General features: G+C 39.3%; 3 protein-coding genes across 7 annotated transcripts in view; 2 read left to right on the plus strand and 1 right to left on the minus strand.

The window, feature by feature from the left end:
• The first annotated feature begins 8,385 nt into the window (after positions 1-8,385).
• On the plus strand, positions 8,386-66,928 carry si:ch211-195b13.1 (STKc_SGK domain-containing protein). 2 transcript variants are annotated; one of them, XM_061882718.1, is made up of 13 exons: positions 8,386-8,498; positions 46,426-46,501; positions 48,252-48,327; positions 49,990-50,030; positions 50,112-50,169; positions 50,239-50,322; positions 50,401-50,532; positions 52,459-52,571; positions 52,688-52,811; positions 52,889-52,984; positions 53,059-53,214; positions 53,301-53,390; positions 62,583-66,928. In XM_061882718.1, exons 1-13 carry the CDS (start codon positions 8,471-8,473, stop codon positions 62,745-62,747), a joined length of 1,239 nt encoding a protein of 412 aa, XP_061738702.1. In that variant the 5' UTR covers positions 8,386-8,470; the 3' UTR covers positions 62,748-66,928. The 2 variants fall into 2 exon arrangements, with proteins under 2 accessions (XP_061738702.1, XP_061738701.1); XM_061882717.1 differs by lacking the exon at positions 8,386-8,498 and adding an exon at positions 33,141-33,323.
• A 1,788-nt stretch (positions 66,929-68,716) lies between these two features.
• On the plus strand, positions 68,717-107,693 carry LOC133540169 (eyes absent homolog 3-like). 4 transcript variants are annotated; one of them, XM_061882719.1, is made up of 19 exons: positions 68,717-68,874; positions 74,389-74,491; positions 77,818-77,867; positions 77,954-78,048; positions 80,897-80,977; positions 82,714-82,768; positions 82,845-82,954; positions 83,164-83,301; positions 83,444-83,529; positions 87,158-87,335; positions 87,413-87,582; positions 87,661-87,744; positions 87,814-87,903; positions 93,688-93,746; positions 93,848-94,008; positions 96,781-96,895; positions 99,391-99,512; positions 101,357-101,457; positions 103,453-107,693. In XM_061882719.1, exons 2-19 carry the CDS (start codon positions 74,444-74,446, stop codon positions 103,531-103,533), a joined length of 1,824 nt encoding a protein of 607 aa, XP_061738703.1. In that variant the 5' UTR covers positions 68,717-68,874; positions 74,389-74,443; the 3' UTR covers positions 103,534-107,693. The 4 variants fall into 4 exon arrangements, with proteins under 4 accessions (XP_061738703.1, XP_061738707.1, XP_061738704.1 ...); XM_061882720.1 differs by having other exon boundaries at positions 68,726-68,874; positions 74,392-74,491; XM_061882721.1 differs by having other exon boundaries at positions 68,736-68,874; positions 74,345-74,491.
• Positions 107,694-113,989: 6,296 nt separating this feature from the next.
• LOC133540170 (XK-related protein 8-like) overlaps positions 113,990-117,500 on the minus strand; it is a 14,251-nt gene continuing 10,740 nt past the window's right edge. The window contains exon 3 of the mRNA XM_061882724.1: positions 113,990-117,381. Coding sequence (XP_061738708.1) covers positions 116,633-117,381 — 749 coding nt within the window. The 3' untranslated portion in view covers positions 113,990-116,632. The remainder of the gene's footprint in view (positions 117,382-117,500) is intronic.

Below are 117,500 nucleotides of genomic sequence, written 5' to 3' on the forward strand. Positions count from 1 at the left end.
ACTTAACGCAGGGAACAAAACTAATACTTGAATATAAAATATGACCATGAAACAAACAACACTTACTGTGACGTGAGCAAAGCAGCATGAAGAATGAACACCAATGTCGCCAGGCAGACTGACTGAAAATGATGGGCTTAAGGCCTACTGAAAGCCACTACTAGCGACCACACAGTCTGATAGTTTATATATCAATGATGAAATATTAACATTGCAACACATGCCAATACGGCCGCTTTAGTTTACTAAATTGCAATTTTAAATTTTGCGCCGAAGTATCATGCTAAAACGTCGCGGTATGATGACACGGGCGCGTGACGTCACGCATTGTAGAGGACATTTTGTTCCAGCATCGTTCACAACTATAAGTTGTCTCTTTTCATCGCATAATTCCACAGTATTCTGGACATCTGTGTTGCTGAATCTTTTGCAATTTGTTCAATGAATAATGGAGACATAAAAGAAGAAAGCTGTAGGCGGGAAGCGGTGTATTGCGGCCGCCTTTAGCAACACAAACACAGCCGCTGTTTCATTGTTTACATTCCCGAAAGATGACGGTGAAGCTTTACTATGGAACAGAGCGGTCAAGCGAACATGGTTCCCTACCACATGTCAACCGGCAGGTTTCGGTGAGAAAAAGGTGGTAATAAGTCGTCTCTTACCGTAGACATGAGCGGAGAGTTGCGTCGTTCCTCCTGCACCTGTCAAAGAGGCTGCTCCGGACTCTCCAAGCCTCCTTCCGACCGGCCGTCCCCGACCATCAGTTGCTGCCACCGTGGAGGAAGCATCGGCTGCCTTCGCCTCGTCGAGAAACGTGGCTTCCCTCGGAGACACTGGCGGTCACCACACCCCTCCGACCTTCATGTTGTACAGGTATAATCTCACTAAAACACTAGTAACACAATAAGCAGATAAGGGATTTTCCAGAATGATCCTAGTAAATTTGTCTAATAACATCTGAATCACTCTGCCGTCTAGTTTTTTTTCTTTTTTCTAGTCCTTCACTCTCACTTTCCTCATCCATGAATCTTTCATCTTCGCTCAAATTCATGTGGAAATCGTCACTTTCTCAGTCCGAATCGCTCTCGCTGCTGGTGGCCATGATTGTAAACAATGTTCAGATGTGAGGAGCTCCACAACCCGTGACGTCACGCGCACATCGTCTGCTACTTCCAGTACAGGCAAGGCTTTTTTATCAGCGACCAAAAGTTGCAAACTTTATCGTGGATGTTCTCTACTAAATCCTTTAAGCAAAAATATGGCAATATGGCGAACTGATCAAGTATGACACATAGAATGGACCTGCTATCCCCGTTTAAATAAGAACATCTCATTTCAGTAGGCCTTTAAATGGTCTCTCCTGATTAAAACAGGTGCGTGAGTCCAAACAAATGAGGCAGGTGAAACTAATTAGTTGCCATGGTGACCAAACAAGGGTGCACAAAAACAGGAAGCAATGGAGTCTTAAACAAAACAGAACGTAACTAAACAAAACATGACAGTATATATGTATATATATATATATATATATATATATATATATTTTTTTTTTTTTTAATTTATTTATTTATTTATTTATATATATATTTTTTTAAATTTAAAGCTTTGTGTTGCTATTATTGGCAGATGTCATTTTGCTTTTTTTTCCTCAGTGTTCCGAACATAGCTAAACATAATCTTAACCTTAAATATTGAAGGGTAATAAAATAAATAAATACATTTAAAAAAATAAAAATAAAATAAAAAATAAAAATATATGTATATATATATTTTTATTTATTTATTTTATTTATTTATTTATTTTTAAAAAAAATGTTTAATTTAAAGCTTTGTGTTGGCAGATGTCATTTTGCTTTTTTTCCCTTAGTGTGCTGAACATAGCTAAACATAACCTTAACCTTAAATATTGAAGGGTAATAAAATAAATAAATACATTTAAAAAAATAAAAATAAAATAAAAAATAAAAATATATATATATATATATATATATTTTTTTTTATTTATTTATTTTATTTATTTATTTATTTTTAATTTTTTTTTTTAATTTAAAGCTTTGTGTTGGCAGATGTCATTTTGCTTTTTTTCCCTCAGTGTGCCGAACATAGCTAAACATAACCTTAACCTTAAATATTGAAGGGTAATAAAATAAATAAATACATTTAAAAAAATAAAAATAAAATAAAAAATAAAAATATATATATATATTTTTATTTATTTATTTATTTTATTTATTTATTTATTTTTAAAAAAAATTTTTAATTTAAAGCTTTGTGTTGGCAGATGTCATTTTGCTTTTTTTCCCTCAGTGTGCTGAACATAGCTAAACATAACCTTAACCTTAAATATTGAAGGGTAATAAAATAAATAAATACATTTAAAAAAATAAAAAAAAAATAAAAAAAAAAATATATATATTTTTTTATTTATTTATTTATTTATTTATTTATTTTATTTATTTATTTATTTTTATCTATTTTTTTTAATTTAAAGCTTTGTGTTGGCAGATGTCATTTTGCTTTTTTTCCCTCAGTGTGCTGAACATAGCTAAACATAACCTTAACCTTAAATATTGAAGGGTAATGAAATCCCTTTTTAAAAAATGGTCGCATGAGACTAATTTACCAGTTGATCAAGTCATGGAAAATGACGCCACAGCTGACGGTTCTTTAGGCAGAAACCCACCGTCGCTCAATTGAAGTTCTACTATCTTTCATTTCACCTCCAGGTGAAAGCATGAAAGACTGCAAAAAAACAAAACAAAAATAAACTGTCTGAAATAGCTGCAGCTCTGTTTCATTCAAATGTTTGCTGTTTTAGCGATGGATTAAAGACACCAGAAAAGCACAATCGCTGGTCATTGATGGGAAGAAAGAGGTTACTCTGAGTTTATCAGCAGGACAGGAAATTGTGCGTCATAGAACTTTTGATTCAGCTGCGGTACTTACTCAATGAGTGTGTAAATAACACAACTTTAGCGCTTACAAAACAACAAAAGTATTATGCGGGAGGATCACCGACCACAGAAGTGGAAGTGTGGCACAAAATACACCCAAAGGACAAAAATAACCTAAGAAATACTTTAGTCCCTATGGTAGAAACTATACAAACCCTGTTTCCATATGAGTTGGGAAATTGTGTTAGATGTAAATATAAACAGAATACAATGATTTGCAAATCCTTTTCAAGCCATATTCAGTTGAATATGCTACAAAGACAACATATTTGATGTTCAAACTGATCATTATTAACTTTGGAATTTGATGCAAGTAACACGTGACAAAGAAGTTGGGAAAGGTGGCAATAAATACTGATAATGCTCATCAAACACTTATTTGGAACATCCCACAGGTGTGCAGGCTAATTGGGAACAGGTGGGTGCCATGATTGGCTATAAAAACAGCTTCCCAAAAAAATGCTCAGTCTTTCACAAGAAAGGATGGGGCGAGGTACACCCCTTTGTCCACAACTGTGTGAGCAAATAGTCAAACAGTTTAAGAACAACCTTTCTCAAAGTGACATTGCAAGAAATTTAGAGATTTCAACATCTACGCTCCATAATATCATCAAAAGAAATCACTCCACGTAAGCGGCATGGCCGGAAACCAACATTGAATGACCGTGACCTTCCATCCCTCAGACGGCACTGTATCAAAAACCGACATCAATTTCTAAAGGATATCACCACCTGGGCTCAGGAACACTTCAGAAAACTACTGTCACTAAATACAGTTTGTTGCTACATCTGTAAGTGCAAGTTAAAGCTCTACAATGCAAAGCGAAAGCCATTTATCAACAACATCCAGAAACGCCGCCGGCTTCTCTGGGCCCGAGATCATCTAAGATGGACTGATGCAAAGTGGAAAAGTGTTCTGTGGTCTGACGAGTCCACATTTCAAATTGTTTTTGGAAATATTCGACATTGTGCCAAAGGGGAAGCAAACCATCCAGACTGTTATCTATGCAAAGTGTAAAAGCCAGCATGTGTGATGGTATGGGGGTGCATTAGTGCCCAAGGCATGGGTAACTTACACATCTGTGAAGGCACCATTAATGCTGAAAGGTACATACAGGTTTTGGAACAACATATGCTGCCATATAAGCACCGTCTTTTTCATGGACGCCCCTGCTTATTTCAGCAAGACAATGCCAAGCCACATTCAGCACGTGTTACAACAGCGTGGCTTCGTAAAAAAAAGAGTGCGGGCACTTTCCTGGCCCGCCTGCAGTCCAGACCTGTCTCCCGTGGAAAATGTGTGGCGCATTATGAAGCGTAAAATACGACAGCGGAGACCCCGGACTGTTGAAGGACTGAAGCTCTACATAAAACAAGAATATGTCATGATCCACGTCTTGGATCATGGCATATTGTGGTTTTGGTTCTGTTTATCACATTCTGTCTAGTATTTATTTTCCTCAGTTCTTTGTGGCACTTCCTGGTTTTGTTTCCGTTGTCATAGTTACCCATTTAGTGTCACCTGTCTCTGCTTTGATCACGCGCACCTGCCCTTGATTATTTATCTCCCTAAATATGCCCGCCTCTGTTTGACATTCAGTCTTGGACTCTTGCTTGCTTGCTACACGCAACAGCTGACCCTGCTCTTGTGGTAAATCTATTTTTGTATACTTGTTAGCTTATATGCTATTTTGTTTGTTTTTGTCCCTAGCTTCCACGCTAGCGCCCTTTGTTCTTTCTAGCTCCCAAGCTGGTTTTTGGTTAGTGCCTTTGTGCAAGTGTTTTGGTTCTTAGTTTGTTTTATTATATAAATAAATTCTTATCCCTACCCTCACGCTGTGTTCCATCTTCCGCTGCACCCACGAGAGAACATCCCGTCACCACGATGCCACCGAGACGTCACAAATGGGAAAGAATTCCACTTTCAAAGCTTCAACAATTAGTTTCCTCAGTTCCCAAACGTTTATTGAGTGTTGTTCAAAGAAAAGGTGATGTAACACAGTGGTGAACATGCCCTTTCCCAACTACTTTGGCACCTGTTGCGGCCATGAAATTCTAAGTTAATTATTTGCAAAAAAAAAATTAAGTTAATGAGTTTGAACATCAAATATGTTGTCTTTGTAGCATATTCAACTGAATATGGCTTGAAAAGGATTTGCAAATCATTGTATTCTGTTTATATTTACATCTAACACCATTTCCCAACTCATATGGAAACAGGGCTTATATGTCTAGATATCGATGTCATATCCCACATTCGCAACTGAAGGCATCTTTTGTAGCAATGAACACATTGTAGCGTGCAAGGCATGCTAAACATTTTAATAAGTTTCCTCAGTTCCCAAACGTTTATTGAGTGTTGTTCAAAGAAAAGGTGATGTAACACAGTGGCGAACATGCCCTTTCCCAACTACTTTGGCACCTGTTGCGGCCATGAAATTCTAAGTTAATTATTTGCAAAAAAAAAATTAAGTTAATGAGTTTGAACATCAAATATGTTGTCTTTGTAGCATATTCAACTGAATATGGCTTGAAAAGGATTTGCAAATCATTGTATTCTGTTTATATTTACATCTAATTTCCCAACTCATATGGAAACAGGGCTTATATGTCTAGATATCGATGTCATATCCCACATTCGCAACTGAAGGCATCTTTTGCAGCAATGAACACATTGTAGCGTGCAAGGCATGCTAAACATTTTAATAAGCTCCCACACCTCCCAAAGGAGGTCAACTGCAACTCTCCCAGATCTACTCTGGCTCCGACTCTGCCTCCTTTGGACGTGACCTGGTCTCTAAACCCCGCTGCCAGATCTTGTTGTTCGCAATAACGTTCTAAAGTCGGGATTTAAAACTAATATATGGCCTCAGGCGCTGTCTGGAATGTTAATAAAAAGATATATCTTCTACGGACAGAATGCAACAGGAATGAAGACTTTATCCCACGTTTACATCTCATTTTGCCACATGGGAATGTTTTGGTGGTACGAGTGGAGCTGACTTTATATGCTTGATTGTGTTTCATTGCATCCATTAAACCAATGTTTTTCAACCTTTTTTGAAGCTGAGGCACATTTTTGGTGTTGAAAAAATACCAACTACTGTATTTCCTTGAATTGCTGCCGGGGCGCTAATTAATTTAAAACCTCTTCTCACTCCGGCGTTTACCAAAGGCATGCGGTAAATTTAGGCCTGCGCTTATAAATTTGAGTGTGATGTAAGGATACCATCATAAATAGCACATTTAATAAAAAAAAACATTATTATGGTCTTACCTTTACTTATAAATGAAGTTCATGCGCAGCTCCTTCCGATAACTTGTTTATAGAAGTCTTCCTTATCTTTCTTCAGTTTTAAAAGTCTCTGTCTCGATGGAGATCTCCCTTTATTACCTCCTGCTTCAATTGAAAGTCCAGTTTAGAAAACGGTTTTATTTTAGATATGTAATCCTCCATGTTAAAAGTGCAAGCGAGAGGAAAAATATTGTTGTCACTTCTTCTGCAGCCGAGTAGTCGCAAGAAGGATCACTAGCGCCCTCTACCACCAGGAGGCGGGAGTCATTTAATGACTCATATTTGACACACGCAGCTACGGTATATCAATAAAACATAGCTGCTTACTGTTCTTTTTAGCATATTCAATAGCTTGGACCTTAAATCCTACTGAATAGCTCTTAATCTTCTTCCCTTTATGCGATTTCAAATGATTGAAATCAGCCTCCTCCATTTTGAAAATGATGACAGGTGAAGTGTCACTCGTGACGTGACAAGTTTGACCCGGTGGAAATTCTAGGCATATGCTAATAAAAATGATATTTTGCGAAAAAGGTTGACCCGGCGTTAATCCTGAGTAATGCTAAGCATGCGCTAATTATTTTGCGAAACGAGTTTGACCCGGCAGTAATTCTAGCCAGGCGCATACTATATATATACCTGGCGGCAATTCAAGGAAATACGGTATGTCTAAAACGAAATATTTAAAGATATGTAGCGAGGAATCCTTTTGTTTTTTTTAAACACAGGGTGGGCTTATATTGCTAGGAAGAATCCCTTTTCCACGCATGATGCCACAAAAGTGGCCTAGTGGTTAGAGCAGGGGTCGGGAACCTTTTTGGCTGAGAGAGCCAAGAAGCCAAATATTTGAAAATGTATTTCCATAAGAGCCGTATAATATTTCTTTTAACACTGAACACAACTAAACGCGTGCATTTTTAAGTACGACCAACATTTCATGTATCTTATTCTTTCTAAAAACATTGTTATTCTGAAGCTAGATGTGGAGGGGGCGTGGCCTTCGGGCCTGCAGCGAAGCAGGGTGTTGCCAGGACCGGCCTCGAAATCAGCGACAGATGCGTAGATGGCCCAGCTGGGCCTGGTTATCTAATCACCTGTCGCTCTGTTTAGAAGCAGCAGCCAGGAGGAGGGACGGGGTCGGGGCTGGAGGCAGAGTGCGAGCGAGAACGAAAGAGAAAAAGACAAATGCTGGAAAGCAACTGAAAAATAAAACAATATTGTAACCCTGAAACAGGCTCTCATGTCGGTGCTTGGTGGTCTGAAGAACCCCCAGGAGGGCAAACCCCACACCAACCAATAATGAATACTTCTTACCATTAACGCAACTTCTTGAACATAAAAATGCTTTATATTTTGAACGTTATTTTTCATTACAAGTGGAATTTTTCATTACTTATCGTGTTAAGCAGCGTCAGCTCAGATTTATCCGAGAGCCGGATGCAGTCATCAAAAGAGCCACATCTGGGTCTAGAGCCATAGGTTCCCTACCCCTGGGTTAGAGTGTCCGCCCTGAGATGGGTAAGTCCTGAGTTCAAACCCCGGCCGAGTCATACCAAAGACTATAAAAAATGGGAGCCATTACCTCCCTGCTTGGCACTCAGTATTAAGGGTTAGAATTGGGGGTTAAATCACCAAAAATGATTCCCGAGCGTGGCCACCGCTGCTGCTCACTGCTCCCCTCACCCCCCAATGCGGTGGAACAAATGCAGAGGACACATTTCACCACACTTAGTGTGTGTGTGACAATCATTGCTACTTTAACTTTAATTTGAACATTTTTGTGGTTTGCTGATGGCATCATTTTGTCCTTTAAAGTCCTCCGTGGCAATGGAGGTACTAAAATAGCCAATTAAAAGCGAGTAAAAGCTGAGAGTTCTCCCTGTGCCTCCTGTGGTTTCTTCATCATGGAGACCAGGGGTCCCCACGGGACTCCCGTGCCGACGGGGTAACCAAACACCCGCCTTTTTGTTTTTGTCAAACGAGGCGAGGCGGGTGTGTCGCAGATCTTCGGTTTCAGCGACATTGTGGAATCGGCACGAAGGTGGGGGGGGGGGGGGCAGGAGGGACCACGGCGAGGCAAAGTTGTTTGCCTTTAAATGGAAAAGGAAGAGAGAGAGGTGTGTGCACAGGCTGCGGTGGCAGATATCTGGATGCGGGGCTGCAGACAAATAAGTCTCCCGTCGCAGATTGGAAATATATCACAGGCCGCTTCGGAGGAGAGATGAAGACGGGCAAGAAATCCATCATAGGTAAGTGCACCTCTGAGTCGTGGTCCGTGTGATCAGGTTGAGTGGCTGGTGGAACACATGCATGCACCTTGAGACCCGCCCGGGCATGTTTACCCTGCCTTGGAGTCGGTTACATAAGGGACTGCATCCCGAGGCCTTCCTCTCACATTGTGCACTTTGTTCAGCCTCAATGCAAGTCCTCTTGTCGTACATTCAATCAATCAATCAATCAATCAATCAATCAATCAATGTTTATTTATATAGCCCCAAATCACAAATGTCTCAAAGGACTGCAACATCCTCGGAAGAACCCACAAAAGGGCAAGGAAAACTCACACCCAGTGGGCAGGGAGAATTCACATCCAGTGGGACGCCAGTGACAATGCTGACTATGAGAAACCTTGGAGAGGACCTCAGATGTGGGCAACCCCCCCCCTCTAGGGGACCGAAAGCAATGGATGTCGAGCGGGTCTAACATGATACTGTGAAAGTTCAATCCATAGTGGATCCAACACAGCCGCGAGAGTTCAGTTCAAAGCGGATCCAAGACAGCAGCGAGAGTCCCGTCCACAGGAAACCATCCCAAGCGGAGGCGGATCAGCAGCGTAGAGATGTCCCCAACCAGTCCATCCTGGGTCTCGACTCTGGACAGCCAGTACTTCATCCATGGTCATCGGACCAGACCCCCTCCACAAGGGAGGGGGGGGACATAGGAGAAAAAAGAAAAGAAGCGGCAGATCAACTGGTCTAAAAAGGAGGTCTATTTAAAGGCTAGAGTATACAGATGAGTTTTAAGGTGAGACTTAAATGCTTCTACTGAGGTAGCATCTCCAACTGTTACCGGGAGGGCATTCCAAAGTACTGGAGCCCGAACGGAAAACGCTCTATAGCCCGCAGACTTTTTTTGGGCTCTAGGAATCACTAATAAGCCGGAGTCTTTTGAAGGCAGATTTCTTGCCGGGACATATGGTACAATACAATCGTGGAGCTAGACCGTGTAGTATTTTATACATAAGTAGTAAAACCTTAAAGTCACATCTTAAGTGCACAGGAAGCCAGTGCAGGTGAGCCAGTACAGGTATATATGTATGTATATATGTATATACAGTATAGGTATATATGTATGTATATATGTATATACAGTATAGGTATATATGTATGTATATATGTATATACAGTATAGGTATATATGTATGTATATATGTATATAAAGGTATATACAGTATAGGTATATATGTATGTATATATGTATATACAGTATAGGTATATATATATATGTATATATGTATATAAAGGTATATACAGTATGGGTATATATGTATGTATATATGTATATACAGTATAGGTATATATATATATGTATATAAAGGTATATACAGTATAGGTATATATGTATATAAAGGTATATACAGTATAGGTATATATGTATGTATATAAAGGTATATACAGTATAGGTATATATGTATGTATATATGTATATAAAGGTATATACAGTATAGGTATATATGTATGTATATATGTATATAAAGGTATATACAGTATAGGTATATATGTATGTATATAAAGGTATATACAGTATAGGTATATATGTATGTATATATGTATATAAAGGTATATACAGTATAGGTATATATGTATATAAAGGTATATACAGTATAGGTATATATGTATGTATATAAAGGTATATACAGTATAGGTATATATGTATGTATATAAAGGTATATACAGTATAGGTATATATGTATGTATTTATGTATATAAAGGTATATACAGTATAGGTATATATGTATGTATATATGTATATAAAGGTATATACAGTATAGGTATATATGTATGTATATATGTATATAAAGGTATATACAGTATAGGTATATATGTATGTATATATGTATATAAAGGTATATACAGTATATGTATGTATATATGTATATAAAGGTATATACAGTACAGGCGTAATGTGATCAAACTTTCTTGTTCTTGTCAAAAGTCTAGCAGCCGCATTTCTCACCTGAGACTTAGGCAAAGGACGCGGGGTTTTTGCCGTGGCAAACTAGAAAGTCAATAAATAAAGTGAGACAATACTTATCAAACTTGGTACAAGGCTGGAAAAACGTAGCAAGACGATAAGTATTGTCTCACTTTATTTATTGATTTCTTTGTTTCCTCTGAGAGAGTGATTTTCTGTTGCTAAAGTTTTTCATGCTCGTAATTTGTATCTAGTTCATAGTGCCGTGTTTTCCTTTTCCCTCCTTCTGGAGCGTCTTTAGTTTACTGCCGTCTCGACTCCTTTGCATGATGGATTTTCCTTTTGTAGATAATTGTACACTGTTGCTTTTCGCTATTAGATTCGTATAGAAATTTTGCTATTGCCTTTTTCCTCCTTATGGAGGGATTTTTCTGTTTTTGGCCTTATGCCCTTTGCTACCTTCCTTTGTTCCTCAAATATATCTCAGATAGATTTTGTAGCCACTTTGTTTTGATCACTCTGTTCTAGAGATAGCATAGAAATGGAATTAAATAAAGTCTGAGTTCAATTGTCACGCTTCTGCACCTGAGTCCTCATTTTCGCCCAGCCCTAAGAGTATTTCGTTTCTTCTACGCAAAGGATGATTCGAACGGGCAAGACGTGAATGTAAGTACATGGTCTTTATTTATACACTATAATACAAAAAGGCAAAACAAAAAGCACGCTCGATGGCGGATAATAATCTATGCTAAAACTTAGAACAAAAAGAGCACAATGGCAATACTGTATACAAAACAAACAGAAGATACTATAAAAGGCACATGGCAAACCAAAAACTAGCACTGAGGTATATAAAGAAAGAAGTCTTACGTGACGTGGTCAAACAAACAGCGTGGCAAAGGAAAGGTAGGTGCGTGGTCATGAATATTCAACACAGTCCAGTCGGTAAAGAAGCCAGGCCGAGGAAAGGAAAACAAATGACTTAAATACTGCTGTGGTAATTAGAACCAGGTGTGAGAGGCTGAGGATCGGGGCCTGACTAAGGGGACCTGACTCAGGGCATTTACAGAAAAATCTACATTTGTTGATTTGCGGTAAAAATAAATACATAAATAAATAAATAAAAAATTGGCGGCTCAGGAGCCAACATTTTACTGTAAAATTGCAGGTTTTTAATCTACAGTAAAAAAAAAAAAAAAAAGTACATTTTACAGTAAAATTCTGGCACCTGAGCTGCCTTTTTTTTACCATAAAAACAGCAGTACTGTTTTTCCATTTCCAGTAAAATACACTATATTTTGCGGTGAAATCATTGCAACTTACCACATTTTTTGTTACATTTTTGTTTAAAAAAAACTATGAATAAAATGTATTTAAAAAATGGTGTAATAATAGTATTCACTGTTAGAAGAGGCCCTCTGGGGCCAAACAAACCTGCGATGTGGCCCTCAGTGAAAACCACTTTGACACCTCTGATCCAGACTATTTTGTTTCACCTTTTGCTCTTTTGCTTTATACCCTGACAAAGGGTTTTGTTTTTATTGCCCGTGCACTCCCGTGCTGCACTAGATTTGTTTTGCATAACCTGTGTATTTTTAATTGAACAAACTTCTTGCCTGCACTTTGCCTTCCTTGAGTCCAAAGCAACAACGGCAACACAACACAACACACACGCCATGTCTGATGTGGACGCAAACAAATAAGATTAAATGGATTGTAAAAAGAGCCAGGAAGGCAATGAAAAAGGCCTTTTTGTTTTCAAAGTAAAGTGTTGGAGTCTGACATAACTGATTTTGTAAATACATAAATAAATAAATAAAAAATTGGCGGCTCAGGTGCCAACATTTTACTGTAAAATTTCAGGTTTTTAATCTACAGTAAAAAAAAAAAAAAAGTACATTTTACAGTAAAATTCTGTCACCTGAGCTGCCTTTTTTCTTTACCTTAAAAACAGCAGTACTGTTTTTCCATTTCCAGTAAAATACACTATATTTTGCGGTGAAATTATTGCAATTTACCACATTTTTTGTTACATTTTGTTTAAAAAAAATCTACGAATAAAATGTATTTAAAAAAATGGTGTAATAATAGTATTCACTGTTAGAAGAGGCCCTCTGGGGCCAAACATAACTGCGATGTGGCCCTCAGTGAAAACCACTTTGACACCTCTGATCCAGCCTATTTTGTTTCACCTTTTGCTCTTTTGCTTTGGATCTTTCTGTGTGGAGTTTGCATGTTCTCCCCGTGAATGCGTGGGTTCCCTCCGGGTACTCCGGCTTCCTCCCACTTCCAAAGACATGCACCTGGGGATAGGCCCCTCCCACTTCCAAAGACATGCACCTGGGGATAGGTTGATTGGCAACACTAAATTGGCCCTAGTGTGTGAATGTGAGTGTGAATGTTGTCTGTTTATCTGTGTTGGCCCTGCGATGAGGTGGCGACTTGTCCAGGGTGTACCCCGCCTTCCGCCCGATTGTAGCTGAGATAGGCGCCAGCGCCCCCCGCTACCCCAAAAGGGAATAAGTGGTAGAAAATGGATGGATGGATGGGCTTTATACCCTGACAAGGGGTTTTGTTTTTATTGTCCGTGCACTCCCGTGCTGCACTAGATTTGTTTTGCACAACCGGTGTATTTTTAATTGAACGAACTTCTTGCCTGCACTTTGCCTTCCTTGAGTCCAAACCAACAGCGGCAACACAACACAACACGCACGCCATGTCTGATGTGGTCCGATATTTTTTTTTTTTTTTGCTTTTTGGTCCGGGACCAGGCTAAGACCGATTTTTAATTTTAATTTTATTTTATTTTAATCTTCTATTCTTTTCTCCGAACCCTCAGCTGACCGCAGACTGGATTTAACGGTGCTGATATGCTATGTTGCCTTAGTTTTATAGCCGATGAACCACATGGCCTGTCAGATGTTTCTCTTTTGGACTGAAGTCACACGTCTGATGAAAAGTGTGTCTGAGACGTCACGGAAGGAATAAAACATCCCGAGCCTTCATTATCTCATGAAATAAATATTTACGTAAATGCGGGAAATGAAGATAAGTCATCTTGGAAGACGTTTTGCCGCCCATCCGAGTAAGCTTCATCAGTTTGTGCTCATAGACTTAGATCGGTCAGAAGACTTATCTTCATTTGGTCAGAAGACCAATCTTAAATTCTAAAAAAAATTCAGTCATCCCAGGGTATTTAATCGATCACAGCTGAACTGCTTGGTTTGCCTTGGAAGACCTAGATTGGTCAGGTCTTGTCCTAGACTAGACTAGACCGAGTAGTGTTCCACAGTTTGTGCTTAAAGACTTCAATTGGTTAGAAGACTTATCTTCATGTCTATGAAGGTTCTCATTCATCCATGTGGTTGTCATCTCAGGGCGTTCAATCGATCGCAAGTGGATTTCTTGGTTTGGCTAGGAAGACTTACATTGGTCAGATCTTGTCCTAGACTAGACCAGACCGAGTAGTCTTCCACAGTTTGTGCTTAAAGACTTCGATTGGTCAGAAGACTTATCTTCATTTCTATGAAGGTTCTCATTCTTCCAGGTCATTGTCATCTCAGGGCGTTCAATCGATCGCAAGTGGACTTCTTGGTTTGTCTTGGAAAACTTAGATTGGTCAGATCTTGTCCTAGACTAGACTAGACCAAGGAGGCTTCATCAGTTCGTGCTTATAGACTTAGATTAGTCGGAAAACTTATCTTCATGTCTATGAAGGTTCTCATTCATCCAGGACATTGTCATCTCAGGGTGTTCAATCGATCGCAAGTGGACTTCTTGGTTTGTCTTGGAAGACTTAGATTGGTCAGATCTTGTCTTACACTAGACTAGACCAAGGAGGCTTCAGCAGTTCGGAATTATAGACTTAGTTTGGTCAGAAGACTTATTTTCATGTCTATGAAGGTTCTCATTCATCCATGTCGTTGTTATCTCAGGACATTCAATTGGTCACAACTGGACTGGTCGGTTTGTCTTGGAAGACTTAGATTGGTCAGATCTTGTCCTAGACTAGACTAGACCAAGGAGGCTTCATCAGTTCGTGCTTATAGACTTAGATTAGTCGGAAAACTTATCTTCATTTCTATGAAGGTTCTCATTCATCCATGTCATTGTCATCTCAGGGTGTTCAATCAATCGCAAGTGGACTGCTTGGTTTGTCTTGGAAGACATAGATTGGTCAGATCTAGTCAGAGATTAGATGAGACCGAGTAGGCTTCAACAGTTTGTGCTTATAGACTTAGATTAGTCGGAAGACTTATCTTCATGTCTATGAAAGTTCTCATTCATCCAGGTCATTGTCATCTCAGGGTGTTCAATCCATCGCAAGTGGACTTCTTGGTTTGTCTTGGAAGACTTAGATTGGTCAGATCTTGTCTTAGACTAGACCAAGGAGGCTTCAGCAGTTCGGAATTATAGACTTAGTTTGGTCAGAAGACTTATTTTCATGTCTATGAAGGTTCTCATTCATCCATGTCGTTGTTATCTCAGGACATTCAATTGATCACAACTGGACTGCTTGGTTTGTCTTGGAAGACTTAGATTGGTCAGAGCCTGTCCTAGACTACACTAGACCAAGGAGGCTTCATCAGTTCGTGCTTATAGACTTAGATTAGTCGGAAAACTTATCTTCATGTCTATGAAAGTTCTCATTCATCCAGGTCATTGTCATCTCAGGGTGTTCAATCGATCGCAAGTGGACTTCTTGGTTTGTCTTGGAAGACTTAGATTGGTCAGAACTTGTCCTAGACTAGACTAGACCAAGGAGGCTTTTCAGCAGTTCGGAATTATAGACTTAGTTTGGTCAGAAGACTTATTTTCATGTCTATGAAGGTTCTCATTCATCCATGTCGTTGTTATCTCAGGACATTCAATTGGTCACAACTGGACTGCTCGGTTTGTCTTGGAAGACTTAGATTGGTCAGATCTTGTCCTAGACTACACTAGACCAAGGAGGCTTCATCAGTTCGTGCTTATAGACTTAGATTAGTCGGAAAACTTATCTTCATGTCTATGAAAGTTCTCATTCATCCAGGTCATTGTCATCTCAGGGCGTTCAATCGATCGCAAGTGGACTTCTTGGTTTGTCTTGGAAGACTTAGATTGGTCAGATCTAGTCAGAGATTAGATGAGACCGAGTAGGCTTCATCGGTTCGTGTTTATAGACTTCGATTGGTCAGAAGACTTATCTTCATTTCTATGAAGGTTCTCATTCATCCATGTCATTGTCATCTCAGGGTGTTCAATTGATCACAAACGGACTGCTTGGTTTGTCTTGGAAAACGTAGATTGGTCAGATCTTGTCCTAGACTAGACTAGACCGAGTAGTCTTCCACAGTTTGTGCTTAAAGACTTCGATTGGTTAGAAGACTTATCTTCATTTCTATGAAGGTTCTCATTAATCCAGGACATTGTCATCTCAGGGTGTTCAATCGACCGCAAGTGGACTACTTGGTTTGTCTTGGAAGACTTAGATTGGTCAGATCTTGTCCTAGGCTAGACTAGACCAAGTAGGCTTCATCAGTTTGTGCCCATAGACTTAGTTTGGTCCGAAGACTTATCTTCGAAGGTTCTCATTCATCCATGTCATTGTCATCTCAGGGTGTTCAAACGATCGCAAGTGGACTTCTTATCTTGGAAGAATTATATTGTTCAGCTCTAGTGCTAAACTAGACTAGAGTGAGTAGGCTTCATCAGTTTGTGCTTATAGACTTAGTTTGGTCCGAAGACTTATCTTCATGTCTATGAAGGTTCTCATTCATCCATGTCATTGTCATCTCAGGGTGTTCAATCGATCGCAAGTGGACTTCTTGGTTTGTCTTGAATGACGTAGATTGGTCAGATCTTGTCCTAGACTAGACTAGACCAAGGAGGCTTCAGCAGTTTGTGCTTATAGACTTAGATTGGTCAGAAGACTTATCTTCATGTCTATGAAAGTTCTCATTCATCCAGGTCATTGTCATCTCAGGGCGTTCAATCAATCGCAACTGGACTTCTTGGTTTGTCTTGGAAGACTTAGATTGGTCAGATCTAGTCAGAGATTAGATGAGACCGAGTAGGCTTCATCGGTTCGTGTTTATAGACTTCGATTGGTCAGAAGACTTATCTTCATTTCTATGAAGGTTCTCATTCATCCAGGTCATTGACATCTCAGGGTGTTCAATTGATCACAAACGGACTGCTTGGTTTGTCTTGGAAGACTTAGATTGGTCAGATCTTGTCCTAGACTAGACTAGACCAAGGAGGCTTCATCAGTTCGTGCTTATAGACTTAGATTGGTCAGAAGACGTATCTTCATTTCTATGAAGGTTCTCATTCATCCAGGACATTGTCATCTCAGGGCGTTCAATCGATCGCAAGTGGACTACTTGGTTTGTCTTGGAAAACTTAGATTGGTCAGATCTTGTCCTAGACTAGACTAGACCAAGGAGGCTTCATCAGTTTGTGCTTATAGACTTAGATTAGTCGGAAGACTTATCTTCATGTCTATGAAAGTTCTCATTCATCCAGGTCATTGTCATCTCAGGGTGTTCAATCGATCGCAAGTGGACTTCTTGGTTTGTCTTGGAAGACATAGATTGGTCAGATCTTGTCTTAGACTAGACTAGACCAAGGAGGCTTCAGCAGTTCGGAATTATAGACTTAGTTTGGTCAGAAGACTTATTTTCATGTCTATGAAGGTTCTCATTCATCCATGTCGTTGTTATCTCAGGACATACAATCGATCGCAAGTGGACTTCTTGGTTTGTCTTGGAAGACTTAGATTGGTCAGATCTTGTCCTAGACTAGGCTAGACCAAGGAGGCTTCATCAGTTCGTGCTCATTGACTTAGATTGGTCAGAAGACGTATCTTCAGGTCTATGAAGGTTCTAGTTTCTGACCAATCTAAGTCTATAAGCACGAACTGATGAAGCCTACTCGGTCGGGTCTAATCTCCGACTAGATCTGACCAATCTAAGTCTTCCAAGACAAACCAAGCAGTCCAGTTGCGATCTGACCAATCGATGTCTACTAGCACGAACTGATGAAGCCTACTCGGATGAGCGGTGAAACGTCTTGTAAGACAAACCAAGCAGTCCAGTTTCGATCAATTGACCGCCCTGAGATGACAAAGACCTGGATGAATGAGAACCTTCATAGACATGAAGATAAGTATTCTGACTAATATAAATCTATAATCACGAAATGATGAAGCCTACTCGGTCTATTCTAGTCTAGTCTAGGACTAGATCTGACCAATCTAAGTCTTCCAAGCAGTCCATTTGCGATCGATGAAACGCCCTGAGATGACAACGACCTGGATGAATGAGAACCTTGTCTTGCTTTATCCACAATCCTACAAAGCGAAACGATCTGAGAGGACATCAATCAACCCAAAGCACAGGATAGTTCCATTCAAGACGTAAACAAACATGCGTGAAAACATAAGAAACTGATTTATTCGGCAAATCCGTGCAGTGTTATTTCTCGTCACGGCCAAATGTGATCAGACTGTGTCTGTAGTCCGGCGTGTGTAAGAGGGATGTGCAGAGCAAACAGAGGAAAAAGAAGGAAAATAAAGATGATTTTTGCAGGCGAGTACAGCGCAGCGCTGTCGTGACTGCGTGGGTGTGAAGCGGAAGGCTCACGATCTCCCCGGCACCATCCAAAACAGACTATTAAATTACCAACGTGGTCATTAGCCGGCAGCCCTTCTGCTCAGCATGCAGTCCAGTCCGCCTGAGTGACTCAGTCCTCTACCTTCTGCCGCCTCATACCCACAACACTGGACCGACCATACGTGGAATTCTAGTCTCCTTGCAGGAGGTGAATCCCATTTTGGTGTCTCCTACGTGCCAACTGGCTGTAGGAACAAAATTAGCAGACCTATAAGTCGATACATAGGTTGTCGGTGCTATTCTGTGGACAAAGACAGAACCCAAAACCATTTGTAAATGGTAAATAAAAACAAAATACAAGGATATGCTAATTATTTTCCACTTATATTCAATTGAATAGACTGCAAAGACAAGATATTTAGTGTTCCAACTGAGAAATGCAAATAATCATTAACATAGGATTTAATGGCAGCAACATTGCAAAAAAGTTGTCACAGGGGCATTTTTACCATTGTGTTACATGGCCTTTCCTTTTAACAACACTCAATAAACGTTTGGGAACTGAGGAGACAAAGATTTGAAGCTCTTCAGATGGAATTTTTTCCCATTCTTGCTTGATGTTTAGCTTAAGTTGTTCAACAGTCCGGGGTCTCCATTGTGGTATTTTAGGCTTCATAATGGGCCACACATTTTTAATGGGAGACAGGCAGGCCATTCTAGTACCCGCACTATTTTACTATAAAGCCACGCTGTTGTAACACATGGCTTGGCATTGTCTTGCTGAAATAAGCAGGGGCGTCCATGATAACGTTGCTTGGATGACAACATATGTTGCTCCAAAACCTGTATGTACCTTTCAGTATTAATGGTGCCTTCACAGATGTGTAAGTTACCCATGTCTTGGGCACTAATGCACCCCCATACCATCACACATGCTGGCTTTTACACTTTGGGCCTAGAACAATCCAGATGGTTCTTTTTCCTCTTTGGTCCGGAGGACATGACGTCCACAGTTTCCAAAAACAATTTGAAATGTGGACTCGTCAGACCACAGAACGCTTTTCCACTTTGCATCAGTCCATCTTAGATGAGCTCGGGCCCAGTGAAGCCGGCGGCATTTCTGGGTGTTGTTGATAAATGGCGTTGGCTTTGCATAGTAGAGTTTGAACTTGCACTTACAGATGTAGCGACTGGGTGTGAGTTTTCCTTGCCCTTTTGTGGGTTCTTCCGAGGATGTTGTAGTCGTAATGATTTGTGCAGTCCTTTGAGACATTTGTGATTTGGGGCTATATAAATAAACATTGATTGATTGATTGAGTGTAGTAACTGACAGTGGTTTTCTGAAGTGTTCCTGAGCCCATGTGGTGATATCCTTTACACACTGATGTCGCTTTTTGATGCAGTACCGCCTGTGGGATCGAAGGTTACAGGCATTGAATGTTGCTTTTCTGCCTTTTTCCCAGATTCTCTGAACCTTTTGATGATATTACAGACCATAGATGCTGAAATCCCTAAATTCCTTGCAATAGCTGGTTGAGAAATGTTGTTCTTAAACAATTTGCTCACACATTTGTTGACAAAGTGGTGACCTTCGCCCCCGTCCTTGTTTGTGAATGACTGAGCATTTCATGGAAGCTGCTTTTTATACCCAATCATGGCACCCACCTGTTCCCAATTAGCCTGTCCACCTGTGGGATGTTCCAAATAAGCGTTGGATGAGCATTCCTCAACTTTCTCAGTCTTTTTTGCCACGTGTGCCAGCTTTTTTGAAAAATGTTGCAGGCATTATAAATAAATAAATAAATGGGTTGTACTTGTATAGCGCTTTTTCTACCTTCAAGGTACTCAAAGCGCTTTGACACTACTTCCACATTTACCCATTCACACACACATTCACACACTGATGGAGGGAGCTGCCATGCAAGGCGCTAACCGGCACCCATCAGGAGCAAGGGTGAGGTGTCTTGCTCAGGACACAACGGACGTGACGAGGTTGGTACTAGGTGGGGATTGAACCAGAGATCCTCGGGTTGCGCACGGCCACTCTGCCACGCCGTCCCTTGAATTTCAGTGTTCATTTATTTACACATATACACACACATAACACTCATCTACTCATTGTTGAGTTAAGGGTTGAATTGTCCATCCTTGTTCTATTCTCTGTCACTATTTTTCGAACTACCACTACTTCTTCCTGCAGGCTATCCAGGTCCAATCGCAGCTGCGGCTTGGAACTTACAAGCGTATTTCTTCATCTTACTCGTTGTCGGCGTCGCCACCGGCTGTATCTTCCTGCTTCATCTCCTTGTTGTGGGCGCAGTTGTGCACTGTATTCTTTAAAAGCCGTAGATTTTATTGTCAAATATGCATGTAGGGCAGTATTTTCCTGTTTAAGAGTGTCACAACATTGCCGTTTGAGGCAGACAAACTGCTTTACGGTAGACGAAAACTTGACTGCTGTTGTTGTGTGTTGTTACCGCGCAGGGAAGACGTTAATGAAACTGCCTAACAAACCCACATAAGAAACCAAGAACTCGCCCTCTATCATTCTACTGTTATAACGTCATTGGGCAGACACGCTGTTTATATAGTGGGAAAGCGGACGTGAAAATAGGCTGTCCTCATGGATTTCAAATAAGCAAATATTTGCAAAAAATAATGTTTATTAGTTTCAACGTTAAATATCTCGTCTTTGCAGTCTATTCAATTGAATATAAGTCGAAAAGGATTTGCAAATCATTGTATTCTGTTTTTATTTACCATTTACACAACGTGACAACTTCACTGGTTTGGGCTTTTTTTTTTATCACAGTGGCTACTAGTGTTGAGTCCGTACTCGTGCAAGAGAAATCCCTTTTTTTAGATTCAAGGGTAAAACTGGCAGAAACGAGGCGAAGCGAGCAAGAAGGCGCCAGCTGCTCTCTGATAATTAACGGCCCCGGTGTGACAGTTCAAGAGCGTTTCGCTGGATCGCTTGGCAGAGGATTCTTGTTATCATGAACTGCTTGTCAGAAAGTGAGAGTCGGGGCCCGACTTTCACGCATCGGTCGCAAGACAGCAGAGGGCGGCAGGAAACTGAAGCCAGTAAAATGTCCCTCCACCTGACTGCGAAGACAACATTTTTAACGTTCAAACTGGTAAACTTTGTTATTTTTTGCAAATATTAGATCATTTGGAATTGGATGCCTGCAACGTGTTTCCAAAAAAAGCTGGCACAAGTGGCAAAAAAGACCGAGAACGTTGAGGAATGCTCATCAAACGCTTATTTGGAACGCCCCACAGGTGAGCAGGCTGATTGGTAACAGGTAGGTGCCATGATTGCTGTTGACTGTTGATAATATTGTCATTAGGGCCCGCATGGCCAAAGGACCTATTGTTTTTCGTGCGTTTTATTATTCTTTATTTATTATTATTCCGACGCCTCTTTGAACTGTAATTTGACCCCCTGAACATGCTTCAAAACTCACCAAATTTCACACACTCATCAGAACTGGCGAAAATTGCCATCTAATAAAAAAACCAAACCCCAAAAATCAAAAATGCGCTCTAGCGCCCCCCAGGAAAAAAAAAACAGACTGCTTGTAACTTCCGTTAGGAATGTCGTAGAGACATGAAACAAAAACCTCTATGTAGGTCTGACTTGGACCTACATTTCCCAATTTAAACTTCTATAGCAAAAATCAACAGGAAGTTGGCAAAAACCACTTCAAAGCAAAATTTTCGCAAAAAATGCTATTTTTGCCTCTTTGAGTTGTAATTTGACCCCTTTAAAATGCTTCAAAACTCACCAAACTTGGCACAAACATCAGGACTGGCAAAATTTGCGATATAATGAAAAAAACAAACCCCAAAACTCAAAATTGCGCTCTAGCGCAATTTTTGAATAAAACACAGAAAAAACTGCTCCTAGGAAGAAAACACAGACAAAACTGCTTGTAACTTCCCGTAGGAATGTCGGAAAGACATGAAACAAAAACTTCCATGTAGGTCTCACTTAGACCTACATTTTAATGATGAACATCCTTCAGCAAAAATCAACAGGAAGTTAAAAATTACCCCTTCAAAATAAAAGTTTTGTAAACACCCGTCACCTTTTTCAAACGTTATCTCCTCTGAGCGTGTTTGTCGTTTCAGCTTCAAACTCGCACAGAAGAGAGTTTGAACCCTTCTAATTAAAAGTTATCGAAAGAGTTTTGATTACTGCTCCGGTTTGGATTTTACGCGCCATCAAAAAAACCTGCGCAAATTTTCCTAAAAAATGTAATTTTTGCCTCTTTGAGCTGTAATTTGACCCCCTTAAAATGCTTCAAGGTGCAAGTTAAAGCACTACTATGCAAAGCGAAAGCCATTTATCAACAACATCCAGAAAAAATGATCTGTAATTTCACCCCCTTAAGATGCTTCAAAACTCACCAAATTTTACACACACATTAGGACTGGCGAAAATTGCTATCTAATAAAAAACCAAACCCCAAAAATCAAAAGTGCGCTCTAGCGCCCCCTAAGAAAAAACACAGACAAAACTGCTTGTAACTTCCGTTAGGAATGTCGTAGAGACATGAATAAAAAACTTCTATGTAGGTCTGACTAAGACCAGGGCTTGAGTCTCGGCGGCAGCAGCCAAAGGCGGGCCCGACCAACGCTGCTTGCAGCTTTAATTTTCTTTACTTCTGCAACAAAGACAACACTATCTAAACTGGTTTATCCGAGTCCAAAACCTCCAGTTCAGGTGTTTCCAGCGCAGGGTGTAGTCTGTAGGCGGGATGACCTCATCGCAGCACAAATGCGTGTAACCGATGAATTTTAACGAGCATGAACGCACCACAAGGCGTGCTACACGCTGATATCGTTTCAACATTGCTAATTCCGCTCCCTGTCGCAATACATTGTATTTTTAAACCTGCAACCCTGACTCAGGCCATGACCTCACGGAAAAAGAAACCACATAAAAGCACAAAACCTAAAACCGGTGAAGTTGTCACGTCGGGTAAATGGTAAATAAAAACAGAATACAATGATTTGCAAATCCTTTTCAACTTATATTCAATTGAATAGACTGCAAAGACAAGATATTTGATGTTAAAACTAATAAACGTTATTTTTTTTACAAATATTAGCTCATTTGGAATTTGCCTGCAACATGTTTTGAAAAAAGCTGGCACAAGTGGCAAAAAAGACTGAGAATGTTGAGGAATGCTCATCAAGCACTTATTTGGAACATCCCACAGGTGGACAGGCTTATTGGGAACAGGTGGGTGCCATGATTGGCTATAAAAGCAGCTTTTTGTGAAATGCTCAGTCTTTCACAAACAAGGACGGGGCGAGGGTCACCACTTTGTCGACGAATACGTGAGAAAATTGTTTGGGAACAACATTTCTCAACCAGCTATTGCAAGGAATTTAGGGATTTCACCATCTACAGTACACTCCGTGATATCATCAAAAGGTTTAGAGAATCTGGAGAAATCACTGTACGTAAGCGATGATATCACGGACCTACGATCCCTAAAGTGGTACTGCATCAAAAAGCGACATGAGTGTGTAAAGGATATCACCACATGGGCTCAAGAACACTTCAGAAAACCACTGTCAGTAACTGTAGTTCGTCGCTACATCTGTAAGTACAAGTTAAAACTCTACAATGCAAAGCAAAAGCTATATATCAACAACACCCAGAGACGCCGCCGGCTTCGCTGGGCCCGAGCTCATCTAAGATGGACTGATGCAAAGTGGAAAAGTGTTCTGTGGTCTGACGAGTCCACATTTTAAATTGTTTTTTGGAAACTGTGGATGTTGCATCCTCCGGACCAAAGAGGAAAAAAACGCAAAGTGTAAAAGCCAGCATGTGTGATGGTATGGGGGTGCATTAGTGCCCAAGGCATGGGTAACTTACACATCTGTGAAGGCACCATTAATGCTGAAAGGTACATACAGGTTTTGGAACAACATATGCTGCCATCTAAGCGCCGTCTTTTTCATGGACGCCCCTGCTTATTTCAGCAAAACAACGCCAAGCCACATTCAGCACGTGCTTCGTAAAAAAAAGAGAGCGGGTACTTTCCTGGCCCACCTGTGGTCCAGACCGGTCTCCCATGAAAAATGTGTGGTGCATTATGAAGCGTGAAATAGGACAGCGGAGACCCCGGACTGTTGAAGGACTGAAGCTCTAGAACAGGGGTAGGGAACCTATGGTTCTAGAGCCAGATGTGGCTCTTTTGATGACTGCATCTGGCTCTCAGATAAATCTTAGCTGACGTTCCTTAACGCGATAATTATGAATAATTTCGCTGGTAATCACAGTGCTAAAAATAACGTGCAAAATATAAAACATTCTCATGCGTTTAAATCCATCCATACGTTTTCTTTTAGGTAAAAACATGATTTAATTTAAACTAAAAAAAAGATACAAACAAAAATGTCTCACAGCGGAAGCACAACTTGGGCTAAGGAACAAAGCTAACGCATAAACAGACTATGAACATAAATCAAACAAAACTTACTTGGCATGGCATGAAGCACGGAACTATGGCAAGGCATGAAACAAGTCAGCACAGGGCGACTGACTGGCAAAGACGAGCTTAAATACTGCCTCTGATTAGTGCTCGGGAAGCAGGTGAGCGGGCATTTAGTCCACCAGAGACCGGTCGACAAGATGAGTAACCAAGGAAACCAGACAAGGGAGTGGAAAAAAACAGGAACTTAAAGATTCCAAAGGACAAACAGCACATGACCAAACAAAAACATGATCAACAGGCATGACATTTGTTTTATTATTGGTTAGATTCAGAATAACAATGTTATTAAAAAGAATAAGACACTTATTATAATCTAAAAATGTTGTTCTTACTTAAAAATGCACGCACTTAGTTGTATTCAGTGTTAAAAAATATGATATGGCTCTCACGGAAATATATTTTGAAATATTTGGCTTTCATGTCTCTCTCAGCCAAAAAGGTTCTGCTCTACATAAAACAAGAATGGGAAAGAATTCCACTTTCAAAGCTTCAACAATTAGTTTCCTCAGTTCCCAAACGTTTATTGAGTGTTGTTAAAAGAAAAGGTGATGTAACACAGTGGTGAACATGCCCTTTCCCAACTACTTTGGCATGTGTTGCAGCAATTAATTTCTAAGTTAATGATTATTTGCACAAAAAAAAATAATGTTTATGAGTTTGAACATCAAATATGTTGTCTTTGTAGCATATTCAACTGAATATGGCTTGAAAAGGATTTGCAAATCATTGTATTCTGTTTATATTTACATCTAACACAATTTCCCAACTCTTATGTAATGAGTCGTGTGTTTTGGCCTCTGCTGGTGTTTTGTGCGTCTGCTCCTCGCTTGCCTGTCACGTTTTGACACCAACAGGAAACGTACTTTTCACGGTGATCGCAATCCTTAGTCGGGGAACGCCGCCGGAACAAACAATGCGAATGGAAAAGAAGCAAAGAGGCATGTCTTAGCGTGTGACAATAATAAAGACCACATTGCACACATGAATAATTCCCAGAGAGGAGGCTGGGTGTCATGTTTCAGTGTGAAGCCTTTCAGCTCGGCTGCACCTGCGAGTATCGGAGCGTTTGGCCCACGGTGTGTTCCGCTTCCTCCTTCCACAAGTTTCACTTCCTGTCCCGTGTGCTACGTCACGAGCAGGACTAAAGAAGCCCCATGCGAACACAAAAAAGAGGGTTTTCAACTTGCAGAACGTTTAAAAAAGCCATCGTTCCCTGGCTTGTTGTTGCTGTATGCAAATATGTGGCTCCACTCGGGGAAATAGTGATCTGCATCCCGGCACACTTATGTAACTCTCAAGGTTAGTGGACCGCATCCACGGCAGCTGGACCGCCTCGGCTTAGAGGAGAGCAGCATCATCCCTGGTTTCTATGAATTTATATAAGCCACCTTGACCTCATGATGGAGGATCTGGTCCTCCACGTCATTTTACAAACCCCGTTTCCATATGAGTTGGGAAATTAGATGTAAATATAAACAGAATACAATGATTTGCAAATCCTTTTCAAGCCATATTCAGTTGAATATGCTACAAAGACAACATATTTCATGTTCAAACTCATAAACTTTTTGTTTTTTTGGTAATAATCATTAACTTTAAAATTTGATGCCAGCAACACGTGACAAAGAAGTTGGGAAAGGTGGCGATAAATACTGATAATGCTCATCAAACACTTATTTGGAACATCCCACAGGTGTGCAGGCTAATTGGGAACAGGTGGGTGCCATGATTGGCTATAAAAGCAGCTTCCTCAGTCTTTCACAAGAAAGGATGGGGCGAGGTACACCCCTTTGTCCACAACTGCGTGAGCAAATAGTCAAACAGTTTAAGAACAACCTTTCTCAAAGTGACATTGCAAGAAATTGAGGGATTTCAACATCTACGCTCCATAATATCATCAAAAGGTTCAGAGAATCTGGAGAAATCACTCCACGTAAGCGGCATGGCCGGAAACCAACATTGAATGACCGTGACCTTCCATCCCTTTAGACAGCACTGTATCAAAAACCGACATCAATCTCTAAAGGATATCACCACATGGGCTCAGGAACACTTCAGAAAACCACTGTCACTAAATACAGTTGGTCGCTACATCTGTAAGTGCAAGTTAAAGCTCTATAATGCAAAGCGAAAGCAGTTTATCAACAACATCCAGAAATGCCGACGGCTTCTCTGGGCCCGAGATCATCTAAGATGGACTGATGCAAAGTGGAAAAGTGTTCTGTGGTCTGACGAGTCCACATTTCAAATTGATTTTGGAAATATTTGACATCGTGTCATCCGAACCAAAGGGGAAGCGAACCATCCAGACTGTTATCGACGCAAAGTGTAAAAGCCAGCATGTGTGATGGTATGGGGGTGCATTAGTGCCCAAGGCATGGGTAACTTACACATCTGTGAAGGCACCATTAATGCTGAAAGGTACATACAGGTTTTGGAACAACATATGCTGCCATCTAAGCGCTGTCTTTTTCATGGGCGCCCCTGCTTATTTCAGCAAGACAATGCCAAGCCACATTCAGCACGTGTTACAACAGCGTGGGGTCGTAAAAAAAGGGTGCGGGTACTTTCCTGGCCTGCCTGCAGTCCAGACCTGTGCCCCATGGAAAATGTGTGGCGCATTATGAAGTGTAAAATACGACATCAGAGACCCCGGACTGTTGAAGGACTGAAGCTCTACATAAAACAAGAATGGGAAAGAATTCCACTTTCAAAGCTTCAACAATTAGTTTCCTCAGTTCCCAAACGTTTATTGAGTGTTGTTAAAAGAAAAGGTGATGTAACACAGTGGTGAACATGCCCTTTCCCAACTACTTTGGCATGTGTTGCAGCCATGAAATTCTAAGTTAATTATTATTTGCACAAATAAAATGAATGTTTATGAGTTTGAACATGAAATATGTTGTCTTTGTAGCATATTCAACTGAATATGGGTTGAAAAGGATTTGCAAATCATTGTATTCTGTTTATATTTACATCTAACACTATTTCCCAACTCTTATGGAAACAGGGTTTGTATATGGCCCGTGAAATCCTTTGTCAACAAAATCATTTTCATATTTTATATATACAGGGTTGGTAGAGTGGTAGATCAACCTGAGGGTTCCAGGTTCGATCCCCGAGTCACTGCCGTTGTGTCCTTGGGCAAGACACTTTACCCACCTGCTCCCAGTGCCACCTACACTGGTTTAAATGCAACTCAGGTATTGGGTTTCACTATGTAAAGCGCTTTGAGTCACTGGAGAAAAGCGCTATATAAATATAATTCACTTCACATATTTCCACGTACGGCGTGAGCTTCTAAATTTTGAAAATGTTTTAATTTTGCAATTAATATTCAACTATGATACAAAACCCAAAACCAGTGAAGTTGGCACATTGTCCATCCATCCTACCATTTTTTACCGCTTGTCCCTTTTGGGGTCGCGGGGGTGGGGGGTTGCGGTGTACACCCTGGACAAGTCGCCACCTCAGGTTGTTTTTTTTTCCCCCATTGCGTTCATATTTTGTTGGTTGTTGCATTGTTGTTGTTTCGCTTAATAGTGAAATATATCAATCGAGGGGGGGTGTGGCGTTCAAATGTGGTCAATATTCAGTGTTTTATCGTTCATACATTTTTTATTTTCATGTACATTCTGGGTGTTTTTTAAGGCAGTCTGTCATAACGTTTTTATTTTTCCATCAGACATTGTTGGGAGGTATTGTTCCTAAAAATAGATAAACCGGCCCCCAGACACATTTTTTCCCTAGAATTGGCCCCCCGGCGTCAAAATAATTGCCCAGGCCTGTAATATAGTATAATATAGAATATTATATATTTTCTACCACTTGTCCTTTATAATGTTAATAAAATAATAGGTGTATAAATGACACAATGTGTCAGCAGACTAATCAGGAGCCTTTTTTTGTTTACTTACTACTAAAAGACAAGTTGTCTTGTATGTTCACTATTTTATTTAAGGACTAAATTGCAATAATAAACATATGTTTAATGTACCTTAAGATTTTTTTGTTAAAATAAATTAATAATGCAATTCTTTTTGTGGTCCCATTTATTTAAAAAAGTACCGAAAAGTACTGAAATAATTTTACACTAATTTAACACTATCATTGTCATCCCGCTGGGTTGAGTTTTTCCTTGCCCTGATGTGGGATCTGAACCAAGGATGTTGTTGGGGCTTGTGCAGCCCTTTGAGACACTAGTGATTTAGGGCTATATAAATAAACATTGATTGATTGATTGATTGACTACTAAAAGACAAGTTGTCTTGTATGTTCACTATTTTATTTAAAAACTAAATTGCAATAATAAACATATGTTAAATGTACCCTAAGATATTTTGTTAAAATAAAGTAATAATGCAATTCTTTTCGTGGTCCCATTTATTTAGAAAAGTACTGAAATAATTTTACACAAATTTTACACTAATTTAACACTATCATTGTTATCTCGCTGGGTTGAGTTTTTCCTTGCCCTGAGGTGGAATATGAACCTGGCATGTCGTTGTGGCTTGTGCAGCCCTTTGAGACATTTGTGATTTAGGGCTATATAAATAAACATTGATTGATTGTTTGACTACTAAAAGACAAGATGTCTTGTATGTTCACTATTTTATTTAAGGACTAAATTGCAATAATAAACATATGTTTCATGTACCCTAAGATTTTTTTGTTAAACTAAACGATTAACGCATTTTTTTTTTGTGGTCACCTTTATTTAGAAAAGCACCAAAAAGTACTGAAATAATTTTACACTAATTTAACACTATCATTGTCATCTCGCTGGGTTGAGTTTTTCCTTGCCCTGATGTGGGATCTGAACCCAGCATGTCGTAGAGGCTTGTGCAGCCCTTTGAGACACTAGTGATTTAGGGCTATATAAATAAACATTGATTGATTGATTGACTACTAAAAGACAAGTTGTCTTGTATGTTGACTATTTTATTTTAAGGACTAAATTGCAATAATAAACATATGTTTCATGTACCTTAAGATTTTTTTGTTAAAATAAATTAATAATGCAATTCTTTTCGTGGTCCCCTTTATTTAGAAAAGTACTGAAATAATTTTACACTAATTTAACACTATCATTGTCATCCCGCTGGGTTGAGTTTTTCCTTGCCCTGATGTGGGATCTGAACCGAAGATGTCGTTGTGTCTTGTGCAGCCCTTTGAGACACTAGTGATTTAGGGCTATATAAATAAACATTGATTGATTGATTGATTGATTGATTGACTACTAAAAGACAAGTTGTCTTGTATGTTCACTATTTTATTTAAAAACTAAATTGCAATAATAAACATATGTTTAATGTACCCTAAGATATTTTGTTAAAATAAATTAATAATGCAATTCTTTTCGTGGTCCCATTTATTTAGAAAAGTACTGAAATAATTTTACACTAATTTTACACTAATTTAACACTGTCATTGTTATCTCACTGGGTTGAGTTTTTCCTTGCCCTGAGGTGGAATATGAACCTAGCATGTCGTTGTGGCTTGTGCAGCCCTTTGAGACACTAATGATTTAGGGCTATATAAATAAACATTGATTGATTGATTGACTACTAAAAGACAAGTTGTCTTGTATGTTCACTATTTTATTTAAGGACTAAATTGCAATAATAAACATATGTTTCATGTACCCTAAGATTTTTTTGTTAAACTAAACGATTAACGCATTTTTTTTTTGTGGTCACCTTTATTTAGAAAAGCACCAAAAAGTACTGAAATAATTTTACACTAATTTAACACTATCATTGTCATCTCGCTGGGTTGAGTTTTTCCTTGCCCTGAGGTGGAATATGAACCTAGGATGTTGTTGTGGCTTGTGCAGCCCTTTGAGACACTTGTGATTTAGGGCTATATAAATAAACATTGATTGATTGATTGACTAATAAAAGACAAGTTGTCTTGTATGTTCACTATTTTATTTAAGGACTAAATTGCAATAATAAACATATGTGTGATGTACCCTAAAAAAATGTTGTTCAAATAAATTAATAACGCATTTTTTTTTGTGGTCCCCTTTATTTAGAAAAGTACCGAAAAGTACTGAAATAATTTTACACAAATTTAACACTATCATTGTCATCTCGCTGGGTTGAGTTTTTCCTTGCCCTGATGTGGAATATGAACCCAGCATGTTGTTGTGGCTTGTGCAGCCCTTTGAGACACTCGTGATTTAGGGCTATATAAATAAACATTGATTGATTGTTTGATTGATTGACTACTAAAAGACAAATTGTCTTGTATGTTCACTATTTTATTTTAAGGACTAAATTGCAATAATAAACATATGTTAAATGTACCCTAAGATTTGTTTGTTAAAATAAATTAATAATGCTATTCTTTTTGTGGTCCCATTTATTTAGAAAAAAGTACCGAAAAGTACTGAAATAATTTTACACTAATTTAACACTATCATTGTCATCTCGCTGGGTTGAGTTTTTCCTTGCCCTGATGTGGGATCTGAACCCAGCATGTTGTTGTGTCTTGTGCAGCCCTTTGAGACACTAGTGATTTAGGGCTATATAAATAAACATTGATTGATTGATTGATTGATTGATTGACTACTAAAAGACAAGTTGTCTTGTATGTTCACTATTTTATTTAAAGACTAAATTGCAATAATAAACATATGTTAAATGTACCCTAAGATATTTTGTTAAAATAAATTAATAATGCAATTCTTTTCGTGGTCCCATTTATTTAGAAAAGTACTGAAATAATTTTACACTAATTTTACACTAATTTAACACTATCATTGTCATCTCGCTGGGTTGAGTTTTTCCTTGCCCTGATGTGGGATCTGAACCCAGGATGTCGTTGTGGCTTGTGCAGCCCTTTGAGACACTAGTGATTTAGGGCTATATAAATAAACATTGATTGATTGATTGACTACTAAAAGACAAGTTGTCTTGTATGTTCACTATTTTATTTAAAGACTAAATTGCAATAATAAACATATGTTTAATGTACCCTAAAAAAAATTTGTTAAAATAAATAACGCATTTTTTTGTGGTCCCATTTATTAAGAAAAGTACCGAAAAGTACTGAAATAATTTTACACTAATTTAACACTATCATTGTCATCCCGTTGGGTTGAGTTTTTCCTTGCCTTGATGTGGGGATTTGAACCTAGGACGTCGTCGTGTCTTGTGCAGCCCTTTGAGACACTTGTGATTTAGGGCTATATAAATAAACATTGACTGAAATATCCATCCATCCATCCATCCACTTATTCCCTTTGGGGTCGCTGGTGCCTATCTCAGCTACAATCGGGCGGAAGGCGGGGTACACCCGGGACAAGTTGCCACCTCATCCCAGAGTACTGAAATAATTTTACACAAATTTAACACTATCATTGTCATCTCGCTGGGTTGAGTTTTTCCTTACCCTGATGTGGGATCTGAACCCAGCATGTTGTTGTGGTTTGTGCAGCCCTTTGAGACACTCATCCATCCATCCATCAACTTATTCCCTTCGGGGCCGCGGGGCGTCGCTGGTGCCTGTCTCGGCTACAATCGGGCGGAAGGCAGGGTACACCCGGGACAAGTCGCTACCTCATCCCAGAGTACTGAAATAATTTTACACAAATTTTACACAAATTTAAGACTATCATTGTCATCCCGCTGGGTTAAGTTTTTCCTTACCCTGATGTGGGATTTGAACCCAGCATGTCCACTGGGGAAGACCCAGGACACTTTGGGAAGACTATGTCTCCCGGCTGGCCTGGGAATGCCTGGAGATCCCCCGGGAAGACCTGGACCAAGTGGCTGGGGAGAAGAGAGGCTGGGCTTCCCTGCTTAGGCTGCTGCCCCCGCGACCCGACCTCGGAAAAGCGAAGAAGATGGATGAAAGGATGGCATTGTCATCCCTCTGGGTTGAGTTTTTCCTTGCCCTGATGTGGGATCTGAACCGAGGACCTCGTTGTGGCTTGTGCAGCCCTTTGAGACCCTCGTAATTTAGGGCTATATAAATTAGTGAAGTGAAGTGAATTATATTTACATAGCGCTTTTTCTCTAGTGACTCAAAGCGCTTTACATTGTGAAACCCAATATCTAAGTTACATTTAAAGCAGTGTGGGTGGCACTGGGAGCAGGTGGGCAAAGTGCCTTGCCCAAGGACACAACGGCAGTGACTAGGATGGCAGAAGCGGGAATCGAACCTGCAACCCTCAAGTGGCTGGCACGGCCGCTCTACCAACCGAGCTATACCGAAATGCAAGTAATCAGAATCAGGTGGTACACCAACTTATATTCTTGTCTTCTTGAGAGAAATGAATGTTAAACATGCTGGTTTTATCATTAAATGTCATTAAGTTGTGAATAAAAAGGTCTCTTTCATAAATAGATAAATATAAATGTCTGAATGAGGTGGTCAGTGAGTTGGAGGCTCCCACCTCCTCCTCCTCTGCAGATACGTCGTCTTTTTCGCAGGGAAAGCTCTGGGTGCAGAGGAATCCCGTGACGTCACCTCCGTTCGGTTGCCAAGGGCGACACCCGTGACGTCAATGGGCGGCACCGGCCGTGACCACGTGTTCTGTATAAAACCAGCAGCGGGCTGGAGGCGGCGAGTCAGACAGGAGAGCGGCGTGCGTCATCGGAACATAAATCAACCGTCGGAGTTGGAGGAAATATATATTTATAAATTTAATATATATATTTACATATTTTTTTTACCGTTTTTTTGTTCAACATGGCTGTGACTGAAGCTGGATGCGACCTCACTTACTGCAAGATGAGGGGCATTGTTACTGTTCTCACCGGTGAGCGAGACAATTATTACAATTTATTATACACAAATATATATATATATATTATTATTATTTCAACTACTTACTTGTCTGATACTAACACATGAAGTGGGTGATTGCCTGTCAGTGTCGGAGTTCATGACTTTTGAATGGAAAATGCTTCATGGTGTCTGAATGGATGACCCGAGTGGTTGCGTAACCTGTAAGCCCGCAGCATTAAGAGGTGCATGCGACGGTGCAAATCTGCCCTATAAAGAGGGTATTTGGACCTCGCACGCATTATGACGCACCATTTTTACATGCTAAGTAGGTTTTGACTTCATTTGATTAAACATTGTGTTAGACCCTGTGGGTGTTGTTGATGCATCACGGTGGAACTGGTGTTTTAGTGCGTGTGCCTCGTACTAAGAACGTTGTTCCTTCGTCTTTCTGTACGGGGCATGCACGCCAACATGCAAACTCCGCACATGTCGATGGAGAGGGGGGTGTGATGTTCATATGTTGTTAATATTCAGTGTTTTATCATTTATATATTGTACACATTCTTTATTTTCGTGTACACGGTGGAAATCTGCCCTATAAAGAGGGTATTTGGACCTCGCACACATTATGCCGCACCATTTTTACATGCTGAATAGGTTTTGACTTCATTTGATTAAACATTGTGTTAGACCCTGTGGGTGTTGTTGATGCATTACGGTGGCACAGGGGTTTTAGTGCGTGTGCCTCGTACTGAGAAGGTTGTTCCTTTGTCTTTCTGTGCGGGGCATGCACGCCAACATGCAAACTCCACACATGTCGATGGAGAGGGGTGTGATGTTCATATGTTGTTAATATTCAGTGTTTTATTGTTCATAGTTAATATTGTACACATTCTTTGTTTTCATGTACATGGCAAAACCTGCCCTCTAAAGAGGGTATTTGGACCTCGCACGCATTATGACGCACCATTTTTTACATGCTGAACAGATTTTGACTTCATTTGATTATCATTGTGTTAGACCCTGTGGGTGTTGTTGATGCATTACGGTGGCACAGGGGTTTTAGTGCGTGTGCCTCATACTGAGAACGTTGTTCCTTCGTCTTTCTGTGCGGGGCATGCACGCCGACATGCAAACTTCACACATATCAATGGAGAGGGTGGAATGATGGTCATATGTTGTCAATATTCAGTGTTTTATCATTTATATATTGTACACATTCTTTATTTTCGTGTACACGGTGCAAATCTGCCCTATAAAGAGGGTATTTGGACCTCACACGCATTATGACGCACCATTTTTTACATGCTGAATAGGTTTTGACTTCATTTGATTAAACATTGTGTTAGACCCAGTGGGTGTTGTTGATGCATCACGGTGGAACTGGTGTTTTAGTGCGTGTGCCTCGCACTAAGAACGTTGTCCCTTCGTCTTTCTGTGCGGGGCATGCACGCCAACAAGCAAACTCCGCACATGTCGATGGCGACGGGGGGTGTGATGTTCATATGTTGTCAATATTCAGTGTTTTATCATTTATATATTGTACACATTCTTTATTTTCGTGTACACGGTGCAAATCTGCCCTATAAAGAGGGTATTTGGACCTCGCACGCATTATGACGCACCATTTTTTACATGCTAAGTAGGTTTTGACTTCATTTGATTAACATTGTGTTAGACCCTGTGGGTGTTGTTGATGCATCACGGTGGAACAGGGGTTTTAATGCGTGTGCCTCGTACTAAGAAGGTTGTTCCTTCGTCTTTCTGTGCGGGGCATGCACGCCAACATGCAAACTCCACACATATCAATGGAGAGGGTGGAATGATGGTCATATGTTGTCAATATTCAGTGTTTTATCATTTATATATTGTACACATTCTTTATTTTCATGTACACGGCGCAAATCTGCCCTATAAAGAGGGTATTTGGACCTCGCACGCATTATGCACACCATTTTTTACATGCTGAATAGGTTTTGACTTCATTTGATTAACATTGTGTTAGACCCAGTGGGTGTTGTTGATGCATTACGGTGGAACTGGTGTTTTAGTGCGTGTGCCTCGTACTAAGAAGGTTGTTCCTTCGTCTTTCTGTGCAGGGCATGCACGCCAACATGCAAACTTCACAAATGTCGATGGAGAGGGGGGTGTGATGTTCATATGTTGTTAATAGTCAGTGTTTTATCATTTATATATTGTACACATTCTTTATTTCAATGTTCACGGCGCAAATCTGCCCTATAAAGAGGGTATTTGGACCTTGCACGCATTATGCACACCATTTTTTACCTGCTGAATAGGTTTTGACTTCATTTGATTAAACATTGTGTTAGACCCTGTGGGTGTTGTTGATGCATTACGGTGGCACAGGGGTTTTAATGCGTGTGCCTCGTACTAAGAAGGTTTGTTTCCTTCGTCTTTCTGTGCGGGGCATGCACGCCAACATGCAAACTTCACACATATCAATGGAGAGGGTGGAATGATGGTCATATGTTGTCAATATTCAGTGTTTTATCATTTATATATTGTACACATTCTTTATTTTCGTGTACACGGTGCAAATCTGCCCTATAAAGAGGGTATATGGACCTCACACGCATTATGACGCACCATTTTTTACATGCTGAATAGGTTTTGACTTCATTTGATTAAACATTGTGTTAGACCCTGTGGGTGTTGTTGATGCATTACGGTGGCACAGGGGTTTTAATGCGTGTGCCTCGTACTAAGAAGGTTTGTTTCCTTCGTCTTTCTGTGCGGGGCATGCACGCCAACATGCAAACTTCACACATATCAATGGAGAGGGTGGAATGATGGTCATATGTTGTCAATATTCAGTGTTTTATCATTTATATATTGTACACATTCTTTATTTTCGTGTACACGGTGCAAATCTGCCCTATAAAGAGGGTATATGGACCTCACACGCATTATGACGCACCATTTTTTACATGCTGAATAGGTTTTGACTTCATTTGATTAAACATTGTGTTAGACCCTGTGGGTGTTGTTGATGCATTACGGTGGAACTGGTGTTTTTGTGCGTGTGCCTCGTACTAAGAAGGTTGTTCCTTCGTCTTTCTGTGCGGGGCATGCAGGCCAACATGCAAACTTCACACATATCAATGGAGAGGGTGGAATGATGTTCATATGTTGTCAATATTCAGTGTTTTATCATTTATATATTGTACACATTCTTTATTTTCGTGTACACGGTGCAAATCTGCCCTATAAAGAGGGTATTTGGACCTCGCACGCATTATGACGCACCATTTTTTACATGCTGAATAGGTTTTGACTTCATTTGATTAAACATTGTGTTAGACCCTGTGGGTGTTGTTGATGCATTACGGTGGAACAGGGGTTTTAGTGCGTGTGCCTCGTACTAAGAAGGTTTGTTTCCTTCGTCTTTCTGTGCGGGGCATGCACGCCAACATGCAAACTCCACACATATCAATGGAGAGGGTGGAATGATGGTCATATGTTGTCAATATTCAGTGTTTTATCATTTATATATTGTACACATTCTTTATTTTCGTGTACACGGTGCAAATCTGCCCTATAAAGAGGGTATTTGGACCTCACACGCATTATGACGCACCATTTTTTACATGCTGAATAGGTTTTGACTTCATTTGATTAAACATTGTGTTAGACCCTGTGGGTGTTGTTGATGCATTACGGTGGTACAGGTGTTTTAGTGCGTGTGCCTCGTACTAAGAAGGTTGTTCCTTCGTCTTTCTGTGCAGGGCATGCACGCCAACAAGCAAACTCCGCACATGTCGATGGCGACGAGGGGTGTGATGTTCATATGTTGTCAATATTCAGTGTTTTATCATTTATATATTGTACACATTCTTTATTTTCGTGTACACGGTGCAAATCTGCCCTATAAAGAGGGTATTTGGACCTCGCACGCATTATGACGCACCATTTTTTACATGCTAAGTAGGTTTTGACTTCATTTGATTAACATTGTGTTAGACCCAGTGGGTGTTGTTGATGCATTACGGTGGCACAGGGGTTTTAGTGCGTGTGCCTCGTACTAAGAAGGTTGTTCCTTCGTCTTTCTGTGCGGGGCATGCACGCCAACATGCAAACTCCACACATGTTGATGGAGAGGGGGGTGTGATGTTCATATGTTGTTAATATTCAGTGTTTTATTGTTTATAGTTCATATGGATCTTTATTTCCATGTACATGGCGCAAATCTGCCCTATAAAGAGGGTATTTGGACCTCGCACGCATTATAACACACCATTTTTTACATGCTGAATAGGTTTTGACTTCATTTGATTATCTTTGTGTTGGACCCTGTGGGTGTTGTTGATGCATTACGGTGGTACAAGGGTTTTAGTGCATGTGCCTTGTACTAAGGTTTGTTCCTTCGTCTTTCTGTGCGGGGCATGCACGCCAACATGCAAACTCCACACATGTCGATGGATAGGGGGTGTTATGTTCATATGTTGTTAATATTGAGTGTTTTATCGTTAATATATTGTTCACATTCTTTATTTTAATGTTCACGGCGCAAATCTACCCTACAAAGAGGGTATTTGGACCTCGCACGCATTATGCACACCATTTTTTACATGTTGAATAGGTTTTGACTTCATTCGATTAAACATTGTGTTAGACCCAGTGGGTGTTGTTGATGCATTACGGTGGCACAGGGGTTTTAGTGCATGTGCCTCGTACTAAGAAGGTTCGTTCCTTCGTCTTTCTGTGCGAGGCATGCACGCCAACATGCAAACTTCACACATGTCGATGGCGACGGGGGGTGTGATGTTCATATGTTGTCAATATTCAGTGTTTTATCATTTATATATTGTACACATTCTTTATTTTCATGTACATGGCAAAAATCTGCCCTATAAAGAGGGTATTTGGACCTTGCACGCATTATGACGCACCATTTTTTACATGCTAAGTAGGTTTTGACTTCATTTGATTAACATTGTGTTAGACCCTGTGGGTGTTGTTGATGCATTACGGTGGTACAGGTGTTTTAGTGCGTGTGCCTCGTACTAAGAAGGTTGTTCCTTCGTCTTTCTGTGCAGGGCATGCACGCCAACAAGCAAACTCCGCACATGTCGATGGCGACGAGGGGTGTGATGTTCATATGTTGTCAATATTCAGTGTTTTATCATTTATATATTGTACACATTCTTTATTTTCGTGTACACGGTGCAAATCTGCCCTATAAAGAGGGTATTTGGACCTCACACGCATTATGACGCACCATTTTTTACTTGCTGAATAGGTTTTGACTTCATTTGATTAAACATTGTGTTAGACCCAGTGGGTGTTGTTGATGCATTACGGTGGAACGGGGGTTTTAGTGCGTGTGCCTCGTACTAAGAAGGTTTGTTTCCTTCGTCTTTCTGTGCGGGGCATGCACGCCAACATGCAAACTCCACACATGTCGATGGAGGGGGGGTGTGATGTTCATATGTTGTCAATACTCAGTGTTTTATCATTTATAGTTAATATGGATCTTTATTTTCATGTACATGGCGCAAATCTGCCCTGTAAAGAGGGTATTTGGACCTCGCACGGATTATAACACACCATTTTTTACATGCTGAATAGGTTTTGATTTCATTTGATTAAACATTGTGTTAGACCCAGTGGGTGTTGTTGATGCATCACGGTGGAACTGGTGTTTTAGTGCGTGTGCCTCGTACTAAGAAGGTTGTTCCTTCGTCTTTCTGTGCAGGGCATGCACGTCAACATGCAAACTTCACACATGTCGATGGAGAGGGGGGAATGATGTTTATATGTTGTCAATACTCAGTGTTGTATCGTTCATATATTGTACACATTCTTTGTTTTCATGTACATGGTGCAAATCTGCCCTATAAAGAGGGTATTTGGACCTCGCACGCATTATGCACACCATTTTTTACATGTTGAATAGGTTTTGACTTCACCTGATTAAACATTGTGTTAGACCCACTGGGTGTTGTTGATGCATTACGGTGGGACAGGGGTTTTAGTGCGTGTGCCTCGTACTAAGAAGGTTGTTCCTTCGTCTTTCTGTGCGGGGCATGCATGCCAACATGCAAACTCCACACATGTCGATGGAGAGGGGGTGTGATGTTTATATGTTGTTAATAGTCAGAGTTTTATCATTTATATATTGTACACATTTTTTATTTTCATGTACACGGTGCAAATCTGCCCTATAAAGAGGGTATTTGGACCTCGCACGCATTATAACACACCATTTTTACATGCTGAATAGGTTTTTGACTTCATTTGATTAACATTGTGTTAGACCCTGTGGGTGTTGTTGATGCATTACGGTGGAACAGGGGTTTTAGTGCGTGTGCCTCGTACTAAGAAGGTTCGTTCCTTCATCTTATCTGTGCGGGGCATGCACGCCAAAATGCAAATTTCACACATGTCGACGGACAGAGGGTGTGATGTTCATATGTTGTTAATATTCAGTGTTTTATCGTTCATAGTTAATATTGTACACATTCTTTGTTTTCATGTACATGGCAAAAACCTGCCCTATAAAGAGGGTATTTGGACCTCGCACGCATTATGACGCACCATTTTTTACCTGCTGAATAGGTTTTGACTTCATTTGATTATCATTGACCCAGTGGGTGTTGTTGATGCATCACAGTGGAACAGGGGTTTTAGTGCGTGTGCCTCATACTAAGAAGGTTCGTTCCTTCGTCTTTCTGTGCGGGGCATGCACACCAACATGTAAACTTCAGACATGTCGATGGAGAAGGGCGTGGGATGTTCATATGTTGTCAATATTCAGTGTTTTATCATTTATATATTGTACACATTCTTTATTTTCATGTACACGGTGCAAATCTGCCCTATAAAGAGGGTATTTGGACCTCGCACGCATTATGCACACCATTTTTTACATGTTGAATAGGTTTTGACTTCACTTGATTAAACATTGTGTTAGACCCACTGGGTGTTGTTGATGCATTACGGTGGTACAGGTGTTTTAGTGCATGTGCCTCATACTAAGAAGGGTCGTTCCTTCGTCTTTCTGTGTGGGGCATGCACGGCAACATGCAGTCTCCACAGATGTCGATGGAGGGGGGGTGTGATGTTCATATGTTGTCAATACTCAAGTGTTTTATCATTTATAGTTAATATGGATCTTTATTTTCATGTACATGGCGCAAATCTGCCCTATAAAGAGGGTATTTGGACCTCGCACGGATTATAACACACCATTTTTTACATGCTGAATAGGTTTTGATTTCATTTGATTAAACATTGTGTTAGACCCAGTGGGTGTTGTTGATGCATCACGGTGGAACTGGTGTTTTAGTGCGTGTGCCTCGTACTAAGAAGGTTGTTCCTTCGTCTTTCTGTGCGGGGCATGCACGCCAACATGCAAACTCCACACATGTCGATGGAGAGGGGGGAATGATGTTTATATGTTGTGAATACTCAGTGTTGTATCGTTCATATATTGTACACATTCTTTGTTTTCATGTACATGGCGCAAATCTGCCCTATAAAGAGGGTATTTGGACCTCGCACGCATTATGCACACCATTTTTTACATGTTGAATAGGTTTTGACTTCACCTGATTAAACATTGTGTTAGACCCACTGGGTGTTGTTGATGCATTACGGTGGGACAAGGGTTTTAGTGCATGTGCCTCGTACTAAGAAGGTTGTTCCTTCGTCTTTCTGTGCGGGGCATGCACGCCAACATGCAAACTCCACACATGTCGATGGAGAGGGGGGTGTGATGTTCAAATGTTGTCAATATTCAGTGTTGTATCGTTCATATATTGTACACATTCTTTGTTTTCATGTACATGGCGCAAATCTGCCCTATAAAGAGGGTATTTGGACCTCGCACGCATTATGACACACCATTTTTTACATGTTGAATAGGTTTTGACTTCATTTCATTAACATTGTGTTAGACCCAGTGGGTGTTGTTGATGCATTACGGTGGAACAGGGGTTTTAATGTGTGTCTTATTCCGTGAAAAAAAATTAAATTCCATTCTGTTTTTCAAGGCAGTCTGCCAAAATGTTTTTAGCATTCATCCATCCATTTTCTACCGCTTGTCCCTTTTGGGGTCGCGGGGGTTGCTGGAGCCTATCTCAGCAATCAGATATTATTGGGAGGTTCTGTATTACTGTTCCTAAAAATAAATCTGGCCCACCACATCAATTTCTGTGTGGAAATAATATCCATCCATTTATTTTCTACAGCTTGTCCTTTTAAGGGCAGCGGGGGGTGCTGGAGCCTATGTGTAAATAATGTACATTTTCTTAATAAAAGTATTATAAAAACAAACGTACCGCATACAATTATGTGTATATTTACACTGTAATCATCTCGAATAATAAAACTAAATATCAGCACGGTGAAACAGGGGTTAGTAGGTGTGCCTCGCAATAGGAAGGTCGTGGGTTCGTTCTTTTGTCTTTCTGTGTGGAGTTTGCATGTTCTTCCACAGGAAGAAAACATGTAAAGTCCACACATGTCGATGGAGAGGGGGTGTGATGTTCGTATGTTGTCAATATTCAGTGTTTTATCCTTCATAGTTAATATTGTAAATCCCATATTCTTTCTTTTCATGTACATTCTGGGTGTCTCATTCAGTAAAAAAATGTAAAATTTCATTCTGTTTTTTCAGGCAGTCTGTCATAACGTTTTTAGCATTCAATCAGACATTATAAATATAAATATAAATATAATACAAAAATAAATGTACCGTGTACAATTATATTTACACGTTAATCATCTGTAATACTAAAACTAAATATTATATTGTCGTACGTTTAAAAAAAAAATTTATTGTTCAAATAAAAACAAATACTTAAATATCTGCTTGACTTATTTCAAAGCAAATAATCCAGCAAAGTGTTCATGTAAAAATTTTACAGTAAAAAATATTTTTTTACTGAAAAATCCACTTTGAATATAAAATTATAGTACACTATAAAACACAACATCCGTAGATTTTACAGTATAAAAAACTTGCATGGATTTTTACGTAAAAAAAAAGTGGTACCGTTTTTCCATTCCATGTAATTTAATTCCATGTATTTTTTTATTTAATATGCTTAAAAAAAAGAAAGAAAACCTGCAAATATTACAGTAAAATCGTTGCGACTGAGCTGCCAGTTTTGTACAGTAAACATTTTTTTACACATGTTTTATATACTTGTGATTTCAAAACAAGTAATCCAAAAAACTGTTCATGTAAAAATTTTACAGTAAAAATTTTTTTTTAGTAAAATCCACTTTCAATATAAAGTTATAATAGACTATAAAAAACTACAAGCGTAGATTTTACAGTATAAAAAACTTGCATGAATTTGTACGTTAAAAAAAAGTGGTACAGTGTTTCCATTCCATGTAATTTAATTCTATGCATTTTTTTTTATTTTATATGCTTTTAAAAAAACAAAAACCTGCAAATATTACAATAAAATTGTGGCGACTGAGCTGCCAGTTTTGTACAGTACAACCTAAAGATTTGGTTTTGTACAGCAAACATAAAAAAAAAATTATACACACCTTTTATATACTTATGATTTCAAAGCAAGTAATCCAACAAACTGTTCATGTAAAAATTTCACAGCAAAAACATATTTTACAGTAAAATCCACTCTTAATATAAAGTTATGGTACACTATAAACACAACAACCGTAGATTTTACAGTATAAAAAAAACTTGCATGAAATTTTACGTTAAAAAAAACAGTGGTACTATTTTTCCATTCAATTTATTTTAAATCCATGTATTTTTTTCATTTTATTTGCTGTAAAAAAAAACAACAAAAAAATAGGCAAATATTGCGGTAAAATTGTGGTGACTGAGCTGCCAGTTTTGTACAGTACAATCTAAAGATGTGGTTTTGTACAGAATACATGAAAAAAATTATACACGTTTTATATACTAATGATTTCAAAGCAAGTAATCCAACAAACTGTTCATGTAAAAATTTTACAGTACAAAACTTTTTTTTACAGTAAAATCCGCTTTCAATAAAGAGTAATAATACACTATAAAACACAACAACCGTAGATTTTACAGTATAAAAAACTTGAATTGATTTTTTTACGTTAAAAAAACAGCGGTACTGTTTTTCCATTCCATTTAATTTAATTCTATGTATTTTTTATTTTATTTGTTGTAAAAAATAAACTGCACATTTTACAGTAAAATTATGGCAACTGAGCTGCCAGTTTTGTTCAGTACAATCTAAAAAAAAGTGGTTTTGTACAACATACATAAAAAATAATATACACGTTTTATATACTTATGATTTCAAAGCAAGTAATCCAACAAACTGTTCATGTAAAAATTTTACAGTACAAAACTTTTTTTACAGTAAAATCCACTTTCAATAAAGAGTAATAATACACTATAAAACACAACAACCGTAGATTTTGCAGTATAAAAAACTTGAATTGATTTTTTACATAAAAAAAACAGCAGTACCGTTTTTCAATTTAATTTATTTCCATGTGTTTTTGTATTGAATATGCTGTAAAAAAAACAAAAACTAAAAAATCTCCAAATGTTACGGTCAAATCGTGGCAACTGAGCTGCCAGTTTTATACAGTACATTCTAAAGATTAAAAAAAAAAAAAAGACTATCCACACGTTTTATATATACACATTTATATTTATACTGTATATTATTTACTGTTAAAATTGGCTCTCTGAGAGCATGTATCTTGCCTTCCGCCGAAGGGCAGCTGGGATAGACTCCCGCAGCCCACAGAGGGACAAGTGGTATAAAACTGATGAAAGGACGTACAAACCCCGTTTCCATATGAGTTGGGAAATTGTGTTAGATGTAAATATAAACAGAATACAATGATTTGCAAATCCTTTTCAAGCCATATTCAGTTGAATATGCTACAAAGACAACATATTTCATGTTCAAACTGATCATTAACTTTGGAATTTGATGCCAGCAACACGTGACAAAGAAGTTGGGAAAGGTGGCAATAAATACTGATAAAGTTGAGGAATGCTCATCAAACGCTTATTTGGATCATCCCACAGGTGTGCAGGCTAATTGGGAACAGGTGGGTGCCATGATTGGCTATAAAAACAGCTTCCCAAAAAATGCTCAGTCTTTCACAAGAAAGGATGGGGCGAGGTACACCCCTTTGTCCACAACTGCGTGAGCAAATAGTCAAACACTTTAAGAACAACCTTTCTCAAAGTGACATTGCAAGAAATTGAGGGATTTCAACATCTACGCTCCATAATATCATCAAAAGGTTCAGAGAATCTGGAGAAATCACTCCACGTAAGCGGCATGGCCGGAAACCAACATTGAATGACCGTGACCTTCCATCCCTCAGACGGCACTGTATCAAAAACCGACATCAATCTCTAAAGGATATCACCACATGGACTCAGGAACACTTTAAAAAAAACGCTGTCACTAAATACAGTTTGTCGCTACATCTGTAAGTGCAAGTTAAAGCTCTACTATGCAAAGCAAAGGCCATTTATCAACAACATCCAGAAACGCCGCCGGCTTCTCTGGGCCCGAGATCATCTAAGATGGACTGATGCAAAGTGGAAAAGTGTTCTGTGGTCTGACGAGTCCACATTTCAAATTGTTTTTGGAAATATTCGACATTGTGTCATCCGGACCAAAGGGGAAGCGAACCATCCAGACTGTTATCGACGCAAAGTGTAAAAGCCAGCATGTGTGATGTTATGGGGGTGCATTAGTGCCCAAGGCATGGGTAACTTACACATCTGTGAAGGCACCATTAATGCTGAAAGGTACATCCAATCCAATCCAATCCACTTTATTTATATAGCACATTTAAACAACAATAACGTTTCCAAAGTGCTGCACAGCCATGTTAAAAACAATTGTAAAAAAAAAAATATATATATATATATATATATATATATATATATTATGCTCCACCAATGACTGAATAAAAACAAAAAATAAATAAATATAAAACCAATAAAAACAATATAAAACAAATATGATTAAAAACTATTTTAAAGGGTAAAATCAATTAAAACAGTAAAATAGAAATCAAAGTGTATAAAAAACACAGACAACAGACAACAGAGGACAGAGGACCACACAACTCACGTAGTGTTAAAAGCCAAAGAATAAAAGTGGGTCTTAATACGAGACTTAAAAGAGTCCACTGTGGAAGCAGTTTGAACATGGAGGGGCAGAGTGTTCCAGATCTTAGGGCCGACCACAGAGAAGGCCCTGTCTCCCCTGGTCTTAAGTCTGGTCTTGGGCACCACGAGCTGGAGCTGGCTCTCGGACCTCAGAGTGCACGCAGGAATGTAAATTTGGATGAGGTCCGAGATATATTGAGGTGCCAGTCCATGTAAAGATTTAAAAACAAACAGCAATGTTTTAAAATCAATTCTAAAATGAACAGGGAGCCAGTGCAAACTCTGAAGAATTGGGGTTACATGCTGCCGTTTCCTGGCCCCCGTTAAAAGTCCTGCTGCCGCGTTCTGGACTAACTGCAACAGGTTTTGGAACAACATATGCTGCCATCTAAGCGCCGTCTTTTTCATGGACGCCCCTGCTTATTTCAGCAAGACAATGCCGAGCCACAACAGCGTGGCTACGTAAAAAAAAGTCCAGACCTGTCTCCCATGGAAAATGTGTGGTGCATTATGAAGCGTAAAATAGGACAGCGGAGACCCCGGACTGTTGAAGGACTGAAGCTCTACATAAAACAAGAATGGGAAAGAATTCCACTTTCAAAGCTTCAACAATTAGTTTCCTCAGTTCCCAAACGTTTATTGAGTGTTGTTAAAAGAAAAGGTGATGTAACACAGTGGTGAACATGCCCTTTCCCAACTACTTTGGCACGTGTTGCAGCCATGAAATTCTAAGTTAATTATTATTTGCAAAAAAAAATACAATTTATGAGTTTGAACATGAAATATGTTGTCTTTGTAGCATATTCAACTGAATATGGCTTGAAAAGGATTTGCAAATCATTGTATTCTGTTTATATTTACATCTAACACAATGTCCCAACTCATATGGAAACGGGGTTTGTACGTAACTACAGAGGGTGTTGGTTCCCAGGAGGATACATTTGCAGGTGTGGGTGTGATCTTTGCCAACTTCAATGCCTTTTCTTTTTCCTTTCAGCTTTCATCAAAGAGAGAAAAATGGGCTTGAACGACTTCATCCAGAAGCTGGTGTCCACCCCTCATATCTGTCACCAGTGAGTACAATCCCCATCCACAACGCTCCAAATGAGGATTAAGCACAATAGGGATCATCGGCTGGTTATTTTCTGACTGCTCGCCCAACTAATCTAATCTGCGGTGGGGAGAACATTCTGTGAAAGACTTAATCTGGGTCCAAGAAGCCGGGGTATAAGAATAAGCCTTTCATGGTGAGAGCTTAGCAACCTCGCCACCGTGCTTAATCCTCACCTTTTACGTAAAATCCCAGTGATTCAGTTATATTGGGCAGTCATTTCGCGGCTGATATTGTAAAAATAACCAAATATCTTTCATCGGAGTCCTCCGAATGCTCGAAGATCTGCTTTGTCACGGGTCAGCCTGCTTAAGCTTTTTCTCAGACGGGTTAATGGCATAAACCTGACCTGTCTGGAGGTTGCAGACCAGGGGTCAGCAACCTTTTTGAAACCAAGAGCTACTTCTTGGGTACTGATTAATGCCAAGGGCTACCAGTTTGATACACACTTAAATAAATTGCCAGGAATAGCCAATTTGCTCAATTTACCTTTAATAAATAAATCTATATATATTTTTTAAAAAAGGGTATTTTTGTCCGTCATTCCGTCGTATATTTTTTTTTCCATTTAAGGAAAGTTTTTTTGTAGAGAATAAATGATGAAAAAGCACTTAATTGAACGGTTTAAAAGAGGAGAAAACACGGAAAAAAATGAAAATAACATTTTTAAACATAGTTTATCTTCTATTTCGACTCTTTAAAATTCAGAATTCAACCGAAAAAAATGAATAGGAAAACAAGGTAATTTGAATCTTTTTGAAAAAAATAAAAAATAATTTATGGAACATGATTAGTAATTTTTCCTGATTAAGATTAATTTTACAATTTTGATGTTTTAAATGAGTTAAAATCCAATGTGCACTTTGTTAGAATATATAACAAATTGGACCAAGCTATATTTCTAACAAAGACAAATCATTATTTCTTCTAGATTTTCCAGAACAAAATTCAAAATACTTTGAAATAAGATTTAAATTTGATTCCACAGATTTTCTAGATTTGCCAGAAAAATGTTTTTTCATTTTAATCACAAGTTTGAAGAAATAGTTCACAAATATTTTTCGTCGAAAAAACAGAAGCCAAAATCCATCCATCCATCCATTTCCTACCGCTTATTCCCTTTTGGGGTCGCGGGGGGCGCTGGCGCCTATCTCAGCTACAATCGGGCGGAAGGCGGGGTACACCCTGGACAAGTCGCCACCTCATTGAATAATTAAATTAAAGTGCATTTATTATTCTTTACAATAAAAAAAAAAGTACTTGAACATTGATTTAAATTGTCAGGAAAGAAGAGGAAGGAATTTAAAAGGTAAAAAGGTGTCAGTGTTTAAAAATCCTGAAATCATTTTTAACATTGTATTTTTTCTCTAAAATTGTCTTTCTGAAAGTTATAAGAAGCAAAGTAAAAAAATGAATGTATTTAAACGAGTGAAGACCAAGTCTTTAAAATATTTTCTTGTATTTTCAAATTCTATTTGAGTTTTGTCTCTCTTAGAATTAAAAATTCTAAATACAATTTAATAAATAGAGGCAGCTCACTGGTAAGTGCTGCTATTTGAGCTATTTTTAGAACAGGCCAGCGGGCGACTCATCTGGTCCTTACGGGCGCCGCGTTGGTGACCCCTGGTGTAGACGTTGGAATCCCTCCACGGGCGTTGAGTTCTGAATGTGGAGGAGTCAGTTCCAATGAAGGCCATCTTGTCTCTTCACAGTGTTGAAGTCAACAACTTCCTGACGATCGATGAGAATCAGAACCAAGACGTTGAAGACGGCCAACTCCCTGACAGGGTAAGCAGAGGCGGATGTCGGAGTTTGAATCAGGATATTAAATATGTGTTTTTATTCAAGACCACACTTAAATATTTATAAATGTATACAGATTCCCTTTATCATGTTGTTAGACAGTACAGCATGAAGTTTGGACACACCTTCTCATTCAATGCATTTTCTTTCATTTTCATGACTACCGTAGTTCCTTGAATTGCCGCCAGGTATATGGTATGCGCCTGCCTAGAATTACTGTCGGGTCAAACTCGTTTCGCCAAATAATTAACATATGCCTAGAATTTCCACAGGGTCAAACTCGTCACGTCACGAGTGACACTTCACCTGTTATCATTTTCAAAATGGAGGAGGCTGATTTCAGTCATTTGAAATCGCATAAAGGGAAGAAGATTAAGAGCTATTCAGTAGGATTTAAGGTCCAAGCTATTGAATATGCTAAAAAGAACAGTAAGCAGCTATGTTTTACTTATATACCGTAGCTGCGTGTGTCAAATAGGAGTCATTAAATGACTCCCGCCTCCTGGTGGTAGAGGGCGCTAGTGATCCTTCTTGCGACTACTCGGCTGCAAAAGAAGTGACAACAAGCAGCAAGAGTTTATTTTTTCCTCTCACTTGCACTTTTAACATGGAGGATTACATATCTAAAATAAAACAGTTTTCTAAACTGGACTTTCAATCGAAGCAGGAGGTAATAAAGGAAGAGACTTTTAAAACTGAAGAAAGATAAGGAAGACTTCTATAAACAAGTTATCGATGCTTTTGATCAGAAGGAGCTGCGCATGGACTTCATTTATAAGTAAAGGTAAGACCATAATAAAGGTTTTTTTTATTAAATGCGCTTTTCATGATGGTATCCTTACATCACACTCAAATTTTTAAGCGCAGGCCTAAATTTACCGCATGCCTTTGGTAAGTGCCGGAGTGAGAAGAGGTTTTAAATTAATTAGCGCCCCGGCGGCAATTCAAGGAAATACGGTATTTACATTGTACGTTGTCACTGGGGCGGTGTAGCTCGCTCCCGTGCCAGCAACTTGAGGGTTCCAGGTTCGATCCCTGCTTCCGTTATCCTAGTCCAGGGGTCGGCAACCCAAAATGTTGAAAGAGCCATATTGGACCAAAAATACAAAAACAAATGCGTCTGGAGCCGCGAAAAAATTAAAAGTCATATTACAAACAGATAGTGTGTCATGGGATATAAATTGGGACCTAAAGGAAACTAAATGAGCTGAAATTTAGCTACAAATGAGGCATAATGATGCAATATGTACATACAGCTAGCCTAAATAGCATGTTAGCATCCATTAGCTTGCAGTCATGCAGGGACCATAGTGAAGTGAAGTGAATTATATTTATATAGCGCTTTTTCTCTAGTGACTCAAAGTGCTTTTACATAGTGAAACCCAATATCTAAGTTACATTTAAAGCAGTGTGGGTGGCACTGGGAGCAGGTGGGTAAAGTGTCTTGCCCAAGGACACGACGGCAGTGACTAGGATGGCGAAAGCGGGAATCGAACCAGCAACCCTCAAGTTGCTGGCACGGCCACTCTACCAACCGAGCTAAACCGCCTATATGTCTGATTAGCACTCCACATAAGTCAATAACATCAACAAAACTCACCTTTGTGCATTCATGCATTCATAGCTTTCCTTATCCTTGTCTTTCAGATGTTCTTAACTTCGCAAATTTCCCTGGCTGAGGACACTCAGTAAGTACACCACACATACTTTTTGATCGCTGGGAAAAAATAACGAAAATCTGCCAAATCCTAATGATTGTGCTTCTGCAGGATCAAACCGTGTGACTTCGACTACCTCAAGATCATCGGCAAAGGCAGCTTCGGAAAGGTGCATATTTTTTTTTTCCTGTGACCTCTGTTTTCTTGGGTTGCCGACGCCAACGTCCTTTTGCTTCAGGTTCTGCTGGCACGACACAAGGAGTCCACGAAATACTACGCTGTCAAAGTGCTACAGAAGAAAATGATCCTTAAGAAGAAAGAGGTGTGCTTTTATACCTGAGCAATATTAAAAGACAGCATGGTAACAACTGATAGAACTCCTTTCTACGCTTTTTTACAGCAAAAGCATATCATGGCTGAACGCAGTGTGCTGATGAAAAACATCAAACATCCTTTCCTGGTGGGGCTGCACTACTCCTTCCAGACGACTGACAAACTTTACTTTGTACTCGACTACGTTAACGGCGGAGAGGTACGTTTAAAAAGGCTCGCTGCCAACTATGCAGATGAAAATCTATCGTTTTTTTGTTGGTATTTACCTTTTTTATGTCAAAAAAACATACGTTTTAAAAAAAAATTCAAAAGTCTATATATATATATATATATATATATGTATATATTAGGGATGCACCGAAATGAAAATTTGTGGCCGAAGCCGAAGCCGAATAAAATTTAAACGCTTGGCCGAATAATACCGAATAATGAATGCAGTTTTTCACAATTTTTTTAATATTGCATAAATATCCTAGAATAAATATTTAGACATGTTTTTCAAATAAAGTCATTTTTTTATTGAATATTGACATCTTTTTAATATTCCAGTAGCCTTTGCTTTTCAAAAAAAGCACAGTTTTTCATTTATATTAGGCCTTCAAACAAAACATGCATTCCAAAATAAAATAAAGTGCATTAAAGTGGATAAACCCACAACAAATGAATTATTGTCCTTTTGGCAAAAGTCTGCTTAGCCACAGTAGATATGCTAATAATGTAAACAGAAGGCTCAAGTAAATCTCAATTAAGTGTGTGCTTGTAACCTCATACACTTATACAGGTAGCCTACACCAGTGATCCCCAACCACCGGGCCGCAGAATCATTTTTTATTGATTTTTCTTAAAAAAAATAAAAAAAAATAAAAATACAAATAAATAAATAATTAAATCAACATAAAAAACACAATATACACTTACAATTAGTGCACCAACCACAAAAACCTCCCTTTTTCATGACAAAAACGTAACTTTTTCATGACAAAGATAAAAAAAAAAAAAAGAAAAAAAAAAGGCTCCCCACCCGGGCCGCGGGACAAATTATTAAGCGTTGACCGGTCCGCGGATACAAAAAGGTTGGGGACCACTGGCCTACACAACAGGCTAATAATGTAAACAGAAGGCTCAAGTAAATCTCAATAAGTGTGTGCTTGTTACCTCATACACTTATACAGGTAGCCTACACAACTGGCTAATAATGTAAACAGAAGGCTCAAGTAAATCTCAATTAAGTGTGTGCTTGTAACCTCATACACTTATACAGGTAGCCTACACAACAGGCTAATAATGTAAACAGAGGCCCCACTAAATCTCAATAAGTGTGTGCTTGTAACCTCATACACTTATACAGGTACACAACATATCCCAACGTCACTGCACGTTGGTTGATTGCGTCACCGCGTCAAAAAATTGCGTCACACGCCACTATTCGGCCTTGTTTTTAACTCATTCCACCGAAGGCCGAATGTGGCTTTTTTTGCCATATTCGGACGAATATATTCGGTTACCGATTTATCGGTGCATCCCTAATATATATATATATATATATATATATATATATATAGTCAAGGTTTCTGTGGTTTATTGTTATGCAGGAAAAAAACGTAGGCTATTTTATCCCTACAAGCCTGTTTCGCAGATTTTCCAGGCTTGTAGGGATAAAATAGCCTCTGTGTTTTTTCCTGACCTATCGTATATTCCGCTCCACCCCGGTATAGAGCACTGTATAACAAATAAACCACAGAAACCTTGACTATATATACACACACACACGTATATATATATATATATATATATATATATATATATATATATATATATATATATGTGTGTGTGTATATACACACAAATATACATTTTTAAATTTTCTATATATTTTTATGATGTAATACATATATATATATATATACAAACAAATACACATTTTTAAATGTTTTATATATTTTCATGATGTAATACATCCATCCATCCATCCATTTTCTACCGCTTATTCCCTTTTGGGGTCGCGGGGGGCGCTGGCGCCTATCTCAGCTACAATATATATATACACATACACACATATACATTTTTAAATTTTCTATATATATATTTTTATGATGTAATACATATATAAAATATGTATTTTTAGCTCTTCTACCATCTTCAAAGAGAAAGGATCTTCTTGGAGCCCCGAGCCAGATTCTACTCTGCTGAAATTGCAAGTGCACTTGGCTACCTCCACTCCCTGCATATTGTCTACAGGTAATTGCAACCCTACAGCGCCCCTTAGTGGACGCTTTGCTGTATAACAGCTGGGTTCTTTTGTTTTTTCCTGTTCATCTTTTTTTTTTTCATCTTTTTTTTTGCCTTCTTCCCAGGGACCTGAAGCCTGAGAACATCCTGTTAGACTCCCAAGGCCACATAGTCCTGACTGACTTCGGTCTCTGCAAAGAGGGACTGGAAGATAACGGCACAACGACCACGTTCTGCGGGACGCCCGAGGTACGGATTCCGAACATGTGGAAACGTTTACGGACCAGTGCACGCGCTTTGACTCACGTTTGGGTTTGCTTTCCTAGTATTTGGCTCCTGAGGTTCTCCAGAAGCAAGCCTACGACCGCACGGTTGACTGGTGGTGCCTGGGATCGGTGCTCTACGAGATGCTCTACGGACTTGTGAGTATACGACCCCCTTTATGTGGATTTTCTTGCCTGTCCGTGCGCTCATTGGCTACTTTGGCGTGGCGCAGCCTCCGTTCTACAGTCGCAACACAGCTGAGATGTACAACAACATCCTGCATAAGGCGCCCGTGCACAAACCCAACGTGTCCAATGCGGGCCGGGAGATGCTGGAGGGGCTCCTGCAGAAGGATCGTACCAAGAGGCTGGGGGTGAAGGAGGACTTTGTAAGTCCACAAAGTGAGAGCGGACTCTTCCAGAACCAATAATAACACAAATATCCGTTTTTTGTTTTTTTTGTTTCTCTCCCTAGCTGGAACTGAAGTACCATTCCTTTTTCTCGCCAATTAACTGGGATGACCTGATGGCCAAGAAGATCACGCCGCCCTTCATCCCCTCAGTGGTAGGTTCCGCGACAACAAAATTAAATTCGGACCATCACTAAAAAAATTGGTGTGTTGACCCTAGATCAGGGGTCGGGAACCTTTTTGGCCGAGAGAGCCATGAAAGCAACATATTATAAAATGTAGTTCCGAGAGAGCCATTTAATAATTTTTAACACTGAATACAAATAAATGTGTGCATTTTTAAGTAAGATCAACATTTTAAAAGTATAAAAAGTATCTTCTTCTTTTTAATAACATTGTTATTCTGAAGCTAATGAATAAAATAGTTCTTACCATTGATGCGACTTCTTGAACAGGAACGCTAGAAAACGGATGGATGGATTAAAATGCATGAGAATGTTTTATATTTTGAACGTTATTTTTAACACTGTGATTACCAGCGGAATTATTCATTACTCATTGGGGTGTTTTTCAACCACTGTGCCGCGGCACCGCGAGATACAGTCTGGTGTGTCGTGGGAGACTATGTAATTTCCCCTAGTTGGGTTGATAATATTTTTTGCAAACCTGTAACTATAATTCAAAAATGTGCTGTTATTGAGTGTCTATGCTGTCTGTTGGCTAATTGCTTTTGTAGATGGTATGTTGTGATCACAATATGCGGGAGGCAGCATGTAGGTAAAAAGGTATCCAACACTTAAACTAAAAATAAACGAAAGGCGAATGCCGTTAAGAAAAGGCAGTGAAGCAAAACAAAACTAAAACTGAACTGGCTGCAAAGTAAACAAAAACAGAATGCTGGACGACAGCAAAGACTTACAGTGTGCGGAGCAGACGGCGTCCACAAAGTACATCCGTACATGGCATGACAATCAACAATGTCCACACAAAGAAGGAGTGCGTCCGCACAACTTAAATAGTCTTGATTGTAAAAACAAAGCAGGTGTGATGAATAGCATTCAAGGAGGACATGAAACTGCTACAGGAAAATACCAACAAAAGAAGAAAATCCACCAAAATAGGAGCGCAAGTCACACAGGAAAACACCGAAAAAACTCAAAATGAGTTACGGCTTGACAGTACACCTACATAGAGACAAGAGCTATTGCGAGAACTATTTTTTGGGTCAATATCAGCTACTGAGTTCAATTGCTTTAATGTATTCTGCTGGTGGTGCGCCTCAGAATTTTTTCAATGAAAAAAAAGTGTTTTGGCTCAAAAAAAGGTTGAAAAACACTGACTTATCGTGTTAAGCAATGCCAGCTAAGATTGATCTGAGAGCCAGATGCAGTCATCAAAAGAGCCACATCTGGCTCTAGAGCCATAGGTTCCCTACCCCTGGTCTAGCTCAAAAATACAATCAAGTGTCCTGTTCCAACGCCGTACAGTAGATGGCGGTATAACTCTGCTTTGTTTTTAACACCTGGATCAGAGGTCAACCTTAAATGTTGAAGGAGCTGTCACGCCAAATTTCTTCCCCCTACAAAATGGCAGGCATCTGTCGCTTCATCCTGGACAATATTTATGACAAATTTGTGCTTTACTTTAAAGATGTGATTTTTGGTTTTACACTGTATGAACAAAAATTTGAAAAGGAATTCTACCTTTGTAAACTCATTATTTTATTGGCTAAGTTTTATATTCAGAAATGTAAGTTTCTTAATACCCGTCCTATTTTTTGTGCCTTTAAAAAAGATCTGGAACTTTACATTAAAACGCTCTCTACCTCTAACAACAAAAAAGCTGTGAAAACGATGATGCTGTGTTCCAAATTTAAGTTGTTTGATGAATCTGAATAAGCCTACGGCTTTGCATTTTGTTTATTATATATATATATATATATATATATATACGTTGGAAAGACTATGTCTCCCGGCTGGCCTGGGAACGCCTCGGGATCCCCCGGGAAGAGCTAGACGAAGTGGCTGGAGATAGGGAAGTCTGGGCTTCCCTGCTTAGGCTGCTGCCCCCGCGACCCGACCTCGGATAAGCGGAAGATGATGGATGGATGGATGGATATATATATATATATATATATTTGTATTCTTTTTTTTATTATTTTGAACTTACAACACCCTGGCGCTGTTTTGTACTATTTTAATAATGTTTTATAATGTTTTATATTGTTGTTTGACTTACTGTTTGTAATTGTTGAAATTTATAAATAAACCTTTAAAAAAAAAAAAAAAACCTTCCCCCCGCCCCATTTACTTCCGGGGTCATGATTAATAGACGTTTTGTTAACGTTATATTGTAAAAATATAACGCTATATTATAAAAATACAGACATTTTGTTAACGCTATATTATAAAAAAAAATAAAAAATTTAATAAAAAAAAACAATTTACAAACACAAGCTATGGGATGACGCATTTACTTCCCGGGTCACGTTTCCTCACGTTTCCTCTTACGTCATCCCATAGCTTGTGTTTGTAAAAAAAATTTTTTATATAATATAGCGTTATTAAAACGTCTGTATTTTTATAATATAGCGTTACATTTTTATAATATAACGTTAACAAAACGTCTGTATTAATCATGACACCGGAAGTAAATAAAGGGGGAAGGTTTTTGTAGGGGGGAAGAAATTTGGCGTGACACCGCCATATTGGACCAAAAATACAAAAACAAATATGTCTGGAGCCCCCCAAAACTAAAAGCCATATTACATACAGATAGTGTGTCATGAGATATAAATTGAATTATGAGGACTTAAAGGAAACTAAATGAGCTGAAATATAGCTACAAATGAGGCATAATGATGCAATATGTACATACAGCTAGCCTAAATAGCATGTTAGCATCGATTAGCTTGCAGTCATGCAGGGACCAAATATGTCTGATTAGCACTCCACACAAGTCAATAACATCAACAAAACTCACCTTTGTGCATTCGTGCACGACGTTAAAAGTCTGGTGGACAAAATGAGACAGACAAAGAAGTGGCATAAAACACGTCTGAAAGAGTCGGAGAAAGTTATACATGTAAACAAACTATGGTGAGTTCAAGGACCGCCAAAATTAGTAGGACAAAACGGCGCTCGCCAAATACTCCAATCAGTGAAGCATGTTTAATATAAACAGTGTGATTTATAAAAAATACGGATGTTTTTGTCATGTTTGTCCTCCTACAGAAAGTATATTAAAATAAAAAATATATTTTTTATATTTTTCCCCCTCATCTTTTTCCATTTTTCATACATTTTTGAAAACCCTCCAAAGAGCCACTAGGGCGGCGCTAAAGAGCCGCATGCGTCTCTAGAGGCGAGGGTTGCCGACCCCTGACCTAGATACAGTACAGGCCAATGAGTGTGTTTTCTTTATTTTCATGACTATTACATTGTAGATTTTCACATCAAAACTATGAATGAACACATGTGGAGTTATGTACTTCACACAAATAAAAGGTGAAATAATTGAAAACTTGTTTTATATTCTAGTTTCTTCGAAATAGCCACACTTTGCTCGGATTACTGCTTTGCACACTCTTGGCATTCTCTCAATGAGCTTTAACTGAGTTACTTTTTTATTAGTACCATTAATTGATTAACGTGGACCCCGACTTAAACAAGTTGAAAAACTTATTGGGGTGTTACCATTTAGTGGTCAATTGTACGGAATATGTACTGTACTGTGCAATCTACTAATAAAAGTTTCAATCAATCAATCAATCAAAAAAATCATTTATTTATGTATTTTTTTAAAATAAAATCTACTGTTATTTTTTCCACCGTATATTAGGGTAAATTGAAAAATGGCCCAACTTTTTTTTACAGTATAAAATAATTTTTTTCCATTTTACATTCATTTTTCTTGTTTTATGGTAAAATCGTAGTTTTTAGTTTATTACTTGAAATGGGAAAACGCTATGTGTTCGTTTTTTTTACGGTAGATTTTGGCGTTAAAAACAAAATTGTGTGTATGTGTATATATATATATATATATATATATATATATATATATATATATATATATACATATATGTATATATATATACACACACATATATATATATATATATATATATATATATATATATATATATGTATATATATATATATACCATGAATTGATTAACACCCCAATAAGTTTAAAAACGTATTGGGGTGTTACCATTTAGTGGTCAATTGTACGGAATATGTACTGTACTGTGCAATCTACTAATAAAAGTTTCAATCAATCAATCAATCAAAAAAATCATTTATTTATGTATTTTTTTACAATTAATTCTACTGTTATTTTTTCCAACGTATATTAGGGTAAATTGAAGAATGGCCAACTTTTTTTTACAGTATAAAATACATTTTTTCCATTTTACGTTCATTTTTCTGGTTTTATGGTAAAATCATAGTTTTTAGTTTATTACTGGAAATGGGAAAACGCTATCAGTTCTTTTTTTTTACGGTAGATTTTGGCGTTAAAAACAAAAATGTGTGTATGTGTATATATATATGTATATATGTATATACATATATTTACTTTTTTTTTTTAGATATGTATCTTGTGCACACGAGATACATATCTAAAAAATAAAATAAAATACAATTCCCCTCCCAAAATTCCCCCCATGTAGAATACAATAGAATGGACTTTATTGTCATTATATCTGCATATAACGAGGTTGAGGACTCCAACTTAAGGTGCAGTAGTGCAAACAAATATGGGATAAAAAATACATTGCATAATAGGTAATAAAGAAAATAAAAATAAGAATTGAAATAAACAGACGACTATCCACTAAAAATGATAAGCCATTCTGTACAATATACAAAACACTATACAAAATACAAAATACTGTACATTAGACAGGGCAAGATAAGAGTATCGGAGTAATAAATAACAATCAGTGTTGGATGTATTGCACTAGAAGGGTAGGATATTGTATAGGGGTGAATTGTTTATTATAAGTTAGAGTTAGAGTCCCTTTAGTGCAGACCTGGGCAAATTAAGGCTCGGGTGCCACATGAGCCCCTTTAAGCTTTTCAATCTGGCCCACCGGACATTCACTAATATTTTTTTTTAGATGTTTAAGATGTAAAGGGTAGCTGCAATTATGATCTGCACTCATCTTTTATAATGACTGTAAGTCTTCAACTGTACTAAGTATTTCAATGCTTGGAATCTGCACTTGTGGATGATATACTAGTTATTATAGTCATCTAATTAGTTACTATGCTCATCTAATTAGTTACTATGGTCATCTAATTAGTTACTATGGTCATCTAATTAGTTACTATGCTCATCTAATTAGTTACTATGGTCATCTAATTAGTTACTATGCTCATCTAATTAGTTACTATGGTCATCTAATTAGTTACTATGCTCATCTAATTAGTTACTATGCTCATCTAATTAGTTACTATGGTCATCTAATTAGTTCCTATGGTCAGCTAATTAGTTACTATGGTCATCTAATTAGTTACTATGGTCATCTAATTAGCTACTATGGTCAGCTAATTAGTTACTATGGTCATCTAATTAGTTCCTATGGTCAGCTAATTAGTTCCTATGGTCAGCTAATTAGTTACTATGGTCATCTAATTAGTTACTATGGTCATCTAATTAGGTACTATGGTCAGCTAATTAGTTATTATGGTCATCTAATTAGTTACTGTGGTTATCTAATGAGTTACTATGGTCATCTAATTAGTTACTATGGTCATCTAATTAGGTACTATGGTCAGCTAATTAGTTACGATGGTCATCTAATTAGTTACTATGGTCAGCTAATTAGTTACTATGGCCATCTAATTAGTTACTATGGTCAGCTAATTAGTTACTATGGTCATCTAATTAGTTACTATGGTCAGCTAATTAGTTACTATGGTCATCTACGTCACAGCAGCTCAGACGAGGCACCAAGCAGTGTGGGCGGGAAGCGTTTCCACAGACGCGGAAGGAGATTTTCACAACAAAGGTCTAAAGTTTAGTGATATATCAGATACATCAGATTGTAGGTGGGTTTATTTTGTACCCTTTTGCGTTCATGTTTCACTGTTTGTTACATTTTGGTTGCGTTTCACTTGATTGTAAAATGTCAATCAAAAGAGGGTGTGACGTTCATATTTTGTCAATATTCAGTGCTTTATCGTTCATAAAAAAATTTCAAATTCCATTATGTTTTTTAAGGTGGTCTGTCATAACGTTTTTCGCAGTCAATCAGACATAATTGTGAGGTTTTGTATTAGTGTTCCTAAAAATAGATATACCGGCCCCCAGACACATTTTTTTTTCTCTAAATGTGGACCCCCGAGTCAAAATACTTGCCCAGGCTTGCTTTAGGGCAGGGGTGTCAAACGTAAGGCCCGCGGGCCAAATCAGGCCCTCGAACAGGTTCTATCCGGCCCGCAGGAAGAGTTTGTTAAGTATAAAAATGAACCAAAATGTTTGAATGAAAGAAACTGCTGTTCTAAATGTGTCCACTGGATGTCGCAATAGCAATTGTTTGTATCTTTGTAGATTCTGCTACGTATGTAAAAAAAAAAAAGCAAAAAAAAACAACATTATGTTAGTGCACCAGTCGAGGAAAATGAATTAAAATCCAATAACATTCTGTAATTTGATTTTTATATTATTTTTTATCTGGATGGATTGAAAATGAACACCAATGAGTTGACTGATTATCACATAATTTATTCAGAAAGTATAAATAAGGACAAATAAAGGTAGAACACTATTAACCGCAACATGTAAGTATAAAAACCCAACAACTTTATGATTTGTGTATTTTCAGAATGTGCTTGTTCTACTTTTAAACAAAGAAAACAATCTGACGTTGTCTTTATTTTGAAGTTATCGTGCCGTGATTTTACCAGTCCGGCCCGCTTGGGAGTAGATTTTTCTCCATGTGGCCCCGCGATTTAAAATGAGTTTGACACCCCTGCTTTAGGGGCTCCCTACAGGTGGCCTGAAAACGTATTTAAAAAAGTGATTCTTATATTAAAAATAGGGCTGGGCAACGATTAAAAAATTTAATCAAAGTTAATCGCACTATTTCTCCGATTAATCGCGATTAACCGCATTGTATACGCAAAGCCCAATAATGAATACAAAAGTAGTGTGTAGTGCACCTTTATTGGAATATTCTCCCACATGAACAAAAGCGCCAAAACATTTGTTGTGCAAACACAATTTAAATCAGTCCTTGTTAAACAGTAGCAGTTAAATAGCATATTTGATGAAAATCAACTCAAAAAAATGTAAATACAAACATTTAAGCTTATTGCCACTGCCAGGGTATTTAAGTCATCCTGTTTGTTATGGAAAATAAATATAATCTACATACAAATCTCTGAGTCACAATCATAACATCTGAACAGGCAATTTCTGAGGTAACAGCAGAAAAATTTTTTTTATCAGGGATCTTATGTTTAAAAAACCTATATTATAGGTAGTGGGCTGTTTTAGGGAATTTTTGATCAAATTATCCGTAGTAGCAATATTAATAATGTTGTGTTTATTCTGCGTAGTGCACTTAAAATAATTATGACCATATCTAGGAATTTATATGATGGGAATTTTGCTTGGTGCTTTGATAAACTGAAGGCATCATATACATGGTACTATATTGTGATGTTATGAGCCAGGGAATAAAAGAACTACCCTACCCAGCATGCAACAGGAGTGAGGAGCATGTATAGGTTGTATCGCCATGACGGCATCTTGTATGTTGTGATATGCACGCTCTGAAAGCAAACGTTAAGAACTCAGCCAACACTCCCGGTCTGCATTATTCATAAATAGACAGACAACACATATACTCCGCTGCTTCACAGGCCGCTGGATGTAGCCGGCAAAGTATTCCCATGCTAGCTAGCCGGTCTAGCAAGCACGCCTCATTCAGTCCAAAACGGCCCGATCTATCCACATCCAGAATTGTCTGGCGGTCGTAAGTGATCCCGGAGTGACCACGCTGTAAGCCAGCCATGACATTTGCAGAATTGTCCGGTATTTTTGCCAAATGTTCCATCTTTACCAAGAGCCCCTCCACGCCGGGCGACGCCATCTTGCTAAGAAAAAGCGTTAACAAAATAAAAGCATGTAAACAACATACGCAAATGTGCGATAAAATAATTGTCGGCGTTAATAGATTGGTGAGTTAACGCGTAATTAACGCATTAATTTGCCCACTCCTAATTAAAAAATATATTTTTCTCTTTGAAATCTTTTTTTTTTTTCGTTAAATCGGGATGACTAAGAATCGCGATTCTATTTTTAATTTTTTTCAGTGAACAAACCTATATTATAGGTAGTGGGCTGTTTTAGGGAATTTTGGATCAAATTATCCGTAGTAGCAATATTAATAATGTTGTGTTTATTCTGCATAGTGCACTTAAAATAATTATGACCATATCTAGGAATTGATATGATGGGAATTTTCCGATTGTTTGCTTGGTGCTTTGATAAACTGAACGCATATACATGGTACTATATTGTGATGTTATGAGCCAGGGAAAAAAAGAACTACCCTACCCAGCATGCAACAGGAGTGACGAGCATGCGCGGTAGCCCGGTATAGGTTGTGTCGCCATGACGACATCTTGTATGTTGTGATATGCACGCTCTGAAAGCAAACGTTAAGAACTCAGCCAACACTCCTGGTCTGCATTATTCATAAATAGACAGACAACACATATACTCCGCTGCTTCACAGGTCGCTGGATGTAGCCGGCAAAGTATTCCCATGCTAGCTAGCCGGTCTAGCAAGCACGCCTCATTCAGTCCAAAACGGCCCGATCTATCCACATCCAGAATTGTCTGGCGGTCGTAAGTGATCCCGGAGTGACCACGCTGTAAGCCAGCCAGGAAATTTGCAGAATTGTCCGGTATTTTTGCCAAATGTTCCATCTTTACCAAGAGCCCCTCCACGCCGGGCGACGCCATCTTGCTAAGAAAAAGCGTTAACAAAATAAAAACATTTAAACAACATACGCAAATGTGCGATAAAATAATTGTCGGCGTTAATAGATTGATGAGTTAACGCGTAATTAACGCATTAATTATCCCACCCCTAATTAAAAAAATTTTTTTTTTCTTTGAAATCTTTTTTTTTTTTCGTTAAATCGGGATGACTAAGAATGGCGATTCTATTTTTAATTTTTTTCAATGAACAAATACTAATGAGAGTTCCCCATTTCAGTGAACAAATACTAATGAGAGTTCCCCATTTCAGTGAACAAATACTAATGAGAGTTCCCCATTTCAGTGAACAAATACTAATGAGAGTTCCCCATTGCTTTATTTGGCAGAGCGGTCCCACGGACCTCCGTCACTTCGACACGGAGTTCACCCACCTGCCCGTGTCGTCCTCCCTGTGCACCGACACCCTGATGGTGACCGGCAGCGTCAAAGACGCGGCGGGGGCCTTCCCGGGCTTTTCCTACGGGCCTCCGGAAGACCATTCCTTCATGTGAAGAACCCAGCAACCCCCTGGACGGAGGAGTCTTATTTCCACACGCTGGTTTCTGCGGGTCCACCCTCGCCCTGGCCTTGGATCAGTGTGGTGCCGCGTACGGATGCACTGGAGGGTCACCCGCGGGGGGGACCGGGCCTCGCGGCTACGACGTGACCCGGAGAGAAGTGCCTGAGCAACTCGGGCGGCACCTGCCAGAGTTCTTAATGCATGTCAAAGCTCTTTCGCGGGAACAAGAACGGTGACTTGTAATGGATATCGACACTTTGGACCAAATTTGAAAATATCATGACATCACTGTTTTCCTGTTTGCAGCATATAATTAAAGCCTCCGACTGTATATAAACATATATTCATCACAACTATATTTACTCCTTTTCTAATCTTATTTATTCCGGACTGACGATCGAAGCAGCAATAACATGTCTAAACACTGAATATCCATCACAAGTACAATACATTTATAGTGAACACTCCAACCAACTAAATTATGTTACATGTCTTTGTATTTATGGATTATGTAGAGAAGAACTGTGAGTTTTATGTGCTCGTCCAACGAGGGCCTGACCCATCTATTACTGTACGTACAGTACATATCTGCTTTCCATCACCTGTTGTTCCCTCCTGTAGAGAATCTCTATTTATATAAGTGCTTCATTAACTTGACTAAGAACAACTAGAGCAAGGGTGTCCAAAGTGCGGCCCGGGGGCCAATTCCGGCCCGCAGGTCATTTTTTAACGGCCCCACGATTGAAAAATTTTTAAAATGTAAAAAGTGATATAAAGGAGCAAACGGGTGAAATGTAATAAGAAAATGTTGCAATGTTTACTCTAATTATGTTTCTTTCTTTAAAAAAATAATAATGAATCAAAATCAATGTCATTATGAATTATTGACCTATTCAAGGCTCCAATTACGTCACGTTAAATTTTCCACTTTGAGATATTTTTGGGGGAAAATGTTGCAAATTCTGTGTTTGCCATATAAAAAACTGAGCTTTTTTTTATTTTTAAAGAAGGGCTTAAAACGAACAAACAAAACACACATAAACAACAATAAAACTTATAATTGACGGATAGATCTGAAATTGATTTCGAGATTATTGTGTTAAAAGTAAACAGTAAAAAAATTTATAATTTATTTTCTAACACTTTAATGAGTAGGACCCTTTTGGATCCCCAATTATTTTAGTGTGATTTGTTTTTAAGTGTCATTGCTCAAAAAATAATAATGAATCAAAATCCATGTCATGAATTATTGACCTATTCAAGGCTCCAATTACGTCACGTTAAATTTTCCACTTTGAGATATTTTTTGGGGGAAAATGTTGCAAATTTTGTGTTTGCCATATAAAAAACTGAGCTGTTTTTTTTTTTTTTTAAAGAAGGGCTTAAAACGAACAAACAAGACACACATAAACAACAATAAAACTTATAATTGACGGATAGATCTGAAGTTGATTTCGAGATTATTGTGTTAAAAGTAAACAGTAAAAAAATGTATAATTTATTTTCTAACACTTTAATGAGTAGGACCCTTTTGGATCCCCAATTATTTTAGTGTGATTTGTTTTTAAGTGTCATTGCTCAAAAAATAATAATGAATCAAAATCAATGTCATGAATTATTGATCTATTCAAGGCTCCAATTACGTCACGTTAAATTTTCCACTTTGAGATATTTTTTGGGGGAAAATGTTGCAAATTCTGTGTTTGCCATATAGAAAACTGAGCTTTTTTTTTTTATTTTAAAGAAGGGCTTAAAACGAACAAACAAAACACACATAAACAACAATAAAACTTATAATTGACAGATAGATCTGAAGTTGATTTCAAGATTATTGTGTTAAAAGTAAACAGTAAAAAAATGTATAATTTATTTTCTAACACTTTAATGAGTAGGACACTTTTGGATCCCCAATTATTTTAGTGTGATTTGTTTTTAAGTGTCATTGCTCAAAAAGTAATAATGAATCAAAATCAATGTCATGAATTATTGACCTATTCAAGGCTCCAATTACGTCACGTTAAATTTTCCACTTTGAGATATTTTTGGGGGGAAAATGTTGCAAATTTTGTGTTTGCCATATAAAAAACTGAGCTGTTTTTTTTTTTTTAAAGAAGGGCTTAAAACGAACAAACAAAACACACATAAACAACAATAAAACTTATAATTGACGGATAGATCTGAAATTGATTTCGAGATTATTGTGTTAAAAGTAAACAGTAAAAAAATGTATAATTTATTTTCTAACACTTTAATGAGTAGGACACTTTTGGATCCCCAATTATTTTAGTGTGATTTGTTTTTAAGTGTCATTGCTCAAAAAGTAATAATGAATCAAAATCAATGTCATGAATTATTGACCTATTCAAGGCTCCAATTACGTCACGTTAAATTTTCCACTTTGAGATATTTTGTGTTTGCCATATAAAAAACTGAGCTGTTTTTTTTTTTTTTAAAGAAGGGCTTAAAACGAACAAACAAAACACACATAAACAATAAAACTTATAATTGACGGATGGATCTGAAGTTGATCTCGAGATTATTGTGTTAAAAAAAAGTAAAACATGTATAATTTATGTTTTAACGCTTTAATGAGTGGATCCCCAATCATTTTAGTGTGATTTGTTTTTAAGTGTCATTGCTCAAAAAATAATAATGAATCAAAATCCATGTCATGAATTATTGACCTATTCAAGGCTCCAATTACGTCACGTTAAATTTTCCACTTTGAGATATTTTGTGTTTGCCATATAAAAAACTGAGCTGTTTTTTTTTTTTAAAGGGCTTAAAACGAACAAACAAGACACACATAAACAACAATAAAACTTATAATTGACGGATGGATCTGAAGTTGATCTCGAGATTATTGTGTTAAAAAATTAAAAATAAAAACATGTATAATTTATTTTTTAACACTTTGATGAGTGGGTCCCCAATTATTTTAGTGTGATTTGTTTTTAAGTGTCATTGCGCAAAAAATAATAATGAATCAAAATCAATGGTGTTATTAGTTATTTACTTTTTTAAGCCTCCAATTATTATATAATCTCAAATGCCATCCATCCATTTTCTACCGCTTATTCCCTTTTTGGGGTCGCGGGGGGCGCTGGCGCCTATCTGAGCTACAATCGGGCGGAAGGCGGCGTACACCCTGGACAAGTCGCCACCTCATCGCAGGGCATAATCTCAAATATTCCACTTTAAAAAATATTGGGTGATAATATTGCATATTTTGTGTTTTTTTCCATCAAAAAACAGGGTTTTCTTTGGCAAAAAGAGCATACAATTAAATCTTTAAAATCATTATATTGACAGATGGACCTAATGTTGATCTGGAGATTTACAACTTGAATAATAAGTGAAGTGAGGTGAATTATATTTATATAGCGCTTTTCTCAAGTGACTCAAAGCGCTTTTACATAGTGACACCCAATATCTAAGTTACATTTAAAGCAGTGTGGGTGGCACTGGGAGCAGGTGGGTAAAGTGTCTTGCCCAAGGACACGACGGCAGTAACTAGGATGGCACAAGCGGGAATCGAACACGGCCACTCTACCAATCGAGCTATGCCGCCCCGATAATAAAATAATAAAACAAAATAACACTGAATAATGACACATTTTTAATATTTTTTTTGACCAAAACCCTTTGGGGTCCCCGGGATCAAGCCTGAGCGGAGGCCTAAATGTATATTGGTTATACATATATTGTATTGGTTTTTAAAATTTCAAAAAAATGTCAAAATGGCCCCCACTTGCTTTGATTTTTCAGTCTGCGGCCGTAAGTGGAAAAAGTTTGGACACCCCTGTACTAGAGGGATCTGGCAAGATATGGGGGGGGGATTGTCGGTGGATCTCGCGGCAGCATGAAAAATGTCAAACCTGGTATGCATATGGCAAACGGATGATTGATTGTGTGTACATATAATGGAAATAGAGGCATGTACAGTAAAAGGTGCATTTTCAAGCCTGCTGGGTAAAAAAAAAGAAAGCGCCGCACAGTTCGACATCATTTTCTTCCATATTTGGAAGCGTTACTTTTTATTTCTCTTTTGTATTTCTACATGTATTTATTTTTTTTCCAGTCGTTGCTACTGTTTAAAGAAAGTGATTTACACCATCTAATGTATGAATTAAATGTAAATGAAAGAATTCCAAATAAAATCTGTCAACTAGACTCAGCATCACTGTTGTCATTGGCACACATTTGTTTTACAATATATGTGTGAGGAAGTATTCCCCAATCATGTTTACTTTCACTATGTACAAACTAGCCAGCCAATCAAAATACACACGAGTGTTTTTATTAGTTGTGCATAGTGCAATCTTTTATATATTTATATATATATAATATAAACATATAAATCCATCCATCTATTTTCTACTGCTTATTCCCTTTGGGGTCGCGGGGGGCGCTGGTGCCTATCTCAGATGCATTCGGGCGGAAGGCGGGATACACCCTGGACAAGTCGCCCCCTCATCGCAGGGCCAACACAGATGGACAGACAACATTCACACTCCCATTCACACACCAGGGACCAATTTTAGTGTTGCCAATCAACCTATCCCCAGGTGCATGTCTTTGGAGGTGGGAGGGGCCTATCCCCAGGTGCATGTCTTTGGAGGTGGGAGGGGCCTATCCCCAGGTGCATGTCTTTGGAGGTGGGAGGGGCCTATCCCCAGGTGCATGTCTTTGGAGGTGGGAGGAAGCCGGAGTACCCGGAGGGAACCCGATGAGGACATGCAAACTCCACACAGAAAGATCCCGAGCCCGGTATTGAACCCATATAGTAATACACTAACCCCTGTTCCACCGTGCTTCCCCTGTTTTTAACCCAAATAGGTGAAATTAGATCATCTCCCACGGCACACCAATCCACTCTATTTATATAGCACAATGGTCCCCAACCACCGGCGGCCGCGGCTCGATTGGTACTGGGCCGCAGAAGAATATTTTATTAATTTTTATTTAGTTTTTATTTTTCTATTATTATTTTTTTGTATGAAATCAACATAGAAAAGACAAGATACAGATACAATTAGTGCACCAACCCAAAAAACCTCCCTTTTTCATGACATCCATCCATCCATCCATCTTCTTCCGCTTATCCGAGGTCGGGTCGCGGGGGCAACAGCCTAAGCAGGGAAACCCAGACTTCCCTCTCCCCAGCCACTTCGTCTAGCTCTTCCCGGGGGATCCCGAGGCGTTCCCAGGCCAGCCGGGAGACATAGTCTTCCCAACGTTTTTTTTTCATGACAAAGAAAAAAAAAAGAAAAAAAGATTCCCGCCGGCCCGCGGGACAAATTATCAAGTGTTGACTGGTCCGCAGCTACAAAAAGGTTGGGGACCACTGATATAGCACATTCAAACAACAAAATGTTTCCAAAGTGCTGCACAACAATATTAAAAACAACATTCAAATACTATCCTTAGCTCCACCAATGACTGAATAAAAACAAAAAAACAAAAATGTAAATAAATAATAAATTAATACATATAAAACAATATAAAAACAATATGAAATAAATATGATTCAAAACGATTTTAAGGGTGAAACCATTTCAATCAGTTAATAGAAATCAACATTTTATAACACAGAGGGCAACAGAGACACAAGACTGTATCTCACCACACAATAGTGTGCCGCGGCACAGTGGTTGAAAAACACTGCACTAAACCAAACATGCACTCACTAGTCCAGTTGGCCAAGGCAGTGGTCCCCAACCTTTTTGTAGCTGCGGACCGTTCAACGCTTGTTAATTTGTCTTTTTATTTATTTTTTTGTCATGAAAAATGTTTTTTTGGGGGGTTGGTGCACTAATTGTAAGTGTATCTTGTGTTTTTTATGTTGATTAAAAAAAAAAAATTCGATTAAATTTTTTTTTTAATTAATAAAAAATTCGATACCAATCGGGCCGCGGCCCGGTGGTTGGGGACCGCAGGGAAGCTTGCGCGCATGCGCGGCGGGCCCAGCAACGAAAACGTCCTGCAAAATAGTGCTCCCTATCAACCAGACAAAGCTTTTTACACATGGCAAAATAGTGCTCCCTATCAACCAGACAAAGCTTGGATTCAGTCGGCCACGCTTAAATTATAAAGGTTGTGACTTCACTCCTTCAATGGTAAGACGGGTTTGCTATTATAATACGTCAAAAATGCGTTTTGCTTGTTTTATTTTATTGTTTGCAGTTAGCTTAGCATTTTCGCGCGCTGCCATTTCGGTACTATGGCGGCCGGCCCCGACTAATTCCTGGAATGTACAACTTTTAGGCCAAACTCCTCGTCTACGACGCGCCTTTACTCGTAATAAATATACTTAAAAGTATCATTAGTGGCAATTGTAAAGTAAAGGCCAGCTAGTTGAACTCTCCCGAGAGTCTTGTTGACATTTGAAGCTAACGTAGCCTAGCACGTCGTTTACGTTGCGGACTGATGACAAAAGAATATGTTTGGTTAAGACAAATACGTTCAACGTGTCGGTTTAAGTGTTAATTCCCCGTTAAGAACGCTAGCCGTTTTCCAGGAAATAGCCGTACCCGAGCGTCACCTTCACAGCGCTCACCTGGGCCGGGGTTATTTGCTGGTGTCTCTGCTAGTCCAACGGAGGTCTCTTGGAATGCAACATGGCCAAATAACACGGTAGGAATGGCCTGGATCACTGCTTTTTAACCACACTCATGAGATGATGTCATTTCATCTCAGCCTTCCCATCCATACATCTTCTTCAGCTTATCCGAGGTCGGGTCGCGGGGGCAGCAGCCTAAGCAGGGAAGCCCAGACTTCCCTCTCCCCAGCCACTTCGTCCAGCTCTTCCCAGGGGATCCCGAGGCGTTCCCAGGCCAGCCGGAAGACATCAATCAATCAATGTTTACTTATATAGCCCTAAATCACTAGTGTCTCAAAGGGCTGCACAAACCACCACGACATCCTCGGTAGGAAAACTCACACCCAGTGGGACATTGGTGACAATAATGACCCAGTGGGACGTCGGTGACAATGATGACTATGAGAACCTTAGAGAGGAGGAAAGCAATGGATGTCGAGCGAATCTAACAGGATACTTCGAAAGTTCAATCCACAATGGATACAACACAGTCGCGAGAGTCCAGTCCAAGGAGGATCCAAGACACAGCAGCGAGAGTCCCGTTCACAGCGGAGCCAGCAGGAAACCATCCCAAGCGTAGGCGGACCAGCAGCGCAGAGATGTCCCCAGCCGATACACAGGCGAGCAGTACATGGCCACCGGATCGGACCGGACCCCCTCCACACGGGAGAGTGGGACATAGAAGAAAAAGAAAAGAAACGGCAGATCAACTAGTCTAAAAAGGGAGTCTATTTAAAGGCTAGAGTATACAAATGAGTTTTAAGGTGAGACTTAAATGCTTCTACTGAGGTGGCATCGCGAACTGTTACCGGGAGGGTATTCCAGAGTACTGGAGCCCGAACGGAAAATGCTCTATAGCCCGCAGACTTTTTTTTGGGCTTTGGGAAACCCTAACCCTAACTCTTCCCAACGTGTCCCAGGACACAATGGGAAGACTATGTCTCCCAGCTGGCCTGGGAGCGCCTCGGGATTCCCCGGGAAGAGCTGGACGAAGTAGCTGGGGAGAAGAGAGTCAGGGCTTCCCTGCTTATGCTGCTGCCCCCGCGACCCGACCTTGGAAAAGCGGAAGAAGATGGATGAAACCTTTTTGGGTTAAAAATATTTTATGCAAACCAGTAATTATAATCTGCACACAAAGTGACGTTTTCTGAGTGTCGGTGCTGTCTAGAGTTCGGCAGAGTAACCATGTAATACTCGTGTATATCAGTAGGTGGCAGCCTAGCGCTGGGAGATATGGCCTTTTATTAATATCTTTTTTAGGCCATGTTGCGATACACGATATACATCTCAATATTTTTCCTTAACCTTGAATTAACACTTGATGCATCTAATCACAGCAGTATGATGATTCTGTGTCGATATTAAAATATTCTTGTTCATACTGCATTAATATTTGCTCATTTTAAACTTTGATGTAGAGAAGGAAACCACAACTAAAAAAAATCACAATTTTTTTCATACGGTGTTGATCTGGAAATGTTTGCATCGGCATTTTGATGTTGTGGCGTGTGGCACCGAATGGAGATGTTGAAATGCGGAGTAAGCACTCTTCAATCTTTAGCACAGTAGTTCTTAACCTTGTTGGAGGTACCGAACCCCACCCAGGTTAAGAACCACTGCTCTAGCAGGTGACTTTTCAAATGATGCTACTACTTTTTGTAGCAACGCTTTTGCCACATAAATGTTAAACATATTCCCGCTTGAAGCCAAACCACCGCCGGACGATGAATCCCGTGCTGTTTTTCCTCGGGAATTAATTCTTCCTCCATTTGTTACCAGATTTGCTCCTTCTCTCTCGTATTACCACCCGCACCGCACAGTTGGGATTATAGCTAACGTTACCATGTCGCTACCTCTCTGCTCCACGGGAGCGTGTGACGTTGCACACGTGACGTATGTAAGAAGGTGCGCTTGTTTTAAGTCTCTGTGAGAAGGAGAGACTAGAAAGAGTGAAAAAAACTGTAGTGTATTGCCCGCAGCTAAAAGCAACTGCGTGAGAACGTATACTCCAATATTACAATCATTTTCTATATCGCACAGAGACAAACCCTCGATATATCGAGTATATAACGATATATCGCCCAGCCCTATGGCAGCAGGCAGCCAATTGCTTTGTAAACCAAAAATAAACAAAAGGCGAATGTTGAAACGTCCGATAATATCGGACTGCCGATAAATGCTTTAAAATGTAATATCGGAAATTATCGGTATCGGTTTCATAAAGTAAAATTTATGACTTTTTAAAACGCCGCTGTACGGAGTGGTACACGGACGTAGGGAGAAGTACAGCACGCCAATAAACCTTAAAGGCACTGCCCTTGCATGCCGGCCCAATCACATAATACCTACGGCTTTTCACATACGCAAGTGAATGCAAGCATACTTGGTCAACAGCCATACAGGTCACACTGAGGGTGACCGTATAAACAACTTTAACACTGTTACAAATATACGCCACACTGTGAACCCACACCAGACAAGAATGACAAACACATTTCTAGAGAACATCCACACTTTAACACAACATAAAAAACAGCAGAACAAATACCCATAACCCCATGCAGCAATAGCTCTTCTGGGACGCTATAATATACACCCCCCCTACCACAACCTCCTCATGCTCTCTCAGGGAGAGCATGTCCCAAATTCCAAGCTGCTGTTTTGAGGCATGTTTTAAAAAAAAAAGCACTTTGTGACTTCAATAATAAATATGGCAGTGCCATGTTGGCATTTTTTTCCATAACTTGAGTGGATTTATTTTGGAAAACATTGTTGAATGCATCCAGCGGGGCATCACAAAGAAATTAGGGATAATAATGTGTTAATTACACGATTGTATATATCGGTAATTAAGAGTTGGACAATATCGGATATTGGCAAAAAAGGCAATATCGGACATCTCTAATACAAACAAAACACTGACGGAAAGCGATAATCGATCATATTAAAAAACAAGCAAACAGGGCGGGGGTAAAAATAAACAATCAGCGTCCAGAGGACGTGCAGGCTTCTGGATTGCGCGTCCTTTCTGATTTCAATGTTATAAAAAGACGCAAAAAGTGTGTTAACGCCAACACTGATAAGGCGCACCGGGTTATAAGGCGCACTGTCGAGTTTTGAGAAAATGAAAGGATTATAAGTGCGCCTTATAGTCCGACAAATTAGGGCTGGGCGATATATCGATATAAACGATATATCATGGGTTTGTCTCTGTGCAATATAGAAAATGACTATATCGTAATATTGGAGTATACGTTCTCACGCAGTTGCTTTTAGCTGCGGGCATTACACTACAGGTGTTTCTCACTCCTTCTCGTCTCTCCTTCTCACAGAGACATAAAACAAGCCTGCCTTCTTACATACGTCACATACTGTCGCGCGTGTAGCAGCATGGCTAACATTAGCTGAGGCAGTTGGTGCAAGCGGAGCGAGTTGAGTGACGCTAGAAGAGAGAAGGTGCGAAACTGATCACAAATAAAAGAACAATTAATGCCCAAAAAAACAGCAGGTGGTGGTTTGGCTTCAAGCGGGAAAATATTCAGCAGACAACAGCAATGTGCAAAGTATGCAGCAGAAGTGTTACTGCAAAAGGTAGCAGCACTACTAATTTGTTCTTTCATTTAAAAAGTCACCCGCGAGAGAATGAAGAGTATTTAAAGGCCTACTAAAATGAGATGTTCTTATTCAAACGGGGATAGCAGGTCCATTCTGTGTGTCATACTTGATCATTTCGCGATATTCCAATATTTTTGCTGAATTAATTTAGTAGAGAACATCGACGATAAAGTTCGCAACTTTTGGTCGCTAATAAAAAAGCCTTGCCTGTACCGGAAGTAGCAGACGATGTGCGCGTGACTTCATGGGTTGTAGGGCTCCTCACATTGTTTATAATCATAGCCACCAGCTACAAGAGCACTTCGGACCGAGAAAGCGACGATTTCCACATTAATTTGAGCGAGGATGAAAGATTTGTGGATAAGGAAAGTTAGAGTGAAGCACTAAAAAAAAAAAAAAAGGCCACAGCTCCAGGCGGCGGCAGTTGGAGCGATTCAGATGTTATTAGATACATTTTCTAGGATACTTCTGGAAAATCCCTTATCTGCTTATTGTGTTAATAGTGTTTTATTGAGATTATAAAGTCATACCTGAAAGTCGGAGGTCTGCTGTAAACGCCAGTGTCTCTGAGAGAAGCCATGGAGGAGCCAAGATCACAGCTGCCTTTTTGACAGCTGCAGGAGGAGGTCGCATAATCCACTCAAGTCTCCGGTAAGAGCCGACTTAATATCACAATTTTCCCATCCAAAAACGTGCTAGTTGACGTAGAGAAACACGTTCGCTTGACCGCTCTGTGTTAAAGCTTCACAACAAACAAACACCGGCTGTGTTTCGGTTGCTAAGGCAGCTGCAATCCACCGCTTTCCACCAACAGCATTCTTCTTTGACGTCTCCATTATTAATTGAACAAATTGCAAACGATTCAGCAACACAGATGTCTAAAATACTGTGTAATTATGTGATGAAAAGAGACGACTCGGGCTGAAATGTCCCCTCCAGCCAATAACGTCACATGCACGTGTTGTTTGCCTCACGCGTCGGCGCGGTGTTGAATTTGCCATCTGACCTATTTTCGGCGTCTCTGTCCACACCGTGATCTTATCCCCCGCGGCATCTTTTGAATCGGCAGCTTGCACCTGAGCGAGAATGTTTTCTTTTCGCTGCCAGTTGGGTCACATGTAAGGCGGCACGCTTCCCTAATCCCACGCTAAGTGGTGGGCCGGCGGTGGGGGGACGGGACGTCAGTCACACCTGCCTCCACCTGTAGGTCTCGTGCAGGAGATGTGACCGGGATGCCCCACTTCCTTTAAACCCCCCCCCCCCCCCCCCCCCCCGCCCCCTGCGTGGCAGCAGGGGAGGGATGCATCAATGTTTTTTTATGTGACGAGGGGAGAGCCTTGCATTGAGGAACTACATAAGGCATCGCTTCACAGTCCCCTTTTCATTTCTCCGCTGTGGCCCTTGGGACCGTGCGAAGAAGGGTCCGGACAGACTCCCCAGGTCCAGAGAGTAGGCTGTGACAGCGTGCCGTCATGTCGGGTCGCTCCGCCGCAGAGATGGATGACTCGCAGGAGCTGCCGGTAAGTGTTGCCCGCAAGAGGGATTTTACATTAATGGCTAATGTTTCCAAATTGAGCAGCTTTCTCTCAATATTTCCCATCATTGTTCAAAAAGCTCCTGCACAGAAATGCCAAGCAGCGCTTTTTTCTTTTTTTTCCAATGAATACCATTACTAATAATTTGTGTATGATATGTGTTACATTTAAAGACTATCAATAATCTCAGGTCACATGACAACGTGCTGGGACCCAGCGTCCTGCATTGGACCTTTTTGTTTTTTTCCCCAAAATGTGTAACTCTGGCAAAAGAATAAGGATGTTTAGATTAGAGATACCCATCAGTGTTGGCGCTAGAAAGATTCAAAATGGGGTCCCATAGTATATTTTTGGGCTCACACTTTTTCGTAACCGTTTTGGAAACAAATGATAAATGTATGCATTGTCCTGTTATATCTCACATTCTATATTGTTTTGGAAAAAGGTTGTCATAAACGTTACTTAATGCATTAAAACAATTATACAAAAGAAAACATTTTTTTTGCATATGTAAATGTATTCAGTTATAAACATTGATTTAATTTCTTCTTTCCTTCATGGATCTAAACTTTTACCCCTGCCGCCCCAAATTCAATTTTCCTGAGGGACTCCCGAATTTCAGTCACCCTCCCAAAAATCTCCCGAGGCAAACATACTCCCGAATTTCTCCTGATTTCCACCCGGACAACAATATTGGGGGCGTGCCTTAAAGCAGTGGTTCTCAACCTTTTTTCAGTGATGTACCCCTTGTGAACATTTTTAAAATTTAAGTACAGGTTGATTGGCAACACTAAATGGTCCCTAGTGTGTGAATGTTGTCTGTCTATCTGTGTTGGCCCTGCGATGAGGTGGCGACTTGTCCAGGGTGTACCCCGCCTTCCGCCCTATTGTAGCTGAGATAGGCGCCAGCGCCCCCCGCGACCCCGAAATGGAATAAGCGGTAAAAAATGGATGGATGGATACCCCCTAATGAGAGCAAAGCATTTTTGGTTGAAAAAAACAGATACAGATATAAAATACAGCACTTTGTCATTAGAATACAATAGAATAGAAAGTACTTTATTGATCCCTGGGGGATCAGTTTCTAAATTATTAATTTGTATAACAGTGCAAAATATTGCTCATTTGTAGCGGTCTTTCTTGAACTATTTGGAAAAAAGATATAAAAATAACAAAAAACTTGTTGAAAAAAAAACAAGTGATTCAATTCTAAATGCAGATTTCTACTCATAGAAGTAATCATCAACTTAAAGTGCCCTCTTTGGGGATTGTAATAGAGATCCATCTGGATTCATTAACTTCATTCTAAACATTTCACAAAAAAATAAATCTTTAACATCAATATTTATGGAACATGTCCACAAAAAATCAAGTTGTCAACACTGAATATTGCCTTGTTGCATTTCTTTTCACAGTTTATGAACTTACATTCATATTTTGTTGAAGTATTTTTCAATAAATATATTTCTAAAGGATTTTTGAATTGTTGCTATTCTTAGAATATTTAAAAAAAAATCTTACGTACCCCTTGGCATACCTTCAATTACCCCCAGGGGTACGCGTACCCCCATTTGAGAACCACTGCCTTTAGCGTCCTCTTTCACCTGAAACCTTCACCCCTTAACAGCCGCATGCTGTCCAGGACAGCATGAGGACCTGAGTGAGGACAACCTGTCGTCACGTCCGCTTTTCCTCCATATAAACAGCGTGCCGGCCCAGTCACGTTATAACATCCATGGCTTTTGGCGCTTAGTGCACAACCGCACACACAACAAGAAGGAGACTATTGTGTATATGTCTCTGTTATCTAGGTTTATCTAGAACCCATAAAGTAGGCAGGCACAGAGCGATTTCTCAGCCTGTTTGTTCCAGCCGGCACGTTAATACACTGACACACAACATCCGGATTCCCATCATGCATTGCTTCAAAGCTACAGCAAGTAGTAATGTCCAAAAACAACAGAGACGAAGCAGAAAAATGAAGAAGAGACTTGGGCGACGACGAGTAAGAAGAAAAAGTACGTTTGCAAGTTCCAAAATAGTTGGAAAAAATAATTTCACTTCATCCAGGACAGCTCGAAGGGGAAAGGGTATGCTGGCTGCAAATTTTGTATATCTGACCTCTCCATTCAACACGGTGGACGAACGGATGTACTCATTCATGAGCGGATTATATATATATATATATATGTGTGTGTGTGTGTGTGTGTGTGTGTGTGTGCCCCCCACACACACCTCAACCACGCCCACATTACATACATCCAAATCAAGTATCTACTGTACTGTTTACTTGTTAAATTTGTTTTTAAAAAAGTATGCCTTATGGGCATTACATATATCAAAATCAAGTATCTACTGTACTGTTTACTTGTTAAAAAAATTTAAAACTTTTTCAAGTTAAGTTAAAGTACCAATGATTGTCACACACACACTAGGTGTGGCGAAATTATTCTCTGCATTTGACCCATCACCCTCGATCACCCCCTGGGAGGTGAGGGGAGCAGTGAGCAGCAGCGGTGGCCGTGCCTGGGAATCATTTTCTGTGATTTAACCCCCAATTCCAACCCTTGATGCTGAGTGCCAAGCAGGGAGGTAATAGGTCCCATTTTTATAGCCTTTTGATATGACTCGGCCGGGGTTTGAACTCACGACCTACCCATCTCAGGGCGGACACTTTAACCACTAGGCCATTCAATTAAAATGGGGCGACACAGCTTCGTTGGTAGAGTGGCCGTGCCAGCAACTTGAGGGTTCCAGGTTCGATTCCCGCTTCCGCCATCCAAGTCACTGCCATTGTGTCCTTGGGCAAGACACTTTACCCTCCTGCTCCCAGTGTCACCCACACTGGTTTAAATTGAAGGTAAATATTGGGTTTCACTATGTAAAGTGCTTTGAGTCACTAGAGAAAAGCGCTATACAAATATAACTCACTTCGCTTCACTCCACAAAAAATGGTACTACAACATTTATCGACCGATTTAAATAATTCCAACACCAACTCATTAAGAACATTCACTTTCTTGAGCATTTTCCAAAAAATTCCTGCTTTTCGCAAAATTCCAAAATGAAATTCCCATTGAAATGAATGGGAGATTTTTCAAAGTATTTCAGTTCAACTTCAGCATTGCCGCATTCACACGTCATTCCTTCAGGAATTGCTTCATCCAGTTGTCAGTGACATACTTTTATGGCAAAATATTCACCTCCATTCAGAAAGACCAGCTACTTATTTAAGAGAGCTTAAACTAACCCCATCACTTAGTTTTTCGTATGCTGCTGTTCTCATTTTCACACTATTTGTTTTTCCTCAGGCCAAGAAAGCAAAGCTTGAATTAGACCGTGGACTGGAAAAAGACCAAAGGTGTGTCAATACTAATTATAATTTTAACATTGTCATATGAAAGAAACATAACACAATGGCTGACACCAAATTTCTCCACATTGCAGTCATTTGAGTAATGATGGAAGTCCGAGTACTGTGTTAGCTCCATCAGAGCAGGCTAGCTCTTACTCCACCCTGTCCATCTCCCAACTTGACACAGGTGAGTTGAAAAATATGGAGAAAACTTAAGAGGAAACCTCACTTTTTGGGGGAATTTACGGTATGTTTTTTTTTTTTTTTTTTTGCATTGTAACTCATAAATAAACGTTAGCAAAAGTCAGCTAAAAATGTTGTAAATAGAATTCACTAAATCCTGCATGTAAAGCGCTACTAAAAACATCCGTAAAACTCCATCTGTATTTTATATACATATTGTAAGTATATATGTAATGTAGTAACAGGCAGATCCTTAATAAAGTGTAATATTTACATCTTTTGGTTATTTTAAGCATGCAGCGGCAGTGCATTGATTTCACAGAAGCTTCACAACGTTCATTATACACTTCAACAAGTTGAAGAGGTAGTCACCTGAAATGGTTTTTCACTTCACAGGTGTGCTTGAAGCTCATTGAGAGAATGCCAAGAGTGTGCAAAGCAGTGATCAGAGCAAAGGGTGGCTAATTTGAAGAAACTAGAATATCAATCAATCAAAGTTTACTTATATAGCTCTAAATCATGAGTGTCTCAAAGGGCTGCACAAACCACCACGACATCCTCGGCTCAGATCCCACATCAGGGCAAGAAAAAACTCAACCCAATGGGATGACATAGAGAAACCTTGTCCAGTCCATAGTGGATCTAGCATAATAGTGTGAGAGTCTAGTCCATAGTGGATCTAACATAATAGTGTGAGAGTCCAGTCCATAGTGGATCTAACATAATAGTGTGAGAGTCCAGTCCATAGTGGATCTAACATAATAGTGTGAGAGTCCAGTTCATAGTGGATCTAGCATAATAGTGTGAGAGTCCAGTCCATAGTGGATCTAGCATTATAGTGTGAGAGTCCAGTCCATAGTGGATCCAACATAATAGTGAGAGTCCAGTCCATAGTGGATGTAACATAATAGTGAGAGTCCAGTCCATAGTGGATCTAACATAATAGTGTGAGAGTCCAATCCATAGTGGATCTAACTTAATAGTGAGAGTCCAGTCCATAGTGGATCTAACATAATAGTGAGAGAGTCCAGTCCATAGTGGATCTAGTTAATAGTGTGAGTCCAGTTCATAGTTGATCTAACATAATTATGTGAGAGTCCAGTCCATAGTGGATCTAACATAACTGTGTGAAAGTCCAGTCCATAGTGGATCTAACATAATAGTGAGAGTCCAGTCCATAGTGGATCTAACATAACAGTGTGAGAGTCCAGTCCATAGTGGATCTAACATAATAGTGTGAGAGTCCAGTTCATAGTGGATCTAACATAATAGTTTGAGAGTCCAGTCCATAGTGGATCTAACATAACAGTGTGCAGTGTTTCCCACAGGTCAGGTATCTATTTGTGGTGGTGTGGTCGGGCGGCGGGGGGCGGGGGTGGAGAGTTGCTGAGTGAGGCGGTGGCGATAACCATGAAGAATGCGGAGTTGGAATATAATTACAACACTTTATGTACATATTTATATACATATTTATATAATATGTAACTACAAGCTCCATTCACAGACAGTCCCATTGCTTTTATGAGCGGTCAAACGAGTCAAAAACCGGAAAAATATATACATATATATTATTATTATTTATTTATTTTTTTTAATTTGTGGCAGCCGTAATTCTTTCGTGGCGGGCCACCACAAATAAATGAATGTGTGGGAAACCCTGGTGTGAGAGCCCAGTCCATAGTGGATCTAACATAATAGTGTGAGAGTCCAGTTCATAGTGGATCTAACATAATAGTGAGTCCAGTTCATAGTGGATCTAACATAACTGTGTGAGAGTCCAGTCCATAGTGGATCTAACATAATAGTGAGAGTCCAGTCCATAGTGGATCTAACATAATAGTGTGAGAGTCCAGTCCATAGTGGATCTAACATAATAGTGAGAGTCCAGTCCATAGTGGATGTAACATAATAGTGAGAGTCCAGTCCATAGTGGATCTAACATAATAGTGTGAGAGTCCAATCCATAGTGGATCTAACTTAATAGTGAGAGTCCAGTCCATAGTGGATCTAACATAATACTGTGAGAGTCCAGTCCATAGTGGATCTAACATAATAGTGAGTCCAGTTCATAGTGGATCTAACATAACTGTGTGAGAGTCCAGTTCATAGTGGATCTAACATAACTGTGTGAGAGTCCAGTCCATAGTGGATCTAACATAATAGTGTGAGAGTCCAGTCCATAGTGGATCTAACATAATAGTGAGAGTCCAGTCCATAGTGGATGTAACATAATAGTGAGAGTCCAGTCCATAGTGGATCTAACATAATAGTGTGAGAGTCCAATCCATAGTGGATCTAACTTAATAGTGAGAGTCCAGTCCATAGTGGATCTAACATAATACTGTGAGAGTCCAGTCCATAGTGGATCTAACATAATAGTGTGAGAGTCCAGTCCATAGTGGGGCCAGCAGATCATCTTGAGTGGAGACAGGTCAGCAGCGCAGAGACGTCCCCAACTGATGCACAGATGAGTGGTCCACCCTGGGTCCCGACTTTGGACAGCTAGCGACTCATCTGTGGTCACGGAATCTGTGACCAGTGTAGTGAGTTTACATTATTCACCCAAGGAACTTCTGTTATTAGAGAGTTCTGGTCAGACGGTTTTTCACGGGCCACGTTGTTGCACTCGAGAGCCAAATGAGTACGGCCGAGTCGGGGAATTTAAAGTTACACCACTAATTATTAGCCACCTCGTACTTGTTGTATATTACAAGTTAGCCTGCATAATAAAAGACGTGTTCTTGTCTTACATGGGATTGTGAATGATAGGCAAAATCCCCCCCCAAAAAGTGCAGTTCCTTGTTAACCACCGAGAACTGCTCATGATGGGCTTTTTGCGTCTTTGATTGCAGGGCATCGGGAACAGTCTGAAGCGGAGAGAGTGGTGGCGCCTCAAACATGCGGCAACTCCTTGAACTCGTACGCGCATCCTGGTACGAATAATGGCACTTGGCATCCTAAAGCACTGGAGTCAAACTCAAGGCCCACCGCATCGTTTTATATGGCCCACAAAGGCCTGGAAATAATATGCTTCAATAAAGTACTAAATATATTATTTCCAATTTGACAGAAAATACAACATGTTCTGCGTTAAACTAATTCATTTAGTCTTTAGTACCATATAATGTAACAAATGTATTTTATTAAAATATTTGCCCTGTGATGAGGTGGCGACTTGTCCCGGGTGTACCCAGCCTTCCGCCCTAATACAGCTGAGATAGGCTCCAGCACCCCCCGCGACCCCAAACGGGACAAGCGGTATAAAATGGATGGATTGATAAATGTGTATGAATTAAGTTTGAAAAGTACTTCTGCATGAATCTGTAATAGTAATGTTGTTAATGTTAATAATGGAACTTTAGATACATTTTTATGAATTTAGCTCGGGAAGTAGTTATCTGTAATAATAATCAACTATTAGTTTTGTGTTTCCGAATAATGCAACACATATATTATTGTTCATTAAAAAACATTTTATATAAATTGAAAATGAAATGAGTGTAGAAGTTACAATAGATTTTAGGGTAAAAAAACAACAAAACAATGTTACCGTTTTTCTATTTACATTAATACACGGTCCAAACAACAACCATAGATTTTGCAGTAAGAAACTGGCCGCTCTGTTGTTGGAATTTTTCTATTTACAGTAGAGTTGTATGGTATACTGGTATTGGTATAGTACCGTGATACTAATGAATCATATTCGGTACTATACCGCCTCTAAAAAGTACCGGTCCACCACCACCACCACCATTACATTTTAACAGAAGTGTAGATAGAACATGTTGAAAGAGAAAAAAAAAACAGATATTAAAAGTAAATTAACAAGTAGATTAATAATCCATTTTTGCAGTTTGTCCTTCATAATGTTGACAAAATAATAGAATGACAAATGACACAATATGATACTGCATGCATCAGCAGCTAAATTGGGAGCCTTTTTTCGTTTACTTACTAATAAAAGAGAAGATGTCTAGTATGGTCACTATTTTATTTAAGGACAAACTTGCAATAAGAAACATGTTTATGTATGCTAAGATGTTTTGTTAAAATAAAGCCAATAGTGCAATTTTATGTGGTCCGTTTTATTTAGAAAAGCATCAAAATACATTTTGGGGGTACCAGGACAACACAAATTAACAATAATTAAAAGTTAAAGTACCAATGATTGTCACACACACACTAGGTGTGGCAAAATGATTCTTTGCATTTGAACCATCACCCTTGATCACCCCCTGGGAGGTGAGGGGAGCAGTGAGCAGCAAGGGTGCCGCGCCCGGTAATCATTTTTTGGAGATTTAACCCCCAATTCTAAGCCTTGTGGCTGAGTGCCAAGCAGGGAAGTAATGGGTCCTGTTTTTCTAGTCTTTGGTATGACTCAGCCGGGGTTTGAACTCACAACCTACCAATCTCAGGGCCGACACTCAAACCATAAAAACAACAACCATAGATGGTCGTGTAGAAACAACTGCTCAGTCGCACCATTTTCCATTCATTGCATTATGCTTAATAATATATAATGATCAAATACATTGTAATTGTGAGGTAAATCCTTAATATTCATTTACACTGATATAGGCGGCCCTCGGTGAAAATGAGTTTGACACCCTGTCCTAAAGTATTGCTTGTCTCGAGAGCGCAGGTGGAACTAATGTGCCGTTTTTAACAGCTACAGACACAACGGCAGCACCTGGATACACCCAGCAAGTGTATGAAGGAAGCAAGTGCGTACGCAGTATGAAATAAAAGTCTCCATGTGCTTTGGTTCTCATTGCTGGACTCTTTTGTTTTGTAATGTAGCCCCGTGGTGACGGCATACCCCAGCCAGGTGGCCTTCCCTCCGCTGGCCCAGTCCACTGGATACTCCGCTTTTCCCCAGACGGGACAAACCTACGGCCTCCCTCCCTTTGGTTAGTTCTTCTTACTTGTCCATCTTTGTCCTTGCCCACTAAAACACAGCGTTGCAACTTCGCCACTGCGCTTTAGCGACATCACTCTGCTTCTCGCCCCATGGAGTGGATTTCCTTTCGGTTTTCTTGCTCCAAAACACGAAGCCCTTCTAATAACCCTCTTGCCGCCTCTTTCCATCTCTGCTTTCATTGCTGTCTGTCGTCTGTAGGTGCTATGTGGCCAGGCATAAAAACAGAGACAGGTCCGCCAGAGGCGCCCTCTGGTGGCCAGCCTGGGTTTCTCAGCTTCAGCACCACATATACCTCAAGCCAGCCAAGTCAGCTGCACTACTCATACCCCAGCCAAGGCAAGCTTGCTCAGGACAATGCTGTCACACAGCAAATGTTCTGTAGGAGAGTGTGACTTTCCAGCGTCCTCCTATGGTGACATCACTGTCTATGTTGCTGTGTCGTCTCTGTTCCCTCTGATGAGAGTGTGTGTTCTTCCAGGCTCAAGTTTCACCACATCCAGTGTGTACTCCAACATCCCCTCAGCTCCAGCTGCAACAACTGCATCCACCACAGTGGCCCTCCAGGTTAGTAGTGAGCTTATTTATATGCTTTTTTGGACCATTAATAGGAAGGTGGTTACGACGCCAATGGCGGGTGTTGTGCTGTTTTAGCATTGTTTGGCTGGCTTTCGTTTTTTCTGTTTGAACTTAAAGCACCAGTAGACCTTGTATGCTTAATTGTGCTGCTTTGTATCTATTAAAGCAGGGGTCCCCAAACTCCGGCCCGCCAGCGTCCAAAATCTGTCCTTTCTAATTCATTTTGTACCGCTCGTTACTCTCGGTGTCTCCTAGCCACTCAAGCAAATCACATTGTCTAAAAATGCATTTTCCCATCGATAATGTGACATCATCGCGCTCAGTGTGTGTGTGTGAGTGTGTGCGCAATACAGGCCAAAAATTTGGACAAACCTCATTTCCAATGCATTTTCTTTATTTTCATGACTATTTACATTGTAGATTTTCACTGAAGGCATCAAAACTAGTGAAAACCATTCCCTGTGACTACCTTTTTAAGCTCATCTAGAGAATGCCAAGAGTGTGCAAAGGGTGGCTATTTTGGAGAATCTAGAATATAGTTTAGTTTAGAATGTATAGTTTTTAGTTATTTCACCTTTTTTTGTAAAGTAAATAACTCCATATGTGTTCATTCATAGTTTTGATGCCTTCAGTGACAATCTACAATGTAAATAAATAGTCCTGAAAATAAAGAAAATTTATTGAATAAGGTTTCCAAAAGAGTGTGAGTGTGAGTGTGAGTGTGTGTGTGAGTGTGTGTGTGAGTGTGTGTGTGAGTGTGTGAGTGTGTGTGTGTGTGTGTGTGTGTGTGTGTGTGTGTGTGTGTGTGTGTGTGTGTGTGTGTGTGTGTGTGTGTGTGTGTGTGTGTGTGTGTGTGTGTGTGTGTGTGTGTGTGTGCGTGTGCGTGCGTGCGCGTGCGTGCGCGTGCGTGCGCGTGCGTGTGCGTGCGTGTGTGTGCGCGCGCGCGTGCGTGCGATACAGGCCAAAATTTTGGACAAACCTCATTTCCAATGCATTTTCTTTATTTTCATGACTATTTACATTGTAGATTTTCACTGAAGGCATCAAAACTAGTGAAAACCATTTCCTGTGACTACCTTTTTAAGCTCATCTAGAGAATGCCAAGAGTGTGCAAAGGGTGGCTATTTTGGAGAATCTAGAATATAGTTTAGTTTAGAATGTATAGTTTTTAGTTATTTCACCTTTTTTTGTAAAGTAAACAACTCCATATGTGTTCATTCATAGTTTTGATGCCTTCAGTGACAATCTACAATGTAAATAAATAGTCCTGAAAATAAAGAAAATGTATTGAATAAGAAGGTTTCCAAAAATGTGTGTGCGTGTGTGTGCGTGTGTGTGTGTGTGTGCGCACAGTATAGGCCGAAATTTTGGACAAACCTTCTAATTTCAATGCGTTTTCTTTATTTTCATGACTATTTACATTGTAGATTTTCACTGAAGGCATCAAAACTAGTGAAAACCATTTCCTGTGACTACCTTTTTAAGCTCATCTAGAGAATGCCAAGAGTGTGCAAAGGGTGGCTATTTTGGAGAATCTAGAATATAGTTTAGTTTAGAATGTATAGTTTTTAGTTCTTTCACCTTTTTTTGTAAAGTACATAACTCCATTTGTGTTCATTCATAGTTTTGATGCCTTCAGTGACAATCTACAATGTAAATAAATAGTCCTGAAAATAAAGAAAATGTATTGAATAAGAAGGTTTCCAAAAATGTGTGTGCGTGTGTGTGCGCGCGCGCGTGCGTGCGATACAGGCCAAAATTTTGGACAAACCTAATTTCCAATGCATTTTCTTTATTTTCATGACTATTTACATTGTAGATTGTCACTGAAGGCATCAAAACTAGTGAAAACCATTTCCTGTGACTACCTTTTTAAGCTCATCTAGAGAATGCCAAGAGTGTGCAAAGGGTGGCTATTTTGGAGAATCTAGAATATAGTTTAGTTTAGAATGTATAGTTTTTAGTTATTTCACCTTTTTTTGTAAAGTACATAACTCCATATGTGTTCATTCATAGTTTTGATGCCTTCAGTGACAATCTACAATGTAAATAAATAGTCCTGAAAATAAAGAAAATGTATTGAATAAGAAGGTTTCCAAAAATGTGTGTGTGTGCGCACAGTACAGGCCGAAATTTTGGACGAACCTTCTAATTTCAATGTGTTTTCTTTATTTTCATGACTATTTACATAGTAGATTGTCACTGAAGGCATCAAAACTAGTGAAAACCATTTCCGGTACCTCTTTAAGCTTATGGAGAGAATGCCAAGAGTGTGCAAAGCAGTAATCAGAATGAAGAATCTAGAATATAAAACATGTTTTTAGTTATTTCACCTTTTTTTAAGTTAATAACTCCACGTGTTCACTCATAGTGTTGATGCCTTCAGTGACAATCTACAATGTAAATAGTCATAAACCACTGGTGTCAAACTCAAAGCCCGAAGGCCAGATGTGGCCTGCCACATCCTTTTTTTTGGCCCTCGAAAGTCTGGAAATAATATGTATCAATAAAGTACTGTAACTTTTCTTGCTAAATGTATTATTTCTTTCTATTTTGGGAGAAAAAAAATATATGTACTCTATGTAATCGCAAATTATGTTAACTTAAATATTGTCTAATCATGCACAAATATATTTTCAAACATTCAAACTATTTTTAAATAGGAATAAATACTAATAATAATGATTTCAATGCAAGTTATACATCAAATTGTGCAATGTAAAAGTAGGAATAGATTTCATGGTAAAATGGTGAAATGTACTGTGGTTTTTGTTTTGGCATTTACAGCACTTCATCGAAAAATCTACACTTGTTGATTGGCGGTAAAAAAAAATTGACAGCTCCCGTGCAAAGATTTTACTGTAAAATTGCAGTTTTTTTTTTTTCCATAAAAAACTAATTTGACCGTAAAATTCCTGCAACTGAGCTGCCTTTTTTTTTTACCATAAAATCAGCAGTACTGTTTTTCCATTCAAAGTAATATACACTACATTTTGAGGTAAAAATGTTGCAACTTACCAATTTTTTTTTTTTAGAACCTTTATTTAACCAGATAAGAAACCCATTGAGATCAAAATCTCTTTCACAAGGGTGACCTGGCCAAGAGGTCAACAGCACATGTCACAGAGCAGTTTCAAAAAAGTAATACATTAAGACATACATTTTAAAATACATAAAAAGGAACTGTAAAACAAAGAATTTCACCTTTTAAAAACACAGGCACTGAGCAAAAGTCTCTTGCTCTCTGTCCCTCAGGACACAACGGAAGGCTCCAAATGGAATTAGTTCAGTGAGTTTCAGTTTCGTCTGCAATGCATTCCATGCCATAGGGGTAGCAATGCCAAAAGCTCTTTTTTCACATCCATCCATCCATTCGGGGTCGCGGGGGAGGCTGAAGCCTACCTCAGCTGCATTCGGGCGGAAGGCGGGTACACTATGGACAAGTCGCCATCTCATCACAGGGCCAACACAGATAGACAACATTCACACTCACATTCACACACTCGGGCCCATTTAGTGTTGCCAATCAACCTATCCCCAGGTGCACGTCTTTGGAGGTGGGAGGAAGTCACCCGACATAAATGACGTTTATTGATGCGTTGACGCCTTTCCCCAGGAATTTAGCGGCTACAACTCTCTGGGTCAAAGCCAGTTCTCGCAGTACTACAGTCTGCCTCCGAGTTTCGTGCCGGCCGGCCTGCCCAGCACCGAAGACCACGGCGCCACTGTGGGAGGCGCAGTGTACTCGGCGGTCAAGTCCGAGGAGGCCGCCTCAGCCGGACTGCCCCCGAGAGGTGACTTTGACTTCTTGAGATTTCAAATCTCTTCTCAGTTGACGCTTAAATTGTGTTCCTCGCTGTCTCTCTCAAAGATGCGTCCCCACCAGAAAACCTCCCTGCAGGCGCCGCTCTGCCCACCAGTGTAGCTCACCCTGCTGGCGCTAGAGACCAAGATGACGTCGGACGCAGGAACTCAGTGGGAAAAGCGAAAGGAAAGGGCAAAAAGTGCGATAGCTCCCCACCTGCTGACACTGACCTGGAGGTAACCACTGCCTTCATGAAGGACGTGATTTACTTTCATTTTTCTAAATATTCCTCTCCTTTTTTTTTTTTTTTTAAGCGCATCTTCTTATGGGATCTGGACGAGACCATTATTATATTCCACTCACTGCTCACAGGCTCTTTTGCACAAAAATTTGGCAAGGTTTGTTTTTAATGATTGAATATGACTTACAAAAATATTGTAATGAGCTTTGTTATTGTGTGGATTTAGGAGCCAGCAACCATGCTGAACCTGGGCTTGCAGATGGAAGAGTTCATCTTTGAGCTGGCCGACAACCACCTTTTCTTCAACGATTTAGAGGTACAGTAGGATATGTTCTAACCATAATAATCCAATGTCACTCGTTCATTCATTTTTACAAAAAAATCCAGAATTAAAAAAATAATACCGTATTTTCCGGACCATATAGCGCACCGGATTATAAAGCGCGCTGCCGATGAGTGGGTCTATTTAGGTCTATTTTCATACAAAAGGCGCACCAGATTATAAAGTGCATAAAAAGGGTGTCATTATTATTTTTTTCCATCTATCCATCTTTTTCCGCTTATCCGAGGTCGGGTCACAGGGGCAGCAGCCTAAGCAGGGAAGCCCAGACTTTCCTCTCCCCAGCCACTTCATGCAGCTCTTCCCGGGGGATCCCGAGGCGTTCCCAGGCCAGCCGGGAGACATAGTCTTCCCAACGTGTCCTGGGTCTTCCCCGTGGCCTCCTACCGGTCGGACGTGCCCTAAACACCTCCCTAGGGAGGCGTTCAGGTGACATCCGGACCAGATGCCCGAACTACATCATCTGGCTCCTTTCGATGTGGAGGAGCAGCGGCTTTACTTTGAGTTCCTCCCGGATGGCAGAGCTTCTCACCCTATCTCTAAAGAAGAGCTCCACCATCCGGGGGAGGAAACTCATTTGGGCCGCTTGTACCCGTGATCTTGTCCTTTCGATCATGACCCAAATCTCATGACCATAGGTGAGGATGGGAACGTAGATTGACCGGTAAATGGAGAGCTTTGCCTTCCAGCTCAACTCCTTCTTCACCACAGCGAATTGATACAGCGTCCGCATTACTGAAGACGCCGCACCGATCCGCCTGTCAATCTCACCATCCACTCTTCCCTCACTGGAGGACAAGACTCCGAGGTACTTGAACTCCTCCACTTGGGGCACCCGGGGTCTCCTCCCCAACCCGGAGATGGCACTCTACCCTTTTCCGGGCAAGAACCACGGACTCGAACTTTGAGGTGCTGATTCTCATCCCAGTCGCTTCCCACTCGGCTGCGAACGGATCCAGTGAGAGCTGAAGATCCTGGCCAGATGAAGCCATCAGGACCACATCATCTGCAAAAAGTAGAGACATAATCCTGCAGCCACCAAACCGGATTGTTTTTTTCTAAATTTAAAACATGAAATGTTGGTTGTTTGGTCAAAATGTTGCATAGATGATGTTTTACAGATCATCTTCAAGTCGCTTTGCGCCGTTTTGTGGGCGGTCTTATTTACATGGCTCACATTGGACAGCGTCTTCTCCCCGTCATCTTTGTTGTAGCGGTGTAGCGTGCAAGGACGGGAGTGGAAGAAGTGTCAAAAGATGGAGCTAACTGTTTTAATGACATTCAGACTTTACTTCCATCAATAACAGAGCAGCATCTTATCATCCATGGCTCACTAGTGCAACAACGCCAGAAATGCGTCCCGTGAAAAACTGTCGGACCGAAACTCTCTAATAACTAAAGCTCCTTGGGCTAATAATGTAAACTCACTACACTGTTTTAGCGCTTCCATAGTGAGTTTACTGACTGATATAAGTAAGAACTTTACACTACTTCACATTAGAAATGGCAACAGCGCAGGATGAATGTCCCCTAACAAGAAGGTAGAGGGAAAAAAGAAGAAGCTTATCGACTACGTGTTAACACTACGGTGATGTCACCGAGTACAATGGCGGACTCGCGCACATTTTTAAGGACTTATACAAATCCCAAATACAGAGCAGCAGGCGCCAGACGGTAGGAAAAGTTGTTTTTGCATAATATTGCAAGACAAAACGGCAGATAATATATCTGCTAATAGGTGCCATTTTGCGGTACTTATACACACACCATAATAATACTTGTATGTTGAAGCACTTTCAGTCTGTCTACTGTAGCTGTAATGCTCCCTCAATCCATCAAGCGCTGTGGCTTCATAGCTTACCAAAGTCGTACTAAAACATTTTGACATATTTTTGAGCACCGTGCGTAATGTTCTATATTCTCAATGGAACGTTTAAAGGATAGGACATTATTGTCATTGCACAGGTACAACGAAACTATGTTAAAGATTAGACAAACAGTGTACAGGGTTACAGAACAGGAACGCTGATGGGTCGCCACTAGGGGTGTAACACGGTACACAAAAATTTCGGTTCGGTACGTACCTCGGTTCAGAGGTCACGGTTCGGTTCATTTTCGGTACAGTAAGATAACATAAAAATATGCATTTTTTGGTTATTTATTTACTAAATTTGTAAACGATGGCATAACATACACACAGGGTCCGTTGCCAGGGTTAATACATGTATAACAAATATAAAATAAAAACTAAATAAGATAAGGCTCAGAATGGTTTCTTAACAAAACCTTTCTACTTATAAAGTGCTTTTATTGATTGATTGATTGATTGAGACTTTTATTAGTAGATAGCACAGTACAGTACATATTCCGTACAATTGACCACTAAATGCTAACACCCCCATAAGTTTTTCACCTTGTTTAAGTCGGGGTCCACGTTCAACACCATTTTTTGTAGACATTTTCCATACATATTGATGTTAAAGATTCCTTTTTTTGTGAAGAAATGTTTAGAATGAAGTTCCTGAATCCAAATGGATCTCTATTACAATCCCCAAAGAGGGCACTTTAAGTTGATGATTACTTCTATGTGGAGAAATCTTTATTTATAATTGAATCGCTAGTTTACTTTTCAACAAGTTTTTAGTTATTTTTATATCTTTCTTTCCAAATAGTTCAAGAAAGACAACTACAAATGAGCAACATTTTGCACTGTTGTACAATTTAATAGATCAGAAACGGATGACATAGAGCTGTATTTTACTTCTTTATTATTTGCTCTGATTAGGGGGTACTTGAATTAAAAAAATGTTCACAGGGGGTACATCACTGAAAAAAGGTTGAGAACCACTGTGTTATGAGAGTAGTGTGTGTGTGTGGCCCTTTAATATGTGACAGCATGTGACGTCATAGTGGGCAAGCGAACCTGGTGAGGGAGCGTAGCGTGAGTGCGGGAGTGGTTGGTGTTTTGTTGGATTGGCTGTGTGAGAGACCTCAATAAAGCCACGATTTGCAATTAATTGCCGGACTCTTCATTTACCCCGGAGTCCGTAGCTGTGGAGACCCACTGCCGGGTCGAGTGAAGGGTTGTGCGCGCAGGGGAGACACTATGGGAGCCGGAAGCAGGAAAGGTGCAAGACATGTTTGACGTGTTGTCAGAAGCAGCTGCTGAACAATCTTGGCAAACCTCCGTCCTCCATTGTTGTGTCGCACAGCCAAAGTGTTCCCAAACGGGAGAACTTAACGAGGCAGGAAAGTCTTCCAGCTCTGGCTTTTACATGTTGTCCTACCCTGCTAGCTGCTAGCATGTCTACTTGTTCGGTACACCTCCGAATCGAACCGAAACCCCCGTACCGAAACGGTTCAATACAAATACACGTACCGTTACACCCCTAATCGCCACGAGGCGCCCCGTAAAAGATGAGAAAAAGATAAAACGTTGGGGAAGAAGATGAGTAATAAATGACAATCTAGACTGGGCTCCTAAGTGGGCCTAGTCTGGAGTGGGAAAAAAACCTCCATGCCATGCACACATAAACATGTTACATATAATCACGACAACTCGCAACAGAGGCAAGGCGGATTTGGGGCATATTTCTAATGTTTTTGTTATTGTCATTACCATTTCATAGCAGCTGAACTTTCTCCCACATGGAAACTATTACATTTAAAATATACAATAGTCGCTTAAATTCTAAGCTCAAGTGGTTCTGTGACAAACCTCACAACTCAAACCACTTGCATCTCAAATCAACGTCTCACATTGAGCTAAATTTGCTTCGCCCCCCAGTTATGTCATTTGAAGATACCTTTTACTTACGAAAAGGTGTATAGAAACAATACAATAAAATGCACCACCGCAATTTTCGGATTATAAGTCGCTCCGGAGTATAAGTCGCACCGGCCGAAAATGCATAATAAAGAAGGAAAAAAACATAAGTCGCACTGGAGTATAAGTCGCATTTTTTGGGGAAATTTATCTAATAAAACACCATGGATAGACATTTGAAAGGCAATTTACAATAAAGGATAATGAAGAACAGGCTGAATAAGTGTAAATTATATGAGGCATAAATAACCAACTGAGAAGGGGCCTGGTGTGTTAAAGTAACATATTATGGTAAGACTCCTTCAAGTAACTATCAATCAATCAATCAATGTTTACTTATATAGCCCAAAATCACTCAAAGGGCTGCACAAACCACAACACAAACACAACACAAACCACTATGACATCCTCGGTAGAACCCACATAAGGGCAAGGAAAAACTCACACCCAGTGGGACGTCGGTGACAATGATGACTATGAGAACCTTGGAGAGGACCTCATATGTGGGCAACCATCCCCCCCACTAGGGGACCGAAAGCATTGGATGCCGAGCGGGTCTAACATGATACTGTGAAAGTTCAATCCATAGTGAATCCAACACAGCCGCGAGAGTCCAGTCCAAAGCGGACCCAACACAGCAGCGAGAGTCCCGTCCACAGCGCAGCCAGCAGTAAACCATAGGCGGATCAGAAGCGCAGAGATGTCCCCAACCGATACACAGGCGAGCGGTCCATCCTGGGTCCCGACTCTGGACAGCCAGTACTTCATCCACGGCCATTGGATCGGACCCCTTCCAGAAGGCAGAGTGGGACATAGGAGAAAAAGAAAAGAAACGGCAGATCAACTGGTCTAAAAAGGGAATCTATAATGTAACTATAACATATAGAACATGCTTTACCTTTACCAAACAATCTCTCACTCCTAATCCATAAATCCCATGAAATCTCCTTCCTCGATGTCTCTTCTAAACAACTCTGCCAACTCCAAAGGTATGCGCCGCTTCCTCTTGTCGTTTCCTGCTGCATATTTCACTACGTCCAGCTTGTACGTGATTTCCTCTTCGGTCCAATTTTTGTTCAGCCCTTCTCAGTTTTTATAAGTTACCGCCAACGATGAAATGATCCAATTTTAATAGCTACGTCAGTAGCATATAGCAGTTAGCATTCCATGACACACAACTTCTGCCATGACCTTCCCCCGCCAAATTCTTATTGGGTGACGTGTGTGTGACGATTGCTGACATTTTCTTTGTATCTTCCACAAATGAGATGAATAATATTATATAATATTGTGTCATCTGCAGTACATGCTTTCCTTTTTGGTCCAATTTTTCTTCAGCCCTTCTCAGTTTTTATAAGTTACCGCCAACGATGAAATGATCCATTTTAGCAGCTACGGTAGTAGCATATAGCAGTTAGCATTCCATGAGCCACAATGCACTTCTGCCATGAATTCTTATTGGTTGACGTGTGTGTGACGATCGCTGACGTGTGTGTTGATTGCTGACATTTTCTTCGTCTCTTCCGTGAGTGAGATAAATAACATTATTTGATATTTTACGGTAATGTGTTAATAATTTCACACATAAGTCGCTCTGGAGAATATGTCGCAACTAGGAAAAAAACTTCGACTTATAGTCCGAAAAATACGGTACTAACGACTACAGTACTTTTTTGAAATGTAATAATGTACAGCATTTACTTAGGAGAATGGATTTCTATCCTATCTCCTTCCAGCTGCTTCCCAGTCAAGCACACCATCAGCAGCTTTTCCATATTTTTATAGATAAATGTCCGCCATTCAGATATTATTGTAACAGAAAAACTAAGTTATGTCTATCACTAGCTATAAGTTCATGCTTGAAATGTGATGGTTATTTGTAAACAGGTGGCTGTAACAATTGTTTATATTAACTGTCCTCTTTCCCCTCAAAGGAATGTGACCAAGTCCATGTTGAAGATGTGGCTTCTGATGACAATGGACAAGATCTAAGGTGCATTTTTTTGGCAGATGACCCTCAAGCATAACATATAGTATGGAAATGCTGTCATCCCAACTAATGACTTGTACTTGTCCCTTATTTGTTATTACTAGTAATTACAATTTCTTGGCGGATGGATTTAATGGCCCCAGTGGTGGAGGGACAGCAGGAGCCGCCACAGGCGTCCAGGGAGGCGTGGAGTGGATGCGCAAGCTGGCTTTTCGCTACCGCCGCCTAAAAGAGATTTACAACGGCTACAAGGCAAATGTGGGAGGTGAGTTTGTTTTTATCATACTTGAAAAAGAATATTGATATCCATTATGGGTGTAATGGTTTTAGTCAGAGTTGATTTTCTCTAAGATGGGAAACTGAGTGCTGGGTTAGTTCCATCAATCCTGAGTATGTACACTCCAAGTTAAGACCACAATAAAAAGAAATGATCAATGGAGCACTGGTTCTCCGATTCACCATAACAACAACTCATCTTTCTTTACCCTGCTGAAACTGAAAGTGTTAATGTCTGTTTATGAATCTCTTGTTCAATGCAAATGGAAAGTACATAAAATTGAGTGTTTACAAACACACATACGCATAAATATATACATATGTATGTTTAACTTATGTGTATATATATGTATTAGGGGTGTAACGGTACACAAACATTTCGGTTCGGTACGTACCTCGGTTTAGAGGTCACGGTTCGGTTCATTTTCGGTACAGTAAGAAAACAACAAAATATACATTTTTTGGTTATTTATTTACCAAATTTGTAAACAATGGCTTGATCCTTTTAACATTGGGAACACTATAATAATTCTGCCCACGTTAATCCACATTAAACTGCCTCAACTTGTTGCTTTGATTAAATAAAATGACAAAACCTTTCTTCTAGATATAAAAAGTGCAACTTTAAACAGTTTCAAGTCAACTCATCATGCTTAATTTATTACAGCATTTGGGAAGCCTGTAGTTGACTTTTATTATACACACACAGCAAAATGAGCTAACGTAACGCTAAAAGTTAATTAGCGTTCACCTCAACCCGGAACTAGAAGGTCAACGGGCTCAAAGTGATGTTTGTAATAGTTGTGACTGGGAAGTGTTTTTTATAATTTGGGGAGTGTACAATGTCAGCCGCTCACCTGCTTAACACATATCTGCTCATCTCGACGCCGGAGCACTGACAACATGTGCTCTGAATACGCACTGCTGATTGGCTTTGTATGTAACCAATCAGATGGTTGTGTGGGCGGGACAATGATGGGTGCTCACTGCTCAGAGGCAGCTGCAGAGCAGCTTGTTAAGACTTTAGGTTACAAACTCGTTCGATACACCCTCGTACCGAACCGAAACGGTTCAATACAAATACACGTACCGTTACACCCCTAATATATATATGTATATATATATATATATATATATATATATATATATATATATATATACATATATATAAATTAATTTTATTTGTCATTCATGTACAGAACATCCCATCTTGACAGAAAAAAACAAAAACATTTTTTGCAAACGTATTAAAAATAGTCACATGTACTTAAGTATTCAGACCCTTTCTTGATCTACAAACAATTATTTTTTAATAGGATGCCACATGTTTGGCAGACCTATCTTTGGGCAGTTTTGTCCAAACCTCTTTGTAGCACCTCTCCAAAAATGTATATATAAATTATGGCTATATATATATATATATATATATATATATATATATATATATATATATATATAGTTTTTTTGTAACCATGCACTCTGTTATTCCAATTGGCTTACCATAAATATGATGTATGAAAATGGAAGATTCTTGGAATGGAAATAATCAACATTTTCAGCTCTTGTTACAGGATTATTTTGCTTATTGTAGTTATTATAGCTCACATAGTAGTTATATTTACAATTATGAAATATCCAAAACTATTATTATTATTTGCAAAATTATTCTAAATTTAAGTATGACAGAATAAATACCTCAAAATAATTTTTTCTTTTTAAAAATTAAAGTTAAAGTATCAATCAATCAATCAATGTTTATTTATATAGCCCCAAATCACAAATGTCTCAAAGGACTGCACAAATCATTACGACTACAACATCCTCGGAAGAACCCACAAAAGGGCAAGTACCAATGATTGTCACTCAGACTAGGTGTGGTGAAATTTGTCCTCTGCATTTGACACATCCCCTTGTCCACCCCCTGGGAGGTGAGGGGAGCAGTGATTAGCAGCGGTGGCCGCGCTCGGGAATAATTTTTGGTGATTTAACCCCCAATTCCAAACCTTGATGCTGAGCGCCAAGCAGGGAGGTAATGGCTCCCAATTTTATAGTCTTTGGTATGACTCGTCCGGGGTTTGAACTCACGGCCTACCAATGTCAGGGCGGACACTCTAACCACTACGCCACTGAACAAACTGTTTTGCTAACAGGATATAGTATAGGTTTTAAAAAAAATAAAAAAATCATGTAATTTTTTTTAGGTTTCTTAAATTCAAATAAGTCTATTTAAATTTGTAAAATATCTAAAATAAAGGTTTTTTTTTTTTCTTATCAGTCTAGTGTAGTACTGGTATATCTCACTAGCCATGGCCTCAAAATCCTCAAATCTTCAAGAATTAATTGTGCTTTAGCATCTACTTGTAATACACATAAACAGACACATCAAGTCTGACCGCTTTGGTCGTGTTTATCAAGCTGGAAGAGTAATGAAAAAACTCAACAGGTTAGGTTCAGAGTAAGTTACTGTGGTAGTTTGTTGTACCTTTTGTACGGAAACCCCTGAATCTGCTTTAAGGATTTACACCCCTGTTCTTCACCACTGCAAACTACAACAAAAACCAACATTGTGACAGTACATCCGTGTGTACCTAATGTTGTGGCCATTGCATTTGTTGTGCATGTTTACCATTAAAAAGAGCCAGCAGCCAAGTGAATTAGACTTTGGTCAACATTGGCATCACAACTGGGGCCAAGATAAATGAAGTATGTCTGTTTGATTTGTGAGTTGTTGAATAAACAATGTTGCCTTGGTCTCTTGCAGGCCTGTTGAGTCCCATGAAAAGGGAGCTGCTTTTGCGACTGCAGTCCGACATCAACAACGTCACAGACTCGTGGCTCAACACTGCGCTCAAGTCCCTGCTGCTCATCCAGTCCAGGTCTGGGGTTTGCACGCTCATTGTTTTTCATTAAAACTACTTAAGGTCCCTCACTCATGCACACCAAACCATATACTTTGCTCTGATAGGAATAGATAGTTCATGACATTATTGATCAAATATGTTCATTTTTAAAGCGAGAGTATTAATAGTTTTGTAAGAGCCATACTAGATTTCCTGGTGACGGGTGGAGTGAGAAGTTTTGTGTACTTATCTGTGACGGCCAGCAGGAGTATGTGACGGGCATATGGTTGGGCGATAAGGCCTTTTTTATTATCTCGATATTTTTAGGCCATGTCAGGATACACGACATACATCTCCATATTTGCCCTTAGCCTTGAATGAACACTGATGATTCTATGTGTCTACATTAAAACATTCTTGTTCATACTGCATTAATATATGCTCATTTTGAACTTTCATGAAGAGGGGAAATCACAACTAAGTCAATTGAGCAAAAGTGTATTTATGACACAGTTATTGGCACAGTGGCTCAAACACTCATGTCATTTCAAAACAGAAAGTGCAAGATTGTCCGAGACATTTTAAAACAAGCTGAGTGCACTTTTGTGCATGATGTCACTGAGATGACATATCAAAACAACACTAAATCAAAGTGCACTTTTTGTACAGAAGGCCACTACAATAGTTTAAAACAAATAAAGTGCACTTTTGTGCATGATGTCACACAAGATATTTCAATAACTGTCAAATAAAAATGAGCTGCATAATAGGAAATCAAAGTGTTCGTCCTTCGCTATGTGGTAGGTCCCTGCGGACATTATCTCCTTTTGTTGTTGACTATTTTTTTCATACGGTGTGATCTGGAAATGTTTGCCTCTGCATTTTGATGGTGTGGGCGTGTGGCAACGAATGGAGATGTTGACATGCGGAGTAAGCACTCTTCATTCTTTAGTGGGTGATATTTCAAATGATGCTACATATTAGCAGTAATGTTACTTTTTGTAGCAACGCTATTGCCCCACACTTGACAAATTACGGTTGTCTGTTCGACATATTCCCATTTGAAGCCAAACCACCGCCAGACGATGGACCCCCTACTGTTTTTCTTGGGAATTAATTCTTCCTTCATTTGTTACCAAATTTGCACCTTCCTTCTCTCGTATTGCCGCTCGCACCGCAGCTAAGGTTACTCATGCTACTACCGATTACTGCTTTGCACACTCATGGCATTCTCTGAATGAGCTTCAAACACACCTGTGAAGTGAAAACCGATCCAGGGGACTACCTCTTGATGCCCTAATTGCAATGTGGCCCTTGACGAAAACAAGTGTGACACCCCGTCTCTATACTGTATTTTGCTGCTATTGGAACCTTAATTCAGTGTTTTTCAACCTTTTTTGAGCCAAGGCGCATTTTTTTGCGTTGAAAAAATCCAGAGGCACACCACCAGCAGAAATCATTAAAAAATGAAACTCAGTTGACAGTAAAAAGTCGTTGTCGCTATTATTGGATATGACTTTAAAGCATAACCAAGCATGCATCACTATAGCTCTTGTCTTAAAGTAGGTGTACTGTCACCACCTGTCACTTCATGCTGTGACTTATTTTGACTTTTTTGCTTTTTTCCTGTGTGTAGTGTTTTACTTCTTGTCTTGCGCTCCTATTTTGGTGGCTTTTTCTCTTTTTGTGGTATTTTCCTGTGAGCGATATTTCCCAAATCTACTTTGCTTTAGCAATCAAGACTATTTCTTTAGTTTTTATCCTTCTTTGTGGGGGCATTGTTGATTGTCATGTCATGTTTGGATGTACACTGTCTTTGCTCCACAGTAAGTCTTTGCTGTCGTCCAGCATCCTTTTTTTGTTTACTTTGCAGCCAGTTCAGTTTTAGTTTCATTCTGCATAGCCTTCGCTAAGCTTCAATTCATTTTCTTAGGGGCACTCACCTTTTGTTTATTTTTGGTTTAAGCATTAGATACCTTTTTACCTGCACCCTGCCTCCCGCTGTTTCCGACATCTACAAAGCAATTAGATACCGGCTGCCACCTACTGATATGGAAGAGTATTTCACGGTTCAACAACAACACATCATTTGCGGACTATAATTACCGGTGTGCAAAAAAATATTTTTAACCCAAATATGTGAAATTAGATATCTCCCACGGCACACCAGACTGTATCTCACGGCACACTAATGTGCCGCGGCACAGTGGTTGAAAAGCACTGCCTTAATTTACCTGAAGGCACACGGCCAAAGGATCAATTAAGTTATTTCTAAGCTAATTGGGGTGGTGTGGCACAGGTGGTAGAGGGGATGGCCGGGAAATTGCGTGTTCCTGGTTCGAGTCCAGCCGTTGTGTCCATGGGCAAGACACTTCATCCACATTCTCCCAGTGCCAGAGCTTAATAGTTCAGATGTGGATGAATGGTCTTCTCTATGTAAAAGTGCTTTGAGTCACCAGAGAAAAAGCACTATATAAATTTGTTTTACTTCACACTTAACTAATCTATGAAATGGTTTGTTTCACTTACAGGGGAAAGTGTATTAATGTCTTGGTCACCACCACTCAGCTCGTTCCAGCTCTGGCTAAAGTGCTTCTCTACGGTCTGGGAGATGTCTTCCCTATAGAGAACATCTACAGCGCCACAAAAATAGGTACACAAATGAAAGATTCCTCTTTAATGACCTCGTATGAAAAGCTGATCACTGTTTAAGTTTTTTTCCCCCAACCAAGATAATGTTAGTTTGGAATCCTGCTACATCTCAATGGAATTAAATTATAGAATGGACTAAGCAAAGAAAATAAAGTCCTACTATATTGCGGTTTGAAAACTGTTAAAACTTCGTACAAGGAATAATTCTGATGAACACCTTGAACCTTATTAAAAAATCAGGTACTTATTCAGTGGGGCCCACACTTTTTCTGCAGGCGAGCTACTTTCTAAAATGCTGTTTAAGTTAATTTACATTTTATGGAAGGTGCTTTGTGTTTATGCAGCCAAAATGGGACTATTTACTTTATTTAAATTCGAAAATGTATATATTGCATGCTTAGAATAATTATAAGTTACACTTTATTTGTAATTATTGTATTTGTCTGAATAATTTGATGACGTACAATTGCATACTGCTTTAATACAGTGAAGATTACGTAACTGTTTAATTGCATACATGGATCTGTGTGGTAATGTGGTTTGGACACAATGTATTATGGGTTATTCCCTGTCAGGTATGGTGGAATCGAGCCACACAGTTTTTTAACCTCTTACTTTTTCTTACTGTAACAAGCTCGCTTTATTTTGCCATTAATTTGTTCCTACATCGTTTTACGTTTTTGAAGGATTAAGCTGACAAGTAAACGATACAAAACGAAGAGGAGCGTCTGGAGTTTTGTGTGTTGTTGCCGCAGCAAGCGGGAGCAGGAGAAAGTAGAGGAGCGTCAAGCTCAGGCTTAGTTAGGAAACTACACATGTCATTTATATTTATTTATTTATGAGAGAGACATTTTTGTCAACAAGTTAAAGGTGTTTAATGATAATACAAGCATGTTTAACACATAGAATCATTCTTTTCATGAAGACAAGAATATAAGTTGGTGTATTACCTGATTCTGATGATTTGCATTGATTGGAATCAGACAATAGTGATAACGTCCACATTTTCAAATGGAAGCAAAAAAAAGTCCTCCTCTCTGTCCAATACCACATGAAAGTGGTTGCTTTTTGCCATCCTGTTTGTCCAGCTCCCAAACTCCTTTTTATACACTTTACAATTTATACATTGGCGGAAATCTCCGTAGCTTGCTAGTTTGTGCATGCTAGTTTTCTGAGATTCTTATTTTGTTAGCGCAGGCAGGATGAAGCAGAGCTTTTATTGTGAAGGCAGGAACTGGGCAGTCGGTCTTTAAAGTTCGGACAGCAGGTACGGCGCGGGAGTCTGTTGAAATAAAAAGTGTTTCTTGCCTTCCTGTCGGTCGTTTTTTCTTTATTAATGACCTGGTGCAGCCAGCATCATCTCTCAAGGCCGTAAATGTCATTCAAGTGACGAAAGTGGCGTCTTGGTCAAGATTGATGATCACTAATTTTTAGTTCTATTTTTTTAATTCTTGACTGACACACCCTGCTCTTATTCATCTCATTATGTGAATCACACATTACCGATTTAATTTACGGGAACTATATTATTGTTTATGTATTTAATATTTATATACTTACTCATTTATTCACTGTACATATTGAGTACAAACAAATGTGTTAGAAATTGTTAGGGAAAAAAAAGGGGTAGTATTAAATAAGCTCTGCTTCTTCCCACTGCTTTTCACAAATGCTGTAATGACAAACTGGAACTACATGATGTATTATTTTGTAATTGTATGCATGTTCGAAATAAGCCAACTTCTAGACCATATATTCATCCAAAAAACCGACACTGCAGACACTGGGTTGGGCGAGGCGGCTCATGTCCAGTGTGATTATTTGGTGCTATGTTTTGTCTTGCAGGTAAAGAGAGTTGCTTCGAGAGGATCGTCTCTCGCTTCGGGAAGAAAGTGACGTATGTTGTCATCGGAGACGGACGCGATGAGGAGTTTGCGGCGAAACAGGTAGACTAATGACATGCACTTGGAAGTCAACCTTTTAAAAATGGTACAGTTTAATCCCGAAGTCAAAACAAAACTCTTGAATTTCAATTAAAGACACAGCACTTCAACACTGCGCATTTTAGTTAAATTTTTTTCCGCAAATTTCCTCCGGGATCAATGAAATATTTATATTTTTTGATTGATTGAAACTTTTATTAGTAGATTGCACAGTACAGTACATATTCCGTACAATTGACCAGTAAATGGTAACACCCCAATAAGTTTTTCAACTTTTTAAGTCGAGGTCCACGTTAATCAATTCATAGTAAATCTAACTTTTGTACGTGTCAACATTGTTGATTAATCACTTTTTTAGCTAGCTGACAACTAGAGCGCTAATTGTTGGCTATCTTAAATGCTAACATGCATATTATAATTTATTCATGCTATATGTTATGTATTCACATTTTAATAAATGACAGTGTGTTGTCTTATTTAAAAACATTTGTATTAGCGGAGAAAGTGCAAGTGGAAATACATTTAAAAAAAGGATTTGCCCCCCTGAGGGAAGAACTGTGCTATAGAACAGTGGTTCTCAACCTTTTTTCAGTGATGTACCCCCTGTGAACATTTTTTTAATTCAAGTACCCTCTAATCAAGAGCAAGGTACAGCACTATGTCATCAGTTTCTGATTTATAAATTGTACAACAGTGCAAAGTATTGGTCATTTGTAGTGGTCTTTCTTGAACTATTTGGAAAAAAAGATGTAAAAATAAGTAAAAACTTTTTGAAAATTACACAAGTGATTCAATTACATAGAAGTAATCATCAACTTAAAGTGGCCTCTTTGAGGATTGTAATAGAGATCCATCTGGATTCATGTACTTCATTCTAAACATTTCTTCACAAAAGAAGACATCTTTAACATCAATATTTATGGAACATGTCCACAAAGAATCTAGCTGTCAACACTGAATATTGCATTGTTGCATTTCTTTTCACAGTTTATGAACTTTGTTGAAGTATTATTCAATGAATATATTTATAAACGATTTTTGACTTGTTGCTATTTTTTAGAATACTTTTAAAAAATCTCACGTACCCCTTGGCATACCTTCAAGTACCCCCATTTGAGAACCACTGCTCTAGACTCGTATAATCTACTTGTTAATTTCCTGTTAATATCTGCATACTTTCTGCTGCAACACACTTTCATCTACACTTCTTAAACTTTCTAAAGCACTTATTTATTTGTGCTGTTTTAAGCTGGTTTAGCAGTTAGCTTAGCTATTAGCATGCCTGCTTCTGGCTTGCTCTTGGAGAGCAACATTTTTAGCCTCGTCCTTCGGTGATAATGACACTTCCTAAACATACTAAAAAATGCAGTTTGTCTGCCACAATAGAGGTGATTATTGATACCTTAGGGGAGCGGCTCCACACTGTGTATGGAGATGAATATTATAAAATAAATACGTCAGCCAGAAGGCAATCAGCGTCTGTGATCGGCATTTATCGGCAATGGCAATCACATACTTTACTTAAACTTCACCTTAGTCGTAATTATATCAATAATCAGTCAAATTTTATTTATAAAGCACTTTTTATACATAAAAAAAAATCCAACACAAAGTGCTTTACAGGCTTAAAAATAATGCCCAATCACGCATACAGATAAAATGCATGGCTGAGTACAGAGGAGCCAAGTGAAAAAGCACAATCACTGGAGCTGTCAGCACCTTTTAGAAAAGCTGGAAACTAAAAATAGTAAAACTTGTAAAGTAGTAAAAACCATGAGTCGAGAATAAAGGATAATATGCAGGTAAAACATATTATGCAGATAACAAATTGTATAGCATAACTAATGAGAATAAAGAGTGTACATATGACTTCAAGATCAATCAAAGTTTAATTATATAGCCCTTAATCACAAGTGTCTCAAAAGGCTGCACAATAATGAGTCAAATGATTGCTGAGGAAAAGAGCAAGTGTGACTAAATGTTTGTCTCCTTGTGTAGCACAACATGCCTTTCTGGCGGATCTCCACTCATGGCGACCTTGTGTCCCTGCACCAAGCTCTGGAACTGGACTTCTTGTAAAGGAGGAGGGGCGGCACACTAAAATGCGGGTGGGCGGGGATGTAATCACCAGTCATTTTGTGGAGGGACACTGATCAGCGCTGCGCACACGCATTTGTGATGTACCATGTGATGATAAAACGTACGGAGGGGAGCACTCTCTATTCTTTGGCAGCTAATCTCGCCACAGATAAAACCTGGTCCTCCTCGAGAAGAATACGTAAAGGAACATCTCGTAAAATTGCAATTACCAAAGGGCCTTTACTAAAAGTGTGCAGGTTTTTGTTTCTCATCCCCCCAAGAAATTTGCACTCGTTCTGTTTGCACTCATTTTGCCTGTCATTCATAAAGAAGCTTTGGTTTGAAATGAGGAAGTAGTACTTCTAATGGATAGTATTAGTCATTAAAAGGTTTTCAGAGTTTCAAAATGGCATCTGGGAGTCCTCAAATACTCACCTGTTGGCCCTTTGGCTTCCATATAGCACAAGCCCAAGTGTCCTTCAAGAGTTTTTTCCGTGTGTATTCAGTTGAATTGTTGGCGTTGCGTAGGGACGAATGTGACCCTTGTAAATAATCATTTTGTATTTTCTTTCTTTTTTTGTTTTTTTTAATAAGCCCCCCCCCAGCCTGACTCCATTCGTGTACAAGTAGACACTTAGTTGGCGTCATCGTTCTTCTCTTTTCTCTCGTCACAACGGACAAAACCGGCTGAACTGGAACTCAATCCTTAGTGAGTCACGTGACTCTATTTATACCTATAAAACAAAGGAATGTCCAAAAAAAAATGCAAACATAAATGTGCTCGGATTGTCGTACTTTTGGTACATGACTCAAAACGGGGGTGTCCTAAGACTAGTTTTTTTTATTCAGTCACAGACAAAAATAATATAAGTTTTTTTCAAATATACCCTCTTGAGAACCAGTGTCCTCAGCAGTGGACATATGTATTTTGTTTCGAGCTGTCAAGCAATTACTATTATTATTTAGAATCTTTTGAATATTTATTAAATTCCGATTAATCATGATTATTAATAGAAGGGGTCAAGGGTGCACCGTACTGTACCCACCAAGTTTGTCAATACAGTACAGGCCGGACGTTTGGACACACCTTCTCATTTCAATGCCTTTTCTTTATTTTCAAGACTATTTACCTTGTAGATTGTCACTGAAGGCATCAAAACTTATGACACCTGTGAAGTGAAAACCATTTCAGGTGACTACCTCTTGAAGCTCATCGACAGAACGCCAAGACTGTGCAAAACAGTAATTGGAGTAAAGGGTGGCTATTTTGAAGAAACTACAATATATAACATGTTTTCAGTTATTTCACCTTTTTTTTGTCAAGTACATAACTCCACATGTGTTCATTCATAGTTGTGATGCCTTCAGTTACAATCTACAATGTAAATAGTCATAAAAATAAAGAAAACGTAATGAAATGAGAAGGTGCGTCCAAACTTTAGGACTATAATGTACATTGGCCACACAAGTCTATAATTCGCCGGTGCACTCATTGAAACATGAAATATAAACATTACGCGCTTGTGTTTATTTACACATTTACAAAATACAATGCCTGTAACACGACGTACAGTTGCTTTACGGAAAAGTCGAGCCGATCGTCTTCAGACTGTAATTTGTGCATTTCTTCTCCATGATGAGTGTGAGTCCATAATGTGCTTAATGGCCGACTGAAGTGTGAGCGCGTTTGATTTTAATGTTCGGTTTTTTGATTTGAAGCTTGTGAACCCGGAAAATCCTTAAATTAGCAGCAGCGTTGTAAAAAGCATGTAGAGTCCGGAAATTACATTAAATTAAATTCACTTTAAAAAAAAATATATTTTTTTTAAACAATATTTTGATGCAAACACAATACAGGAATATGTGTTTTACTTTAATATATGTCATTTATTTGCTTTTAACTTTGTTTTATCTGCAGTCCCGTCTCATTCATCTTTGCACCGATGAATGAGGAGACATTGACCCGATTGCTAAAAATCAGATGCCGTAATTATGTATAAACATTGAATAATCACACCTTTTATACCGAGCAACTTGAGCCCTTTTTACATAACCTAATCATCTTTTAAGCCAAACTTTACGGTAAAAGTCCTTGTTTTTGAAGGGCATGAAAATGTTTTTTTTTTTTACTTTTTTGATCAAATTTTCAAATAAACTTCAGTTCTAAACACAAATATCAAACATGTAATGTTTTTTAATATTATTTTGACCCTTTTGATGAGAAAATGTCACAGATTTAAATTAGTAAAATAACTCCATCTATTTTCTACCGCTTGTCCCTTTTGGGGTTGCGGGGGGTGCTGGAGCCTATCTCAGCTGCATTCGGGCGGAAGGCGGGGTACACCCTGGACAAGTCGCCATCTCATCGCAGGGCCAACACAGATAGACAGACTACATTCACACACTAGCGTCAACTCATGTTATGCAAATGTGTGCTAATTTTAAAAACTGATATAATTTGATCAAAGGGTTAAAATGGTGAAAAATAAATAAAAACATAAGATATTTGGTATTTTTGTTGATAGGCTTCAGCACCCCTCGCTACCCCAAAGTGACAAGCAGTAGAAAAGGGATGTTTAGGACTAAAGTTAATTGAAAGATGTTAGCAATTAAAAAAAAAAGGAACCCAAAATTTTACAAAAGAAGGACTTATGTCCTGTTTGGCTTTGATGTTTTGGATTAACTGCCAGTGAATTGTAGACATTTGAAGGAATTGGACATTCAATGTTTTTTTTATTTAACATGAAAAAAAATCATGGAATACAACAAAAATTAGGGCAAAAGTAGAGCAAAAATTTCCTGAAAGGATAAGTAAGTCTTTCTTGCATTATTGTTGTAATTATTCTGTGTTTGTACATTACTAATGCAATCATTTTTGCCATGAGTCGTATGCGTTATCTCTGACGGGCCTAATTTTCAAGAATGTGGATTTTTTCCCCCTGAAATATAATCTGTTAACAGAAGAAAAAGAGCAAAAACAACGTCAGTTCTCAGGAGGTTATATAACATTTTTTTTTGTCACAAAAGGAGGACTTTAGATACAGTAGGACTTCTCATTCAATGGCTTTTCTTTATTTTCATGACTATTTACATTGTAGATTGTCACTGAAGGCATCAAAACTATGGATGAACACGTGGAGTTATGTACTTAAAAACAGGTGAAATAACTGAAGTGAAGTGAGTTATGTAGCGCTTTTTCTCTAGTGACTCAAAGCGCTTTACTTAGTGAAACCCAATATCTAAATTACATTCAAAGCAGTGTGGGTGGCACTGGGAGCAGGTGGGTAAAGTGTCTTGCCCAAGGACACAACGGTAGTGACTAGGATGGTGGAAGCGGGAATTGAACCTGCAACCCTCAAGTTGCTGGCACGGCCACTCTACCAACCGAGCTAAACCGAGCTTTTCTTATTCAAACGGGGATAGCAGGTCCATTCTATATGTCAGACTTGATTATTTCGCGATATTGCCTTTTTTTCCTGAAACATTGTAGTTTCTTCAAAATAGCCACCCTTTGCTCGGATTACTTCTTTGCACACTCCTGGCATTCTCTCCATGAGCTTCAAAAGCACACCTGTGAAGTGAAGACAAACTCCACATGTGTTCATTCATAGTTTTGAGGCCTTCAGTGACAATCTACAATGTAAATAGTCATGAAAATATAGAAAATGCATTGAACTAAAAGGTGTGTCCAAACTTTTGACCTGCACTGTATGTCCTTGCAACTTTTTTGAACTTTCCAAATACAGTTCTGGACCCCTCGCCCCCTGCTTTTAAGGTTTGAAGCGGTACTTAACACGTGCAATAGTTAGCTGTGGTTGGAGAAGAAAGGGTGGAACTTTCTCATGATGACTGAACAACGCTGAGCCTGAAGATGTCGTCCGTACACACTCGCAGCTTTTTGGACCGTTCAGAATGTTCTATTTGTGTGTTTTTGTGTGACGTTTGCATATTTATATCGTGCCTTTACCCCCCCATCTGTATGCATAATCTCAAAGGGAAATGTGTACCTTTTCTTTTTGTCGTGTCTTATGTTATCCTATTCCTTCTTTTTCATTCTCAAAATGGTGTATTTGACAGAACTTTTTGTTTTTGTTGTGCTAAGATGTCGACAACCTCGGAGTGGCAATCCCTTTTTGTTTTCAAATATACTCAAGAAATGATCTGGTGTGCTCTGTGTTACTGTTGAAAGCCTTCAATTATCCGCTGCGACGTCATACTGGCTTGGAGACAATCAGTCTAATACGTGCTAATACTGGCTCAGATTACTAGGAGTGATGTCAGGTTCAAACGCTGATGACATCTATTAAACAGGACAAGAAGCAAGAAATTAAACAGACAATTCAATTTGGCTCAATTGAGGAGAGCGCCTGGGCTGTGCTCTTATACCGTCTCCACGCTCTGGTGAAAAATTGTACGCCTCTTTTATTTGGACTTTCCCTGATTATATGGCAACAGCTGTTTCTAAGGGAGGAGGTCATTTGATTACAAACAGTTCAAAGAAAAGGTCCCTGGAGGCGAGTTTGGTCCTGCTTCCTCTTCGCTTTGTAGTTCTCGGGTCAAAACATCTTTCTGTTGATTACAATACATGAAAGAAACAGAACACCTTTATGTTGCTTCCCATCCTACACAGTGGAGTTTTACAAGCCTTCTTGGTAGGTTCAAAGACAGTTTTTTGTCTTCTTGCTGGGCATTCATTATAACAAAGTTTTGTGATAACTTAGATATAATTATTCGAACAAGCAATATAAAAAAACACAGGTTCAACAAGGCATTTGTCGGGTTTTTGTTCATTTGGCACATTTGTGTGCTCTACACCGTAAACAATTGAGTCGCACAAAGGTACAATCGATCCGATTCCTGAGGTGACGATTCGACTCCGAATCGGTTCAACATGATCCTCGCATTGTATTATTTGGTCTGATAAATAAATGTAACTTTTTTAAAACTGGTTAGAAAAGCGAATTCCTGTTGCACAGAAATGGACAAAAAAATTATTCTTATAAACATTTTTTTTTTTTGTAGGAAAAAATTACAATTATTTTTAAATGGATGTTTGAAAATTGTGAATTGATTTAGAACCGGGAGGGGGAAAAAATTGTGATTCGGAAATTTTTTTTTTCTTTTTTGCACTCCTGATATGTGAATCTTTGGACACCTATTGATTTGATCCGATTCCTGGGGTGACAATTTGATTCTATATCGATTTTTGCAATGTTTTAGTGTAGTATTTGATGTGACGTCATAGGAGCCTTGAATATGTCAAAAATTCTTAACGATTGACAGTTTTTAGAAAAAAAGGGCCTCCCACTTAAGTGTTAAAAATAAGTTTTACATTTTTATTTCAATGCTTGAATCTGTAGATGTACTTCAGATGTATTTCTCCATGTGTGCTCTACAGTAAACAATTGAGTCGCACAAAGGTACTAATAACCTGTAACGTGTGTATCATCTCAGGTCTCTTCAGAGCACTGTAGCAGTTTGGGACACGGACACGTGCCTCTTAAGGGTTTCTTGTGTACCTGATGATAAAAGTACTACATTGTAAGTACATCGACAAGCCTCTTCGCATATCTCTAATGACGACAAGCTCCTGCAAGGTAGCTTTTATTTGTGCGCTTTAAGTACGAGATATAGTTTTTTTCTATATATTTAGGGGAAACAATTTATAATTAAATTGCATTGGACTTTGATGAAATATACAGTACAGGCCAAAAGTTTGGACACGCCTTCTCATTCAATGGTTTATTTGCATGACTATTTACATTGTAGATTGTCACTGAAGGCATCACTACTAGGAATGAACACATGTGGAGTTATTCGTGCTTATAAGTTTACATACCCTGGGAGAATTTATGATTTCTTGGCCATTCTTCAGAAAATATGAACGACAACCCAAAAATCAATCAATCAATCAATCAATGTTTATTTATATAGCCCCAAATCACAAATGTCTCAAAGGACTGCACAAATCATTACGACTACAACATCCTCGGAAGAACCCACAAAAGGGCAAGGAAAACTCACACCCAGTGGGCAGGGAGAATTCACATCCAGTGGGACGCCAGTGACAATGCTGACTATGAGAAACCTTGGAGAGGACCTCAGATGTGGGCAACCCCCCCCCCTCTAGGGGACCGAAAGCAATGGATGTCGAGCGGGTCTAACATGATACTGTGAAAGTTCAATCCATAGTGGCTCCAAGACAGCAGTGAGAGTCCCGTCCACAGGAAACCATCTCAAGCGGATCAGCAGCGTAGAGATGTCCCCAACCGATACAGGCGAGCGGTCCATCCTGGGTCTCGACTCTGGACAGTGAGTACTTCATCCATGGTCATCGGACCGGACCCCCTCCACAAGGGAGGGGGGGACATAGGAGAAAGAAAAGAAGCGGCAGATCAACTGGTCTAAAAAGGAGGTCTATTTAAAGGCTAGAGTATACAGATGAGTTTTAAGATGAGACTTCTTCCACTCCATGCTTAATGGTTTTGTGAAGCTATTTATTGGCAAACACCTGTGTTTACTCTTTTTAAATCAAAATGACAAAAGAAAGTACCCAAGTGACCCTGATCAAAAATGTACATACCCAGGTGACTTTGATCTGATAACATGCACAAAAGTTGACACAAACAGGCTTGAATGGCTAATCAAGGTTCCAATCCTCACCTGTGACCTGTTTTTTTGTAAGTAATGTGTGTGTGTAGAGAAGGTCAGTGAGTTTCTGGGCTCCTGACAGACCATTGCATCTTTCATCCAGTGCTGCAAAGATGTTTCTGGATTCTGAGTCATGGGGAAGGCAAAAGAATTGTCAAAGGATCTGCGAGAAAAGGTAATTGAACTGCGTAAAACGGGGAAGGGGCATAACAAGATATCTAAGGAATTGAGAATGCCAATCAGCAGTGTTCAAACGCTGATTAAGAAGTGGAAAATGAGGAATTCAGGTCGACCGGCAAAGATTTCAGCCACAACAGCCAGGAAAATAGTTTGAGATTCAAAGCAAAATCCACAAATAACTTCAGCTGAAATACAGGACTCTGAAAAATTGTGGTGTGGCTGTTTCAAGATGCACAATAAGGAGGCACTTGGAGAAAAATGGGCTGCATGGTCGAGTCGCCAGAAGAAAGCCATATCTGTGCCAATGTCACAAAGCCTCAAAACTTCTGGAACAAACTAATTTGGAATGATGAGACCAAAATTCAACTTTTTGGCCACTGGACCATGCAGATATTAGATATGCAGGCCATACACACACATTAATTACAAACAGGTCACAGGTGAGGATTGGAACCTTGATTAGCCATTCAAACCTGTTTGTGTCAACTTTTGTGCATGTTATCAGATCAAAGTCACTGGGGTCTGTAATCTTTTTTTTTTTTTTTTTAATATTTTTTATTTATTCAATTCAACAAAGCAATACCACAACAATGCAATCCAATTCCAGAACCAAACCCGACCCAGCAACAGTCAGAACAGCAAAAATAAACAGCTATTGAGAGGACACACAAACACGACGCAGAACAATCCAAAAGTAGTGAAACATAATAGAATATTATCAACAACTTTATCAATACCAGTAACAATTTCAACATAGCAGTGGTTATAAATCCCTCATTGACATTATCATTAGACAGTTATATAAAATAAAATAAAAATGAATAGTGTGGGTATGTAAACTTTTGAACAGGGTCATTTGGGTACTTTCTTTTGTCGTTTTGATTTAAAAAGAGTAAACACAGTTGTCTGCCAATAAATAGCTTCACCTAACTATTAAGCATGGAGTGGAAGAAAGGTTTTTGGGTTATCGTTCATATTCTCTGAAGAATGGCCAAGAAATCATGAATTCTCCCAGGGTGCTTAAACTTACGAGCACGACTGTGTGTACTTAACAAAAAAAGGGGAAATAACTGTAAACATGTTTTAGTTTCTTCAAAATAGCCACCATTTGCTCTGATTACTGCTTTGCACACTCTTGGCATTCTCTCCATGAGCTTCAAGAGGTAGTCCCCTGAAATGCTTTGCACTTCACAGTTGTCATAGCTGTGATGCCTTCAGTGACAATCTGCAATGTAAATAGTCATGAAAATAAAACGCACTGAATTGAGAAAGTGTGTCCAAACCTTTGGCCTGTTTTGTTTATGCATAAACACTGTACATGTACTAGGTATATATGTGCCTAATTTATGTTAGTGTATACAGTATATGCTGTCTACACAACACATATCATATACGCTACAACAGGGGTGTCCAAAGTGCGGTCCAGGGGCCATTTGCGGCCCACAGGTAATTTTTTAACGGCCCCACGGCACATTTTAAAAAAACGATTAAAAATTTTTTAAAACGTAAAAAGTGATATAAAGGAGAAAACGGGTGAAATGTAACAAGAAAATGTTACAATGTTTACTCTAATAACACAATGCTGCGATGCAGGCTGTTTCTTTCTTGAGAAAATAATAATGAATCAAAATCAATGTCCATCCATTTTTCCATCTATTTTCTACCGCTTATTCCCTTTCGGGGTCGCGGGGGGCGCTGGCGCCTATCTCAGCTACAATCGGGCGGAAGGCAGGGTACACCCTGGACAAGTCGCCACCTCATCGCAGGGCCAACACAGATAGACAGACAACATTCACACTCACATTCACACACTAGGGCCAATTTAGTGTTGCCAATCAACCTATCCCCAGGTGCATGTCTTTGGAGGTGGGAGGAAGCCGGAGTACCCGGAGAGAACCCACGCATTCACGGGGAGAACATGCAAACTCCACACAGAAAGATCCCGAGCCTGGATTTGAACCCAGGACTGCAGGAACTTCGTATTGTGAGGCAGACGCACTAACCCCTCTGCCACAGTGAAGCCTATATATATATATATATATATATATATATATATATATATATATATATATATATATATATATATATATATATATATATATATATATATATATATATATATATATATATATATACTGTACCTGTATATGCAAATACTAAGTGTGTGTGTTTATATGCAAAAGCCAAAAGCAGTGAAGTTGGCACGTTGTGTAAATGGTAAATAAAAACAGAATACAATGATTTGCAAATCCTTTTCAACTTATATTCAATTGAATAGACTGCAAAGACAAGACATTTAACGTTCAAACTTGTAAACTTTTGTTATTTTTTTGCAAATGTTAGCTCATTTGGAATGTTTGTTTCATAAAAGCTGGCACAAGTGGTAAAAAAAGACTGAGGAAGGCTCGTCAAACACTTATTTGGAACATCCCTCAGGTGAACAGGTGGGTGCCATGATTGGGTATAAAAGCAGCTTCCAGGAAATGCTCAGTCATTCACAAACAAGGACGGGGCGAGGCTCACCACTTGTTAACAAATGCGTGAGAAAATTGTCCAACAGTTTAAGAACAACATTTCTCAACCAGCTATTGCAAGAAATTTAGGGATTTGATCATCTACGGTCTGTAATATTAACAAAAAGTTCAGAGAATCTGGAGAAGTCGCTGCACGTAAGCGACTTTCGATTCGTCAGGCGATACTGCATCAAAAAGCGACATCAGTGTATAAAGGATATCACCACATGGGCTCAGGAACGCTTCAAAAAACCACTGTCAGTAACTACAGTTTGTCGCTACATCTGTAAGTGCAAGTTAAAACTCTACTATGCAAAGCAAAAGCGATTTATCAACAACACCCGGAAAGGCCGCCGGCTTCGCTGGGCCCGAGCTCAACTAAGATGGACTGATGCAAAGTGGAAAAGTGTTCTGTGGTCTGACGAGTCCACATTTCAAATTGTTTTTGGAAAATGTGGACGTCATGTCCTCCGGACTAAAGAGGAAAATAACCGTCCGGGTTGTTATAGGGTCAAAAGTGTAAAAGCCAGCATGTGTGATGGTATGGGGGTGCATTAGTGCCCAAGGCATGGGTAACTTACACATCTGTGAAGGCACCATTAATGCTGAAAGGTACATACAGGTTTTGGAGCAACATATGTTGTCATCCAAGCAACGTTATCATGGACGCCCCTGCTTATTTCAGCAAGACAATGCCAAGCCAAGTGTTACAACAGCGTGGCTTCATAGTAAAAGAGTGTGGGTACTAGATTGACCTGCCTGTAGTCCAGACCTGTCTCCCATTGAAAAAAGACTAAAATACTACAACGGACTGTTGAACAACTTAAGCAAAAATGGGAAAGAATTCCACCTGAAAAGCTTCAAAAATGTGTCTCCTCAGTTCCCAAACGTTTACTGAGTGTTGTTGAAAGGAAAGGCCATGTAACACAGTGGTAAAATGCTTTTTTGCAATGTGTTGCTGCCATTAAATTCTAAGTTAATTATTATTTGCAAAAAAAAAATTAAATATCTTGTCCTTGCAGTTTATTCAATTGAATATAAGTTGAAAAGGATTTGCAAATCATTGAATTCTGTTTTTATTTACCATTTACACAAAGTTCCAGCTTGACTGCTTTTGAGTTTTTGTACAAAGCATTTTATTTCGATAACAAGAACTGCAAGCATAAAGGTTTGTTTTGAATATATATTTTCATTAAACCTACAATACATTAGAAACATAACACACAATATTTATTCGACTTCTAATTAGTTCATCTTGACGAATACAATAAAGTGTTAATAATAAAATACAGTTGATGAATATACTAATAAATTACAATTTATTCTCATGACCCAGGAATGGTGGAGGGTTCAATCAAGCCCTCCAGAACAAGACAATTCAAGTATTATGTAGACCTGCACAACAAGATATAGTTCATATAGTTCTTACTGAAACTGCTCAAGTCCTTTTTTTTGGTAGTTTTCTTGCTTGTGCATGGATTCCTAATATTGTGGCGTATGACAAGTTGTTTTTTTCCAGGTCATATTACAGCGTTGCACTAGTTTATTCCCTGGAGAGATAAGTGCGGCGTGGACTATGCTCACGATATCTAATGTGGGCGGTTGGCGTGTTAATTATGGAGGACAACTACTACGGTGCTGCGATACGGTATGTGTGATCATGTAAACATGCGATATTTGTGTTGTAATTGTGTCTTTTTATGAATGACTCCATACTGTTTGTGGAATATCGTCCTGAAAGCCAGCGTCCACTGGAGTGGACATTTGTGTTTTGCTATGTTTTTCCCAAAGTGTGCAACTGACAAAACCAATAGACCTAAAAATAAATGTCCACTCTGGCTCCTAAGAGGACACACTTACAAACCCCGTTTCCATATAAATTGGGAAATTGTGTTAGATGTAAATATAAACAGAATACAATGATTTGCAAATCCTTTTCAAGCCATATTCAGTTGAATATGCTACAAAGACAACATATTTCATGTTCAAACTCACAAACTTTTTTTGTTGTTGCAAATAATCATTAACTTTAGAGTTTGATGCCAGCAACACGTGACAAAGAAGTTGGGAAAGGTGGCAATAAATACTGATAAAGTTGAGGAATGCTCATCAAACGCTTATTTGGAACATCCCACAGGTGTGCAGGCTAATTGGGAACAGGTGGGTGCCATGATTGGCTATAAAAACAGCTTCCCAAAAAATGCTCAGTCTTTCACAAGAAAGGATGGGGCGAGGTACACCCCTTTGTCCACAACTGTGTGAGCAAATAGTCAAACAGTTTAAGAACAACCTTTCTCAAAGTGCAATTGCAAGAAATTTAAGGATTTTAACATCTACGCTCCATAATATCATCAAAATGTTCAGAGAATCTGGAGAAATCACTCCACGTAAGCGGCATGGCCGGAAACCAACATTGAATGACCGTGACCTTCCATCCCTCAGACGGCACTGTATCAAAAACCGACATCATGAATTGATTAACGTGGACCCCGACTTAAACAAGTTGAAAAACTTATTCGGGTGTTACCATTTAGTGGTCAATTGTACGGAATATGTACTGTACTGTGCAATCTACTAATAAAAGTATCAATCAATCTCTAAAGGATATCACCACATGGGCTTGGGAACACCTCAGAAAACCACTGTCACTAAGTACAGTTGGTCGCTACATCTGTAAGTGCAAGTTAAAGCTCTACTATGCAAAGCAAAAGCCATTTATCAACAACATCCAGAAACGCCGCCGGCTTCCCTGGGCCCGAGATCATCTAAGATGGACTGCTGCGAGGTGGAAAATGGTTTTGTGGTCTGACCAGTCCACATTTCAAATTTTTTGGGGAAATACTCGACATTGTGTCATCCTGACCAAAGGGGGAAGCAAACCATCCAGACTGTTATCTATGCAAAGTGCAAAAGCCAGCATCTGTGATGGTATGGGGGTGCATTAGTGCCCAAGGCATGGGTAACTTACACATCTGTGAAGGCACCATTAATGCTGAAAGGTACATACATTTTTTGGAACAACATATGCTGCCATCTAAGCGCTATCTTTTTCATGGACGCCCCTGCTTATTTCAACAAGACAATTCCAAGCCACATAGCATGTGTTGGAAAAAAAAAGAGTGTTGGTAGTTTCCTGGCCCGCCTACAGTCCAGACCTGTCCCCCATGGAAAATGTGTGGCGCATTATGAAGCGTAAAATAGGACAGCGGAGACCCCGGACTGTTGAAGGACTGAAGCTCTACATAAAACAAGAATGGGAAAGAATTCCACTTTCAAAGCTTCAACAATTAGTTTCCTCAGTTCCCAAACGTTTATTGAGTGTTGTTAAAAGAAAAGGTGATGTAACACAGTGGTGAACATGCCCTTTCCCAACTACTTTGGCACATGTTGCAGCCATGAAATTTTAAGCTAATTATTATTTGCAAAAAAAAAATAAAGTTTGAACTTATAATATCTTGTCTTTGTAGCATATTCAACTGAATATGGGTTGAAAAGGATTTGAAAATCTTTGTATTCCGTTTATATTTACTTCTAACACAATTTCCCAACTCATATGGAAACAGGGTTTAAAAGTACAAAGTTAAAGTACCAATGATTGTCACACGCATACTAGATGTGGCGAAATGATTCTCTGCATTTGAGCCGTCACCCTTGACCCCCCCCCCCCTGGGAGGTGAGGGGAGCAGTATTAGGTGTTTCCTGTCATGGTCACAACATACGCGACTCGTCCTCCGCGTGCGCATCAAGTGATCTTGTCAGCAGTAGAAATTCTCCGCCAGCTTCCTCATTCTTTTGTTGTAAAGTTGGACATGCGGCGTCCTGCCATCAATCACGTCTTCCACCGCGCTACGTTGCACGACTACAACGACATCGCTTTCCACCGCGCTAGGTTGCATGACTAAAACGACATCGCCATCCAGGTCCACCTCTTTGTCGCCTCCTTTCAGTTCCTCCTTGTTGAGGTTGGGGTGGAAGAACTTGTAATAGAGGACTTTGAGGACGAGGCCGAGTATATAAAGTGCAACAACGCCGACAGAAACCAGGCCCGCGTGCAGGAAGGACATTTGTGCTCGGGCCCTCCAGCACCAGGTGCCGCACAGGACGAACATGTCTACCAGGATGAAGCCGTGGTAGAGCAGAGTCCTGTTCCTTGTCCTCCCTTCCACCACATTGAACCAGTTAAAGTACCAGATGAGGCCCACGGTGGCCCGGTAGAGCCACTCCCCGCCCGGGCTGTCCATGAAATCCGTCTGGCAGCGCCAGGCGCAGAAGAACATGAGCAGCCAGGAGCACAGGAAGTGGGCGAAGATGAAGCAGGGGAGGGTGGAAGCGAAGAGGGCGAGGGCGGCCAGCCGCGAGGAGATGAGGACCACGGTCCAGAGGAAGTAGGCCAGCGAGGAGAGCGGGCGCTGCTTCTGTTTGTCGCACAGGAAGGAGCGCATGGAGCGGTGGTACATGGTCACGCTCAGGGCCATGGCGGACGCAGAGCCCAGCGCCTTCGTCACTGAGGAGGACGTCACACACAAATAGGAGGCAAAATACGAAGAATGTTTTTAATACATTCATTCATTCATCATTATTTTAAGATGTATTTATTCATTTGTCTGTCCCAGGTTCATGGAG

This window comes from Nerophis ophidion, linkage group LG21 (assembly GCF_033978795.1).
Source record: "Nerophis ophidion isolate RoL-2023_Sa linkage group LG21, RoL_Noph_v1.0, whole genome shotgun sequence".
NCBI lineage: Eukaryota > Metazoa > Chordata > Actinopteri > Syngnathiformes > Syngnathidae > Nerophis > Nerophis ophidion.

Excerpts from the sequence above, each read along its gene's own strand:
- LOC133540169 (XM_061882719.1), top strand. The coding sequence starts at position 74,444 with ATGTCGGGTCGCTCCGCCGCAGAGATGGATGACTCGCAGGAGCTGCCG. Across the intron at positions 74,492-77,817 it reads ATGACTCGCAGGAGCTGCCG|GCCAAGAAAGCAAAGCTTGA; the intron begins GTAAGTGTTGCC and ends GTTTTTCCTCAG. Across the intron at positions 87,904-93,687 it reads TTTTCTTCAACGATTTAGAG|GAATGTGACCAAGTCCATGT; the intron begins GTACAGTAGGAT and ends TTCCCCTCAAAG.
- si:ch211-195b13.1 (XM_061882717.1), top strand. The coding sequence starts at position 33,254 with ATGGCTGTGACTGAAGCTGGATGCGACCTCACTTACTGCAAGATGAGG. Across the intron at positions 50,323-50,400 it reads TGATCCTTAAGAAGAAAGAG|CAAAAGCATATCATGGCTGA; the intron begins GTGTGCTTTTAT and ends GCTTTTTTACAG. Across the intron at positions 53,215-53,300 it reads TGGGGGTGAAGGAGGACTTT|CTGGAACTGAAGTACCATTC; the intron begins GTAAGTCCACAA and ends TTCTCTCCCTAG.